Below are 117,983 nucleotides of genomic sequence, written 5' to 3' on the forward strand. Positions count from 1 at the left end.
CAGGGAGCGATCCCTTAAGGAGATCTGAGATGTGGCCTGTTCCCACCCTTGCCCCTTATTCCCCACAGCAGTACCAAAATGCCACCATCTCCTGAAAGCTCCCCTGGCATCCCCTTCCTGACAACAGAGTGGCTCTGGGGACCTGCTCAGCCAAGCATCGGTGCAGGAGGATGTACCCAGTCAGCAGTGTCTGCTGGGCGCTAAGTGCAGGGGCGGCAGGTACTTGCCAACCTGCTTCTGCAGCTCATGGTCTCTGTTCCCCCACATGCTCATCCAAATGTAAATTTTATGGACACCTTTATAAATCTTGTGGCTTTCCCCTTTCCATGGGCTACAGAGATTTCATCTTGTTGAGAGGTGGCACTTCTGGCCTTTGGTACCAGGCTATCAATTTAATACTCTGAGAATAATAAAAAACATGGGACCGTATTAACTCGCAATTATTCTGCCGCTCTATCCTGTAACTCTTCCTGTGCCATCTGAAATCCTAGGATGCTGAATAAGTGCCTCAGCTGCTGGCAGAGCCACAGGCTTGGGATAGCAACAGCCAGAGCCAGCCTCCCAGCTGGAACAACTATGTCGTTTCCAGATTGTGAGCTGCTCTTCTCCTGCTTGCCAAGACGATGGAGATTTGTGCCCACCTCTCTGTTAGACCTGGCAATCTGGAGAAATGCTGGTATCCCACCTCTGAGACCCTTCCATGTGTTCTGAGCGTGGGACACCTGCAAATCTGCCAGCCACACAGCGTATTGATTTGCCAGGCTGAAAGGAAAGGCATTTCTCTGCTCACTGTGAGACAGCCTTTCTGCCAACAAGCCTGGAAGAACATGTTTAGGTCATTCCATCAATGTAAAGGTTAAATGTTTAGCTGCAGCTATTGAAAACAAAGCAACAGCAGGAGCAGCAACAACAACAGTAGAAGAATTGGATGCCTTATCAATGTCTGGATTTAAAATCTGCATCTAAGCACCTACCAGGTATTGTGCGCTGAGGTCCTCACTGGACGGAGCCCAGTGTTGAGAGCCCTGTCTCTCGGCACTTTTTCACTTGTGGGAAGCTGTGCAACAGCTCAGCCCCACTTCACCCCAGTTGACGGCTTTGCAAAATAGATTTTTTAACTCAAATTTTTGCCTGGGGAATTTGGAGAAGCACCTGACGTTTCAAAACATGTCCATAAAATTTCTGCTTTCTCTGCTGATTAAGAGGGCCTCTTTAGGTTGTAGCCTTACTTTCAGCCACTCAACCTCTGTGAGAATGCCAGTGACCTACTCTTAAGAGTTATTTGAATATAGATCTTTTGTTGTGTAAATATGGATCTGGAAGGGACATTTTTTTCTACCCTGCACATGTTCTGTTTCAGTAAATCAGAGGATTTCTCATACACTTGTTTTGCAAAAACCACTTTGTAAGTTTATATTTTACCATCATGAAGCAAGTTGTGTTTTGGACCGCATGGCCCGCAGCTTGCATGACTTCGTAACAACTTGCAATATGCATATTATTAAAAGAAATAACTAAAACCTCATCATGATGCAATACGTTTAACAGTCCCATCATGCCTGAATTCCCTGTTCCTGTCACGTTGGTGGGCATGTCAGCAGCTATCCTGCTGCCAGGCCACTGCCTCTGGAGCCCGGGCTCACCCTTTGCAGACCTGTGCCTAGAAGACCTGCAGAGTCCAAGGCAAGCAGCAGGAGACACTTCTTCCAAGACATGGGCAGAGGTCCTGCTGCATGTCTGTTCCTCCCTGCGCTCTGTGTCTCTGTGTGCCTTTTCTTGTCACCCTGTCTCCCCAGGGCTGGAGCTCTTCCAGGTGCTGGCTGGCACGGTAGGGCTCTCTGTGCTTCAGCTGTGCTCCAGTCACATGCTGCCAGATGAGCAGGCTGCAGGGGCCTTTGCCTGCTCAGGAGGGGTTGTTCAGTTTATAGTCCTGTCTGCAGCATCCAGAGAAACCCCAGGTGCTCAGAGCCCCCTCCTCCATGCCCAGCGCCAACTCTTTGCTCCATGCAGGATGCAATGGCTTCTGGCAGCACCTGTGCAAGTGCTGGCAAGGGGCTGTGCTGAACAGGTCTAGGGTGCTATGGCTGCCCTGCAGTGGCAGATGGCACCTCCTTGGGGACAGTGACAGGTGCTGTCACTGCGGTGCAGGGTGTTGGCATTAGGTGCTGGTCTGTGCAAACTGCTTTCTGTACCCTGTCACCTTTTTTCTGTTGGTCTCTGGCAGTTGCTGTTCCTGTAAGATGAGCGTATGATCCACTACAATCCACAGCCAGCTGGCCCCAGAGAAGCACAGCAGACTGATCCATTGGGGAGACTTCATCGAAAGGCTCAGTGGGGAGCGTGACTGCTGGCTCATAAACTGAGCTCCAGCATGGTGCCTTGCCCCCCCCACGCTGCGGTGCATCAGCCCAGCCACAGGGTGCAGCTGAATGAGGTGGCTCTGGGGTGCAGGCACCCAGTGAGCACCCAGGTCCCAGCTGAGCTGTCACTGCAGTAGCAGCAGCAGATAAATGTGGAATGCCTTTAAATTGAGCACATGATCAATACTAAACTGATCTTCTGGAGTATCTTACAAGATTACCCCAGCCTCATGCATCCAATTGTAAAAAAATCACTCAGCACACTAGGGAGATGTGAGAAACGCTGCAAATCCCATTTAGGATGCACAGAGCCAGAGTAAGTGACTTCACAGTTGTTTCTTGCAGTAAATAATTCATCCACTTTGCATTTAGTTTTATTGCTGCCTCCATGCCCCTGCCTCAGTTCCTTTCTACCAGTTTCCCTCTCTTCTCCTGAAATTCCTGTGCTGGGTGGCTTCTGTCATCACGATTCCCTACCATACACACGTGTGTACTTGTATACACACGCAGACACAAGTCTGTCCCAGTGCAATTTTTACTGATTGTCGTAGCAGGGAGAGCAGTGCTGGGGTAGAGACAGTGCTGTTTTACTGGTCAGCGTTGGCAGAACTGAGCTGGGCTCAGTCTGGGCCCTGGCCTCACTTTGCCACCTTGGTCTCTGCCCCGGTGCTGCTTTCACATGGTGCCAACATGCAGTACTATTTGGAAAGCATTAACAATGCTAATAGTATTTCTATAGTAATTAGTAATGCCATTTGAACAAACTCTCTTTTTATGACAGAAATTACCAGTCAGTCAGGTGTGGAACAGAGGCTGCAGCTGGCACACAGAGTGGTAATGAAGGGGTGGAAAGCTCCTCTGGCACGGGACCAGGCTGGGGCAGGCCCCTGGGCTCAGGTGTCTGGTGGGCTTTGCCCTGACCACACACACTTAGCAGTGTGGACTGTGGTGGGCTTGCTGACCCAGGCAGCTGGTGTGTCAGTGCAGGTTGCTACAGCTGCTGAAACAGCTTGATGGGAATCCCTGCCGTGGGATGAAGCTTTTCTGGCCCTGTCAGCTGAGGCAAGGCTGTTGTGTGCATCTCAGAAGCCCTTGGCAGCATGTGAGCTCCTAGGGCATCCTGCTTCTGGATGGTTTTGTGGACAAGGCTGAGTAAAAATTGGCATGCGTCTGAGAGGAAAATGGTTGGAGACTGGGAAAGTGTCAGGAAGAGCATCACGCCTGCTTGCCCTGTCCCTGTTCTGCTCCAGACAGTTGTTCCTAGCCACTTTGGAGATACAAGATGGGCTGGAAGGACTCTTGGGCCAGACTTCTGCTGCTCCCTGTAGAAACCATTTTGACTGTGTCTGGAGCCCTGCAGACACCTTCCTGGGAGCGCTCTTTTTTGCACAGGTGGGTGCTGTGAGGCTGTGAACCACCTCTGGTTCTGTCCATCTCTGATCACTGTGAAGTGCAGGAGAGTTGAGATCATGGTGGCTGTGGTTTGACCTGAACTGCATCTTCAGGAATAAATCCTCCTCTTCAGGTGTTGCCCAGCCATCTCCGCTGGGCTCTTTTAACAATCCTTCCAACAAAGCAGCAGGTGACCTTTTGGAGATAAACAGTCTCAGCATCAGCGTGGTATTTTGTGTGCTGTCCCTTTGGGATCTGTAATCAGAGTTATTCTGATCCTCTTCTTTGAGAGGTGCCAGCAAGATTCCACCATCTGGGAGGCAGTGGCTGCTCTGGGTGTTTTGGCTCCAGGCCAGAAACCTTGAAATGCCTCATGGGCATTTCTTGAAGTGCCCCTCAGGGGTACCTATTGTGCCCTGGCTGTTGAGGGCTACAGTGACTCAGGCACCAGCTGCTTTGCCAGTTTCTGACAGCTGCTGCTCCTTGCACAGTATCTGTCCACTACTGGGTTGCCCCTCCATGAGGTGTGAGTCCAAGGCCCCCAGTGCTTTGGGCCTGCAGAGCTTTATGCCTCCAGCAGCTCTGGGGAGGCACCTGCACATCATAGGCAGTGTCCCCAGGATTGACCTGAGCTGGGCGAAGGGAGTCTGCCTGACCTTGGACTGAGGTGGCCTGTTCTGTCACATCAGCAAAGCCTGGTCCCTAAACCTTGGATGCTAACGAGGCTGGGGAGGTTGAGGAGGTGCATGCACAGCTCTCCGGCCGCCCAGCTCTGCTGGCTGCCAGCCAGTGAAGGGGATGGAGGAGCACGGGGCAGGCACCTGGCAACTCTGCTGTCCCTGGGGCCAGTCTCTGGAGCCGAGCACTCTGGCTGCCCCTGCAGATGACAGCTGGTGGCACTCAGCACATCTGGAGCCATCCTCAAGGCTCTGAGTTTGCTTTCCCTTCAAGGCGTGTGCCTTGGCTCGACCCCACACACGCCCCATGGGTTTAGGTGCACAGTGCCCATGGGACTGGCTGCTGATGGTCCCCTTGTGCCACCAGGCAGCCTGTGGGGCTGGGGCTGCACATGGCCACATAGCCTGTGGGGCTGGGGCTGCACATGGCCACATCAGGCTGAGCTGACAGGCCTGGTGTGAAATAAGATGAATGGGCTGAAGTTGGTGAAAACGATTCTAATTTATAATCTGCTGCTTTGTGGAGCTCCCCAATTAATTCTCTCTAGATACATAAGTAGGCCACATGTTTGCTTTGCTTCAAATGTAATAAACATTACACTCTGTCCCCGGCTTTTGGTGCTGGTTCCTGTCAGAGCGTTAGTCCCTATGGCTAATTCCTCACACCTGTCTCCCAGGCTCCTGGGACCTAGGCTGAGCATGGGGCGGAAACGCCAGGCTCCAGGAAACTTGTGGCATGAAGAGATAAATTGCTGATCAAAAGGCTAGTGCACAGTGCCTCTGAATATTTAGTCGCAGGCAAGGCAGCCCAGCCCACTCAGGAAAGGGCTTTGTTCTGACAAGCTCTCTGCCAGGCTCCACTCTGTGGCAGTGAGCAGCTGGGGTGGGGAGGCAGCCGGGATCTGCGCACCCTCAGGCCACAGAACTGGCAAAGCATGGGGTCAGTGCCGTGTAACGCCCGTGGGAAGGCTGTTCTTTGTAGCTCTGCTGGGGTCTGGATGCCAGCGTGGGGCTGCTGCAGAACAGTCACTGGCCTGGTGCAGGAAGAAAAGTCTCTCTGTGGTGCATAAGTGGCACCCACAGCCATCTTCAGGGTAAGGGTGCTACCTGCCTCAGCGTCGTGCACTCTTGCTGCTGCTCCTGCCCTCCCCTGGTGCTGCAGGGCAGGAGTTGAGCATAATTTCTGTTATGGAGCCGGGCCAGGAGCTGCAGCCCTGTTGCCCAGATCTCCTGGAAAAGCCAGGAAGATGTGGGGAGGGTCACAGCAGGTAGTGGGGAGCCTGTTGGGACGTTCATGGCCCTAAAGTGTCAAGACACCCAAAGAAAGGCTTGTGAAGGACAGTACCTGCCAATGGTGGGCACTGCTGGCCCAGGAGGTGCTAGTACCTTTGTCCAGTGGAAGTAGAGGTGTTGGGCAGTCCCTTGTTGTTTCAAAGGCCTCCTGTGCATGTAAAAATAGAACAAATTTTGCAATGCCTTACTGATGCTGCTCACCTCCTTCCTCGCCTGCAGGGGATGGAGGTTGATTCCAGATTTGCTGATAACAAGTATGTGGAGAGGTTTGCATAAGAAAAAGTGCTGGACCTACAGCTTCAGTTTTTGTTTTGATTGTTTTGTGACTGATCACAATCTTTACTCCTTCTGTCTCATTTTCTACCTCCTTCCCTGGTACAATCATTGTAGTCTCTTCACCTGCCTAACAAGTCAAGCCCATCTCACAGGCACTGGGTGTGAAAATCAGTTGAAAAGCCCAAGTTTTGTCTTTGCCATCACATCTATCCTCCGTCTAAATTCCAAGATTGCTAGGACTGAGGCAGCAAGTTCTGATGCAGAAGCATGCATAAACTTTCACTGAACTGGTGACCCTCCTGCTTGTCCTGTTGCATATGGCTTCCATGCTCCCTAGGCATCAGGAGACCTTTCCTGGGCCTTCCTCTCCTTTCCACACCCAGGAAACATCCTCCATCCTTGCTTATTTGCCCCAGCCTGCTCAGCACCCTGGCCTTGCTCTGGTGCTGTGTTGGTTCAGCAGGTGAAGAAGCATAGGGCTGCTTTCCTTGTTGAGATGCCTTTGATGGAGGGTGAATGAATCGGAATCGGTGTGTGCCAGGTGAAGGTCCTCACTTCCATCTGGTTTGATGCAACGATGGGTTGTTGAGTGCTGTGCAGAAAAGTGGGGGCAGCTTACTTGGCAGTGTGTTTTCAGCATCTCCAGAGGAAAGAGAACTTTAAAAGTTAGTTTCAACTGTAGCTTAATAGTGAATTTCAGCACTCCTGCCACTAACAGCCAGGTCTTGCTCTTCTTTCTCACTGGGCTTTACCCCTTGCATCCACAGCTTTTCTGCTGGCATCTTAGTGCAAGCAAAGCACTTGCCTGGCTGGCCCTGGGTGGTCCAGAGCCAGCCACTCCATGCCCTTTAGTCTGTCTTAGGGCAGGGACAAATTCCTTGAGCCCTGGTGGGAAAGAGGTGCTGGCTTCTCCCTCTGTGCTACAGCACCCAGTTGTGCGCTTGCCCTAGGCACAGGGAGCGTGGCTCAGCGTATGCAAAGTGTCTGGCCGCACCAAGGGTACGCATTTCCCACCTGCCCTCACACTGTGGGGGTGAGCATTCACTCTGCACTCCCTGGGGAGCTTCTGGCAGGAGGAGCTGTGTTGGGGGCTTTCAAGGACAGAGATGCCAGTCTGGCCTCAGGGCACATCCCCCCCCCCCCCCCCCCTGCTTTTCCTGGAGCCCAAACGCTGGCACTTGCGTGCCCCAGGCAGGCCTGCCAGGGAGAGAAGCCAAGCAGCAGCTTTATCAGGCTCACACAGACCTTCCCATCTGGCTGCTCTTCTGAGGAGTGATCCATGCTCCCTGCAGGTGCTGGTCAGCCATCATGGGGAGGTGCAGCCAAGGTGGGAGGTGCAGCTGCTCTCTCTGCAGTCTTGGTGAGTAACAGTCTCAGCCGGCCCCCTCCAAGCCAGGCTGGTGCAACCCCAGCAGTGCCTGCAGCCCCCTTTCTCATCTCAGATACACAGATGGGATCTGATATGGAGCCCCAGGATTTGGGTCGGCTCAGGCAGCTTGAGCCATATTGATTGCAAGGGGCTAGAAATGCAAAGCTCAGCCTGGGTCTGAACATTGGGGATGGAGAGCTGGTGGGCTGCAACAAGAGGGTACACAAGGCCCCTGAGACTCTAAAACCACCACTTCTCTCAACTGCTGTGAGGCTCAGTCCTCTCTGAGTCTGCCCTGTGGAGGTCTGCCAGGGCACTGCACACCTGGATCAGGGATCTGCTGGCAGACACGGTCAGTGCACCGCTGTTCTGTGTCCTGCCCACAGCCGTTTGCAGTGTGCCACTGGCAGCCAGTGAAGGTGGAGAGCTGCCCACCTGCCTGGATGGAGCTCAGGCTGAAGTCTTTCCCTCTGGTGCTGTCAAGCTCTTTGACTGCAGAGCCACTGAGACTGAGCCAGGACATCTCTCCTGTGTCTCCTGAGGCTATCCCCAGAGCTTCTGAGAAAGGCTGAGTTAGTGGGTGCCCACCACACTGTTGTCAGACCCTCTTGCTTTTGTGCAGCTGGCCTGAGGCAGAGGTGTGGGACTTGGGCTTGCTGTGCTGTGGCTGCAGCTGCGCTACTGGCTGCAGGAGCTTATGCATGGCGCGGAGCAAAGCAGCAGTACCCTCAGGTGCCTACTGCTTGCCCTGTCCCTTGCAGATGAGGAGGGGTGCTGGCTCCTGGGAGCTGTGCCGCAACGTGTTTCCAGGCCTGAGATGGGAGTGTTTCTCCCTGATGGACACAGTTTGTTTCAGAGGTGATGGAGCACTCACTGCAGGAACAGACCAAAGCTGGTGGACACAGAGGCAGCCAGGCTGGTGAAGCAAGACATTTTAAGTGCTTTTCATTGCAGCTTTCTGTGGCCCATGCCTTGCCAGGAGCTGCTCTCTGTTTTCAGTTAGCTTTTTGACTACGTTAGGTCTCAGTAAACAAGAGCTTTCCAAGTACGTTGCAGGAGCCAAGGCAGCTCTAGACATCTTGGTTGTGTCCCTGGGGATAGGGCTGCTGGGTGCTGCTGGTACCATGACCGACCCAGCTGCTCTGCACCTTGGCTTTGGGGATCCCCAACACCTTCTCTGAGGAGACTGAGCCAGGGGTCTGGCTGTGGAAGGGGAGAGGGCAGTCCCTCCCCTGGCTGCCACCTGGGAGAGGAGGACTCTGCTCACAGCCTGGTTGGACACAGCACAGCTCTGCTCCCTCTGCCATGTCTCCTGCTCTTTTCTCTCTCCACCTAGGTCAGAGGACAAAGGACCACGAGAAGTTAGATGAGGTAACAGAGCTGAGCACCCACCAATCCCCACCAGCCTTCTCAACCTTAGATTCCCTCATCTTTTGTGGTATCCCCTCATGCTCAGAGTCAGACCCTGCTTGCACCCAGTTTCCTTATCGTGGCCTGGCTCCTGGCCTGAATATATTTTTTGCATGTTATGACTTTCAGAGGTATTTAAAAGTAATGGGTTCTTTTTTTTTTTTTTTTTCTTCCTTATTGGGCCAGATCCTCTTGAGCTACTTTCAGCTCCAGGGATTACAGGTGAATAATTTAGGTCTGATGGTGCATTGGAAGTTTAAGAGAAGGAAGTGGCATGTGTGGGCTGCTCCTCATCCCTGCCCCAGGGCCTGGTGCAGGCTGCTGCTGTTTCTCCAAAGGCGGTTTCGAGGAGTCCCTAAGGAACCAGGCTCTGAACTTTGCATGGCCCTACTTGGTCATGGCCTTCCAGGCTCTGGCAGCCCGGAGGCCAGGGTGCCCAGGGCAGTGCAGGGGCCCTGGGCTTATTTCCACCCGGCTGCTCTTGCAGGCTGCTCTGCAGCGAGGCAGCCCACCAGCAGAGCCACCGGAGCATTGCTGCACGTCCATGGACCAACCCGCAGCACCGGGCCTGTGCGAGGCACTCAGGGCCTTGCTTGCCAGCCCAGGGCCAGGAGGAGTTAAATGCCAAACCACCATGTGTGTCTAGGCAGCTCTGAAGCACCACAAAGGTGGCAATGGGCAAACGTGACCTACTTGACCTACAGGAGAGCTGACCTGGGCTAGCTGCTGCTGGGTGAAAGGAGGTGCCTCTGGGGTCACCAGCCTGTCATCTCCAGATACTGTGGGGAGGAAGGAAGGACTTGCAGTGTGCCAAACAATGGCAATGCAGAGCTTTTGGCTGGCTTGCTCATCTTTGCTGAGTGCAGAGCACGCTGCTGCTTGGCTTTCCCAGGGTCCAGAAGCAGATGAGATGTCCCCCACAATGTTCCAGGGCGGTGGGGGTGCTGCCATCAGTGGTCTTTGTGGTCTGTGCCTGCACAATGTTGAGTGTTGCCAGTTCTCAGGACAGAGGGCACAGGAAGATACTCTGGGGAATTATTTTTAACCCCCTCTGACTCACTTTTCAGAAAGCTATGTCAGTTGTGTCACAGCTGGTTCAGTAGCAGCCCCAACAGAAGCAATCTTTTCCTCATACATACACTTCTCTTTGCAAGGTGGCTCTGACAAAATTTAAGTATGAACTTTGGTGGTTTTCAGGAGCTTTTGGAAGAGCTAACAAGCATATCACAGGGTCCAGTGTTAAATCCTTCCCTGCTGGGATGCAGTAGAGAACGGAAACTGTCAGGCAATTTGAGATCCACTTAACAGCAATTAGTGCAAATGAAAGAAGCCCTAAGGCAAAAGCCCCAGTCTCTGTGCTTTGAGTGGGAGGAGGAAAGGAATGTGTAAGAGAAAATGTAAACATGACAAAATGTGGCTGTGTATCACACAAAGCAATGAATCATTTTAACATTTCCAATCCTTTTCATGCAAGCAGAAACAGCCGATCAATATGTGACAGAATTAAAGATCCGCAGTAAAACCTTGGAGCTGAGGATCTGTGAGAACTGTGAACACAGACTAATCTGTAGGATTCTGCATACAGCACAAAAGGAAAGGCAAGTGTATGTACAAGAGCCAGAAGCTGCAACAGCAGAAATCTGCTGGGCAGGAGGACTCCTGCGCTCACCCAGAGGAGCACCCACTGGAGAGGAGAAACCACCACTGGCAACGGATATGGAGCACCTACAGAAAGTAGTATTTCACAGAAAACTCGCAAGTTACACCAAATGTGGCCCTAAACCATATCCTTGTAAAAACCTGCAAAAGGTGATTGAGAATGTGTGTTCATAAAAGCTGCAGCCACAGCCGTGGCTCTGGAGGACTTTCAGCCAATAAAAGCATCTCATAGACTTTACCTTGTGAAGTGGTGAGAACAGTCAAGAGATGCCACTCTCTGATTCTGTGCCACAGCAAACTTGAAGACAAAGACATCTGCAAGGTAGGTTAGTAGGACAGTGTGCCTGGAAAAAGGGAAAGCAGGCATACAGCAGCTAAACTGGTGAATACTTAGTTACATGCATAAAGGGCATGATGAACTATGTTTGAATCTGTTCTAAAAATACTGGGCCATTTGAAAAGTAGTAGGGAAGACGGGGTTGCACAGTTTGGAAATGCTAACGTTTTTAGAAAGGTAGGATCATTCTCTGGATCCTGGTAGCTGAGTGAGAAGAGGAGCTCAACACAAGGCACTTACAACGTGTCTTTTGGGAAACTAAGATTCCTGCAGTTGCACTTTGGAAAAGCTGTAGAAGCTGATTGTGTACACAGAGAAGCCTACTACTGGCAACAGCAGAACAATAAATGGCACAAGGAAATCATAACTTTAAAGAGAACTAAGTACAATGGTGGCTGCCAGTGGGGTAAAGGAAGCCAGGGGGACTGACTGGTTATGCACATATATTGTCCGTTAAGAGCAGTGGATTTAATAGTTGTGGTGGCTAAGCAGGATTTGGGTCAGAGGGGACGTGGAAATGATGAAAGGTAAGCAGAGCTGGGTCTGATGCTGCACCTGCCAGATGTGGGCACTGGATAGGGCTTCCTTCCCTTCAGTGTAGGAGGGTTTTGCTGGTCCCTCACAACCACATTATGGTGGTCTTCCCAATCCAGAATGCGTATCCTTCAGCGTACTGGCCTCAGCACTAGTGTACTCCAGAAATGGTCAGAGCACTGTGCCTTTCTGGAATATGAGTCCAAAGACCATCCTAGTACCAGAAATTAACAATTATTTTCCAGCTTATATCCTCTCCACAGCTTTTTGCAGCCAGACTGTATCTTTCACTACACCACAGTTCTCCTACCATTGTTATGGGAAGATGGCGATTGCTTTGAGCTGTTTTTCTCTCTGCTCTTGGCTGGTGTAAGGGCCACAGAAGAGTGTGTATGAGTGCATGAGCGTGCATGCATGTGTGTTTACTAGGGAGAGAATGACAAAAGGAGGCTGTATCATGCTCCTGCTGCCAGTCAGCTGTGTCCTAAACTTCCCATCTAGCTGGGACTCTTGGATGCAGCCCAGACCCGGTACTCCAAACCTCTCCTCCATGTTCTTTGCTCTGATTTGTTATATTGCATATCTGGGGCATAGCTTCAGTTAGCCTCTCTCTTGCAACACCTAGGTGGTGAGCCATGCATCTAACTCTAGGTCTGGGGAGCAAACAACTTGAAACAACTTGGAATAATTGCTTGTGCCACTGATGGAAGGGCATTGTGCAAACACATCCCACAGCAGGTGGTCGTTCTCCCTGGCTCACCTCAGTCACACTGCCTGCCTGCCTGCCCACTACCAGAACCAGGCTCTTGCCATTGGGCTTTTTTCAGGCCATAGTCTGGGGCTGGAGCAGCAAGGCAGATGCTGAATGACTGCTACAGATAACTGCCCCCACCATTATTTTTTATGGGCTGAGTGGCAGCGTTTCACGCTGGGCACAGCTAGCAGTGGAGATGAAAGCTCCAAGCCAAATAGACATCACAGAGCCAGTAGAAATGGCATTTATTAAAGAAATGCCTGGACTGCAGAGGAAGCAGAAAGGTGCATCTTGAAAGGAACCTTTAGCACCTGTGAATGAAAAGCAACAAGGTCTAGGAAGCAAGGAGAGCTGCCAGAGGCAACAGCTTGGTCCCGGAGTGAGCTGGCAGCAGGGAGCATGTGGCTGGGAGTCGAAGGGTAAGTTGCACGGCTCCATCTGGAGCCATAAAAGCAAGAGCTGAGCGAAAGGGCTGCCCAAGCTGAGCTGAGAGGCAAGAAGGTGCTTCTGGGGAATGGGTATCCCCAGGCTCCCACAGGGAACTGCTGTTCTTTACTAAGTTCTGTGTGGATAAACTAGTGACCATGCACTCCCATCAACAGGGTACGTTGCACTTCTGCACCCTTCAGCAGTAGAGCAGGGACTCCAGCTCCCACTCTGTCGTCCAGACCCAGTGCCTCAGCTGCTGAGCTCAGCTGAGCAGACTCCCCATCCACCCCTTCCCACAGGCACAGCCACTCCAGATTAGGCTTCAAGCTATTCTTCCCCCATCACTGCAAACAGGCCTGCCCCATGCAAGGACAAGTTTCCACGTTCCAACAGCTAACCAGGCCCTTTCTTCCACATGTACGTACCCGGGCTAGGCTTAGCATACTTACGGGGGTGAGCACCACACAGGCCATCCTTCTCCCACAGGTTGCCTTCTTCCACAACACCTCCCTGTCCTCAGCCTTGCATTTTCCCTTGCTAGCCCCACAAGTGCACAGCAACCTGTCCTGTCATGCCAGCCTCTCAGCTGGGGGCACTGCATGCGCATGCCTGTCCCCAGCCCCAGAATCAGTCTGAGCAGCAGAATCTGCTGCATTAGGTCGATTTCAAGAGCCCCTCCAGGTCAGTTAGCAATTACCTGCACCAGATATATGCTCGGAAAAGAGCTTCTGATCTCTTCAATGCACTCGTTTTCGTCTTTCAATTTCAAGTTTGCCTCACTGGAAATAGGCACTTCAGCCTCTTTTACAGACCATGGTAAATTAGGATTTCATCCAGTTCTGTTGGTTTTGCTGATATAGATGTTTTTCCCTACAGAGGCAATGCCATGGCCAGTCTGAGGTGTGTCCAGACTCCCTCCATTCAGACTCTTCCAGCTGAGCCTGCAGGTGATGTCATGGTACATGGGGTATTTCTGCACAGACCACTGGGCCTAATGCGTGCCAAGACCCTCTCCCAGGATGGGCACCCTGGTGCCAAAGCTCTTTGTTACGGCTTCAGACTGGTGCCCTGTGCTGTTGAGACGTGGCCAGCGAGCAAAGGCACCCCTCCCTTAAAGAGTCAGCTGCAGTGCAAGTTTCCCACCTGCATAATCCAGTCCTGTCCTGGAAGGAAAAGGACTGGGAAGAAGGAAAGCCAATGTCTACATCTGTCCTTATGCTTGTGCTGAAACCTGACTGCCCACAACTTATCACAAAGGTATTTTCTACAGTGACATACTTCACGCTGGGCTCTTCCAGCATAGCGCTGGTCACGCTGTGGGAATGCTCCAGCTGGTTTGTTCTGCTCAGCTGAGGAAGAAACGTCTCCTGCTAGTGCCTGAGGACATGCTCCCAAGGGAAGGGAGCTGCAGTGTAATCCTGCAGCTGGTGCATCTGCGGCAGTGCCGACCCCCAGCACGCCTCTCCACTGGCTCTGCTGGGAGCAGCGGGGGGGCAGCTGCCTGCACACAGGCCACCGGCTGCTGGGCAGGGGTCTGGCAGTTTGCTCTTCATGGGTCTCCTGGGGCCCAGTGTGGTCACACAATGCCCTATCCCAAACCAGTGTTCAGTGCTCAGAGGCAGAAGCAATTTTACATGAAGTTCAATTAAATATTTGCTTTATAATTGCATGACAAATTATTCATAAAGGCATTGAAACCTAATCACAAGGCTGACACCGTGGAGTCTGCAAATGACACAGTACTTGGGGAGAATAAAAATGGGGGGGAGCTGCCAGGCTCTGGTGAGAGGCTGTGCTTGAATGTGTGGGACAGTGGGAATGTCCCAGGAAAGGACTGGAAGCAGCACCAGAGAGCCTCGGCAAGGCAGGGCCGCTTGCCTGGCAGGAGTACGTGGGGTGGCATGTGATTAATGGCTCCAGGTGACAGACTGGGGGTTTTGGCCCACCAGTGCCCAGCACACTTAGGGCAGTGCTGGGCTGTGCCCCTCCCAACCATGTTGTGACAGCTCTGGCTTCATGTGGGCATGCTCTGTGGTGTGTTACGGGGCATCTCCAACTCTGCGGGACCTGTGTAAGCACAGGATTGCTGCCTTCAGCTCTTGCCCCTGTCTCCAGCAGGAATCACAGTGCCTGGCCTTTTAGGGGGTGCGGAGGCCTCTCCCTAGCTGTGGGGTATGAAGAAAGCCATGTGGTGCCACCAGCCTGTGGGGTCTGTCTAGACCTGTGCCAGAGCAGCATCCAGGAAAAGGCAGCAGGCAATTTGGGCACATAACATGGCAGAGCGAGGCAAGGACATGCAGCTTGCAGGAGGTGGCTGCTAGGCACAGCAGGAGCAGATGTGACCACGCAGGGACCCCCTGCAGGGAGTTTGGCAGGGGGACTTGCTTCCACGCAGCCTTCATGGCATCCTGAGCCGCAGCTCTGGGAGCAAAGCCCTCTCTGGCAGTCCTAACACCCAGCGTTCAGCTCCTTTCAGGGTGAGCTTGTAGAGCAGCAGACTGAATCCTGCACCCCGTGGAGAACGAGAGTGATGGGACTGAGCTATGTGAATCTCTGCCCTGCTGAGCTGAGGCAGGGTGAGGTCAGGGGATGAAAACGGATCTGCTGGGCAGATGCCGAGCCCGGCTGCCACTGCAGCCAGATCTTGCTTTGCCTAGCAAGTGCCCATCCATCCCAGATTCTGTCCGCTGCCGCCATCCTGGGCAGTGGGCTGCAGACTGCTCCTGTCCCAGCAGGGAGAAGTCCTGCAGGGTACCCAGCATTAGGTAGGCACTGACTGACAGGGGAGCTGGATCCTGGACAGAGAGCTGGACTGCAGATGGATTGCCTGCCAGCCATATGTAGACATTAGACAGGGAGTTAGATTAATGGGAGCTGGCTCTGCCAACAGAGAGGTGAGTCACAGAGCTTGTCCTGTGCTGAATCTGTTTCTCCAATAGGGAAGACGTAGGAGGATTTAGCGAGATTAATCTCTCATAGAGTTGTTAGAATAGCCAGGATTCGTGTGCTTCTCAGCAACATATTTCCAGGTAAGCAGACAGCACTTTGACTTGCTCCATGTGGCACAGCACAGATTTGTACTGGTAACTCTGGAATTCCCAGCCACTGGTCACAGGTAAGATCGACCATACTCACACATGAGCCCTGCAAAGCACAGGCTGCACAGAAGCAGTATAAGAAAGCAGTGGCCTGAAAGCACTTCTTTCCTTAAATTTTCATGAAGTTGTCATCTGCAACTACTTTGCCTCAAACAGTGCAGGACCCTCCACAGAACGCGTGAGAAAGCGATAAGAACTTTTGGCAGCTGAGAGGGGTTGGTGACACATCAGCTGGGAGAGTTTGCCAGGGCTCTGTCATCTTTGCATGAAGGAGGAGCAGGTCGCAGGACTGATCAAGAGGCAGGTGGGATCAACTCTTCCCTCTGGCTTGCAGTTTGTGGTACGGCATGAATGACAAACCTGGCAGAAGCCGCTGGCAAGAGGGGAGGGAGAGCAGGTTGGTCACGGATACTTTTTGTCAGGAGGTGATAGGGAGCTCTCGGGCAGCCCTGTGCCAATCCCCCCCCACCCCCGCCCGGATTTCACCGGGGAGGAGGAGGAGGCCAGGAAGAGGACATCTTGGTAAGCGTGTTTTACGTTGTGTTTACAGGAACTGTGGAGAGAGAACCTCAGTGCTAGTGAACCAGGGAGATTTTTTCTTGGAAAAGGCAAATTTCCATCCCATGTTGAGAGTCCTATTTCTTTCTGATATTTCTTTTAGTTGTTCATGTCAAGGCTCTTCAGTCTGAGCAGTTTTACAAATGTGTTGTAGAGATGAAAGCACCAGGGAAAGCTGCTCAGGATCAAGTTGGAAAAGCTTTTAACTTTCAACTCCTTACAGACAACGGCACACAGAGGAAGGGGGGGCAGGGGAGTGCAAAGACTGGGAAAAGGAAGAGGAAGGAGCAAAAAGCGATAAGGGGAATAGATGAGTGAAAGGGACAGAACAGAGAAGACAAATCACAAGAAGAAAAGGAACAAGGCACCAGCAGAAAGAATGGGAGAGATAGGGAGAGAACAAAGCAAAGAGGCCTGGAGCTCAATGAGATGGGGAGAGTATATCAGAATAAGGGAAGAGTGCTGTGAGTAGAGGAGATCTAAGAAATACAAAAGAGCTATTTGAATTCAAGGATAAAGCAAGGATGGGAATAAGAGGAAAGAAGAAGCCAGATGAGGACTAAATTCCCATGGAGATAAAGGGGATGGCAGCAAAGTCAAAGGATAACCCATCCATCCTTCTGTTACTGAGAATACAAGACATGACATGAAAGTGACACGTTGACTTCTGCAAGAGGCTGCAGAACAGAGCTGTGGAAGTTGTGTTCAGTGTTTGTGCATGTGGGGAGCCACGCTCACAAAGGGAGTGACCATGTCACAGGTGGTCCTTGTTCTGCTTTGCATCCTCCCTCATCCCTTCCCCACAGTGCGTGGGGCAGCTCCCGGCCTGTGCTGTTGTGTGACCTGGGCATACTCTGAAGCATTGCTGATCTCATGGAAGGACTGTCATCATGCCTTGTTGCAGTGCTCTCTGAGCTCGTTTGGGAGCTGGGCTTAGGGCAGGCCTGGCTGGCCTTACCAGCACCCTGCAGGGCAGCAGCAAGAGGGCACAGAATCATAGGACAGTGTGGAGGAAGAGACCTTTAAAGGTCAGATAGCCCAACCCACCCTGCAATGAGCAGGGGCATCTTCAACAGGTTAAGGCATGGAGCAGCTGTGGCACAGAGGAGGAGGTGATGGCAGGAGCGACAAACCTTCCTCCCTGGCTCCAGGGTAAGGGGGTCTTAGCAAAAACCAAAAAAAAAAAGATTGGACAAGGGTACCACAGCTACAGGCAAGTGCTGGAGCCATCTCTACCCAGTATCACTTACTTACTCCAAAGCTTACTGGATGCTTTGTGCCAGGTGGGCTCAGCGCCATCTGCACTGCCACCACACTGATGAGAGGCACCCTCTTGGCTGTCCCGGGGAGAAGATCTGGGTGTTCCCAGTGCCGGTGTCAATGTGGGCACAAGAGCCTAGCAGCTGTCCTAGGGCTAGACTGGCACTGAGCAAGGTCTCCATTTGCAGACAGTGTTAGCGGTGGAGCAGCTGTGCTCCAGGCTTTAGTTCTTTTCCTACAAGAGCATCAGGCACAAGTGGGATCTACCCTGGCAGCAGTGCTTGCATCTGGGAGGTTTCTCACTCTCACACTGGTATTGAGGACATTTCTAGATGTGTCTGTGTCTGAAGGGGCTGGTATGGAGCATTTCTTCTTCAGGCCCCACTGGCCTCTGAGGGTGGGAGTCATGCAGTAGTAGTAGTGTGAGGGTGGGAAGTCTTGCACCAGGCAGTGCAGAGGTAGGGAGGATAGTTGCCTGAGCTTGCTGCTGGATCTGTGCCCTTCTCGTCTCTTGGTCCTGGGAAGGAGGAGTCACTCCTCCTGGTTTCACACTGTGGTTATAAGACCACTCACTTTTGCATTCTGTCCGTCTCTCTGTGACCTGCAGGCCACCTGCCCGTGCAGGAAACACCAGACCTAGGTGGTTTGTGGATAACCTGCTGCTGGGTTACTGCTGTTTCTTGGCCCATACTGGCCAAGCAGATTTGTTTGCCTTGTGCAAGGCATTGCACACATGGAGCAACAGGGCATTCCCTTCTCTGGTGTTCCCTCATGTTCCTTCAAGGGCCAAACTCCAAGGCTCAATACCGGAGATTGCTGTGGAAGCAAGAGAGCGTCTTCTCCAGGTAAGATGTGAGAATGTGGACAGTGGAGACTGGAAAATGTCTCGCTGCGGGCTGTTTGCCTGAGTTGTGGCTAAACCCTGACTTGCATGATCACACTTATCTGTCCCAGAATGATACTGCAGCCTCACCAAGCCTTGAGCTTCTTCCCTGTTTCCACCTTCCACCTGTCCTGATCATGCCCAAGGTGGCCTATAAACTTGGCACCCTGCTGCGGGTCCTGCTGCTGTGTGACTCCCCACTGCGGGCAGCAAGCTGTGCAGCCGCCCCTGCCCCTGCGACCCCAGGGTGCTGCTGAGCCCACATGGTACCTGCCATGCTGCGAGCAGGGCTCTGGAGGAGGCACCGGAGACCTGAGGTGGGTGCCGAGGATGCCAGCTGCTACGGCTGCCCCGACGCACCGGTGGTCTGCCAGCCCCAGCCCCAGCAGCACCCAGAGCCCCTGCCCAGCCCTCCTGCCCAGCTGGCACTGAGCCTCGGGGATCTGGCCCCATTCAGGGGCTGAGGAAGGGTGGGCTGGGGTCGTCCCGGCCCAGAGCTGCGCTGCCATGCACGGAGCGTGTGCGTTCTCAGCCCGGCGTCGGCGCTTGGAGGGGCCAGGCCTGAGGCCGGGGGGGCTCGCTGTGCCGCCGGCACGGGGGCTCGCTCCCTGCCTCCGGGGTGGCCCCGGCCGTTCCCATCGGTCCCGGGGCGGGCACGGCAGCGGGGCCAGCGGTGGCGCGGGGCGGGGGCGCCGTAGGGCTGGCTGGCACGGCCGGGCGGGGGAGAGGGCCCGCGCTGGGGGTCCCGGGGGTGGGGGGGCAGGCCCCGGAGCCGGGGCCCGAGGCAGGGAGCGGGCTGGCTCCCGCGCCGGGATCCCCGCGGCCGGTTTCTCGGGGAGGCCCCCAGGGCGGGCTGCCCGGGGCCGGTCCCGGGCGGGGACCCGGCGCTGCATTCTCAGAGTCTCCAGCAGAGGCTGGGCTGGGCTGGGCTGGGCTGGCGGGGAAGGAGGGAAGGAAGGGAGCGAGGGGGAGGAAGGCGGCTCTCGCCGCACATGCATCCCCAGCCACACACCCGCCGCCCGCGCCCCGCCTCGCGCCGTGCCCGCCCGGTGCCAGCAGCCGGCTCCGCTCGCCGCCGCCGGTCGGGGCTGCCGGGGCTGCGGGCCGGGCTGGCGGGGCGCTCCGCCGCGCCGCGCAGGATGCCGCGGGAGGCCAAGCGCCCGGCGCGGGGGAGCCGCCGCGGCCGCCGCCCCAGGTAAGAACCGGCGCGGGCGGCGGGCACGGCTGGGCTCGGCACGGCACGGCTCGGCACGGCAGGGCTGGGCTCGGCTCGGCACGGCTCGCCGGGCGCAGCTCGTTTCGGCGGGCGGCGGGCGGGCACCGCGGGGGAGCCCAACTTCGCCGTCTCTCGCCGCTCCACAAACTTTGCGGCCGCTCGGCGGGGCTGCGGCGGGCGCTCCCCGCAGGTGAGTGCGGGCTCGGCTCTGCCCCCGCCGCCCCGGCACCGCGGGCTCCGGCCGCGGCCGCACCACGCCGGCACCCCGGGGCGCCCCGGGATCGGGGTGGCGGCGCTGGGCCGCCCCAGCGTGGGAGGGCGGGCGGGACCGGGGAGCTGGCGGCCCTCTGGGGGGGCTGCCGGGGCGCTCCGCCCGCGGACCCCGGGCTCCAGCGCCGGCTCTGTCAGCAGCGGGGTTCGGCATACCCTTCAACGAAAGCGCTTGGGTGCTTGAGGAGCTGCAGTTCTTTTTTAAACCGGTGGTATCTTAAAACGTCCTCTTTGGGCTCCTTCCTACCCAGGAGCTACCTTCCCCCGTTTTTCTAACTGAGACCGTAGCCCTGCGTGCCGGTTCCCACAGGGGCTTTGCCTGGGGATGTGTATGGACGTGCAGCCGAGATGCCTGAGGAGTGCTCTCCGGGTCCTCTCAGCAGGCAGGGGGACATTTCTCTTTACAGAGCCATATTTTTCTAACAACAAACTAAAAATAACTGGGCTAAAACTAGCACTTTCCTCATTTAAAATGTGGTTCCCAAACGGCTGCGCACAGGCCTTCTGGGAGCAAGTGCTGCAGCCACCTCTGCTCCTCCTGCGTGCCCGGCTCCAGCCGCTCGCCCAGGCCCCGGGCTGCCGCGCCAGGTGTGCCCGGCTGAGCCTCTTGGGAGCGCATCCTGTGGCAGCCGGGCTCCGGCGGTCGCTCGCAGTGCCAGCAGCGGAAGGAGGGATGCAGTAGACGCCTGTGGTCTCTTTTTTTTGTTCGGTTTCTGACAGTTGTGCCATCCCTTACAATCTGGGGAGATCTGTTGTGTTTTCCTCTTGTTTTGTGCCTGAACAAGACCGGTTACAGGGATGAAGGTGTAGATAGCAGCAAGGGGAGGCAGGCTCAAGAGTTCAGACGTTACTACCTAAGGCAGTGCAGTGCATCTCGGGGAAGCCTCTGGACCAAAGACGGCTTAGAAGGATGGCTCCACCAGAGCTTTGGTTCTTCAGAGCTTGCTTGCATGGCCTGAGGAAATAAATGGGGAGATGTCCCTCTCTGTCCTTGCTACTAGGCAGGTACTGTGCCCTTATAATACCACACGTTGCAACAACAGCCAATACCATTGTCTTGCATGCCTCCATGGAAAGCTCAGATGATGGCTGTTTCTTTGGGACCTGTTTCTACCTCTTCAGGGTACCTAACGTCCAGAGAATGGCTGAAGTCTTCAGTCTCTGTACTTTGAGGTCTTGTGCCTGGCTTGGAGCGTGGGGTCTGCCAGGTTTTCCCTTTTGAGACTGGTGGATGCTCTCCACCTCTTTCAGGAGCACTGGGTAAGGAGTATTTGCAGCAAACAGTTATCGGGGTTGGAGATTATGATTCGGATACATCAGTTTTCAAATGCTGAAAATAGCTAGCTTCTGTGGCTTTGGGTATCACATAGCAGGGGGAAATAGAAACAAGAATCTGAAACTGTTTTCCTGTAGTGATTGTGTGTTTGTGTTCAAGGCCAAAGGCTGGTTTTGCTGCTCCTTGATGAAATCTCTGAAAATGTTGGCAGTACTCTGAGTGTAGCACAGGGTAGAGCCCACTGAAATCTGAATAAGCCAGCCCAGATTCTGTACTGACTTTTGTATCATGTACATCTCTCTGCTCCAGTGAGGTAGGGGTCAGAGCAAGTGAGGTTTGGTCTCTGTATGAAATGCTGGTTGCTGAATAATACAATGTTGAAATTGATGGGCTTATGAAAGAAAAGGTATGTGCTGTTTCATAGGTAAAAGAGCCAGCTTTGTTCCTGCCAAAAAAAAAAAAAAAAAAAAGAAGAAAAAAAAGAAAGAAAATGCCCTTTGCTTTTTTGGTGCATTGACACTTCATAATACGATATGGTGATTTCATACCTAGGACAGAGAAGTGGCTACTGAAACAAGGTCAATTTTAAAACTCCTCAAAAGAAGCTGGCAGGTCTCAAAAAAAAAAAAAAAGACTGTTGGTAGGTTAAAAATAACAGTCAAAATCCTGTTTTTCCTAGCTCTGTATCAAATAATATTTTCATGATTGAAAATGCAATACCATATTTGAAAAATCCATAGTTCCTTGCTTGTGTGTAAGGAGTCTCAGAATAGGGTCATAATTTACTGTTTGTTGTGTATTTTTTGCACTTTGAAAATGTTATTGAGCTAGCAGGCTTTTTTCCTAGCAAATTTTACTTTTGTGCTCCTAATCTCTAGCCCACCCACGATAGTAAAATTTGGTTGCAAATATTGTGAGGAATGTTTGTTTGTTTGTTTGTTTGTTTGTTTGAAACCCCTTTTGCTACCCATGGACTTTATTTCTTTTGAAGGATTAGATTGCTCACAGAAGCTTTGAAACAAAACTGGACTTTACGTGGGATTTGAAAGTACAAGTACATATTTTTCAAATAATTATTTTTTTATATTTTGAAAGCCTGTATTTGAAAAGTAAAGAAAAACAGATTGAAGAAGAAATAGTGTGGTCATACTTGTGTTCTTTTGACGTCATGTCGCTAAATAGCATTTGTGTGTAAGAATACAACCATGCATGAATTTGTGTTGGTATCTGTTAACCATGTGGTTATGCAACTGTGTTTGGGTTTCCAAGCAATGACACTGCTCTGCAGATAAATCCATATATATCCTGAGGCACAGGCCATTTTGAGGGATCTGCTTTTTTGAAAAATTACATGTAAAGATTAGGTGGGTATGAGTCCCAACAACATTCCTTGCCTGAGCTGGTAGGTGGTCACGGTGTACAATGCCTTCCTGTTCACTTTTGTCTCTACCACCAGTCTATTCCATGGCATTTCTTTGCAGGGAAAGGTGGCTGAAGGGGAGGGATGTGCCTCAGACCATTTGTAGCCCTGTGAGCATCCTGCCCTGCACCCTTGGCACCTTTGCTGTCCACAGCTGGCAGGGCTGCCCCCATTTTACCTTGTCTTTGGGTGATGCGTGTGTGTGGTTGTGCCCTGGGCTGCGAGTGAGGGTGCAGAGCTCTGCCGCTTGGATTTGGTTGCTCTAGCATGTGCAGGGCTCATGCCTGAGTGTTCCTGTGAGCCATGCTGCTTGTGAAGCACAGTCCCTGCTCCACCCCTGCAGAAAAGCTGGGTCTTCGTGGCTGGGTTTGGGCAGCAACTTTCTGCCTGTCCACCTTCCCGGCCCCCATGCAGCCCTGGTATATGGGGAGCTCATTTCAGCGGTTTAGACTGGGACTCACCCATTCACCTAGCATGGGTCGAGTGCCCACTAACTGCTCAGCATCATCTGTATATGCAGTTGCATCCAGTTTGTGGGTTAGTTTCTGCTTCAGAAAGCTGAGGAGGGGTCAGTGGAGGGGGTCTCTATTCCTGCCAGTAGCTGCTGCAGAGACCCATCCTCCCAGTTCACAATTTCTTTTTCATTTAATGATCACTTTTTATTATTTTCAAAGTCCATAAAAGGAATACAGCACATTACAGTAATTTTCAGTCTTACCCTTTGCAACAACCCTGTTTTCAGAGACTAGCCCAGACTTTACTTTAGTCTGGCTCTGTGCCTCCTTCATTTTTCTTTCTTGTCATTGTCTTTGTGCCACAGCTGAGTGGAGCTAGATCTGTGTTATCCTGTTGGGGAAGGGTTGTTGGATGGTACTTTAGTGCTGATTCTACAGTGCAATGTCTGGGCTGTGAAAGTGGACATCTTCTTCAGCAGTCTCTGCTTTACACAATCCCACAAGGCTGGCCGGGGTGCCTGCAGAGGGTGTAGGTTCTTTCTTTTCCTACAGAAGCTGTGGGTCATCTTCTTGGTGGTGCTGTTCCTCTGATCCTCTTGCAGCATGGTGTGAGTTCTCCCTACAAATGGATGTCTCCAGCTCTTTGACACCGTTACGGTACCTTCTCTTTTTCCCTTTGAGGGCCTGTGGGACACTGTGGGCACTGGCATGTGGTAGCTGGCAGCGGGGTGTGGAGCCTGCTGCACCTGCAGAGCTCCCTTTGCTCTTAACATTACCTGGTGCAGGTAAAGCAAACAGGGATACAGGACACTACTAGGAGGTGGGAGCATGAGGAGGGGCCGTTGACAGTACATGGGTTGGTCTGGGGCTGCCTCTGCCTTGGCGGGCTGGGCATGGCTGTTACCTTCAAACTTTGGGTTTCAGGGTGCCTGCTCTGCCACCTCCTCACTGAGCTGCCCTAGCCACGCCGCCGCTGCCCCAGTGCAGGAAGCGTGGGCACTGGTACCCGCTGGGGATAGAGGCAGCCCTGGTGCCACCAGGCACTTCTCCCCAGAGGTTCTGTAAGACCTCTTTGAGCAAAAGGTGGAGGACAGACCCTGCTAAACTGAGACCCCTGCCTTGCTCTTCTGGAGAGCGGGGATAAGTGCGCCCTTGGGCATAGGCAAGGCAGCGAGCAAGAGCCGGGTTTGTGCTGGATCATCCACTGCTGCTAAATGTACAAGCAGCGCTGAAAATCAAGGTGCTTTTCAGAAAGTGTCTCCTTTCTGCTGAGTGCCCCATCTCACTAAACACAGGACAGATCACTAAACACAAGTCAAGGTTATAATACTTATTTAAACATAATGACAATTTTTCACCAAATGGTAGCACTTCTCTGGATTTTCAGTCCTGCCCTTCTCTTGCCTGTGGGAGATCTGCACTACCTCCTCTCTGCGTGCTGTGCCCCAGGCTGCTGCCCTGCTTTTACTCACTTCCTTGCCCCTTACTCTGGCTCTGGCAGTGCCATCAACGAGCCTGGAAGAATAAGCCCAGCAGAGTTCATTCACTTTTGACTCGGAGCTACGCTTCGTAATTTCGGATCTGTCGTGAGAGAGCTGTGCCTTAGCTCCTGCATTGCAGGACTGAGACTCTGGGCAAAGTGCCTGTTAACACTACTATCAAACTGTTGTGCGCAAGGCCTGCTCCACAAACAGAGCAACCATGCCCGTCTCACATGTCCTGTCACTGCTGTCACCTGTGCTGAATTTGGCCCTGACTAGCTGATGACGGGAGCTGTGGGTGCAATGGAGGTGATGCTGGGCCTGGTGTTTGACAGCAGCAGCCGCAGATCCATGGCTGCCCTGTAGAAGTGTTTAGCCAGGCACTTACCAAGCAGAGCTGAGAGCATCCTGCCCCCTGGCTTGGAAAGCAGTGTGTCAGGGCGAGCCACTGCACAGGGTGAAGTGGTCCTGTGCTCTGGCTACAACAGATGTGTGAGCCTTGCTGGCTGGGAAGCCCTTCCAGGGTACCACAAAAGCAGAACTGTTTGTCCAGCACCCTTTTGCATATACTCCCTACCCCTCTTTGTTGCTCCTCCCTGCTACAGTACTCCTGAGAACACCAAAGGAAAGGAAACAGGGAATCACTCCTCTTGCTGACATTGCCTCACTCACCGCGGCCGCTTCACGTGGGGTTTTGTTAATCTCTTCTTAACTGCAGCTGGTGGCATTAACAACTGCAGGTGACTTGAAGCTTGAGGACCTCAACTCACCTGAAGCTGTGGATGGCCAGAAGCTTTTTGCAGCCCACGACAGGATGTGAAGGGAGTCGCCATAGAAACATCTTGGGCAATAAATGGGGCCTCAAGAGCTTGGAACTCCTTCTAGCTCTGCCTTCTAGCCTATGTATGAGTGTGGGTACAGGCAGGCAGGGGCGTGCACGTGGATGGGGAAAGGTGTCCGCACCTAGCAGAGCAAGGACGTGAGACATTTGGAAACAGTAGCTCCCACAGGATTTAAACACTGCTTTAGTAAGCTAACATTTCCCTGAGGTTTTGACTGCAAAACGGAGTCAGAGCAGGAGTGCGTGATACAGTCCTGACACTGATCTGGCAGGAGAGAACTCATTCTTACAGATGAGCTGTATCCAGTACCTTACGGCACACAGTCCTTCCCATGCATTGCAGCCACATGCTTGTGGGGCCAGCGAGGGAAGCCTTTCCCCTCTGCTGTGCACAGCAACACCTGGGGACTCAGCACAGCTTCTGCATGTGGCACCTGTCTGTCACTGATCCTCCTTGACCACTGCTGCCCTTACCTGTGGTTTGGCACTTGGGAGCTTATGGAGGGTGTGAGGCCCCATGCCCACCCGAGAGGCATGGGAGTTGGATACCCTGAGGCACATACCCTCTGCCCCCAGACCTGGGTCTGCTCCCCTCAGTGCCCTGTTGCTGCCTGCTCTGGCAGACCCTGGCTTCCCCTTGCTGGCTGCTTGCCCACAGGTGGCTTGGGAGAACCTGGGCTTCCTGATGGCGGGCTGCAGTGCAGAGCATTCCTCTGGGTCTGAGTCCCCACACGGGCCAGAGCCAGGAATGACAGATGAGGATTGGCTACTCCAGAGGCTTAGAAGCCCTCATGTTCTGGCCATCCCAGAACAGAAGGGTGCTGGGGGGGCCTGGGCCAGGCCCTTGTTCTGTTAGCCTCTTTCTGCTGTGGGATGGCTGTTCCCCTGTACAGGATGCCTTGTGCAAAGACGGTAGCTTTTGTGTGTGCCTGGGGGTGCTGTGCTCCCTTCTCCAGTCCAGCTTCCTCACATCTCTGTCTGTCACACTGGGATTATCTCCCTCTGCTCCTTACTGCAGCTGCTTCCTGGAATCCCAAATCCCCAAAATGCTGTTTCTCCAGTAATCCTTGTCATTAAAAGTGGCTCTAAGCTCAGAGCACCTCCTCCTTTCCACAGCCAGCACCCTGTGACTCTAGAGAGGAGCAGTTTGAGATGAGTACACAATAAAAGTGAGCAAATGAGCTTGTTAACCTGCAATGGGGTACTGCCCCCCCCCCCCCCCCGAGTCACCTTTGGCCTTGGATCTTTTGGATTTTCACTATTCCATTTTTTAACAATGTGAAAAATGCTTTTTCTCCCCTGTTATGGCTCTGAAAAGGCACATGGCTGTTGGTGACAGTATTGTACATGTGTGGGAGGGGGATCTGTTTCCCCTATCACTGTAGTCTAGAAGGTCGAGGACGTAGAGGTGAGGGATTCCTTCAGCGGCTGGACTTTACCAGCTTTCCGAGCTTGGCTGCCTTCCCACGTACAAAATACAGTTGAACCTTTTGATAGCAGGCAGGTTGGAATAAGCTGAGTGTCAGCAGAGTCCTTAAGAAATTACATTCCTGTTTAAACTTTTAAAAGTCGGCTGAACACCCGCTTGCTGCAGCCCCCCCCCGGGCCGTTCCCCAAGGCCACGGTACTTTCTTGCCATAAAGCCCGCTCCGGTGATGCGGTCCGAAGGCAGCTTCGTTGGGCACGCTCACCCGCGCTGCAGCGGGAGCCGGCGCCCCTTCCCCCGGCGGCCCCGGGCCGGCTCCGGCTTCCCCCGGCTGCGGGGGCGGGCGGGGGGCTCCGCTGGGGCCGCGTGCCGGCAGAGGGAGCCACGCAGCCTCCTTCGTATGCACAGCCTGGCACGCCAATTAGCGGATTAATTTGAAAGGTGTTGTGAGAGATGAGATGAGAACCAGGATCCTCCACCGGGCAATGGTTCAGCTGGTCTCACTGAGGCTGAGAAGTGACCGTGTCCTTCCCAAACCCCTCCTCTCTGCATTGCCACCCGAGTTCATCTCTCGAGCAGACCCTGGGGGGTGTGTGTGTGTGTGTGTGATCTGGCCCAGCTTCTTCTGGTGGCCGCGCGACATGTTAACAGCCTCTGTAGTGGGTTGATGCCCATGCCTTGGCCAGCTGGGTGTGTGGGCAGTGGGCAAGCTACAGGCACACAATGGACCGGGGCTGCGACTGTGAGCCTCCACGGACTGTGGGATGGGAGACCAGGGACTGTGGCTCACCCTGCAGATGTAGACGTGGCCTTGCTTTGCCTTGCCTAGGACTTGGTAATGGATTAGCTAAGGCAGACAAGAGCTTGTGAGCAGGAGCTGTGGTTGTGAAGTCTGACATCGTTAGTCCTGCCCAGAGGACTGACTGTTGTGCTGGCAGACGGTGCTGCTCCTTTCCTTGGTACCACAAAGCAATTGAGGCATGAAGTGAAATGCAAGTACTGAACCTTCCCCCCAGCTGGAGTAGCAACCACAGGTGAGCGTTTATGGATTTTTGTCTGAAAAAGCTGTTTACATTTTTGTGCAAAGGGGAGACTCATGTTTGGCTGGGAAGGATGCTGGAACCATCAGTTCAGGCTTGAATTGGTTTTGCACCTAGGGTGCAGAAGTGCTTTGGTAGTTGTGGGGGGCGGGGAGGCATGGTTCACTGGGAGGTGATGGCAGCCGGGTGAGCTGGTGGTGCTGGGCTGCTCCAGGACAGGAGCTGTGAGCTCACATCACAGGACTGAGAGGCTTGAAGCGTTGGGTTGCGCAAGGAGAGCAGCAGCTTCTCACTGTGCCATGGCTGGTGCTTCTTGGGGAATGCATGGGGACAGGGTCAGTCTGCCTTCCCCTGCGCAGCAGGAGTGCGGCTGGCAGCAGCGCTGCCCTGCGTTTGGGGACTGCCGTGGGTTAACCCTGGTAAGCAGCTGAGTACCACACAGCTGCTTGCTTACTCCCTCTCTCCCAAGTGGGGCGGGGAAGAGGAAAGGAAGAGTAAAAGCAAGAAAACTTGGGGTCAAGATAAAAATGTTTTCATATGTGAAGAAGTGGAAGAAGACAGAAAGAAAACAAAAGGGGTACAATGGCAAACACACAGTGCATTCCTTGGGTAGATTGATGCCCAGCCAGTTCTGAGCAAAAGGTGGCTAACCTACCTGAGCTCCCTCCTGTCCCTTTTTATTGCTGAGCATGATGTTAGACGGCATGGGATATCTCTCCGGTTAATTTGGGTCTTCTGCCTCGTTGTGTCCCCTCCCAACCTCTTGTGCACCCCCAATTTAGTTACTGGGGCATCGCATAGTGGAAAAAAGAAAGCCTTGATACTGTGCAAACACTGTTTGGCAACAGCTAAAACATTAGTGTTATCAGCATTGTTTTGGTCACAAATCTAAAACACGGCACTGTCTAAGCTGCCATGAAGCAAATTAACTCCGTCCCAGCCAGACTCAGTACAGGGACTGTTAAACACCTTTTATTGCATGCCCCTTTGGGGTGCCTGGTGCCCTTTGTAAAAGGACCCTTGTTAGACCTGGGCAGTGCAGTGAGAGATGTGGCCTCTGTCCTGTTGATCTGATGGCAAAGGCACACTTAAAGGCATGCCACTGCCTGTGATGCTGCCAGGCATGTGTTTTTTCTGTTGTGAGAAGCTGGAGAGATAACTGAGTGCTGGAAAGCAAGCCTCATGGAGCAGGGCTGCATGTGTGCAGCGAGCTGGTAGCTCATCTGGTGTAAATTAGCCTCAGTCCACCACAGTGGTGGAGCTGGCAGGACAGGATCTGACCTGTGACTGCTCTGTGGCTGCTGCTGAGTATCTCCCTTCAGCTCCTGGGTACAGACACCAGGCAGGTTTGGTGCTTCTAGGGAGGCCTTTTCCAAACCTTAGGCTGTCCCAGAACATCCTGCAGCTGAGTCTGTTGCATACACCAAGCGCCGTCCTGGTTGTGAAAAGCTGCTGTGAAGTAGAAATGAGAGGGAGGGACCATGAAGCACCAGGCTGGAAGGCCTTTTCTTTAAACCACAGCTGAGCTGGGCTTGGGCAGAGGTAGGACACAATGTCTGGCCCTGGCTTCCACAAGGCAGCACGTGCGTTTCCCTTGTGAGCAATCAAAGGCTGGTACTGAGACTCATCTCTATCTTTTTTATATCTAGTCCATCACTGTGCTATCTGGTGCCTCCCAAGTATATTTAGAAATAGCAATGACAATTTTTCTTTCTCCTTTTCTAGCTGGTGCGTCAAGCATTTGATAAGTTTATATGTTTTATATGGTATTGTGTGTAAGATCTGTCTGTGCCTCTGCACTAAGATGAGGAGAAGCTGTCTCATGAGCTAATGCTTTCGGTGCACCCCACCGTGGGCTGAGGAGTGCACAGATGCAGTGCTTGTGTCTGGCTCAGTCCTGAACCTCTCAAAAGTTTGCTATCAGCCCTGCTCGGGGCAGCTGTGTGTTGTTATTCTGATTTTGAATCATGACACAGTGCACAGTGACTGCATGTTCAGGTGTGAGTTTTGATGTCGGTTCACTGTGGGGTCTGATGGGAGTGGTGAGTGGCAAGAGATGTGTACAGCTCCGAGCCCAGCATGGGCGAGAATGGCTTTTTGGCTGGAGACTGCTTGGCTTTGGAGGCCCAGACTCTGCCTGAGGCTGCTGCCAGCCCAGCAGCCTGAGAAAGGTGGTTATTTGGAGGACAGGACACAAAAGAGTGTGTGTGTTTGCATTGCAGCAGTGCTCCCAGTTGACAGCCAGTTCAATATTTACCTCCTGTGGTGTTAGAAGTGGTGGGAGCCTGGAGACTGGTCTGGCAACACCCAGGGGAATAGCACAGCATGGCTGGAGTAAGGGTGCATGTGCAATTCAGGATTTCAGCACTTCTGCATCTGGCTGCTTGGTTAGGGGTGGTGGGCTCTGGATGGACCTGCTTGGGCACACACAAGGGACTTTGGGGCCATGTATGTGAATTCTAATGTGATTGTCATCAAATGAGCAAGAGGGGAGCGTCAAGAGGGAAGAGGAAGCAGAACAGCCCAGGGAATAAGGGGAGAGACAGCAAGGGTCTGCAGCGTAGTGGCAGAGAGAGCAGGATGCAAATGAACGAGGTGTGAGGATGACAAAGCAAGCCATGTTTGCATGTGGGAACATGGGAGTGTGTGTGTGTGTGCTGCCAGTTCTTCTCCTCTCAAGCACTGGGGAAGGGGTGGCCACTCCTGATGAGAGTACTCAGAGCCAGCTTCTTGCCATTTGTTTTGGTTGTGAAGATCTTTCACTGTCACCAGCGCCGAGTGGCTGTTGGGCTGTGTGCTGGATGGAGAGAATTAGGTCACAGGAGTTCTGCATGTGCGCTGGGGCTTTCTAGGGGGAGCCCCTTGCTGAAGCAGAGCAAGGCTGCAAACATGCAGTGGGTCTGAAGGACTTGGAGCTGCAAATTACTGCACCTGCCCATGTGGGTTTCCATGCCCCCTCCTGTATGCATGCATACTCACGTGTTCCAGCACGTTCCTGCTTGCTCACGTGTATGCATATCTCTCCTTGGCTCTATTCTTTCACATGCACTTTGTCCATTTGCTTTTCTGTCCTCCCTGTTGCTACTGTAAGCTTGCTCTCTTTCTCCCTTTGTTCCCTGGGCTGCTTTGCTGCCTCTTACTTCGCCATATCCCTCTTTATTTCTTTTGATAATAACAGTAGAACCTACATACAAGGCCCCAAGGTCCCTACTTTGTGCAGTTACGTCAGGAAAGACCCTTCAAAGCTTGTGTGCCGGAGAGAGAAGATTCTCAGTTTCACTATTGCCAGGAGTGGCAGAAGCAAAGGGGTTGTCTGTGAAATGTGACCTGTACAAAACCCCACAGTGTGCCTTGTGTCCATCCTGGAATGTCAGCGTGAACATGCCCATCTTGTTTGATGAAGTTGTACACCAAAGCCCTGAACCTTTACACCTGATTGAGGATTTGGCCAATTAGTCTCCCTTTATCACTTGTGCTGAGCAGAGTGGTTGTTCCCAGAGCTCCTAGTCTGTTCCTTCCTCATTGTGCCACTGGTTTGGTAGTGATATTAAAGCGAAGCTACTTGTGGATTCTGTTCTAGTCTGCTGTGCTCACGTGCTTCAAGCTTTCTGAAATGTTCTCCTTTTCAACTGCAATTTGCACATTTGGCCTCTGCTGAGAGCTGATGCTTCAATGGGATGCTGAAGTCTGGTGGTTGGAAAGCAGTGTTTCTAGTGACACACTGAGGCTGTCTTGTTTTGCATTTGTGGTGCCCACTGTATCTCCCTTGCTTGGAGGTCCTATGTGGCTGCTGGGTGCCTGTCCACATACTGCAAATACAATGCAGGAGGGGGCAGAGGAGGCATCAAGATATTTTATTTTACCTGACAAAGTGGTCGGAGTTTCTTGCAGAGGGAAGGCAGTACCATATCTGGCTTGCAGAATCATATGCAGAAACCTAGGGTGTTCTTGTTGATTTGCCATAAGGACATGGCTCTGCAGTGCTAGTCTATCAGGATATCAGTGATTCAGACTCTAGCTAAGGAAGGGCTCTGAAATCAGGAGACAGATTTAAGACTTTAATTTTTTCCTCTTAAAGTCCTCCAAGAAATGTGTATCCTGTCTGTAGTGGTCTCTCTCAGCTTTGTTTAGCCATACAGTTTTCTGATGGTTGCTTCCAATTTGGCGCTCTCATAGGAGAACCTTTTGTTTTGCCTGTGTTGATGCTTGTATCCTGAATCTTCTTGCTGAGAACTGGATTTGGGAAAGAGCGAGCAGCAGGCAGTAAAACCGGAAGCCATCACCTGTTCCTGGAGTTTGCTGCTGTCTGCAGCCCTTTGGATTTATACACAGCAAAGACCATTTCGACATACTTGCTTACCCTGTGTGTTCTCTTTGAGCAGCATGACCCATATGTGGTGTCGTTGCTCAAGAACAGTAAAATGAAACTGGGGGTTGGGTGTAGCTGCAGGACCCTCAGTTCTTGTGTCTTTGCAGTAAAGGGCAGGAGCAGGGAGGCTGGAAAGCCCACCCTGGGCACTGCTGGCCACTGGGGAGCCTTTTTGCTTGTATTAATGTTAGTAGCTGTATTGGGACTGGCTGCCAGCTGGACCAGCTCCTCCTCTCTTTGGGCAAGGTGTCTCAGAGAGCCTGAACACCCTTTACAAGAAGCTTTGTGTCTCCTGAGCCACAGATCTGGGGGTTGATGTCATTTGCTGACACAGCAGCAGCATTGGCAACTCTCTTTGGGTCCTAGGCATGAAGATTTTGGGAATACAGACTGGGAGTGCCTGCCTGTCCGTGCTGGCAGCAGACAGCAAAGCAGGGGGCTCCCAGAGCTGGTGGCCAGGATCCCTCTCAATGAAGTGTCTAGCCCCATCCCAGGCTCATCACCCTGCATAAGGGGAATGGGTGGTTTGCCAGTGTTAGCTGTTGCTGCCCTTAGATCTGCCCATGGCATTTAGAGCTCTCATCTGCTCAGGGCTGCTACACACATGCCTGCAGCTCTCAGGAGAGACCCTGATAGCCAAGGTGGAGGAGGAGAGCGATTCCTCCCTGGACAAGGCATGCTAGCGAAAAATAAACCAGATCTGGTCAGGTGAAGTCTTTGAACAGCACCTGTAAGTACTAACAGGGCTGGTCTGTGGTGGCTGCCTCTCCAAGGGTCCGTGTCCCTGGGACGGGAGCTGTTTGCAATGCAGAGAGTGGCAGGCGTGCTTGCGGGGGTGGGGTGGGGGGTAAGCAGTTTGATGGAGCTGGCAGGGCAGGGAAGGCCTGTGTCTAGCCGGTACACGGCACACTCCCTGGGCAGACAGAACAGAAATGCGTCAGGGCCCTGTTGTAGCCTTTACCGGTGTGTGCTGGAAGAGCCAGGATCTGCCCTTCCTTAAGGGGAGGTGAGACGACCAGCACTCCTCACCTCTGTGCACAGGGCAAGGGCTGGCCTGCCTCTCCTCGAACTGCCCCATTGCTCCTGGTCTACAAACTCTTCTCCTCTTGCTAGTGAATATTAGTATTCAGTTTGTGGAACGGGCTATGCAATTAACACAAAGGTACAGTCATTCATTCTGACTGGAGGACTCATGGGATCAGATGTACTGGGGATAGGAAGCGGAGGCTTTCTGCTGGGAAAGAATGTCACAGCACAGCGGACACAGAAATGAAAAGCTATTAATAATGATCCCGGAACTTCACTTCCATCAGCTGTTTATTTAAAGGTGCTCAGTATTCAAAGCCTCCTGATTTATGTGGGCAATAACACTCACAGTCCTGGGATCACTTTTTTAAGCAAGGCTAATGGGGTGAAACCATCATACTGCGACAGTAGAGATCAAGCTGGGAAAATGATACTGGAGAGAAAAATAAACTATTGCTTAGATTATCCAGGAGCTACACAGGGCTGGGAGTTGGTGTGGGCTCCCTGCTCTTCCAGCATTTATTAAGGCTTTTACTTCCTTTTTTCTTGTTCTTTGTGAACAGGATTTACTGGGCATGGAAGGATATAAAAATTTGATTCTACCAGACAGGATGCTAAAAGCTTCTGGTTTTGCATTCAAGTGAAGTTTTTTCCGTAGTGCAGCCATGTGTAGCTGTGCTGCCAGCAAAGCCCTGGGGGAGACAGCTTCCCCATCCTTCTCTCCAGGGGTTCCCGTCCTCACTGGGGTGGTTCCTGAGGGACTGGTCCCTTCAGGCAAAGGGAATGCTGGCCTCTTCTGTCTGTTGCTTGGGGCTTGCTTGCATGGCTGTGTTATCAGGGCAGCTCTGCCCTTGGTGTGTGTGGGGAGGAGCAGTGGTGAAATGTTCAGGGCTGTGGCAAGGAGAGGGAGAAGGGGCCGCTCTGCTCTGGGGGGAGGCCAGTTCCATGCAGATTCTCTTATCCGGGCTGTTTGCCCTGGTAGTGTCAGTGGGCATGGCTTGGTGGGGCCATGGGTGCTGGGCCAGCACTGATGGATTTGGCCCAAACTCGTGACGTTTACCTCCTGCAGCGGGGAGGCTGGGGTGTGAGCACTAGAAGGGCTTGGGGCAGGAGGAACAAGAGAGCGCTGAGCCACTTCCCTCTGAGTCAGCCAAGCAAGCCCTTGGGGGACGATAGTTGGATTCACCAGCACCCTCTGGATACCTGGCAATGCACGGGAGGAATGCGGAATGTTGGCCATCCAGAATACACATGACCTCATGGTATCTGCAAGACAGTGAGCAGCTTTCGGCAAGAGCTGCCTGTTTGTACTGGGGCAGTCACTGTGCTGTGGTGCCGACCGTTGTGGTTTGTGTTGCTCTGGACAGGGTCTGACTCCTGGGACATGATTCAAAGTGCTGTGCATCATCAGAAGCTATCAATGGTGATATAATTAGTAGAATGAAGTAAATAATTCCAAATAAATAATGCATCTGTCATTAACGATCAAATACAAAATTTAGCCTATTGCAGTTGTCTGCAGGTTGCCTACAAGGGGGTTTAATCTTTTAACCTGTTACAGGCTGGAGAAAGCCTTTATCTACAGGTTGCTGGTGAACGGTGTGCTGTGAGGATTGCTCGCTCAGAGACCTGACCCATCTGTTCCAGCACGTAGGGCCCTGGCCCAGCAAGAGGGTCAAATTCCTCCTCATTGTGCTTTATGAGGGGCAGGTGGGCTTTGCTTCAAATGAATCTTTACCTGGTGACCATCCAGAGACCCTTTTGGGTCTGTGAAGCTCTGGTGCCTTTTCTCAAGAATACCTGCTCCTTACTGGCCTGTTTCTGCTCAAAGTGCAGCCTGAGGGACCTAGCAGGGCTCTGATTGTCTGGGGCAGCCCTGAGGGGTGTGCAGTGGTTCACTTTTTGCTGTGCAAGAAGATGCAGACTTTCAAATAGACTTGGCCAAAATGTGCTACCAAAATGTGTAGGTGACTCAGCTACCCGGGATTTCTGCCAACTGTGGTGGATTTTATTTTCTCTGAGCAATGCTGCATCTTAGCAAAGCATATTTGCTTCCTGCTTGAGGATTGAGGCTGTGCAGCATTCAGCTTCAGGTTCCCAAATTTTTGTGCTATTCCTTCCTTTCTCCACAGTGTGTTTGCTTAGGAATTTCTGGAGAGCAGGAAGGTTTGAGGCTGGAGCCTCTTCTCCCACATGCCAGAAAACCCTGTGTTTAGGCAGGACAGTATTGCTGGGGTGGTGGTGGCTGGTGGTGATAACAGGGCATTTGGCAGTGAGGTGCTGGCATGGTGCTTTACCTGCTGTGTGGATGCTGCAGGGTCAAATCTGGTTAGTCTGGGTGGCTGAGGAGTACAGGTGCAGAGCAGTGGATTTTGGCAGGATATAGCTGCAGAAATAATTTTCTTATCTGTTATACTATCTTGTTTCTAATTCTTATTTAATGAGCTCCTCTGAAAATAAGAAAATCATTGTAACAGTTTTCTTAAGTGTGAAAGATCAGGCTGAAACTGGCATTTATTAATAACTAATTAATCTCATTCTTCTGCCTTTCTGACAGCTGTTTATTGCTGCAGACCTTGTCCTGAGGTGCTGAGGAAGCCACTTGCCTCTTCAGGCTGCTGTCGGCATAAGGTTCCTGCCACAGAAAGTTGGAGCCTGCTTCTAATCGGAGCTGTGCACAACTCGGTCGTCCTGTTACACCGGAAAAAAGCACTGCTGAAGCTGCAGGTATGAGACCTGTGGTGCAGCTCTCCCGGGTCTTGTCCTGCTTTTCTCTGCTCTTGTCCTCCCTCATGACCTCCCCACTTCAGTGTGGGTGATCCTATGCTGACTTGGTCCTAGTCTCAAAATGATGGTGTGCTGCCACAGGGAGAGACTTCCTTGGGCTCATGCATTCTGTAAAGAGGGGTCACATGTCTCCTATCGTGAGGACTGATTTTTCCAGGGAGAAAATAGCCAAGAGAATTAAAATGCATAGGGAAGAAGAATGAGTAGCAGCAAGACCTTTCTGAAAGCAACATGTCCCTGCTACAGTACTTATTTCACCAGAGGACTGAGTCTAAGCCTGAGCCTGAGCAGCAAACCGAAGGAAGTTTCTTTGAACCCTTCTGGCTCAGTATAATACCCACTTGTTATTCTCTGTAGGAATTTGGGCAGACTTTCATGAGAGGTAGAAAGTTGCAAACAAAGCTGTGAACGTCTTCAATTTTTCATTTAATCACACAATATTGAATAATAAATAATTCATGCATCTGCCAAACATTTGCTTAAAAGAACCCCACTCCCTCCATGTTTGTCAAAGTGTATGAATTCCACTTTGTGGTTGTGTGTTGTTTTTTTTTTATTTCAGTCTGTCCTTTAACTCCTATCCAGGTGCCCACTTGTCCAGGCTATCAGCTTTGGTTCCACTTGCCCTGTTTTGGGCAGTCTGGTGCTCGTGCCATGCCTCTCTTGTCACTTCTGCTGGCCTCCAGGGCCCAAAGAAGTGGCAGCAGGAGGCAAGGAGCGGAACGGTGCTGGTTCCTGTGTCCTTGGGCTGTGCCATGGCAATCAGCTCTGGTGGTGGAGGCTTGTGCAGGTTCTCTACCCTGCTGTATGGGAGCTTTTCTGCCTCCTCATGAGGTAACGGGGCATAAAAGATGTGAGGCTGTTGGAAATGCAACTTCTGACTTTGTACAGGGCATTTGTAAAGGGCATGACTTTGAGATGCAGCTGTCCATTCAGATCCTAAAATTAATTACCTGTCTGAGCTCTGGAGCAGGAGGAACTCTGTCCACCCCAGCAGCTGTGGCAGAGATGCTGCAATGGGTGTAGGCATCTTCCCCATAACCAGCACCACTCACCCTTGGCCTGTGGGAGCAAAGGAACTCTGATGTTTTCTCTGCTGGTGGTGCCAAGCCTAGGGAAAGGTTATGCAGGAAGTGTGGTGGCTGGGTCAGTGTCATTGCTGCAGGCAGGCACTGGAGGAGCAGCAATGTCACCTTGTCTTCCTCCCCAGCTAGAGATAGGCTCTCCTTCACATGCTCTCTTTCAGCTTCATCTGGGTGTTAATGCCAGTTTGGCACTGACTTTCAGTTCCTGTTTGGCCAGTCCCCTGGCTCAATCCAGTTCTTCAACTCAGTCCAAGTTTCTTGCAATAGCCTTGACTAAGTTAATCTCCTGTCTCATGGATTTTGCTTCATACATGGGTTCCCTTGTCATTTTCTGCCAGGCCATGACTGAACTCATTGCTTGTTTTTTCCCTTTCAGCTTTTATACCAGATTTGGGCTTGTGGCAATGGGGCTTCTCTTTTTTGTTTGGGGTTTTTTTGGGGTCTACCCCTAGCTGTTGAGAACTCTGATTCTTCTGCCTCTAATAATGATTCTGTTCACAAGCCTTTGAGAGGTTAGACAGATACGTTGCTTTTTGTCTCTGCTGAAGCAGTTGGTGGGTCCTAGGATGTGCAGTGCTTAGCAGTGTACAACTTTCAGTTTACAACATGGCAAAGGAAAGACTAGCCATGCCTTAGCAGATCCATGTGCTCAAGTGCTTTGTTTTGCTTTTTTGCTAGCACATCAGGCAGTTTGTCAGGTTCACAGGAAAGAGTGACTTGCCTGTGATCCCTTGAATCATCCATCCCGTGGTATCAGCCTTCTCTCTCCATTGGGTCAGGTGCCAGCACTCCTGATGCGTGGGGCTTGGTGGGGTGGCAGCAGGAGTTTGCGCTGCAGATGTTCACTCTGTGCTAATATCTGTGTGTCTGGTTGTGCTGGTGATGATGGGTGTGCCCTGAGCTGCTGGGTACCCAGGCTGTAGCACTGCACTGAATCGGCAGAGAGGGATGGAGAGGCCAGTGCCTGCTGGTGCTGTGTTGTTGCTCAGGTGTCAGAGGCTTCTGCTTCTAGAGCTGACTAGGGATTTGTGATTTGTGATTCCCTCCAGGAAGCAGGAGGGAAACACCCGCTACTGCTCCTCGGAAGCTGTGCTGAGTGGTGCATGAGTAACTGCAGCAAGCAGGGTCCTGAGGGGAGCAAAAGGAGCATCCAAATAGCAGGAGGGACTGGCATGGGGCTAGCAGGGCTGATGTGTAACAGATGGGCTATGCAGGCGCTTGTGGTCCCAGTGCTGAATGGCAGGAAGGGACCTGCTGCGCTCAAGGGCTTGGAGGGTGCAATTCAGAACGGGGAAACCACAAACGACCTAGCAGAGCGGTGGCTGCTGTCTCTGGGGTCAAGCAGCTCCTGGGCTCTGGAGACGGACAGCCATCCTCTCTGGGGCTGCAGTTTCTTCCATTTACCTGACTTGCCTCTTTGGCACTCGGAGACAGAGCTTTTGCGTGCTCATCTGGGACAGCAGTTTGTCCCGGAGGCTGGTTGCTCTGCCTGGTTAGTCAGAGCCTCCTGAAAGCTGTGGTCAGCTGGCTCCTTGTGTAGGGACTGGTGTGGATGTGCTGGTGCAGCTTGCCCTGCCCGACGCAGCCAGCTGTGCACCAGCCTGCAGGTGTGGGGTGCCAAGCAGCTCCGTGCTTCTCTTCCCTCTCTGCTTGGAGGTGGTTTCTCCCAGGCCTGGGCAGAGGGAATCACGTATGTACTTGGGGCCACAGGAGGATGCCCTTGCTTCCACCTCCTCTCAGAGATTATTTTTTAAAGCGAATTAAAAGTATTGTATTCACGTAGACTAGGCATGAAAATTCCATATTTGGGAAAGAATTGCTGCAGAGCGAGACCGTTATGGCTGTAAAAACCTCTTCCCCAAGGCAGACTCTGAGATTTTCTTTGCAATTAAAATTTCTTTGAAACTTGGACCAAAGAAGACTTGGAGGAAAAAAATATGAACTTAGAAAATACTTTTTTTCCAAACAATGCTTTTGTGAGAGCTTTAACAAACACTGTTCCTCCCAGTGTGTCTGATAGCAGAAAGTGACTGAACATGAGAAGTCAAAAGGTGGTGAGTAGCTCCAGTTGCTGCACTCTTCTATCAGAATTTCTCAAGGCAGCATCAAAGAGGACAATAATTAAACTTAAAGCAACTTAAAAAGAAGGTAGAAAATGGATGTTTAGTCATACAGTTCTGAGCATTGTGCAGGTAGAAATTTCTCTGGAAGAGCAACTTTACCTGGACTGTGCACAAATTTATCTGAGAAGAAAAGCAGAGGAAGAAGTCCCCTGCTGGGAGAGTAATTTCAAGGAAACAGAAAGAGGAAACCCAGAGTTTTACTTCAAGGACAAGCATGACTAAACTTTTACTAATTATGATGGACTTTCTGCCCATTTTTCAAAGCTGAGACTAGGGTGATATTACTGAGAAAACTTGTTTTTATCATTACTTGCCTGTCTTCTGTGCTCTGTATTGGGGCAGAAGACTTGCTGAAAGCCAGATTGCTATCAAGCATTGCTTTGCACAGTCTGGACCTGCACTTGGGTATGTTCATCCAGTAACTGGTTACACAAGCCTTTCACTACAGAAGTAAAAGTAATTTAAATAGCCTTTTTCAAAAGCCCCTACAGTTTTGAATCCCTTGGCCACTTACCTCCAGCATTTGTACACGCTGTGATGCCATGTGCTATCCAGATAGCTATCTCTAGCCATCTCTCGCTTGACTGGCAAAATGCATTGAGATTCTGTAAAGGATGCTGAATTAGAGTTATGCCTTCTGCAGAATGTATTTCAGCAGAGGGATGCTATGGGGCTTCCAGAGCTTGCAGTGGCAACAGCCTGTCTAGCTGGCACCACGGTATTCTGACACATTGTCCAGCTTTGGTTTATCCAAACTTTGGGCCTTAAATGCCATATCACTAGTGGGATCTGCTATGGAATGGGGATTTGCAGTGCAGCAGCTGTGATCGTGATCAGCCTTGACATGAGTGGGCATCCCACACCTTTGCTCTCACACGTGCTGATGTCCCTCACAGAATTAGCAGTGTGTGTTAATGTATTCTAGCCAAAGATGCTTGTGGCTGTGGTACTGCAGTGGTGCAGAGGGAACTGAAGCAGCAGCAGTCAGGTTGTGGTGCTCATCCCTAGTGTTTTAAATCTGCAGAGCCCTCCCTGTAGGACTGAGGGCTGTGGATGCCCTGACTATTCCATTGTCCAGCCCAAAGGGGTAAGCGTAAAATGCTGCTTGGATGCTCGGAAGGAGCTGTGGGAAGTCAAGGGGAATATAGGTGGGTGCTTGGCCATGGTGCAGTGGTTGGGGTTGGTGTGGTACTGATGAGGTACGTTGTCAGAGGCAGCATATGGGATGCGGAATGCTTGCATGTGATATGCCTGCTGTGTGTCCTTGTCTGGAGTTGATAGTATCTTGTGTCTGGCAGGATTGCCTTCTCCCTCATCTCTAAATTTTGAGAAGTTCGTAAAAGAAAAGAAGTATCTCTGCCTCATCTTGTCTTACAATATCCAGTAGAGAAAGTGAGCTCCAGAGAGCCTGAGTTCGTTCATGTTTTAGCCCTAGGCCTGGAGATTATGAACCAACTTAGAACTTTGTAGCAGCCTTGCCATGCTTGTATCACCTCCATAGAACAGATACTGGAAGGATGCTCTAGCCAGCCTGCTCCTTTCCCAGGAAGGGGAGCATTAAGCACATTTGAATTCTGTTTAACAGGAGGAGAGATGTGGTTACACACTGTGTGCTGCACTGTAGGCAGTACTAGAGAAGAATTGCTGTTGAAGTAATTGCAGGCTTTTTGCTGTCCCGTCTCCCAGCAAGATCTGTCCGAGGCTGGGCTGTTGTGCCACCCACACTTTCAAGTGTGAGGCAGGGCGGGCTCCCTGTGGATGCAGACTCTGAGCTGGTGCTAGCGTGGTCCCCAGAGCTGCTGCTGTGCTTGCACGTGGCCTCAGCTGTTCCCTCGCACCTGACACAGCTAGCGTGTGTGAATAGTGCTGGAGCCAGGGCTCACCCTCTGAGCTCTCGGGTAAAGGCACACTGGGGTCAGGAGGTGCTGGGCAGAGAATGGAGGGGACTGGTTGGTGCTGAAGATCTGCCCTGCTATTTGGAGAGAGTCTCCAGACAGACTTGCATGTTTGGGGAAGGAGCTGGTATGAAGCTGTGCTCTTCTTGCAGCTCCAACAGCAAGGCACATATGGCTGCTGCAGGAGCTTTTGTCCATCCAGCCCCTGTCCTGGGTCATCTCCAAAGATGCTGTAGTACTGCCTGTTGGAAGCAGTGCTGCAAACTGCTGACAAAGCTGTGTCTGTGCTCTACATATATCTCAGACCTGCCTCTTGCATCTTTCAGTGCTATTCTCTCTGTCCTTCCTGTGTAGTAGATATGCTTAGTGCCAAAGCTGACAGAACAGTGCTGGACCAATGCGGCTTCCTCATGTCTGTGGTGAATGATACCAGTTCTAGACCAACAAGGCAGACCTTGGGATGCAGGCATGCCACAGCTCCTCCCCAGCTCCCCCTGTCATTGCATGCCCTGCCCTTGGGAACCCAGTGGAGAGCACAGTGTGAGGAGCAACTGTCCAGCAGCATGGGAGTCCACAAGCTCCCAGTTTTCAGCTGTCAGGTTGGGCTTCTGCGTGCAAGTGCTGGAAGCAACTGCTAGCCCCCACGCCACCCTGGAGATCATCCCTGCTGCGCTGCTGTCCGCTCCTTCCTTGTCTTTGTTGGGTAAGGGGGCTGGAGCCGGGTGACTGATACTCCCAGTCTGAACTCATTCTACAGATAGCAGTGAGGGCCATGCCCAGGGCCATAGGGGTCAGGACTCAGCTATTGTCTCTGACCAGCAACCTTCCTGCTGCAGCCTTCATTTCCTTGTGTCCTTTGGGGCCTGGGCATGCCATGGAAAAGCAGGGAAAAGCTCAAGTTTTAGGGAGCTCCTGTCTTGTGCTTGTTATTTGTTCTGTGGCTCTGCATTCCCACGGGTAGCACAAGCTGTGCTTTACTCAGCAGCTTTTATAGCATTCTTGTGGCTACTCCAAACAGATGGAGTGGTTTGATGCTTGTGCAGGCAGTTCATGCAACTCTGCCAGGAGATGCCAAGGAGCCAAAGCAACGCATCCAAGCCTATGTTAGCTCAGGGAGCAAGCTGGGGTCGAGGAGGGAGGGCTTTCCTTCTGCTCTGTTGCATCTGTTGTAGGTGATGGGGGAGCTCTGCGTTTTCTTGCTGGTTTTAAAGGCTTGTCTCAGAAGAATAGTACCAGTGTGGCAGTCTTTCCAACGGAGCTGTGGGCACAGGGAGCACTGCAGGAGCTGCCAGGATGCTTACCTGGCCTTTGGTTGGGATCACCCCTCCCTGGGCTCCTGGGGCACTACTGCCCTGACTCTGGGACTGCAGTTGTGTTGGGCAACAGTGTGGTTTGTAGGTGTAGGACTGTAATGTATTGGGCAGTGCTATCTTTGTGTGCTGTGGCCTGCCTGTGTTTTCCCCTTCCCTTGCCTGCTTTCCCCTGCATCAGCATGCATTTGTAAAATGAAATAAATATTGACATGGACGGGATGCTATTCAATTTGTCCTGATCACTGGGCTGCGGTGAGTTTTGACAGAGCACAGTGTAAAACATAAGCTCAGGATGTAATTTCTACTGTCAACATGATGTACAGTATGGCTGTGCCAAATACATACCGATAAACTGCATACGCTCTTGTGGGGAGGGGAGGGGGAGAGTTGTGCTGATGACTGGGAAGCGGGCACGATGGAGCAGGAGGAGAGGGGGCATGACCCTGGGACCAAGGCAGTGTGAGTCTGGTGCTTCATTGCATGCATGAAAACCTGCCTGGCACAGCCGTGCCTGGGCTCACTGCCATGTGCGTGCATGTGTGCTGCACACCTGCAGCCGCATGCTGCTGCCTGCTTGGGATGCTGTGCTGCAGGCTGGTTCTGGCTGCAAGAGCAGCAGCTCCCACTGGTTATTTATGGCTCCGCTGCTCATGTGTGGCAGAGAGAAGTGGCACTTCCAGCTGTTGGTGAAAGGTCTTCAATAATATGGGGAAATAAAACTGCTAGTCTTGGTTCCTGTGCACAGAACCTTCTGTAGTGCTTTGCAGCCCTGGGGTACTTTAAATCCTGCTGCTGCATGTGCAGGCCACTGCAAGGGCACAGGCAGCATTTGGGGCCCTTGGATCTGCTGCCTCTGGAGGAGGTCTGTGATGTGACAGACAGAAAGGTGTGCATGCTGAGGAGCAATGTGACACTGACCCTAGCTGTGGCCTGAAGCTGTGACAGAAGACAAACAGGCTGAGAATTTACGGGTGGAGAAGAATCCAGTTGTGTATCTCTGGGTCAGTGTTCCTAGTGGCTCTGAGTCCTCAGGGCTGGAGCTGGCAATAGGTTGCATATAGATGGGCTCTGTAGCCTGGGACCCGAGTGTCTTGGAGGTACATCAAGGCAAATTGGGTTGCACCGCCTCTGCCGCTGCCCATAGGAAGAGCACACCAACAGCTCAGCTGAGCGTAGCTGAACTTCGGACAGGAGACAGCCACTAGCAAACCAGGTTAGTTCAGACGTAGCAGTAAGATGAGAAATCTCTTAAATGTAAAAAGCAGCATAATGGCTGAGATCTTAAAAACAAGGTTGTGGTTCCCACAGCAACGGCAGCCCAGCCCATGCGTGCTCAGCGGGACTCTCCTCTCCATGGCAGTAGCTGCTCTGTGGAGTGCTCAGATGCAACAGGGCTGAGCAAGTTGCCTTGGGAACTGTGTGCCAGCTTGTCCGCCAGCCAGAGAGCAGCTCTGCTGGAGCTGTGCTTGCCCGCTGCGGCATCTTCTGCCCCTTGCTTTGTCTGCTCTGCCTTGCTTTAGTGTGTGCATTTAAATTGTTGCTTTTACCGGTTTATTGATACCGTTTAGGACTTAGCCACTTCCATTTATGCGCTGTAACTCTGGCAAGGCTGAAAGAAAAGGCACGGTGCCTGTTCCCGAGAGAGCAGCAGTGCCATCCCTGCATGCACACGGGGCTGCCTCCAGCATGTGGCTGGGGTAGTCAGGTCATGGAGGAAATCGGCTGCTTGCAGCTGCCACTCAGGTGTGAAATGGTGCAATGAGGGGAACAAGGATGGCTCCTGCTGCCCGCACAGAGCCAGTGTGGATGGTGTCTGCCAGATGTGCGCCCTGAGCTCTGCATGCTGGAGACAGCTGGGGCAACGTGCTGCCTTCATGCCAGCTTGGTCAAGATGCTGCTGCTGCTGGTGTTGCCTGGATTTGCACCATTGGGCTGGCTTTCTTTCAGCCTCCCTACGTGTTCAGGAGGTCTTCAGTGATTGCAGACCTGCTCTCTGGCAGTGGCATTGCTGCCTTGTCAGGCTTCTGGCAGGGCTTTATGAACCAGTGTTGGAGAAGCCTGGATGGCAGGGAGAGGGTGTCAGGGTAGGCAGGGTAGGGAGAGATTTCAGCAGCTGGTGACTGCCTCTCCCCAAGACTCTGCTTATGTAGTAGTCCTTGGGAGTGTGTGAATGGACTATTCATTAAGTTCTCTTTCTGGCAGTGGCATTTACCAAGTACAACCCATTTGTACTTGAACTTTGGACACATCTGGAAGCTTTGCCTGCAAAAGTGCTGCAGAGTGGCAAGGCAGAGATGTTGGATAGGGTATTCCTCCCACACTTACTGTTTGCCCTGGGTGCTGGCCTGGAGCTCTTGCTGTGGTACAGCTTGTGCTGTTCAGTTTATTGACATCTCCTGGTGTCTGGGGATCTAACTCCAAAATAGCCACGAGTTTTCCAGATGTGAGAAATTGGAGAGATACTGTTTGTGGCAGTGATGTGCTGTATCTTGTTGTGTGTATCTTCTGTACATCCACATAAGTGTGATAAAACAGGTTTGTACATGTCCTATTACTGTCATTGTGTCTTGCTCTGAAATCTGCTGCAGGTGGGGCAGCCTCAGCTGCATTGCTCCCAAGCAGGAACCTTTATACCTGTGTTTGATCGATAAAGGCTGCAGTTACTTTGCTCTGTGAGACTTTGAACAGTGGGAAGGAGCGACTCAGTCTGTCACCCATCTACAAGTCATCTTGTTCACCTAGGCATAGCCTCCGATGTTACATATTTTGATGTTTGATGACAGGGGTTCTCACCAGATTGGCAAGAGTAGCTGGCCCTTCAGGAGCAGTGGCATGAGTGGCTTCTGCGTGGGGAGGCCTGACGGCAAGAGGGACTCGTGCTATTTCCAACAACCTGACATGGCTGGTGTGGACAAGTCTTAATAACAAATGGTCTGGCAGGGAAGAGGGGTGGGGAGGACTCTTAGTGCTTCTGTACCGTGATTGATAACATAATAATACACAGAAGACCCTGCGCTCCTTCAAGCATGAAGTACACAGGTCTTGCACATGTGACAGCTAACACACGCATGCACATGAAATATAGCATGTGTACATGGCAGGGAAAATATATGTGTACACCCAAATGAGTCACAAATGTGGACAAAGGAGTGCCAGTGTGTGTGAGTGCTCTTAGCTGTGCATGAGATGGATAGAATATGAGTGTGAGCCCTTGTGTGTGAACAGATTTGTGCACATTGCATGAAACACCACTTGTGAACCATGAACAGGCAGTGTGGAGTGGTGCCTGGGACTAGTATGTCCCGTGCTTCTCACAAAGTGTGTATCCAGACAGGCAAATGCAGAAATGACAGTGCAGCTCACTGGATGCTTTGGGAAACTGCCCCGCTGGTGCAGCCGCACTAGAGGAATGACAAGTGTGAGGAAGAGCCAGGGAAATATTTGTGAGTTGCCCCTGGTCTGAACTGCTGGGGCTGTTTAGAATCATGCAGAGGGCTGTGCAGAGCTCAGTCCAGTTCACCCTCTGTGGGGAGTAGGTGGAGATCTAGTCCAGGATCGCCCTCTTTCCATTCATCCTCTTTCACCCTTCTGTTTAGAGTAACCGATGACAGCAGATTAATTCTGTGAACCAGTAAATATGCGCATGTTTCATGAGTAGTTCTGGCTGTGGCTGGTGTCGCAGAGCTCTGGTGGAAGTTTGGGGTGTTGGTGCAGGGAGAGGTGGATGCTGCATACCCCTCCCCATCTCCTGATCAGGCCTCTCCTCCCCAGGTGCTCACCAAATGCAATCTACCCTTGGCTACAGGTCTCATCTCTTTGTCCATAACGCCTTGCCGGATGGCTTGAAGCTTACTCCAGAGGCCTTCTTTAAGCTGTTAGCTTTAAAGTCAGCCAGGTGATGAGTCCTTGAACAGATGCTTTTCTCCTAGCCCATGGCTGCAGAAGTGAGATGACGGGAAAACTTCTGCTAGGAAGACTAGCAGCAGTGGCTGAACAGCCAGCAGCTCCTGCTGTCAATTGCTGGCATCCTCCAGCATGAGCATTGTCTGTGCAGGACTGGTGTGGTCTGGCCCTGTGCAGGCAGCAGCAGCTGTGCAGTGCTGGGGGTGCTGCCTACACGTCTGCCACCAGTGTGGGCAGCGGTAGCACCCTGCCAGAAGAAGACCTCACTCCCCTCGGCAACCAGGGCAGTGTGGGGAAGAGGTGCCCTCAACAGTGGGGCTTCTTGGTCTGGGAGTCCCTGTTGGAGCAGCTGTCTGTAGTCATGGCAGACCTGCAGCTCTCTGCCCTCCCTTCCAGGGTACCTGCTCTAGCAGGACCTGTGGGACTGGGCTCTGCTGAGGGGCACCTGGGGCAGGGCAGGGTGGGAGATACTGACCAGGGCTGCAGGGGCAGCTGGGGGGGCATGGAGCCCCGTGCTCACACCAGCACTGACACCTTGGCCTTTTCCAGGCTCCTGGGGATGCTGCCGGCTGCCCTGCACCTCCCTGCATGAGCCAGCAGAGGATGGAAGTGACCGGCATCAGCTGGGCAAAGGACCCTTCGCCAGGTGCTGGGATGTCACCCCCCTGAAGATGGGAGTTACAAATGGGCTTGTGAACTGCATGTGTGGCCCAGGCACCTGCGCTGCCAGACCCATCGCACAGTAGTCCAGGGCCACCGCAGGACAGGCAGTCGCTGGCTGCAGCAGCTCATCCTGTTAACTCCTCTGTGAAACCGTACGTGAAGAAGTTTCCCTTTGCTTCGTGTGAACGACTGTGGCGGCTGCCTGTGCCCCGTGTGCTGCTGCAGAGCCCCCCGCCCACTGCTGGGCTGGGCAGCGGGCTGTACGTGACCCCACTCCCCAGCAAGACCGGCAGCAGCCGAGCACGGAGCTGTGCAGCTCTGTCCTCGGGGACAAATGCCAGCTGCCAGACTCTTCTCTGGAGACCCAGGAGCAACTTGCAAGGCACCAGCACTGATTGCTCCTGCGATAGGAGCGGCCGGTCCAGGACGCCTGTTGTCACAGATGTGACTCCAGCCTGCTGGGACAGGAGTGCTCCAGCTACAAACACAGCATGTGGGAGGGATGGGGATGCTCTGCATTAACTGGTGAGCCCCATGCTGCTAGTGTGGACTTTCCTCCTCCTCTTCCCTAAAGGATGCTAGTTGTCTGCCCAAAAGCTACTGCTCATGCAGCCTCGTAGAGCGCAATGGCAAGGGGTCTGCAGGGCTTCTTGTGGACCATGCTGCTGCTGTTCTGCGCCATCCAGGAGCTGGGGGCCTGGGCCATGCACACTGCGGTGGAGGGCCCGGCCCTTGGGCAGCCGGGGGACCCTGCACTGCTGGCCAGCGGGCGCGTGAAGCGTGGCTGGGTCTGGAATCAATTCTTTGTGGTGGAGGAGTACACAGGCACGGAGCCGCTGTATGTGGGGAAGGTAAGGTAACCCTATGTCTCCATGGGGCTGGCCAAGCCAGTGGTAGAGCAGGGCATGCTGGCAGCAGCGTTGAGCCTAGCAGGGGAGAGAGGGCCTGCATGAGGGTTGCTCATGGGGGCCTGGCTAGGGAAGTACTGCATGGACTGGGATAGCAGGAGCCCAGTCCCTGCTGAGGGTGGTGAGGTTAATGTGCTCCCACAGACTCTGGGGCAGAAGCACATTGAAATTCAGATTGATGTTCTTCTAGTTGTGTGCTGGGTTCCCATGGTGTTCAGGTTGGGTGCAAGAGGGGGTGCAGCTCTGGGTGTTGTACTGGGGAAGGCTCAGCCCCATCTCTGGGAGGACCTGCTGGGCAGCAGCAGGTGTGCAGGCTGGGCTGGCAGGGCAGGCATCTGTTCGTGCTGGTCCCTGCCACATCTGAGGAGCCAAAGTGCTGCCATAGCACCAAGGTGCAACCCTGAATTCCTGAAGATGGTCCATCCCTGGCCCTATGGCCCTCTCAACATGGGGATAATATGCCGGGTTTTGGTTTGGGGCCCCTCCCTGTGGCTCCCTCCTGGTCCTGGAAGGACTGTGCTCTGTCCTGCAGGTTGCAGTGGCTCTTTCCTAGCTAGTTACCTCTGCAGGCTGGGGCTGGCAGAGGAGAATGTCCCACTCTAGCTGTGGTACAGAAACCCTGCTCATTTGTGGCCAGAGCAAGATTGTTGCAGGATTTATGTATCTCAGGCGGGCCTGCACAGCATGGTGTAGAAGGTGCTTGGGGTGAGCAGGCAAGGCTTGGAGGGACCCTGAGGGCCAGCACTGGTGATAGAGCTTTCCTGAGCCTTGCCAGGAGCTATGCCCATCAGGCCTGTATTGTGGGCACTCCTGAGTGCCCGCTGGGAGCTGCACTGTGTTGCTGTGCTGCTCCCAGGGATGGATCCATGCTGGGCTTTGCACAGGCAGTGGCATCAATGAGCTTCTAGGGAGAGGCGCTGGGAGGTTTTGGGCTTGCTGTGACCACTGTGTCCTTCTGTGCTGTGAGAAGATGCAATAGTGCGCACGGGAGCGCTGGTCCACCGGTGCTGGAAAAGCCCTGATCTCCCTCGGGCAGTCTCCCTTCTCTGCAAGGGGGTGGCTGCTTGTGCTGTCCTAGCTCTTGCCATTGCTCGTGTCCCCTTCAGAGAGGAGCGCTGGCAAACCTGGAGCTGCTGCAGAGAACAGTGCCTTGCTGGGCAGGGCTGCGCCTGTCCTCGGGAACCTGCTGGTGTGTGACACCCACCCCCCCCCGGCGAGAGGAGGGGGCACAGGGGCCTCTGCTCCCTCCACTCCCGGTGTCCTGCGGCCGAAGGAGCATTTGGCCTTGGGGCTGCTGGGCTTTGTCTTTTTCTGGGAGCTGTGGAGAAGCTGCCCTGTGGCTCCCACGTGTTGGAAGGATGTTCCCGGTACACCGATGAAGGGAGTGCGGGCTGTTAGGACCAGTCAGCGGAGCATTGCTGCAAGCCCGCTGGAGCTGCCCCTGTGGGGGCACGGGCTCTCCCCAAAGGAAAATGCCCAAGAGCTCATGCAGCAGGGCTGTCTGATGGCCTCGGCTGTCTGGTCATGAGTCTGGAGGAGACTTGAAAATGGGCTTCTTGGCTAGGGGCCAGCTGGGATTTCAGTGGTGATTTGTGTCCATTTCAGCAGACACTCAAAAGCTGCACTCCTCTGCCACGGCACTCGATGCAGTTACAGCTAATTCACAGCTCCCCTGGGAAGCGACTCGAAGCATCAGGCCCTGTCAGACTCCCGAGGTAGCCTAGCAACTGCCTCATCTCCAAAACGAACCCGGGAACCTACAACTAACCCGTTTTACAGCCCCTTTCCACATCATTCACTGCATCACCCACCCCGCTCAAAATAAGCAGCCAGCCTGCACTGAAATCCCTTCCCGGTGAATATTGCTCCCCGGGGCTGGGAGAAGGTGGGGTGCCTGCCTGGAGTGGCCAGGGCTGGGGTGGCCCGTGGCCCACCAGGAGCGTGTGCCAGCCCTCCCAGCACGGCTGTGGGTCCAGGAGCCTTACTGTGCCGGGGTTGCAGCTCCCTGCAGCGTAGCCAGGGCCTGCCCCTCGCCTCTTGCACACCTACGTCTGCTTTTCAAAGGGCTGATACCATTTCCATAAAGTCTGGGTTCTCTAGCTAATCCTTCTTCTGAACTGTAATTTCCCCTGAGGCTGCTGTCAGTTTGATGTGGATTTCTTTGGGTTTTTTAAATAGAATTATGGGGTCAGCACTAGTTACAAACTTCTGCATGTGGACAGATCTATTTTAGATAGAGGAGAGGATTAAAGGGAAAAAAGCAGATTTAATTAAGTTGCTAATATTTAAAGAAAATTGATGAACTCAGGCTTGGAGCAAACAGTGCGCCTTTATTATGGGCTAGTTTTTATTTGATTTTCTTTATTTCCCAGCCTCAGAGTCATTTTTTATTTGTGTATCTGTGCTTTCTGTTTAATTGCTTTTAATAAGGAATGTGCACCTCTGTTCACATTTAATTTTGATTTAATTATTAGTAAGTAATTAATGGCTTTGTAAAATTCCTGGTTGTAGACTTTTAGGACAAGGAAACTATTTTCCTGTTTAGCAAATCAAACAGATCAGCCTTTCGTCCACATTCCAGGCGGCCCTGGCTCCTGCGGACACCCTTGTCCCTGGCTGGCAGGGCTGAGTGGCGGGCGCGGGTCCCCTCTGCTCCTGGGGCACAGGGCTGCGGGCAGCCCCTGTTCTGGAGGGAGCTTGGGGGGAGGCACAGTGGGTCCCAGGGCCAGCACGGGACTGACCATGCTGGGGCTGCCCAGCTTCACTGGCCTGCCGTGCCTGGCGGTGATGCAGGTCCCTGGCTGCGTGGGAGCGTGGTGCTCCCTGAGCCTGCCGCTGCAGTGGTGAGACTGGGCAGGAGGGAGCATCCCTGGGATGTGCTCTGGGCCTGTGGCATCTCCCCTCAGATGTCTGTAGCCTGTTAACTGGCCCTCCCCCATTAGTTGTTGTTTAGCCAAGCAGCACAGATTTAGTTCTTTTAATCTTCCCTTGTAAATCAATCTGTACAGCCCCTTGAGCCCAGGCTCCATTTTTCTTCCTAGCATTCCAGTTTGCAAGGATGCTGGTGGCTGCTCTGAGCAGGCAGCGATGAGCAAATATGTAAAGAGGATGTGCTGAGAGCTCAGCGTGGTTCTGGGAAGAGGTGCTGGGTGGTTTATCTCTGGCCTAATTATGAATCATGAACCTGGTGTTCAGCAGAAAACCACAGATTTCTGTTACCTGCGCTGTACAGATGAGGTGCACCTTTTCCATTTTGAAAAGCTTGATCTGTAGGGGAGCAGTAGTGAACATCAGGGAGAGGACTATGAAGTGGAGGGGGCAGCAAGCTCCCCAGCAGGCAGCAGGGAGAGCTGGGGCGGGATGGTCCTGCAGACCATCCCTGCAGGGCTCTCCGAGAGGTGCTGCCCCAGCAGGTCTGTGGCCAAGCCACTGTGGCGGTCCCACAGCACTGCTGGGCTCGCAGTCCTGTTTGCTAGCTGATTGAAGGTCTCCTTCCCAGGCAAGCCTTGGGAGATGTTTCAACATGGGCAGTAATATGTGAATGTCATGTAAAATGCATTGAATTGTCTAATGCATGGGCCCCTCACTCATGAAATAAATACATAAACTGTATCTAACAAGACAAATATAATGAAGGCATCATAAAAAAGAGGCAGCTCTGGTATAAATTCTTGCTGGTAGAGCTGTGTGTCTGAAAGGTGGATTATAGAACTGTAGTTTGGAAGATTGAATGGCCCATAAACATTTTCATATTTCATTAGGCAATTAATGGATGGCACTTTTCTTTTTCTTGGGGAGCGGGGGGGGATGATGACATGATTTTGCTGATTCTAAGCAGAAATTGTAGGAAGCAAATGAAAGCAGCTGATGAAACCTTTCCGGGGGCCTGTCCTGTTATGGATTGCCCCAATTAATGCCCATGCTGCTCTCTGTCAAGATGCATTCTGCCTGTCCAGTTACTGTTAATAGATTTCTCATAAGTGGCTGGATTGTAAAAACCTCATAACTCAGTTTAATGCCACCAATAAAATTATCTCTGGACATCTGGCCTGGATTCCAGTCAGCTTCTTGTCCGTGGGGAGCTGCTGTTTACCCTTTCTTTTCCTAACTTCAAACATTGTCTTAATTAGAAAATGGAGCAGAGATTGCCTACAAAAGCATCTTCCACAGGCTCTGTTTTTCATCCTCAACATAGGCATGACTTGCCACATTCTCCTGCAGGCTTTGCTCAGGTGAGGGCTCTGGGTGTGATGTTGTGATGGGTTGACCACCCACCACCACCACCCACCCCCATCACCTTGTCATGTAAACACAATACAGATGTGCAGCAAGTGTTTTGAACTCTCGGGCAGGGAGACTTGCTAGCACCAACTGCCCAGAGAACAGAGGGTGGCTGTGGCTGGGCAGAGCAGGCAGATGAGGATGGGCTTTGGGCAGCCGGCTGGGTGGATGAGGACAGATGCTGCCTTTACACCCTGATCTGCTGTGCAGCTTGGGAGATGTGATCCCAGACTGCCAGGGTCCTGGATCCTTGCCCACAGGGAAGCCTCTTCTGGAGTGGTGTTGAGTTGTTCTTCCCTTTTCCATCATCTCCTAACTGCACAGTGGTGGGGTTTGTGCCCTGTGGTGTGGGTGGGTACTGGCAGGATTTGCGATCGGCTGAGCATATGGTGGCATAGGCAGGACCAAAGTTCCAGTTTACTGGGACTTCCTCCACACACAGGCATCATTTGGTGCTCTGTGCCGCTCTCCTATCCAGCAGTAGCAGAAGGAGTAGATGGGGCATCACACAGGGACCATGGGCACCTTGTGCAGGGGTTTTACACCCATGCGGTCTCATCGAGGGGGCACAAGCAGGGCCCCAGCCTGCTCCCACCCTCTCCCTCTTTCCCTGGCAGATCCACTCGGACTCGGATGAGGGGGACGGCTCCATCAAGTACACTATCTCCGGGGAGGGCGCAGGGACTATCTTCCTCATCGATGAGATCACAGGTGACATCCATGCCACCGAGCGCCTGGACCGAGAGCAGAAAACCTTCTATACCCTGAGGGCTCAGGCCCGTGACCGGCAGACGGACCAGCTGCTGGAGCCTGAGTCAGAGTTCATCATCAAGGTGCAGGACATCAACGACAGTGAGCCACGCTTCCTGGAGGGGCCCTACATCGGCAGTGTGGCTGAGCTGTCCCCCATCGGTAGGTCTTCTGGGTGGGAGGAGGTGGGTTGGGAAACCTGCACCTCTCTCCTGTCAAACCTTGAGCCTGCTGTACCCTGCAAAACCGCCTGCAAATCCCAGGGATTCCAGCTGAGACCAGAGCTAGGGAGCCAGAAGAGAAAAATAAGGTGGCTTAAGGAAAACAAGTGAATAAATCCTCTGAGCTGATTGCCAGCCTGTGGCAGTCTCAGCTCTAAGCTGTGCCCTGGAGACAGGTCATGGTGGTGCCAGATGCCTGCTGTGCACTTACCCTGGTTTCACACAGCTCCCTGGCTCCCAAACACAGGGGGCAGGGGTGGGGGGCACAGCCCCTGGCATGCCAAGGGGCTCGCGGCTGCCTGTGGGTCAGATTAGCCTGAGTGATGTTTCTCCCTCCCTGGCTGCCTGTGCCCCAGCCCCTCCTCAGGCCATCCTCTGTGTGCTGCTCTCCAGAGCCCCTTGGCTGCCCAGCCGTCCCCTTTGCATCCCCATGCAGCCATGTCCGCAGTGCTGCCAAGCCCCTCTCACCCAGCTCCCAACCTTCCTCTGAGGGGCCAGGCATTTTTGGTGGAGATAAGGAAATTCATGTCCCCTGTGACAGCAGCGTGGCTTCCCCATGTTACTGTTAGCCTGCCCATCCTCTTGCCACCAGGCATCCCTTAAGTCCATTGGTGATGAGCCTCACTGAAGTGCTGAGGGCCAGGCTGGGATGTGTGCTGCCGAGCTGCATGAGTCCATCCCCGCAGGGGTGGCAGAGCAGGGCAGTGAGCTTCACACTCACCTGAGTGTCAGGAGGGGTACAGGGAGGTGATGCATGAGCTGCAGTATTGCTGCCCTTCCTGCGCTGGCCCGATGATGGGTTCCCATGGTGCTGAGCACAGCTTTGAGTCCAGAGAGAGCGACTGCCTTGCTTGCACTGCCCAGAATGCCACACTGTTCCCATCCACGTCAGGCTATCTGTTATCCCCCATTGACTAGCCAGAGCGCAGAGCAGGCTGCGCATGTTGGCAAGCACTGCAGACGGGGCACTATAAATCACTGTTCTCCAAAGGCTGCATCAAGATAGAAGACAGCCTGCGAAAGACTGACTGACATCAAAGATAAGGCAGGTACCCAACACTGTCAGCAAGGGATGAGTCAGCAAGGGGGAGAGCGACAGTGCCAGAAAGGCAGAGAGTGTCGGGAGGGAGGGCGCCGGCGGGGGGGGGCAGGGCTGGGGGAGCGCACGAGGGGCTCAGCAGGTCGGGAGAACTGCCGTGTCCTGCTGTGCTCATGCAGGAAGGTCTGCCTGAAGAGGCATCCCGGAAACAGAGCACAGGGGATGGTGCTTGGGTCTGTGCTGCCTCAGGACAGAGCTCTGGCTCTCCACGGTAACGCGCAGCTATCACGAGGCTGGTGCATGGCCTGCAGCAGGTACAGATGTGCAGGAAGCACCCACACCAGAGGAGCTGCTGCTGCCTGGATTTCTGTTGGGTGGAGAACCAAGCTCTCCTGAGGCATCCCAGGCTCTCCTTCCTCTTCCATTTACCTGCACAAATACTTCCCTGAGTCAGAGAGTGACCCCTTGAACTACAGCCATGTGCTCCTGGAGAAATAAAAGACAGCATGTAGGCAGCAAAGCAGGAGGCATCCTGTTCCCAAAGGGAAGAAAGAAATTAAATTAATCTATCTTGCTTGAACAAGATTTAAAAAGGAAGGAATTCTCGACTCTAAGTATTAGACAAGTATCCCAGTTCTTTGAAAATCACTAACAATTATGGAGCTGCCTGATCAGACTGATGTGAACAAGACATATCAAAGGAGACAGTTTCTATGCGAAATTGGAGATCAGAGGGAGAAAGAAACACGGTTTCACAACATGAAAGGAGGCGATTCCTGCAAATTAAAATACTCAAAAGTTAAAAGCACAGAGAAGTGCTGTGAACGGTGTGGGCTGTGCTTCCAAGCTGCATGCTCCAAGATGTTCTGCTTACCAGGTTGAGGTCTGTCTGCCTGCGACAACCTTGGAGCTTTCTGTAGCCTGGCCAACCCAGGGAGCACAAGGGCTCCTCAGTAGCAGCCCAGCCCTGGAGATGGCCCAGCTAACAGGGCAAGGAGAGCTTCACACTGTGTCTTCAAGTGGTGCTGCCACATGGTCCCCTGCAGTATGAATGCAGCGCTGCAAGGCCCCAGCTCCCCCCGCCGAGTTCTTCCTCATTGTACCAGTGCTTTGCCCAGGAACAGGCAGCATGAAGGAGACGATGGACACATCCTGTGAAAGCATGAACAAGCCAGCCTGAGAAGCAGCTTTTCTGCTCAACCCTCTGGGGTTCAGCAGCTGCCCTGCTCCTCCACTGTGGCCCTGGTGTGGACACAGAGGGAGATGGGGGCTGGTTCATGGACCTGGTGTGTGTGAAGTTATGCTCCAGCAGCTGTAGGAAGGGCTGAGGATGAAGGACACAGGATGCTGCCTGGGCCAGGCAGGTAATGTTCAGGAGTTTCTTATGGGAAATGCCCTGCCAGGACCTGTTTGTGTGGGAGTGCTCCTTTTGTGCTCAGGTACAGCTGTGATTGTGGCTTTTTCACGGTTGGTATCAGTAGCGATGTTTGCTGTCTCTGAGCCGGACAGACAATCTCCCCTAGACCTGATGAGTATTTTCATAAGAGTGAATGGGGAGCATGCCTTGCTGCCTTCCTGAATGTGAATGGAGGTGATCCTCTTACTGGCCAAGCAGAGGCAGGAAGGCTGGGCAGCTTGGGGAGAGCTCAGATTGCCTACTAATACATCAAGTTCAAGGTCAAACCCTGGGACCTGCTGGAGAATATGCCTACTCTTGGCTCCGTTTGGGTGCAGACATTTTCCCTATCACCAGTGGTTTTGGTTCGGCTGTGCTCTCTGCTGGGGAAGGGGCTGGGATGGGGCCACCCCAGGGACAGGGCTATTCCTTGGCCTGGAGCTTGTTTACAGGGAGTTGCTCATTCCCTGTGTCTGCTGCTCTGACAGCCTTTGCTCTGTGGCCCAGCCTGAAAAGTCAAGGGTGACCCCCTTCTTCCTTTTCTCACACTCCTGCCTTCCCAGACCTCGCTGAGGTTTGTGCTTGGGGCTGCCCAAGTGTGTGGTTTTTCTTCTCACTCACAGCAGCTCTCGGCCACAGCTCTCTCTGCTCCCTGCCAAAAGCATAGTCCCAGCTCCCAAAGGTGGGTACCTTCCTGGGGCATAAAGAGGAATAAAACAAATACGGTCAGATCCGCTCCATGACAGCAGGAGCAGATCAAAGGACATTATTTGCATAATGAAGGAGTACTAATTGGGAGGGAAAGTAATTTGATTTCCTAGCGTCTGAGAGGGAATAACAAATGAGAACAGCACAAACTCTCACAGAGTAGTTGGGAGTGCTTTGCAGTGCACTGGCCCCTTGCTCTGTGCTGGGGCCAGGGCAGCACGTTTTGGCAGTGACAGCATATGTGCTGCTTGAGACTAAGAATAAGTCAGGGAGGACTAAAGGTGTCTCTGTTCCAGGATCTTGTCTTGAACAGTGGGCAAAGTGGATGCTTACAGAGGAACGGCGCACACACAGTATGTGTGATGCTCTTCTTAATACTTTCCCAGCCAGCGACCAGTTTCAGCTGGGGAATTTCTTCAGCTGTGTATGGTTTCTGTGGGTTTAGTCAACTTCAGTGTCTGTCTTCCATGAACTCATCCGGACTCAATGTAAACCTCTGCAAAGGGAAAGTGAGTTGCTATTGCTATCTGGTGGATCAAAAATGGCAGATGCAAGATGGTCAGGAAAGTGAGGCCAGAGTCTGGGATTTGTAAGGGGCAGAGGTGGTGCTTTGAGCTAACCCCAGCCCATGGAGCTAGGCTGAGCATGTGTTATGCCCATGGAGAGGTCAGCGGTTTCCACCTAAGGCTGGCACTGAGCTCCTGCACTTGGAAGAAGCACATTCAAAATGGAAACTGACCCAACAGTTTTGCCTGGCCCCCCTTGGCGTGGCAGGACTAGCTGCAAGAGCGGGCTTCAAATGATTTATCTTTAGAAACCTCATCTGGCCTGAGGCTGCTGGGGCATCAGGAGAAACGGGGCAGCTGCTAAGGGCTGTTTTGGAGGCGGCAGGGCACAGAGCCATTGAATGCCGCTGTCGGGGTGTGGAGGAGCCAGGTTTGACCTGGTGCTGTGTGAGTCTGGCAGGGGGGCAGCAGTGGGGCCGAGGGCTCTTCCTGCTGAGCCTCCCCAGAAGGAGCAGGGCCTCACCCTGCCTCAGGGCTGGCAGCAGCTGCTGGAGACAAGGCACTGGGTCCACCTGGGCTGAGGAAGGCAGGGGCTAGTGGTGCTGCCTGGCAGCGTTGTCACTAACACCCCCTCTGCCTACTGCCAGGTCAGGACAGCCAGCTGCCATGCACGCACATGGGCCAGCCAAGGAGCAATCTGTCTGTAGGATGGGGTCCGAGCAGCAAACCCTCGTGCAGCCCTACTGCTGTCTTGTCACCTCAAGAAGAAACTGTGGGCTCAGAGCTCGCAGGGTGCTCTGTGCTGTCGCCTGATGCTTGGCCTCTGTGTGGGCACCCCAGTGCAGATCACTCCAAAATGCCCAAGCTGAGTACCTAGTACCAAAGGAAGAGACCTGCAGCTGCAGAAGGAGGTAGGATGGGACCCAGCCAACAGCCTGGGAACTGCAGGAGCTTCACCTTGTAACAGGAGATGCTAAAATTAGCTGTATTTTAGGCTCCCTTCCTGAGTATCCTGGGGTGTGCTTAACAGCTGTCTGTCACACACAAGCACGAGCCCAAATCCAGCACACCATGAGTGCCTCCTGCAAGACAACTCTGGTGGTTGCACAGAGTGGGTGCTGCAGCCTAGTGCGTGCTTCTGGGCAGTTTGGGGAGCATGCAGAGCCTGGAGTGAGGGACATGCTAGGAAATGTGCACCCTTTCATCAGAGCATCACTCCTCCCTTGGTGCATTTTACTGTCCTTATTTCTGCGAGGCACCAAATCCAGATTTGAGACGATTTGGCTATACAGACAGAAACTTGGGGTCAAGCCCTAACTCTAGCACAAAGCTGGCTGAAGGCAGAAGTGATTATTGTAAAGAGAAATTGCTTAATCTCCATGCTGGAAGCAGAGAAAAATACTTTGTTTAACATACAGCTAGAACATTTGTAGGCAGGGTTTGTTGTTTTGGTTTTTTTTCTTTCCCTTGATAGAAAGTGCTCAAAACACTTGTGTGCATCTGGAAGCTGCTGGGGCAGCAAGTAGCTGGGGTGTGCCTTGTCTGTTTGCCCTCAGAGACACTACTCCTTCCCCTTCCAGTGCTGCACTCCTGGTCATGGTGCAAGCTCTGAGCCCTCTGCCCTGCGCATCGAGCACCTGCTACACCCTCTCATCCCGTCTGCATGTGCTAAGCCCCTCAGGGAACCTGTGCCCCCTAAATTTAATGCTTTGGCTTGCTCCCCAAGACAGCACATTTGCCTGCTTGGCATCTGGGCTGGGGTGCCTTGTGCAATGGGTTTTTCTGGCCAGACACCCCAAAGGATGTTTCCCTAATTGTATATTTGAGCAATTGCACCACAGCCAGGTTGGCTCCCTCGGGCTTTTCTTGCGGGGCGTTAGGGCTCTGCAGTGAATCTCCTCTGGGTTGGATTTGGCTTTCTACCAAGTCGGGATGTTCCTGAGATTGCAAGAAACTCACTTCTGCTCCAGTAATTTTTAAGCTCCTCCTGGTTTATTTTCTTCCCTGCTGTCCTGTCTGCTTGTTTCTGGGGTGCTTTGGCCCCTGCATGTGCTGGGGCAAGACAAAAGCTGCAAACGGCGCTGTTTATAAAATCCCACCCCCACAGCAACCAGGTCCCCGAGACAGGAGTGCTGCACGCTGGCATCAGTCCAGGGCATGTGGCTTTGCATGACAAAGCTCTCCTCTCGGGGTCCTTTCCAGTCTGCAGAGCTGGAAGAGCCGCGGTCCCCGCACCGAGGGCGCCCCGCCGGGCAGGGAGCTGGCCGCCGCCGGGGGGAGCGGCTGGGGGCTTCAGCCGGGGCCGGGGCTGGGGGGGGCTGCCGGGGGGGGGCCGCGCAGATGTAGCGGCGCTGGCTTTGCCTGCCCGTGTGCAGGCCTGTCGCCTGGCTGTGCTGCCGTCGCCGGCGAAGGGACGGGTCCTGGCGGCTCGCTTGGGGATCCAGCGCGGTCCCGCATCACTCGGCGGTGCGTCCGCCGTTTTGCCGGCCGACACGTCTTTTAGCCGAACGTGTTCGCAGCAACTCGCCCAGCCGGTGGTCTGGGGCCACAAGCCTTCCGTGTGCGAGTGCGTGGCACCCCCAGGGCGGCCGAGACGGGCCCCGGAGGCTCAGGGTCCCGCGGGGAAGGCGGCGCCGAGCGCCAGGACGGCTCCGCGGCCTCTCGGCGGGGCTCCGCGGGGCGCGGAACTGCCCGGGGCTGCGGGATGGGCCCGGCTGGGGGCTGGCAGCCCCTCTCCGCTGCTGGCTCCGGCGCTCCGCTGCGTGAAGCAGGGAAGGGATGAAGCTGCCGGGCCCCGGAGGCAGGGGCTGGCCGCCCTCCCTGGCAGCTCTGCGGGACTGCCCGGGGGAAGCGCAGCCTGTCCCATCTGCTGTGCCAGGTTGCACGTTTGCAGCAGGAGAGTAAGAGATGGACTCCGACTCGTTAATTTTTATATAAAATTGTTGGTTTCCGTTGGTTCTGTGGGGTGACTGCCCAGGGGAGAAACTGAGGTCTTTATCTGGTTTTACATGTCCAATTATCTCTCTGGATACGAGTTCAGGCTTCCTGGTTATGGGAGGTGGGTTATACAGTACATGATGGATATTTAGGTTTTATTTATCCTGTCTTTTATGGCTAAGGCACTGCCAGAAAACTAAATAAAACTCGTACATGCGGTACTTGCTGTGGGCAGTGCTGTGCTCGGAGAGCGGGGACTGCTGTCAGCGCAGGGGCGGGAGCGGCGCTCCTGGGCTTGGCTCTGCGGGGAGGAGGGGATCGGGTGTAACGGGAATTCAAGACCTTTGTTCTTTACAGTGAGAGGGAGGGGTGGGAAAGGGAGAAGTAGGGGTTAAGAGAGGATGCCGGACAGTTGGACTGCTAGATTCCTGATATCCTATAGGTGACCTTGAGCAGGCTGCATTGCATCTTTGCAGACTAGAAGTCAAAGCACAAAGTGGTGTTTATGTTCCCTACCTGCTTGTTTTGCTCATCTGTTAATGAGATGCCATGAGAGCAGGTGGGGAAGGGAAGAGCCTTCACCACCTTCAGGGCTGCTACCATCAGCCTAAGGGCAGCGTGCTGTGACCCTGCTGCCTCCAAGCTGAGGGTGTCCTGCTGCAGTGCTCCTCATGCTGCTTGGTTTTCCCTCACACTGGAATGGAAAACACTGCTCCCAAACATGAGTCTCACGCCTGGGACCTGGCAGCCTGCATCTGCAGCCCTGTGGGCCAGGAGCTTTCTGTGCTGGCATGGGAAAACCAAGAGCAGCAACCCGCCTGGCTTGTCCAGGGCATGGCTTAAAATGGAAAAACAAACCCCCACCTCTGGATGGGTGTAGGTCCTGCCTTCCCGTTGGACTGTGGCACTGATGCAGCTTTGCAATGTTCAGGTAAATACTGGAACACCAGGAGTGTAGCTCTCAGATAGGGGTGAATTAGTAGGTGTATAGTGCAAGTGGGTGAATGCATCTGTGGAGAAGCAGCATGAGGGTGGAGAGCCTGATGCAGACTTTTGGTGTTGAGCCTCCTCCCCCCCCCCCCCCCTTTTAGTGATCACTGACCGGCCCCTGTGGGGTGACAGCACTGAGATGGCTGGGATAGAGGGTTGTGGCATAGTCCTTGGGGCACTTGCTCTGCCTGCATGTATGTGGTTCTGATGCAAGCTATACTGTATACAGGGCGAGTGCAGGCAAATAACTCTTGATGGGCTCATGTGCGTGTGGGTGAGTTCTGGATCCCCCAACACTTTGCCTCTGAGGTGCCTAGGCAAGAGCAATGGTTCTTGGAGTGTGGGGTGTTTATGCAAGATCAGCAGGTTCTGCCTGTGGTGGTGGTGGGTGCAGGTGCGGGGGCAGGTGCTGCTGTGAGTACTGGGCACGGACTCTCAGCTGGTTGCTGCTGGGCTGGGCACAGAAGGAGCCCTACCTGCTGCTAGGGCAGGTGGTGCTTTTTGTGATTCTCAGACTTTGGCAGCTACAGCATCCCTAGCCGGGCTTCTCTGCTGCACCTGGGAGAGGGGTACTTGGAGACCCTGGTGCCACATACTTTGCCTTCCCTGATCCCTTCCTCTGCTTTCTGATCAGAAACCTCCCAATGGAACATGTCAGGGTTCCCAAAGGGATATGCAGTGGGGATCATCTGCCTTAGCTTAGAACTGGTGAAAGAGTTGCATGATGGCAGGCAGCGGGAGGAGGTGGGACAGACCTTTTCAAGGAAATGCAGCAACAGTATTTCTTAAACAGTTGTTTGCAAGGCAGGGAGCTAGTGTTGCTGTAGTGTAATTTGGATGTGCCTGGCAGGGATGCACCATAACTTCGCTGGAGACAGCAAAGCATAAATAAGTTGACTTGAACTAGCTTGTTGCTGAAGACTGATGAGGGGGATTCTTGTGCTATCAGCAGAGCTGCAGCTCTGAGAAGACAGCCAGAGAGAATGAAAAGCAACCATGGTAACTGCTTATTTTCTTCAGTGAACACGCTTTCCAGAAGATCAGAAGCAAACTGTACTGGGGGAGCATGTGCATTGCAGCAGCATTGCTATCTCTGCTGTCTCGTCTCCTGCCCGAGTCCAGGCTGGGCTGGTGCAGAAATGCCCTGGCTGCCTGGCTTGCCTGCAGGCTGTGGCTTGTGGTCTCCTGACAGGGGAGGAGGAAAGCACCAGGAACTGGAGCTCCTCATCCTCCATTCTGGATGGTTCCAGCTCTATTTCTGCCCACTGTGATGTGGGAACAGGCTGCTTCTGACTGTATTGCACCTTTGGTGTTTCAGAATGTAATGGATCTGGACTCAGATGCTGACAGCTAGTAGTAAGCCTGGCTCTGGATTAGTTGTGACGCAGGTGTAGCCAAGACCTGCCTGTGAGATTGTCTTTGCAGCTTATGGATGAATGAACTGCAGAACAGAAGGGTTTCTGGACCAGTGTGGCACCTCTGCTCCTCAGCCTGTGGCACAGCAGCCCTGAGAGATGCATGAGGCAGATCAGCACTGCTGGATGCAGCAGTGTGAGCTGTGAAATGCTCTTGTGGCCCCTTCAGTTTGGGCTGGTCTTGTGCCCTGGAATGATCTCTGAAGCAAAACGTACCTTTTAACTGCAATCATTGCTGGGGAATCTTGTCCGTTATAAATTACTGGCTTCACTGCCAGCGTTGTCAGTTCTTGGCCCTGGCAGTACTTTGCAGCAGGGAGTTTCCCAGTTGATTTGATCTCTCCTATGGGCAGCTCAGGGCTCTTCTCCCCATCCTGCACCTCATCCCACCAGAAGAGTGACTGGTGCCAGCAGTTTGCCTCTGGGGCAGAGATGCCCTAAGTCTGGTGCTAGGGGTAGAACTGGGTAGCCTGTCCTTATGGGTGTTTCGCCACACCATCTCCTTTCTCAGAGGTGTCTGTAAGTAGGATTAGGCTTCCCTTCCTTCTCTCTTTTGTTGTCTCTGTAGATCTCAGCCCCTTTGCTCCTGGTCCTGTTCTCATGTGCTGGATCCTGCTTTTGTCAAATTGAACATGATGTCAAATTAAAGCCATCACAGGGACAGTTGGAGTGAAGCACCCAGTTTAATGAGGCAGCGCTGAAAATCAATAACTTAATTGCAGACATTTGATGGACTTTTATCCAATTTATAGTCCTCCTGCCCTCCTACGTGTAGAGCATGAGGACGTGGGATTGTGTCTGGCTCTGGGCAAGCAAAAGCCTTGCTTCTCCCATGGCTGTTGTCCCTTTGCAGGTTTGTCTGCTGCAGAGATCTGGTGCTGCAGAGTGGATCAGGCTCTGGCTGGGAAGTCCCTCTACATGCGGGAGAATTGCTTGGTGTTGCTCAGTGCTGACAGGAAAGGGGCAGCTGTGGTGATAACATCTCATCCCTAGCTCTTTTCCAGATGGTCCAGCAGAAGTCTCTGGGAGAAAAGCTCCAAGCTGTTCAGACCAGTGATGTCCTGGAGAGCAGTCCTGCCTAGACAGCAGCCCCAAGGTGGCCCAAGGTCCAGTCCCTCCTGCCACTCTGCAGGACAAAAGGGCATTTGCAGCAGTATTTGGAGTCCTGGCTCTCAGGCTTTTGGGGGGAGGCAGTGCCTCAGCTGTTCTTGTTTCCCTCAGCGTGTGCAAATGATCAGTGTTGACCCCTGCTTTCCTGTTCTGCCAGCTGCTGGCCCTGAGGTTCGCGTTGGTCTTCTCTCCTCCTCCCTGACTTTCTGTTTTCCTCCTTGTCCCTGCTGCAGGCACCTCTGTGATGCAGGTGATGGCATCTGATGCTGATGACCCCACATATGGGAGCAGCGCCCGGGTAGTCTACAGTGTGCTTGAGGGCGAGCAGCACTTTACTGTGGACAGTAAAACAGGTGAGCAGCAGCTAGCTGGGCTGGGGCAGTCCGTGTGGGATGTCTGGAGAACAGACCGTGGCCACGTGTTCGGTGCACGGCTGTGTGCCAGCAGGCCTGTGCCCCCATGCTGGCTGTTGGTGCTGGGGTACCCATGCCGCGGCGTTACTGGGTGTGGAGAGGAAGCTCAGCAGCCCTGCAGGCTGCTGCCTGGCTCCAAGCAGTGCCTGCAGCAGGCAGCACCGCAGAGGAGGACCTGCAGCTGCCAACCCAGAGCGCCCTGCCTGTGCCTGCACCAGCCAGAGCTCCTCTGTGTGCTCTGTGCCCAGAGCAAGAGTGCACCTGCAGGTGTATAAAATCTCAGTGTGAAAGGTTTAAGTAATACCAGAGGGGCCTTACCAAAGGCTGCATTGTTATCACCAGGGCTTTGATTAAAGGTAACACTTTAAATTAAGGATCGGTTTATAAATGTTCTATTAATATTTAATGAAAGAACAGTAGAAGCTGCTCCATTCCTTAATAACTTATAATAGAGCCTGTTGTAAAATGCCTCTGTAATAAATCCCGAGCAGATGATGCTCTGACTTACTGGTTAGAGTAGACCATAACCAGGAGGTGCTGGGGTATATATTCTCCTTGCCTCCCAGGAGTGTGACTCACATTACCCTTAATGGCAGCCTTGCAGCTTTCTAAGGAGGGAAGACACTCAAATGCTAATAAGAGGTATTTAAGGCACAAAGCATGCAGTAAAGTACCCACAGTTTAATGAAAAATTGTCAAAGGACAAGCACGACGGTAGCTGCAGCTCTTGCTGGAAAGCTGGGTGTCCTGTCCCACCGCCGCCCCCCCCCCCCATTGCTGAACCACAAACCACAGTGACACAGGTTGGGAGCGACCCTTGAAGTGCCAAGTCTTTGTCAGGGTGACCTGTGTTTGTTCTAATAGATGTTTTCTAAGGCTGTTTTTATGTAAGAGTGAAATTTGTTCGGAGGCTTTGGTATGGGGAGAGTGTAAGGAAGGTATGTGTGCCTGAGCCTCTGCATCTGTGTCAAACTACATGCCTCCTGAAAACTGGTCTGGTGCACATGGGCAAGCCAGTCCCAGCCCTGGCTGTGACACTGGCCCTGGCTGCCGTCACAGGAGAGCTCCAGTTTGGTAGCTCCTAAGCACACCTGACAGCAGAGCTGGGGTAAGTGGTGGAAAATGCCATTGTCTGGGCAGAGCCTGGTGCATTGGGGAAAGTGCATAAGCAGCGGCTTGGGGCTGTACCCGCTCCTGGTCCAGAAGCTGCTGCACCTGGGTTTTCTTCTCTCCCAGATTTGCTTTGTTTTATTCAGGGCTGGGGCCGGGAGGTGGGGGTGGGGGGACACACAACCGGGGAGGGGGTGGTGAGGAATGGATGAACAGTGGGCTAAACATTGAAAATTCTGGTGTGTGTGAGATCCTGTTAATCTGAGACAGCTTTTTGTGAGTAGAAGCCTGGCTGCTAGAATGAAGAGGGACCACTGGGAGCAAAATGCACAAGCCAAGACGTGCAGAGGCTCAGCTTTCTGCAAAAACATTAATGCTCTGTATTAAGGCATAAACTAAAATGTGCCCTGTGGGACTGTGGTGAGAATTAATGTCACTCTGGGAATCCAAGCTTCTTGATTCCTTGACTTTTTGTGTCTGAATTCTCAAGCTGGCTGTTTCCTACGCAGGGGGGTGTTGTTGTTGTTGATTTACTGTTCTACTTGCTTGTGATTCATAAAAGCAAAACTGCTGACAGTGTGCAGAAGAGTCCTCGGCCCCTTTTGAGCACATCTGTTTCCAGAATATCTGACCGCTAAAACAGGTATGGGGGCTGACTCTTCAGTGGCATCTGGGTTGCAGTTAGCCTTTTGCAGCTGCCTTACCTGGGCACCAGGAATGCAGTGGGCAGCTCTGCCCGTCAGCCACTTAAGATGCAGCTGCAGCCTGTCCTGTACCACCTGTGGCCTCGTGCCTGGCATGAGCTGTGTGCCCTGCTGTCAGTGCCAGCCTGGGTGGGTGCGGAGCTGGGGGCAGCAAGTACAGGACTTGTGGTGCCGAGGGGGGACATTGTTTTGTTGAGTCTCTGGTAGTGGCAAGGAGCCAGCACGTCCACCCAAGCAAATCCCATCCCGCTCCTACTCTGCACTTGGACCAGTTCTTGGTGCTCCACATGGGAGTCCTGGTCTGACTGCCCTGGGGGGCCTGGCTTGTGCCCTGAGCATGAGTTTTAATTACCTGTAGCAGCATAACTCTCAAGAGCCACCATTGTTATTAATGGCCATAAAAAGAACCGTAAAAACCTGGCATGTTACATTTCTTATAATACATAGTAATGAAGAACAATTTGTTTTCCCTTTTTGGTTTTGACTTTCTTCTCCACCTTTTCTTGTAGGTCCATACATGCAGTGCTCCCTTGCACACCGCCTAAGCCCGTGACACCTTCCAGCGTGTGTGCTTTCTTCCTTCCTTGCCTTTACAACCAGCTCTTTTCGCACTGTCCTTCATAGCATCAGTTTTGCACGTACAAGTGTGGTTTGCACAGTTGCCTATAGGATATGAACAGCGTGTATGTTGTTAAGCTTGTCTCCTGTTCTTGGATGTTACTAGCTGCAGTATTCAGCTGGAATTTTGGATTTGATGGACCTGTCAAAGGCAGACCCAAACCATCTTGATGCCATGCTATGCTGAATCCTAACACTCAATAAGCCTTGAATTCATGTACTGTCACAAACATCTTTTTAGAGGGAGACTAACAACTAAATGGCCCCACTGGAACAGTGGGAGCTGCAGCACGGCACTTGCTGGTGTCCGCAAAGCTGTGGAGAATGATTTCAGTTTCCACAGTGTTGAATGATGGTGAAGAAAAAGCACAGCTGATCCATATGGGCTTTTCTTTCGTATACACCGGCTACTACCTCTTGTACTTTGAGAACTGAGTTTCAGGAACTGAAACTGTGTGTGCATTTGTGTTGTGTACCCCAAGCCAGGTCCCAGAACTTACCCTGCATATGCTGAGGGTCTAGGCTGGCTTTTTCGGTGTATGAATCGGGAGCTTTGTATGCACAAACTCTGGAGGCATGACTTTCTTGCTAGCTGTGATAATATCCCCTAGGCTTCTTGCAAGAGCCCGCAGGCGTTAGTCACATTGAGGCTTTGTGCTGACCATTCATCCTCAGTTTGCAGGTGGGGTGCAGCTGATCTTTGACTGCTCTTTCTAGCAAGGGAGCTACATTGTGCCGTTTCGTGGCTGCTGAAGGAGGGAGGCTGTGCTCCTACAGTAGTCAGCCCCTGTGTGTGCTTTGCTGCTTCTGTTGGAAAACAGCCGCATGTGTTGGTGGTGGGTGTTGCTTCTGCGTGAGAGCACTTCAGCCTGGCTGTAGAGCCTCTCTCCTGCCCTGGGGCTGCTGGCTGGCTGCGGGGCCGTGTCCGTCTGTATGTCCGTCCCCCCCACTTTGCGCAGCAGGACGTGGAGCAGGAGGCTTAGTGCTAGTTCCTGTTCTAGCTCCAGGAAGCCCCTCCTCACCAGGATCCTTCTAACTTAAACTTTTCAATTGCTGAGATAGGCATAGAGTGTATGTGACTCCCAGTGCGTTTACATGAGAGGAGAAATCAGTGTGCATTTAAATTTACAGGCCATACTTTCATGTTGCTTTGTGTCATCCTGCACTCTGTACCTCTGCAGATCATTCACCTTTGTAGGGGCAAATTGCTTCTTTCACAGGCAGCTTGCCTGCCTGCTCATGTGTGTTCCTGTGTTCTTTGCAATGCCCGTCCTCATCTGTGGCCAGCACGGCAGAGACTTGCTGTTGCCAGCAACAGCTTGCTACCCACAACCTCGGGAGGAAACCTGAAAATAATGGACACCCAGAAGGAGGGCACAACCTGGTGCCCTTGGCTCCAGCAGCCTAGTTCATCCCTTTGCAGGGACATTGACTGCTACAGAGCAATCACAACAGGTAATACTGCAGGCCTTGTGATACTTGGTGCTTTCCTTAAAAGCCCAGTTGTTGGTTCAGGAGCGTACGTGGGAATCTTGCCTTTTACTGAAAGGAAGAGTTTCTTAAAATCTGACGTTCTGCTGTGCGCAGGGAAAAGGCAGAAGGACTGAGAAGGCTAATTGAAATGCAGTCTGACATTTATGATTACTTAAAAAGTTCCTGAGTTCTAGAGCCTGTCTCCTGATTTGGAGACTTAGCTGGTGAGGGCTTAGAGGTACTTGTGCCAGGGAGAGCAGGAAAAGAAATACTGGCCAGTTGAGGTGAAGCTGATGGTTGGTTGTGTGCAGCCATTAATTGTTTCACCCTTACTTACAGACCCTTACAGAGCCAGCCTTGCCCTGTTTGGAGACTGATTACAGCCCTAGTCCTGGGGTGGTGAGGGTGGACTGGGAGAGGAGTTGTGGCTGAGATCATGCCACATGCTGAACTGGGCTGATGAACTGTTGGGTTTGTGTGATGCAGTGGTGGGAGGCAGAACATGTTTCTCTGCTGCTCTCGCCAGTTTGTTAAAAATGCTCCTTGGTGCCTGGAAACACAAATCGGTATGCGTGTGCGCGCGCGCTCTCTTGGGTTTACACAGATCTGTGCCCCATCCCAGAAGCTTATTTACCAGAGCTGTGCACAGGGACAGGGGGTCTGAGCATGGGTGATGAGGGTCTGCAGAGAATGCATGCTTATTTAAGGTGATTGCTCTTATTAGCAAGATCGAATGTTAACAGTCCTCTTCAGAGACTGGTGCAAGAACTTCAGCTGGTTTGGGATCAAACTGTGTGTTTAGTCATCTTGAGGAAATTATAACTACTAATGTGCAGTGGGAATTAATATGAAGTGACGAGGGATTTAGCTGCTAAAAGAAGGGACAAAGGGAGGGTAAGTGTGCTGGCCCATCTGCCAGAGCTGACTGCAGGTGCCTCCCTCCAGGGCACTGGTGCCTCAGTGCTGGCGTGGGGAAGGCTGATTCCAGCCTGTAGGTTCTCCTCTCTGAGCAGTGGCAGTTGCTCTGTCTCTGCGGGTGCTGCCCTAGGAGCTATGGGGCAGCTGGTTTGACAAAGACTTGGCCACCCGCTGTGAAAGGTACTGTGTTAGAAATCCGCAGGCTGCAGCATCCCTCAGTCACAATAGTTGGGTGATTCTGCTCCCTTCCAATTAGCTTTGCTGGTTAGCTTGGTTATGCTGATGCAACCGTGCTGTTTCCATTTCTGGATCTCACTCTGTACCTTATTTGCTGAAGAGACATGAACCTCCTGAGCCTTGTGCCTAGTACCTTGCTTAGACCACCTGTAGTTTCTGCCTTCCAAATTGCCCTAAGGATGGGAAGGGTGGCTCTGCACGTAGTGGGGATGAAGTGCTGGTTCCTGGGGCTAAGACCCCATCTGCAGTTGGCTAACCTCCTCCTCGAGGCAGAGATCTATTTGCTTCGACTGGCCAAGCTGCTGGGGAGGAGTGAATCTGGTTTTGTCCAGCTAAATAGGAGAGAAGATAGAGAAGACTCTTCTCAGGCATACACAGTAAAAAGAGACAAATGGCAGGAAGAGAAAACTTGTCACCATGAAGGTGGCATTTCTGTCCTTGGAGATACTCAAAACCTGACTGGGCATGGCCCTGAGTAATCTCATCTGCCTTTGAAGACTGCCTGCTCTGAGCTGTAGTTGGACCAGGGACCTCCTGAGGATGCCTCCATGATACATTACTTTCTGGCTTTGTGGCAGGGAGCATGTTGTTCCTGACTGCCCTCAGCTGGAAGGTGACCTGTCCAGAGGGTCTCAGAGGATGTGGACATCTGAGCTAGAAGTATCCAAGAGCAGAGCAAAGCCCATAGTAATTGGGATTCCTGGAAGGCGGTTACCTGCTGAGTACTTTGTCCTGCTTTGTTTTTTATCACCCAAAGAGTGTCTGCTGGTTGAGCAGATTTGATGGTATATATGTGATGCTGTAAGTGTCCCCTTGCCTGGTAATTTTACTGATTAATCTGGATCATGCTGGAAGGCCACATGTGCCTTGTACCAGAGGGTATGCCACCATGCATCTGGATTATTCAGCTATAACAGATGCTGACAAGAACTAGGGAGATGAGTCTGAGCTGGAGGTGGTTCTTGCTTTATTAGCAGTGTCTGGGAAGGACAAAGTTTGGTAGTTTGGCTGGAAAGAATGTGAATCTTGGGAGATGACAGCAAGGACTTTTCAACATACAGCAGCAGAGGTCCCTGCCTCTTCTGTCTCTGTGCCCTGAGAGCAGGTCTGCCACCATCACTTGCTGCTGCTTTGCAGAGTTCCTGGGGGTCGGGGAGCAGAGGCTTTCCTGCCTCTTAGGAGATGGGACCATGCATGTTTGCTGCTGGTGGCTCTCTATGGCAGCACTCATAGAGCCATATTCAAGGAATTGGTGTGGAATATGTTTGGAGACCCTGGTTTGTCAAGGCCACTAGTAAATGGGAAGCGGTACCTCAGCCTAAGAGACAAAACCAGCCTGACAGTTGGGGTAGCAGCCTGGTGTGGCCTGAGCAAGTTTAGGGGGAACAGGTCTCTTGGTGAGAGTGCTGCTGGAGCTCTTGGAGGCCTGGGGCATGGGGCACTACATCTGCATCAGACCCCCACTCTCCTAGGATGAACTGGACAAACAACATCTTGGTAGGAGATGGTTTCTGCTCGGTGTGCACCCTCGCCAAAGACAAGGATTTTGTCTGCCTCCTGCCACTAGAATAACCAGAGCCAGCTGGGGCTGTTTGGCCTGTTCTGCACATGCCAAATGGCCTGGGCTTGCTCCCTGTCGGGATGGATGACCTTGGAGGTGTTCTGGGAAGCGCCTGAGCACTTTCCTCCCATCTTGCATCGCGTATTATGAGCTATATTATTACAAGCAGCTCAGTTAAGTCATTACAGCCTTGGTGAATGCATGAGCTTTTTCCCTCTCATCCCAATTCATCACTATTGTGCTGACATGAATCATTTTCATTATAAAATGCTTCAGACACCTTTAATTAACAGAATTGCTTAAATTTCAATGAGATGGTGCTTGCCCAGAAATAGTGGGTTTGTATTCGTAGTGGAGTGGCAGGAGAAGGCCTGTAAGCACGACCAGCTGAGGCCAGTCCCGTGCAGCCCTGGGTGCTTGTGCAGGGCCAGTGCCTGCTCTCAGAGGGGAGACTGCAGTTCTCCCTGGGGTGCGTGTGTGGGGGCGCGTGCATCACTCTCTCAACCCCATTTGGACGAGGTGGGGTGGGACCCCTGGTCAAGTGCCTTCCTCTGAACAGGTCCAGGGTCGAGGAGGGAGCCGGTGTGGACCCTAGGCCCCATCACAGGGTCAGCACCTGCTGCCTTCCCATGGAGAGGTTGGCATGCTCCCTAGCAGAAGTTTGGCAGCGCTCTGTGCCGCATCTCACCTGCGTGATGGCCGGGAGTGTGGAGCGATAGGAGGGCTGAGAGTTACAAGTGTGTAAACAGGCAGATGCTGGAAGTGCAGAAGAGATGGTTAGTGAGACAGAGCCCCCTCCACATTCCTGGGGCTGAAGGTGGTGGGAGTCCAGGTAATTACAGAACTGAAATGACAGTAGAACAAGGGAAGGTGGGTGATATTGTGCCTGTCCACAAGAGCTGGGGAACTGCAAGGAACTGAAACGCTGGTTATGTCTTTATAATAGATCCTAACTATGATAATCGTTGGAATAATTGCTAGTTCCAGAAAGCAAGGAGAGAGAGCTCTCCAGAACAGCGTTGCCAGCTCCTGCTGCACCTGTAATATCATGCAAAGGGGTGAATTTCATCCTCTCAGCTTAGGGACGTTTCTGACTGCCTTTGGGCCACAGCCCCAGTGGCTCCTGGGTGTGAGCCATCCACCCATAGCCTTTGTCAGGAGGTGCACAAGGTCACATCAGACACATGAACGGGGAAATGGTGGCAACCAGCTGGCTGTAGAGGGCTGATACCTGGGGTGCACCCGCTAAGCCATGTCTTGTCTCCTTGCAGCTCTCCACTGTGCTCAGGTTGTGCTGCCCAGAAGTATCTGCTTTGGGCCCGGTGGCATGGATGGCTGCGATGCTCTGTTATTGCTCACTTTGCATGTCAGCAAATTGTCTTGCAAGTTGCTGAAAGCAACTGGATGATTCTGCTGTCACTTGGCAAGGGGAGAGCCTCTTGTTCCCTCCAGGTCAGACCCCCCTCACTGGAGACCACAGCCAAGCAACACCCCCACCCCCACTCCCCAGCATTTTCTCTAACTCCAGGCAGGATTACAGGTTAAAAAAAAGCAAAGATCTTGCAGTTCACAGTAGGAGGAGGTAAAACTAACAGTTAAACAGAAAAGCCTGGAAGAGGGAGCAATTACAGAAACAGAAAACAATGTCTTTATCTATGGGAATGTTAAGGAGCTGAGCTGGAGGGGGTTTTAAGCTGATTCGTGGCTGTTCTGTGGTGGTGTTGGTACAGTGGGACTGGGAATGTGCCGCTAATGACCTTGTATCCCTCTATGTACTCATGCGTGCTCCTGGTGCCACCTCAGGGCAGAATCACTGCTTGCTTCCATTCTTAGAGTATTTCTTCTCTGCTTTATTTCCATGTAAATTAAACACTCCTGGGTGACATAGGAAGTAGTAATTCTGCCTTTCACAGTGTTCTCTGGGTTTTACTACTCTTTGTTTCATGGTTTACATTCCTTTATATTTTAGCCCAGGTCATTTCCCCCAAGCCCTGGTGGCTACTGAATACCTGGAAACACTTCTTTTTAAGAGACTTCATTTCATAAAAAGTACTAATACACCATACATTTTGTTAGGTTTTACAGTCTTTAGTGCATTCTCAGCCCCTGACACAGAGCTTGTATATCATCTCTGGCCTCCTTAACTTAGAGGGGCACTTGAAAATGAGGGGGTTTGTGCAAACGGACTTTGGGAAATGTGCTGCCCCCCTCCCATTTTCCAAATCAAACAGGGGGGCCCTCCAGGCGTGCTTGAGCCATGAGGCACCTGTGAAATGGAGCCTGGGCTCAGAGTGCCCGTGTTCTGTTAGGAATGCTGCAGCAAGCCTGGCTCCTGCTTGAGCAGATAGAGATAAGTGGGCTGTTGCAGATTTGTGCCAAAGGGGGTTTGTGACTCAGCCGGGGCTCTCATGCTGCCTTTCTGTGCAAACCTGGAGGCTGGCCCCAGCACAGCCCCAGCATCTGAGCGAGTCCTCTGGCTCCTGTGCCTCTGGCCCCCAGCAGTCCTTCACCCGGCTCCTGGCCTTCCTGGAGAGGAGCAGAGAGCTCTGAGATGGGGTTCAAGCCTGTCAGAGCTACTGGCAGCCCACGGTAGCAGCAGCAGTCAGAAATGTTTCATGCAACATGCCTGTGAGTTGGCTGTGGAGACTTGCTGGGATCAGGCTGGGCCTGTGGCTATTCCTGGGCTCCGTGGCAGGGGTTCGGGATGTTTCTGCCTGGCTGACAACCCCCTGGGCTCAGCTTTGGCTTATATGATCTCTGTGCAGGGCTTGCTCCCCTCTGCAGCAGAGCCCAGCAGATGTTGCCAGCAGCGTGCTCCTGTGGCAAAGGTGGCCCACAGCACCCCAGGCTGCTGTCGCCTGTAGTCAAGGGAGGTAGCCCATCCCTTTTCAGCACTGGCAAGATGGTGCAAGTGCCGTATGTGGTTCTGAGCTGCCACATATGAGACAGAACTGGGCATGGGCTGAGAACAGGGAAGGGCCATGAAGATGGGTGAAGTAGGAGCATCTACCGTATGTGGAGAGGCTGGGAGATCTAGCTGATCCTGTTTAGAGTTGGGGCTTAGAAGAGGTAATCTCCAGCGGCCCCTTCCAGCCTCACCCTGTCTGTGACTGCGGATGCTCTGTTGACCTGCCCGTGTTCATGCTGTCATGCTGGTTTCCAGGTGTGATCCGGACGGCCGTGGCTGACCTGGACCGTGAGACGCAGGACCGGTATGAGGTGGTGATCCGTGCAACGGACATGGCAGGACAGCTGGGTGGCCTGTCTGGATCCACCACAGTCACCATTGTAGTCACTGATGTCAATGACAACCCACCACGCTTTCCTCAGAGTAAGTCCTGACAGCAGTGAGGGGGGTGAGCACTGGCCCTTATCCTGGTCCTGGCCCCTTGTGGGCGGTGGGACAGAAGCTCAGCTTCCAGCACAGCCTGGCACGTGTCTGCAGGGTGAGCCAGCCCGTCTGCTCGTGCCACTTGCAGGGCAGCAGCACCAAGGTACCGTGGCACGCACAGCTCCTTGCCTGGGTCTGAGTGTGTCCCTGCCTGGCAGCGTGATGGAGGGGCAGCTGCCTTGGCTGAGACTGTCTGGGGCCCCGGACAAGAGCCCTGCTCCCGTTGCTAGTCCTGGGGGTGAGCAGGGCTGTGTGGTGGGGACAGCAGAGCTAGCCCTTTCCTGACCCCTCTCTGAGCGGTGCTGGGGGAGAGGACAGCCCGGCCCGTGCTGCTGTTTCCTGGGAGCTCGGGCGGGCACTCAGCTGCTGGCCTGGCCGCTCCTGGCTGCTGCGTCAGAGCTTGGTAGGCTCTGCCCCATTGTGAGGCATGGTGACACTGCCCAGCTCAGACGGTAGCCTTGTCACAAGACAGCTCTGTTTTCCACGTTGCTGCTAGTGGCCTGTGGCTCATGCTTGTGTCTAACCCGGGAGCCTTCCCAGATGAGGAGGGTGGGTGATCCTGCTGCAAAGAGTGGGCTGTTCAGTGCACGCCAGCTGCAGGCACCAGCAGCTTGTGGCTGGCAGGCCAGAAAAGGTGCTGCAGCCAGAGGAGTCTCAGCTCTTCACCTGCATCTCCTAGAAATTAGAAATAGTAAAGTTTGCAAAGAATCGGAGAATGCTGATTGCAGAGCAATGTCCATGCAGAGAAATCGGCCCTTACTTCACCCAGCACCTTGAAACATCAGTGCTCCCCAGTTATCTTCCCTCAGCCCTTATTTTTGGCTGGGGTATGTATTTCCCCTGGTTGGGCTTTCTGGGCTATAGACACCAGTAGAGGTTGGGCAGCCCTCGTAGTCCAAGGGCACCCACAGGGAGGTACACAAAGGGCTGCATCGACCTGGAGGGAGTTCAAAGGCAGAAGCAGTGACCCTGGTACCTTTTCCTCCTCCAGAGATGTATCAGTTCAGCATTGTTGAAACTGCCCCTGTGGGCACTGCCATTGGGAGGGTGAAGGCAGAGGACTCTGACGTTGGGGAGAACACGGATATGACATATCAGGTGAAGGATGAGGAGGGTGTTGAGATGTTCAAAGTCACCACGGACAGCAATACCCAAGAGGCTGTCATCATGGTACAGAAGGTGAGAGATGATGAAGGCTGGTTGGGTAGGGAGGGCACAGCTCTCTAGGAGAGCCCTTTCCTTTGGGGATCCCTGCTGCTGCATTTGAGTTGAACTAAATGCTTCTCCGAGTGTTACGCTAGCAGTAGCGTTTTTGTGCCTGCAGGTGCAGGGAGAGACCTACCTCCATTCTGGCTGGACGGCAAAACACAGACCTGTGTCTGTGAGGAAAGGCTGAAAAGGAGCAGCAGCACAGTGCCTGCTGGAGCCTGTGCAGGGCAGCTCCCAGTGTGGCAGAGAAGCGAGCCATGCATAGGGCCATGGAAGCGAGTGCTTATAACTGTTATTGATAGCACCTGTTAGGGTAGAAATATGCCCACATAACTCCTGTACCTGACCAGCAGCACTTTTTACTGTATCTGCTTTTGGTGGCAAAAACAATCAAGCAAACGCTTGATGCAGGCAAGAAAGAATGATTGTTCACCAAGGCCACTGTATTCAGCTTGCCTCCCCTGTAGAAATAATAGCAGGGTGATTAATGATCAGAACCTGCTCATTTGCAACACACAGTGTGCTATCTTCCCAGGGAATCCTTGCAGCCTGGTCGCCCTGTCGGGGGTCCTGGGGTAGCGGGCCAGAGGCTGCCAGTTCCTCCAGCCCCTCTCAGTGTGGGGGGTGCTGGTGGGAGGGCAGAGCATGAGCTCCCAGCCTCCCATGCCTGGAGGGCAGGTGGCTTTAGTGCTGCCCCCTGTGTCTCCAGTGAAGGGAGGGGCAGCCAGGGGGCTTCTGGGGCTGGGTACAGCTAACCCTCTCCTGTTGTCCCAGCCTCTTGACTACGAGTCGAAGAAAGTGCACACTGTCGTGGTAGAGGCCCTCAACAAGTTTGTAGACCCACGGTTCGTTGACCTGGGCACCTTCCGGGACCAGACCATCGTGCGGGTCTCGGTGCTGGATGTCGACGAGCCCCCCGAGTTCCGGCCCCCCTCCAACCTGATGGAGGTCCAGGAGGATGCGCATGTTGGCTCTGTTGTGGGGGTGGTCACCGCCCTGGACCCGGACACAGCGAACCATCCTGTCCGGTAAAGTAGCCGCCTAAACCTTGCATCATCTTCCTTCCAGCGGTGGGCATGGGTTCACCTGCAAGGGATGCACGTGGCCGAGGGGGGCTTGTGGCCATGGCTGGGGCAGAGGGGAGGTTGTGGCAGAGAAGGAGGGGCAGTGCAGGTGACAAGTCCTGCACACGTGGCCAAGCACGTGAGTGTGTCCTATGGGACAGGCAGCCGGGGGGTGAGTGGCAGCCTGTGCACAAGCAACAGGCAAACAAGAGCAGCTGTCTCACAGGTGACAGATTCGTTGCTGGCAAGTGATTGCGTTTGAGAGTGCCAGCGGAGTCTTGGGGAAGGTGGCTGGGTGACACTTGCGTGTCCTTGCTGCTGACAGGGAGGTGCCTGCAGTGGTGCCTGACACAGGCCAGACAAGTGACCAGGAATGACAGGAGAGCAGTGATGAAGGATGGCAGATGAGGTGAGGCTTGGGAGGCGCAGAGCCACAGCTTGGCCGTGTGTGCGTGCATGTGTGCACAGGGATCAAAGATCAGAGGAGTTTGTATTTGGGCAGGAGGCATAATCCAGGCAGCAGCTTATCTACACAGGACATTTCCCATTTCCATTTAATTTGTGGCTAAAGAGATTGTTACCTTGTTAAATTGTTATTACCTAAGGCACAAAGCAGCCTTCTGGCTCTGCCAACTGGCCTGAGTCACAAGCACTTGGGTTGGAAAGCAGGTGTTCAGAAAACATCCCCAATGTGTGGAAAATTTCCTTGAAATGTGTGTTCTCGTGGTGACGGCAGGGCTGCAGGCACCTTGTGCACAGCCGCTTCAAATGCTCAGCAGTGGCTTTGCATTTGAGAGCTCTGTAGGGAGCCCATCCCAGGCAGCGATAAACTGGGACACAGCAGGGACAGGGGCACAGGATGGAGGAGGACGTGGCCAGGGAGATGATGTCCCCGCATGGCTGCTTGGGGTGCTGAGCTCCAGCGCTGTGCAGCCATGGGGAGCACAGTGGTTCAGGGTGGGGTGAGGGGCATCTCCTGATCTTCCTGGAAATGAAAATTGAGATGTTTAGAAAGGTCAGGAAAGAATTTACACATGAAAAGCTGCCATCTATGGATGTCTGGCAGCTAGCAGAGAGTATTGTGTCACAAAGCTGGATGCTGAAATTTGTCTTGGGGGTGAATGTGAATGAAATCAGCCTTGGCTTGCCAGGAACTATGTATGTGCACCACTTGCCGTAGTCGGTGCTGTCTGTTGGACGTGTTCTCAAAGTACCTCTCTCTGCTCACCTTGTCGTGTGACTACCCTCTCCATTCAGGCTACACATCTGATTTCTTTCTTTGTAGCCCAACCTGAGCATGTGGCTGTTAGTCCACACACACATCTGTGCGTGCTTTTTCACTTGACTGTTTCTAGCAGTGCTACAGAACACCATTTTTATTTTCTGATCTGTAATTGTAGGAAAGGGGCCTTGGGGACAGAACTATTCTTATTCTCATTTTTTCTTGTTCTTTGTGCTGCTTCCCTGTGGAGCATGTTGCATTGTTTGCAAACAGAACAAAAGAAAGCAGAGGGAGGCTTGCTACCACTGTGCAGAAGGTGATGGGGACTTGGAGCAGAGAGGAGCAGATTTAGGTACTTGCAGGAGCAAGAGGGTTAGAGCCCAAACTTTGCTATGCGAGTGTCTGTCTTACAGTGAGCTTAGTGCCAGACAAGGCAATGCCTCGTGCTCAGGCACTGAGGGTCCAGCCAACAGAACTCTCAGGCATCTGCTGCAGCTTGGGAGTTGCAGTGTGTTTTTCCTTTGTCAGGCTTGATGCATTCAAATACGTGTCCTCCCTCCAGCTATCCCCAGGCAGGTAGCTTATCCTGCATCCCCCCTGCTCCCCTGTGGCATTTGGTCTCCATCCATCCATCTCTTCACTCCCCTCTGTTCTTGCACTGCCTGCTGTCATGAGCAGTGGCAGCTCTGTGCACTCGGGATGCTCCCTTGGTGCTTGCCTGGGGAGTACGGGTGGGTGAGCCCTCCCTGCCACGTTAACATGCACCAAGTGGAGACGAATGTTTATACTGATCACACCAGTGTGGCACCAATGCAGGTGGAAGGTGCTGTTGGATCTCTTGTGCTTTCCCATACTCTGGCTAAGCCAGGTAATTTAATAAAAGACTTTGCTGCGTGGGCAGCTGTTCACAGCTTCAAAGTGGTGCACAAACATTAATGCAAGCATCCCGCAGTACCCTGCAAGGATGTGACACTAACCTGTCAGCAGGAGACAGCAGTAAGTCACCTTGCATTTCAAGTGTGCTACTCCCAAAGTACAGTCACAAGAAGCCAGCACTTGTGCTTCACCTCTGATGCATTAGAGAGCAACTGGTCCTGACAGCATGACCGGTATTTGATCCTTGACTCCTTGAAGTTGGTATGAACTCTTTCAAGTTGCTGCAGTTCAGTGGATCCCTTTAACTTCCTGATTCTTGTCTGCTAGAGGTAGGAGCGAAGGCATGGCTGTGTTTCTGCAGTGCCTGCTGCCTTCTGGACCTTGGGTCTGTGTGTTGGCTCTGCCCTGTAAATAGGGGAGAGCCACAACCTTCTGTCATGATGAGATGCTCTCTTCTCCTGAGGCAGGAAAAGAACAAGGGATGCCAGAGACAGCAGAGCAAAAATCAGCTCTGTCAGTGTTTCCAGGTCCTGCTGACACCAGGCTGCCAATAACGAGGTTTGGGAAGTATTTTTAGCCAAAAGGGAACGGAGGTGCCTTTGGCTCCTTGTTTTCATCCCTAGGCCAGCACAAACGGCTGTGTGGCTTCTGCACCATCCAGCCTGAAGCAGCTGCTGGAGGCATGTTTCACCCTGGCGCTCCCCTGCCCTCCTGGGTGGATGTAAGGACACAAGGACATAGCCATTTGCTGTGAGAACAAATCCCTCCCAGACAAGCCAGGCTGGGTTGCAAAGTGAGCTGTTATGAAGACACAAGGGTTGGAGGGGTGTCCAGCTCCCCTGCTCTTAGGAGGCATCCCTGAGGCACGGCTTGCTGCCCCTCTCCCGGCTGCCTGTGGATGTACAGCCCTTGGCAGCCACTTGCCCGGGTGGGAGGAAAGCTGGGGCTTGGGGTGCCCAAAGAGCACCCATCTCTGGGTGAGCAGCCCCAGCTTGTGCTGCTCAGGAGGGACACCCTCCCTCCGGTGGGATGCAGTGAGGCAGGGAGTCATGCTCAAGTTCAGCATGCCCTCAGGGGGCAATGCTAAGCCCCACCGCGGCACAGGCAGGAAATGCCTTTCTAAAGAACTGGTGCTTTTTGTTTTATTCCATCCTTGTTTGTTGCCTAACAAAAGCTGGAAGCACTCTTTTTCAGAAAGAATTTAGCTTTCAGTTGGCTTTTTGGCTTTAGCTGTACGTTTCCTGGGCGTAGTGCAATTTTTCTCAGCTGAGCCATTGTATGAGGTAATACAGTGATAGACTGACTGTGTATGTGAGGCTGTTTGTATGGGAGCCTTTTGTTTTTCTCTCTGCAGTGGGAGCCTGTGCTCTGGTTGTGTGTGTTCCAGGCTTTATCAGCGCTGGGAAGATGTTGCTTGGGATTTAAGGTTCTCAGAGATATTCTTGTTTGGTATTCACCAAATCTGGAGACACGTGTTGGACATGGGCATTTTATAGACTGCAACAGCACAGCAAGAACTACAACCTGCTTCAGCACAAAAGGGAGAGCAGGAAAAAACAAACACAACAAAAAGCTTTTCACAGTGTTTGAAAAGCTCCCTATTAACAAAACACGTGGCATAAAATGTGCTCCTTGTTACATTCAGGGGGAGAAGTGAAACAAACTGCTTGAGAAATGCATTCAGGAGAAAGATGAGCACCAAGAAAGCTGTCTAAATTAAACAGTCACTTGTAACATGCAAACCAACAGGCAGTGCCAGCAGAAAGAGAGGAAAACGGATTACAAGGTCCGCATCCCAATCAGAGCTGGGGACTGCAGTTCCAGATACAGAGCGCCAGCCAGCTTTAGAAGGAATGAGCATATGTCCTGTCTCTGAGTACCTGGAGGACCCAGGGATTAATTGCTGCCTCTTCCCAGGTGAGAAGCACTGTTTGGCTTCAGTGGCCCAGATGAATATGAAGCTGCACTACTGGAGGTGGAGGGGCTTGTGCTGGTCAGCACAGACATTGGTCGGTGAAGGTTGTACTGCACAAAGTGGCGTAAACTGAGCGTCATGGATAGCTTCTCATCCTCGCTGCTCTAGCATGGGGGTAGCCGTAACCTCCTGGAGGGGAGCTCTGTCGTGTAGAGCAGTGTGGAGTGGTCTGATCCGCAGCTCTGAGCCGGTTATGGCTGTAGCTTTGCGGGGGGCGGATGGCCATCCCTGTGCCCCCCTCTGCCCCCAGCCCCAATGCTAGCCTAGAACTCCAGAGCCTCCACAGCGCTTTGCACAGTTGGAGAGCTACAGAACCACCTGGACCGGCCACCTCCAAACCCATAGTGCGTAGAAGCAGGCTCAGCCCTGCTTTCATGGCAAGCGCAGGCAAGGCTCAGAGCTCTCTCCTTCCCCTGACACAGTGTTGAGAAGGTGGCAGCTCTGTGAGTAGCACAGGTGACAAAGGGATCAGATCTCTGGTCTGGTTTGTGCCCTGCTATAGGGTATAGGCAGGCAGTCCTCCATACAATTCAGAAGTGACAGATGACAACCTTAACAGCAAAACAATTGGAAGCATAAGAAAAGGTTACCAGTGGCGTGACACAGGGTGCTCCCCTATCAGCCTCCTGCCCTCCGGCCATGCAAGCCGCTGGTGTCAGATGTTTCCAGGCTCAGTGATGCCTCCCATCAGTAAGTGGGTTTTTCTGTGTAGCTATTTTTTGCAGGTATCTCTGTTTATGCAGCAATGACATGAGTGTGAACAAAACAGGCATGTGCTTACCTGAGAAACAGGGAAGGCATATGGAGAGTTAAGTACCATTTTGAACTGTAACAGTATTAAAAAGTGGATATGTTTGAGGTCAGGTGATGTGGTAGAACAATGGAAGCAGTTGTGCAAATGCATGAATTATGCCATTGGAAAGATGCTAGGTGTTGTCATCCCAGCTTCTGTTCCTCCTTCTAGCAGTACATTGGACTGATGGGTACAAGTCAGAGCGGCCAGACCTTTCCTTTCCCTTTGCAGTGAGCAAGCACAGGGTGGATGAGAGGCTGCAGAATGTGCCAGCACAGTGTCACTGTTCCTCCTGGAGCTGGCTGTGTGCCTGTAGAGGCTGTTTCCAGCTAGGAGTTAGGGCAGAAAATGCAGGATGGCTAGAAAGTCCCTGGCAGTTGCTTCAGAGATGCCTGGGCTTGTACCTGGCTTTGTGTGGCAGATCCCCATTGCCTCTAAGTGCAAGGATGGGGGTGGAAGCCAGCCACATAGGTGCAGAACATGCTAGACCGTGCATGTGCACAGATGCTATTTAAATGATTTTTTTTACATTTTTTCTTAACTGCAGGCAAGTGCTGTTGTATTTTCTCTCTCATCCCCCTGTCTGTCTGAAAGGGAGAAAGCTAGGGAATGTAATCTGGTACTGTAAAACACCTTAAACAGTGTAGAAATGCCTTTGTATGTGCCTCCATCAGAGGCGGAGCTGTCTGATTGTGTGGATAGGTGCCCCACAAGAGGCACTCATCTGCAGCTGGTTCCCCCACCCAGGGCATGGGACAGAAAGGCATGGACACCATTGATGCCTCTGTGTACAGTGGTCATCCTTGCATGCAGAAAGTGAACTGGTGTTCCTCCGCTGTGAGCCACATGGATGAGGCACCCACAGAGCACAGCTGGGCTGTGCCAGGCAAGACACAAGCACCTGGGAAAGCCACCCTGCAGCGTAGGATGCCTCCGCCATCCTGAGCATGCTTCTAGCCTAGAGTCTGTCCTGCTCAGCTCATCGTCTGACACAGCCTCTCAGTACTGTCCTGTCTCATCAGCTTTCCAGCTTGCTTTGTCTCTACATTTATCTTCCTTCTGTTGTTGGACATGTGACTGAAGGCTTTAATTTCTTCACAGCCCTCCTTTTGGTAATTCATCCAATTTATCCTTTGTACTCTTTGCTGTCTTGTATTATTTAATTCTGTAGAGCACTCTGGGATGCAGTGTGTATGAAGGATGCTGTACACAATAACATTGTGCTGTATTGTTTGTGATTTGTAGGCCTTCTGGATTTCTAATTCCGATTGCAGTGGTGGTGTTTTTTATTTGTGTTATGGCTGTGCTTGAGGTCCTCAGCTGGATTGGGCTTCCCTTCCAATCTCTTCCCCGAGGAGCACACATCTACTTGTGCCCTGGTTTAATGTTAGCTTGCTTTATTCCGTGTGTAATGTCTCTGCTGGTTGGAGATCCAGGCAGTCCCAGTGGTGTGTCCTGCGGTTGTGGTGTCATGGCTAAGGTGCAGGGCTAAACCCCCGGTGTGTGATCCTTCTCGTGATCTGTGAGGTTGCTCTTTGGGAAGAGGTGACACAGGGAGTGGGTGGACTGTTGGTGTGGTGCTCCTTGTGCTGTTTGGGGCAGCGCTGGAGCAGCTGAAGGAGAAGAATGATAGCTGTGTGTGAAGGGTCTCTGCTGAGCAGCTGGAGCCAGTCAGAGCTGGAGGAGCTCTGCAGCCTGTTCCTGTGAAACTGGGAAGCCCAAACTGTGGCAAATCTCAGGGGTGCTGGGGATGATGTGCTGTGTTGGCTGTGAGGATGCTGGCTGTTGCCCACTGCTCTGTGCCAGGGTTCTTGCTCCAGTTGCACAGGTTCGGTCTGGATTTGGAGGAGACCTTGCCATTTGTAACTGCTGTAGCTGCAGGTCTGGCTCACAGCCCGCCCACGTGTTGCTCTGTGGTCCTTCAGGTCTCTCACTTGGGTGGGTGCTGTGGCAGGATCAGGAGAGGGGGTTGGGGGGGGTGATGGGCTTCTCAAGCAGGGGTGCCTTCCTCCACTTTCGGTTGGTGTTTTTCCTGAACTTAAAGCTCAGAAGCTTTTCAGGGTCATGAGTGGAGTTACAGCCCGTGATTTCTGTATCGCTCTGTCTGTCCTGAGCATAAGGTTCCCATCAGAGCAGGTTTTTCCCCTTGTCCACAGCCTGTGCTTAGTTCCGCTTTATGCACCAAAAGCCACACTTGAGTTTTACTTGAGGGCCCTGCACTTGCGGCCTGGTAGAAGCGTGGCCTTCGTGTGCAGCAGAGGAAAAGTGAGAGTGGTGATACAGGGCCGGTTGCGTTACATTCCTATATTTTTGGGGCTGGTGGCAAGGTTGGGTTTGGCACATCCAGCTGTTGACTGTTTCCCCTTTTGCCTGATCTCAGGTATGCCATCGACCGCAGCACAGATGCTGAGAGGATCTTTGATATCGATGCCAACACAGGTGCCATTGTGACAGGAAAGGTCCTAGACCGGGAGACAGCAGGGTGGCACAACATCACTGTCCTGGCAATGGAAGCAGGTGAGATGGAAGAATGCTGTGTGGAGCGAACAGTCTGTGCTGGGGCAGAGGGGGAAATATGGGTGCATTCACTGCAGAGGTGACCAAGAGGCAAGTGTTAACACTGAATTAAAAAAAAATAACGCAGCAGCACTAAGTCTGACATCTCCCTAGACAACCTAAAAATACTCTTCCAGACTTGAGCATTAATAAGGGAGCATGGTTGAATAGTATATTTGATGAACACTAATCAAATTTGTTATCTATGCACCAGCTCTGCCTGTCATCCCTGTGCAGCTCACTCCCTACATTCACACCTGCTGAGCGGTTCTGGGGGTTCCCAGGGGTCTGCGTTCACATCACCTGCATCCCCCCTGTTCAGCCATGTGCTGTGGGTGGATGCCCATCAACTGTGGCACAGATAACTGCCAGCACTTGCTTCTGCTGCAGACTCATGGTGGTTGGGACTTGCCGGCTGTACCTGCACACAGGGTTTGTGGCTCTGGATGCCTCCCATGCCCTTGCTCCTTGGTCTCCCTGCCCCTGGTGTGGCTGCAGGCTTGGCAAGGCACGGCAAGGAGAGGCCGGGAGGTCCCTGCACTGCAGCAGTGGGAAGGGGCTGTGGGGGCAGAGTGTCCCCAAGCCCCTGTGCTGGGCACGGGGAGCAGCACTGCTGCCAGGGTTGGTGCTGCTGGGCTGCTCCAGCTCTGGCCGCAGCACTTGGCCTCGCCCTGCAGCCCACCAGGAAAAGCCTCAGGCAGAGGATGAGGGGAAGCTCTTTTGTCCTCTTCCAAAATTGAGCTCCTTTCTGACCCTCCCACGAGAGCCGTGGTGATGGTCTTTTCCTTCCCCTATGGCTGTGCTATCCTTTAGCCTGTATTTACAGTAACTGCCAAAACTTCTCACACCCAACTGGGATTGCCCAGGGAGGGAACAGCTTAGTGGCTTTGCATGTTTTGTTGGTTTATCTTCTCTCCATGTGGTGGGGGCAACGGAGCCTGGCGTGGGTGCTTCCAGCACAGTTCTGTTTGTCTCTTCTTCTCCATTTAAGAAAGAATAGAGCAAACCTGGGTCCTGCTGCTCAGAGGAGCTGTGAATAAACTCCTCTTGATGAATGAAAAGAAAATAATAGCAGCAAAGGGTAAGCTTCACTTCCCTGTGGGTGTTCTGCTGCAGGTAGGAAGCTGCCCTTGGGGCATCCTGCTGCCCTCCATCATGTTTGCACAGTGCCTTGGCTCATGGGCTCTGCATATTCCCATGTGTGGTGGTGGATCGGGCCCTCTGGGCCCCAGGGAGTGCTCTGCGTTCCTCTGTGAAGATGGAGCAGGGGCTTTAATTCCAGGCACCATGCTGGGAAGCAGGAACACTTTGCCGTATTCTTCAAAGTCTTCCACATTTCGGATGCACAAGCCGCCAGGGCAGCCTCGGACATGCTGTGCTCTGCCACCCCATGGCAGCTGGTGCCAGGCTGCTGCCGTGGTGCAAAGCACCTTCTGACATCTGCCTGTCTGCCTGCGGGCAGGAGCCTTCCCCCGGCTTCACTCTGAGACACCCCTCAGGAGTTCTGGTTCTCTTTGCTTGGTCCTGAGCAGGAAGATGCTCTTCTCACTCAAGGAGCCAGGTCAGGGGCTGACTTGGAGCCTAGAGATCGGTTCCTGCTGCAGGGTCACCCTGCCACAGCAGCAGCCATCTGCTCTGGCCAGGCAAGGGGCCAGCAGCCCTGGCCAGACCCCCGCTGCCCCGGGGGGATGTCCCTGGCTCTGCTGCATGTCCCAAGACCCTCAGTGCTGATGTTTTGTGCATGCCAGCTGGGTGACCTGGTGTCAGGCAGGGACGGGCACGCGTGCCCACACTGCCCAGCCGCACCAGAGTGGGGGTCACCCACTGCAGAGCTGTGGCACGTCCTGGGGGCTCTGCGGGGGGCTCTGCCAGCAGTGGCCAGGGGGAGGGCATCACAGCATTGCAGCACAACTCGGCATCCAGAGGAAATGTGAGGTGACAAGAATCAGAAGGACAATATTTACACGCAGCAGCTAGGGTTTCAGAACAAGTCAGTAAATGCTGCGGCTCCCCTCCGGCAGGGAAGCCTGTCAGGCTAGATCGCTTCAAAAGCCAGGGAGACTCTTCAGTGCTCTGACTCATCCGTTTTAACTGCCCAGACATTCCTCCCAGTGACATTATCCTTAACATTTTGTAATCATGAAATATTAATGACTGATATTGAATTTAAAGTACAATTTATGTCTGAATCCTCTAGTGGAAAGGGCAGTTGTAAAGGTACAGCCTTCCAACTGATAGAGGGGTTTCAGCGCAGGGCCGTGCAGCAGCTGTCAGGCTGTGCCTGGCGCAGTGGGATCAGCTGCAGCAGCATGGGCGCAGAGCACGGGGTGGCTGGGAGCCTCCGTCCTGGCATCGGTGTGGCAGTTCCTGGCATCGGTGTGGCAGTTCCTGGCATTGGTGTGGCAGTTCCTGGCACGCAGGTGCCTGGGGCTGGGGGAGCTGTCAGGGCCCTGTGGTGTTTGCTGTGGCGTACAGGTTGCAGCTGGCTGCTGCGGGGTCTGCTGCGTGGCTGGGCAGGATGCTGTCAACTCCAGTAGAGGCAAGTGGTAAAATATTCTTCCTTTCTCAATGAAATGTAAACCTTGCAGGAGTAATGGAGTAAGTTGACCAGGCATCCTGCTGCCTGGGCTCAGGCCTGGCCCCCCAGCTAGTCGAGGCTGCTGGGAAGCTAATGCCTGCACGATTCCCATGGTGCATGGGCATGTGGCCTGGAGCGCACCAAGGTCTTGCCTCTCTATAGCCTTCTCCAGCTGCCCTCCCTGTCTGCTGGCAGGACTGTCCTGGCAAGGGCTTAACAGAGGGCAGCTGATGGAAGGCTTGCCTGCTGACAGCACCTGTGCCAGCAGGCAGCCTGTCAGGTTTGAGCAGCTTGATGCAAGAGCTGTCCCCCACCACCTTTGAGAGCCTCATCTGGGACCCTGCACTGCTGCAGCAGAGATCATGTCCAGGGGTGCATGCCCTACCAGATAACCAAGGACAGTGTATTTGCATCGAAGGAGCAGTAAGAAAAGCCACAGAAGACAGCTGCTGGGCTGCCCGCTGCTGGCAGGAGGGGCAGGTCCCCCCGGTGGGACAGGCACTCCCCAGCGTGAGCTGCCTCAGCTGGTGGGTGACCAGCAGAATATTTGGCCTCACCACGTGGCAGCCAGCAGGAAGCATGGGGACTGTTCAGCAAGGCTGGCCTGGGACCAGGCCAAGTATTTCCAGAGATAAATCTTCATCTCACTCACAAGCTGTTTACCTTCCTTGGGCTAATATTAGTGATTCTCTTCTTGTTTTGCTCTTTGCTCATGTAAAATGATGAGGCCTTGACTGCTGTGTCCACTGCTGGTAATTGAGATGATAAATCTTCCTCCTGGAGACTGGTTTTAATCAGAGCATTGTGTTTGGATGCGATTTAATGACTCTCATGCTGCTGAGTTTGGGCAGGACTCAGGAGAGGTGAGAGCCATTTATATGTTACTTGGCTTAACTGCTGCTTCCGCTTTGCTTCCCCCCAGCTGGGAGCCACGTTTCCAGTTTCAGCCTCTGGTGTAGCTGCCTGTGTCCAATGAGCCATACCCCTGGCGTGCCCCTGCTTCGTCCTTGCCATCAGTGCTCTGCTTTGCAGTCAGGCAGCTGCTCTGACATCTACAAAAGCACCCTGTGCTTCACAGCCGTGGCCTGAGTGCTGGAAAGCAGCGTGGCCCATCCCCATCATCTATTCTGCATTTTTTTCTCCCAGTTTGCTGAGACAGTGAGGAATAAATTCCACCCTGCCTCTTCTGGCTTCCCTACTGATATAAAAATTTGGAACGCATTATTGTACCAATTGGGTCTTGAGGCAGAAGAGGGTGGGTCGTACACTGCCCGACAGCGTCCCTGAGCTGTGCTTCCCCGGGTGCTGAGCCACAAGCAGCAGCCCACAGTCCTCTGGGCTTCCCTCAAAATATGTTTCAGACCCCAGGAAAGCTGCAGAATGTGTGACGGTGTGATATCACTGCATGGCTATGTATGCAGGCAGGAGTGCAGATGGTATGTGTGCTTCAGCAGCGGTTGGACTGAGAGCCTCACAGTAGAGGTTTGGGTGTAAAAATGCAAAGTGCTTTATTGTGAGTATGTGTAAGGATCTGAAGGGGTAAGGACTGGATCTCAGTGCAGCAGTAACCATGGATCTCCTCTTCCCTGCCACAGCAGGGTGGCTGGGCATCTCAGCAATGCTTTCCCATTACTGTAAGCTGCTGCTGCAAAGCTGCCAGCGCTTGAGAGCAGTTGCCCAATTGTGCTCTGCGTCAGTCCTGCAGGCAGTCGGTTGTCCAGAACCCAGCAAGATGGCAAGCTGCTGTCTTAAACAATCAGATGCAAAACGCCAAGGATATTGTCCTGTTCAGATTACTTTCGTGATTAATTAAGAAAAGAATACTTTGGGATGTGGCTGAAGATCCAGCTGGAGCATCTGAGTCTCAGTCTCCAGTGTCTCCGTGCAGCAGGACTGGCTTTCCCCTGCTCCATAGCTGCTGCCCGTCCCACCGAGCAGCACCTCGGCACAGAGGGGTCTGGCCTGTGCTTGTTGCTTGTCCTGAGCTGCGCTGTTTGTAGCAGTGAGGAAAGTGCAGACGCTGCAGCATGGAGGTGATGGGCAGAGCTCTGTCCTCCGGCCCTAGCAGCTCCAAAATAAAGGAGCCCATTTTGGCAAAGGCAGCTGCCAGTCATCAGCCTGGAGCTCCCATACTGCAGCTGCTGTGTTTCCAGCATGTCCCCCTTGTTCTGTGTGTTTTCCATGTCTTACCTCAGTCTTTTCAGATTAATAGCATTCCAACTCCTGAAGGAAATGCAGAAAAACGGCATGTTTAATTTTAATTTAGGAAAGCGTTTAGGTAGCAGCCTAGTTTCCTCGCTGCTGTCAATCAGGTTTTCTCAAGGCTGACATCAATTAGTTTAAAAATATTGAATGTAATTTTGCCTGACACAACATATTGCAGCCACTGCAAAATATAATTTATTTTAGAAGAAGAAATAATTAAACTAATTTGCATGTCAGTCAGCTGAGCTTTCCAGCTACCGAGGAGAGATGCTGCAATGGAAGATTACTTTTTTTTTCCCTCTCCAGTTGTGCTCAGCCTGGCACGTGCAGCCCTGCGCCCCATCCCCTGGCCAGGTGCCGCTTGGCAGAGCCCTGCGGGGGCACACTGCTGTGCCTTCGACAGCCCTCATCCACCCAGCCTGCTGCTCTGCCTGGCAGGAGTACATGACTGCTGAGCATGTGTAGGGGCGTCTGTGTGTATTTCTGTGCCATGCAGAGGAACACAGGTCAGAGCTTTTAGCTTTGTGGATGTGAAGTCTGCATTAGTTAGGGGCATCACGCCTGTCAGCACAGATGTACTCCAACAATCTTAATCAGGCTTCTGACCGTCATAAATTCAGTTTATGCCACACAGTTACAGAAAACATACTTCAGAGGTGTTTTGGAGATAACTTGTTTCAAATACATCCAACCATTTTTCATATTCTCCACCCTTAAATCTAGGTACTGGCTCAAAGGAAGAGGGAGGTTGATAAAGAAAGCAATTGAGGAACCTTCAAATAGATCATGGTACGGCCAAAAGAAGTCGATGTGTGCCTCACTGGAAGAGCTGACAACGATGCAGTGGTTGCATTTCTAACCTTTATGTTCTTGGAGACATCAAATTTTAACCCTGTCACTGAGCCAGGAGTAAGCCTGAGCCTCAGGCTTCAGCAATTTTGGAAGAGGCAAAAGGAGGGCTTCTTTACGACAGGGTGCATTCAGAAAGGACAACTGTGCTTTGAGCTGCGCTCAGGGGACTGGGACATTAGTTATGGCTCTGGCAGAGGGGTCAGTGCGGGTCCTTGGCACTGTGCAGTGGCGCATGGATGACCCCACTCACGTGCACAGCATAAAACACTCCTGGCAGCTGGTCACTGATGCTGTGGAAGAGAATGGGCCTATGGTTACATCCATCTCTAAATACGCTGAGCACATCCCTCCTGATGCAGCTGAGAGAGGTGATCTTGAAGGGAAACTACTGTGCTCTGGGTTGCCCAGGTGTCCCAGCCTGGCCCTGCAGAGCCTCCACAGCACATGCCAAGCCCAGAGGTCCTGGGTAGAGTTCAGCAGCACTGGCACCAGCTCCTGCTAGCAGCCGGCTTGGGCACTGTGGGGTATTGGGAGAGGAACCACTCCTCCCGATCGCAGTTAGGAAAGAGAAGGAATGGGGTCCCAGGCTCTTCTTTCTCCTTTCTCTTTCTGCTTTTCCTCATCTTTCTCTCGGCAGTGCCTCCAGGGCAATGCCGGCTTGCTCCAGAGCTGAGCAGCAGGGATAGTTATCCATCTTCCTGTGCGCCGAAGAGAGGGTGATGAGATGCTGTCATCCTTCTTCTTTCAGAAATTGAACCCTTTCTCCTCCTGCTCATTTGTGGCCATGGTGGGCATCAGGCACATCCCTTCCTGCCCCGCTGTCTCCCCCTTCCTCTCCCCTGAAAGCAGTTGCAGTTTATTTCACTGCACCAACACGGCTTTTAAAATAACGCATAGTTCCAGGCTTTTAGTCACGACTTCTGCCTCCCTCCCCTGAAAACAAGCATCTAATCACCAGAGCAGCTGGTCTGGGTGAGAGGGAGTGATAACAGGAGAACAGGGTGAAGGCAGCTCTGGGGAGAGGGCTTAGGTTCCTGGCTAATTATGGAGCAGCACTAAATCTCTCCCCTGGGTCCTCCCCCACCTGATCTGCGGGGGCCAGCATTAATTTTATAGACAAACAGGCAGCAGAGCTGCAAGGAGAGAGGCATTGGGTCTGTCACAGTTGCAACCTCTGGGTAAAACAAAGGAGATGGAGTGTGAGGGAGTTCTTATGTTTGGAAGCGCATGAGGTGCTCCAGAAAACATTAGGCCCTCCAGAGTGATTTATAATTTTATAGCGAGGGCTCAATGTACCTTTGCGGTGCGTGTGTGGGGTAGAGCAGCACTGCAGTGAAGGGAGCTGTAAATGTGATCCCTGTCCCATGTGTCATGTGAGCCTGGAACAGCACAGGAGGGTGCAGCTGGTGGCTCCGTGTGCCCCATGGGAGGGGGGTGGGCTGTGAGCCCCCCTGGACTGCTGCCCGCATGAGGCACGGGCTGCCAAGGGCAGGGCTATAGGGGTTGCCCTAGGTCTTGCCATGTGACCCCCTGTGCTGGCTGGCAGATGGTGCTAGTTCAGGTTCAAGCTGCTGCTGGCAATGCAAAAGCCGGTGTCAGTGTGCGAGGCCTGGGTCCCAGGGCAGGAGCCTCACACCTTGACAGAGAGGGTTCAACCCCAGATTGTCTGGGCGTGGTGGAGGTGCATGTGGCAGATTTCATCACTGCCCGCTGCTCTTAGTTGATCCCCCGTTTCACATCCTGGCTCTGCTCGCTCGTCTCTTAGCCTTGCTGCTAGCTCCTGGGGTGTGAGGGTCAGGATCCAAGCCAGGCTGTGATGTTCTCGCATCTGAGTTTGCTTGTCCCCTCTCAGTGCTGTCTGGCTGCAGCACAGATGCTCATCAGCGGCGTGGCCTTTATGTGGGGACTTGCTTGGGGGCTTTCCAGGGGTGGATCAGGCCAACAGCAGCATTTTGGGAGTCCTTGGAACACAGCCCAGCAGTTGGGTTTCTTCACTGGAAAACAGGTGGGGCAGGGCTGAGCGATGCTCTGTGGGCACCGCCGGCCTGCAGCGCCAGTCTGTGCCATGGGCAGGCAGAGGTGCGGTGCTGCGTGACCCTCTGCGCTGGCAGCAGCTGTGCTGGGCTCTGGGCGGCAGGGACGTGGAGGGTTTGCTCCCTGCTAGCAGCACATGGCACTTCCTGCTGAAGCTCTGCTTCCTTTTTCGTTTCAGATAATCACTCACAGGTGTCAAGAGCCTCTCTCCGTATCCGTATCCTGGACGTCAATGACAATCCACCTGAGCTCGCCACCCCCTATGAAGCTGCAGTGTGCGAGGATGCCAAGCCAGGCCAGGTAGCAGGTGTCCCCCAGCCCTTCTCCCGGGTTTTGGTCAGTGCCTGCAGCAGTCTTGTGCCTTGAGCAGTGCTCTGGACCAGTACCAGCCAGCCATCCTTCCCCTTCTGCCTGAATATCTTCCTGTGCAGTTGCTGTCACACTGGGAACAACTTCGTTGGTGTCCTACAGCTAAGCCCATCTACAGGGGCAAAGGCTCATCCCTTTCTGTGGCAGAACCCAGTGATGCTTTGCTGGACCGGACCCTGTGAGCAGGGCTGGTGGGGGAGGCTGAGGAGGCAGCACTGATCTCACCTTGGCTTTCTCCCCACAGCTGATCCAGACAATAAGCGTCGTGGACCGCGATGAGCCTCAGAGTGGCCATCATTTCTACTTCACTCTGGCACCTGAAGCCAACAACCACCATTTTTCTCTGCTGGATATTAAGGGTAAGCCCTGCCGCACCCTTCCCAGTGCTGCAGCCTCCTGGCTGAGTGGCACAGCTGGCTGCGGGGCTGTGGGCTTATGGTCCATCTGTGCCAGGTGGAGCTCGGGGTGCTTTGGGCACTCTGCAAGGCTCCTTGCCAACCTGAAATGGGGGGGCTGGTCAGATAGCGGTTTGGATTTCCTCAGGGAGGCTCTGTCACTTTCTTCTCTGCTACAGACAAGTCCAGAGCTCTTCTTGTGCTGTCTGGTTAGCCTTCAGTGTTTCCAGGGTTTTCAGTCCCTGTCTTGATGCGAAATCTCTAACTTGCCTGCAGGCAAGGAGATGATGTGGATTTACAGATGAACACGTTCCTCTGTTGAGCATTATGATTTATCCTTGTTCAAGGTAAATCCTGGAGCAGGGGTCATCCTGGGGCTACTGTGCGGGTGGGCAGCCCCTGGCACATGGGAGCAGCTCAGAAGGCAGTGGGGCCGTGCAACAGCCAGCCCTCAGCTGTGGTGGATCCTCTGGGACCTGGCCAGCGGAGCCAGATGGTGGCTTAGGAGCACGCGTCCTCTGCATTTCCTAAGGTTTATCCAGTCCTTTGGGAAATGCAGCCAGGCAGGGCCCTTCTGTTCCTCTGGGAAGCTCTTGGGTTCTTTGTGCCTCTGGGCTGAGCCGGTCCCGATGCCTCAACCCTCACCTGCTGCTGTAACCAGTGAGGTGCAACACAGGTTTTGATGGCTGAGCCCTGGCTACTGTTTGGCTTTGCAGACTGCAAGGTCAGGCTGCGTTTGTGTGGACATTAACAATCCAGAAAGGTACTTACCAGGCCGCTTTGTATTTTTTATTGGTGTTTTGGTTGAATTTAGGTGCTGACTGCAGTGGTAAGTACAGCAGGGACCCATGTAGAAACTGGGATCTTCTCCAGCCAGATGTGCACTTACTTGTCAAAGGGGCCGGCCCAGATAGAAGCCAGCCCAGATGGAAGCCAGCAGACCACACTGAAATGCTTCCTTTGTTTTGGGGGTTCTTTTACATTTTTTTTTCTTCTCTGTTTTTGCAGCCTTGTCTGTCAAAAGTCTGATTTAGTTTGTTCTGAGCTTATCAGAGGAGCCTTCTGCTGACGTAAGATCCTGCTTGCTCAGTTTGGCTCAGCATTATTAGGGATAGACAAAATGGAACTTTCAACAAAAAGTTTCAGTTATAATTGTAGAAGGACTGATGTTGCTTTGTGTCCTAAAGAGTGCAGCTGTCTCTGACCTGAGTCCCTCCCCCTGCACTCATGGGGCAGCTGCTCACAAGACCTTTGCTTCTTATCGTGTAAGCAAGCTTTAATCCTCTGCAAGATTTTGCCCCACATCCAGTGATTAACTTCCTTCACTTTCTCTGAAGGGATTTATCAAAATGTCCTTGAGCGTGCTGAGTTGCACCCTGGCGTCCATCCCTACCTAGACCCCTCCAGAAGCTCCGAGGGGCCTGGGGTTGCACTCCCACTCCCTGCCCTGAGCTGGGATGTCTGCCACGGCTGGGTTGCGATCCCAGAGCCATCACTGCTGCTCAGCTGGTCTGGAGTTTATCAGGTGCTGCTTCACTGTCAGGTGCTGTGTGTGGATCAATCAAGCATCCCCTGTTCGGGCAGCCAGGGTTCACCAGCAATGACCCAAAAGCTGGCATTGCAGGAGGGTGCAGGGCACAGGCTCCTGTGCTCCAGCCTCCTCCAGAGCTGCTGCTCTCTTGAGTGGGTGAGGCTCTTGTTGCACGGGGTAATCCTTCATGCTAAACAATCCCACAAACTTTGCATGTGGTACAACACTGCATAAAATGAGTAAAAGCTGGCATTGCCTCCCACCTTCTGCTCTCGGGAAAACAAATGCTGTTGCTGCAGGGTTATTCCCAGTTTGTTTGGAGACCCTCCCAATTGCGAAGCAATGCAGTCTCCCACAGCAAGGGGAAGCAGCTGCCTGTGCAGATGGAGGCACCCCTCACTCCTAATGTGTGTGTGTGTTTTAGTGCCATCTTCTCTCCTTTGATTTCTCCTCCCATACCTGCTTCTTCAGTCCACTGAGCGCACTGGGTGTGCTCACCTTCGCTCCCTGCTCTAAAGGGTTCCCTTGCTGCATCCTCCTTTGTCCCCCCTTGCCTTCCTTTCGTGTGTTCACCCCTCTTGCACTTGTCTCTACTCCTCCATATAAATATCAGTGGTGACAAACTGCTACCACCAGCCCATCTGTTTCTTTGTACAAATTTGTAGCCAGTTTTGAAACGTGATTTATAAATACTGCTTTTGCAGCCAAGGAGTGACACTGATGGATGTCAGCACAGATGGATTCGCTAAGCTCTTGCTTAAATCCTTCTCTCTTCTGCTTTGCACCCACCTCCCTCGGCTCCTACAAGGCAGCAGAAAGCCACCTCAGAAGAGTGATTTGTCCTTAGCATGGCAGGGACCAGCGTCTGCTCAAGAACGTTCTCGCTCCAGTTGGTCAGGCAGGATGGCTACAGCCAGCAGTGACTTAGCCACAAGGTGTCCGAGGCTCCGAGCTGGCTGCAGCGCAGGGGGGCTGTTGCAGGGGGGCTGCTGGGGCAGGCACCTTGCAGGCAGAAGGGACCCTGCAGGAGGCTGGGGAAGCAGAAAGAGAGCCGATTAAATGGTAAAATGCAGAGCCCTGTCACACAGGTGGGAGCAGAGCCAGGCAGGGTAGCACAGGAGGGTAGAAGACGCTGAACACTGCCTGGGCTCTTCTAGGGCTCCTTGTGGGCAGCATGGAGGAAGCCTGCGAGGGTTTTGAGAAAAGCCCAAGGTGGTTAATGGGGCAGCCTGTCCATCAGATAAGCTTGTGGAGTACCTGCTAGTAAGTGGGCACATGGCAGGTCTGATGCTGCCACGATACAGTTACGATGGTGCTACTTGCCTGAACCCTGCTGGGTCAGGCCCCACTGCAGCCAAAGCTGTACCGAGTGGGGACAGACCTTGCACGTGCCTGCAGGTAACACCCGCAGCCCTGCTTGCTAGCTCCCAGTTGCATGTGGAGCTGCCTCGGCTCTGATGATTCAGGCCAGAGATACAAGAGCAAAAGGTGACCGTGCAGGAGACTGCGTTAGCCGAATTACAGCTGGTTCGCAGGAACCAGACTTTCAGACACAGTGCCGTTTCCTACTGGTATCTCTTCTTACTTGCTTTTGTGCTGTCTAAGGGAGTGCTCAAGCAATTCCTAATTCATCAAACAAGGAATAAATGTCATGTGTGGTAACAGTGGCTGCAATTCAGAAGGAAGATGCCCAGCATATGAAGTGCCTGAAGGAAGATAGAGAATTGGAAAAGCTGACCTCACCTGGGTCCAACTGGTGCCATTCCAAAGGCATTCACCATCCTCTGCCTCTGAACTCGCCTTTTGCTTGGTCTTTCTGGCCTGAGAAAATTGATCACAGAAGGATCAAAATCAAAGGCAATTAAAGCCTTAAATCGTGTTCTCCAAGAAATGCTAATTGTGTTGGAAGGGATGGTAGAAAGCATCCAAGCCCATCAACCTGGAAGGGGTGCTGGCTAATATGGAGTGACACATGGAGCTACTGACTCCGGTGCTCAAGGGCTAGGCAAGCAGATGTCTGAACTCTCTGCAGGTCTCATTAGGAGCATGTAATGGGTGATAGAAGATCTGAAAATCATAACAATCAAAAGCAAAATGTTAGGATTCAAGGATTGCCTTAGGACAGAGGAAGCGGTCTCCAGCCCCGCAGGGATGCTGTTCTCGGCACGAGCAGTGCAGATGCTGTTCTTTTTTTGAGGGAGGAGACGGGGGGCATGAAAAAGAGCGTCGAATCTCTGCAGGGGCTGAGCAAAAGGCAAATGAGCAGCAGTGGTGCTGCAGCCTGGCACCCGGAGAACTTGAGAGAAGGAAGAAGCAAAAGGGAAAAATACGTCTCCTACCAACTGCACCCACCTGGGGCTGGAGGAGGGATCTGCTGCTTTTGGGCAGCTCCAGCAGCAGCGTGGCCATGGGCCTGGCCAGGAGCTGCGTGCACCTCCTGGAGCTGGTGTGCCCGGGCACTGGTGCTACGGAACAGCTGCTGGGGAAGGGGAAGGGAGTGTGGGAGAGGGCAGGGATCCTGAAATCCAAACTGGACGTAGCTGGCTGCCTTCTGCCATTTGAGTTATGAGAAGTGTTTATTAGTCTGTCTTTGAAGCTGCCAAGAGCCTCTTTCGAGAGGGAGTCTGAGAGACTTAATTATTTTATTATTCCTAGTGATGTTACACTACCACCAGAGTATATTTAATTCCTAAACTTTCCTCCTATGGCAGTATTGATGGGTCCCTGCACACTCAACTCGTGTTGGCTTCTGCCTTGTCTGGTGACTTGCTCCTCAAGCAGGCAGAGATGCCATCTCCTGTCCATTGCACAAGGTAGTATGATGCGGCACAAGAGAGCATCACTGTGTGGTCAGGGAGAGGGTGGCATAGGAAACCTTCAGAGGATATGCCAGTTTGTGTAGCAAGATGGCAAGGATAGTAAATGGTTTGCCTCAGGGCTTCAAAGAGCACATGGCACCACCTTTAGAGTGGTGTGACTGAGCACAAAGTGCAGCCTGACGAGGACTGGGCAGGAAAACCCAAGCGTAGAGAACCAAACTCATGTATGCAGGAAAGCTGGGGATTATTGTCTGCTCAAATTTCAGTGCTACCTCCTGGGAAACACTGCTCCTCAACCTCGTGACCCCAAGAATGGACTTAGCAGAAAGCTGCTACAGAAGAAGAGACACAAGAGGCTGCAGGGTTGGGCCTGTCTAGCTTTTCTTTGCAAGGACTCAGACTGTGCCAATACAAACAAATCTACGCCAAGATATACATCCTGAAGTGACTGCTTTGGGCCAGCTGCATGTAAAGAAACAACTCTACCAAGACAAATTACATTGTTTTGTAGGAGGTTGCTTTGGATGCATTTTCTAAGATACTTTTTCCCAGATCTGGGCAAAATTTTCTTCACTTCTGTGGTCAAATAGACTACATTGCATGGCAGCAGCACTGTTTTTTCTGGAATATCTTTCTTGGAAGGGAATACAGAAGTTTGCAAATAACGGGTGTAAACACCCAACAGAGAAAACAGTTGTCCAGGGAGCCTGGGGATCCGTGGGCATGGTGCGTGGGAGGTGGGAGCTGTCTCAGTGCCTGGAGGGGGCCGCTCTGCCAGCCTGCGGTCTGGTGTCCAACCTTGGTGAGCAATGTCACAGGTGCAGGTGTGAGATTTCTGCAGATCTTTCTTCTGTAGGAAGCGCTTATGTCAGCCCATTTGAGACAGCAAATGTAATTTCATGATGTTTGAAATAGTGTTTTGTAGTTGTGATTTTTGTCCCTCTCCCTAGCACCGAGTTTTGGGTTGCAGAGCAAGACCTCAGCCCCTTCCTGAGCTGAGGTTTCTCAGAACAAAGCTGTTTGTCGTGCTGCTGATAAATATATTTAAGTACTGGCTGCTTTATTTTGGCTTTGTGGGTTCAGCAGTGAAAATATTTCTCCTTCCCGTACTTGGAGGTGAGGGGGCTCAGCAGTGCAACGCGCTGTCTGGGCAGTCTCAGCTGAGATGAAGTTAGTGGCTGCCTCTCTGCAACGTGCACATGTATTTCCCCTTGGTTTCTAGAGATTGTTTCTAAAAATACAGCATGCCTTGTGGCAGGTCCCTAACAGGAGCTGGAGCTGGCTGTAAACAGAAGGGGAGTCGGCAGCTTTCTGCTGCGTTTCGAGAGAGTTGAGGAGCTGGTGCTGCGCCTGCATTCACACAGCACTAATGGGGGGCTCCCCCGGGTGCTGGGAGCACTCCCAAGCACAGCATTCATCAAGCCTGTGCCAGAGGTGGGCCAGGCAGCACGGGGAGGAGCAAGGCTGTATGCATGGGCATCCTCCGAGCCAGGATCCAGCCACAAGCTCAGGATGGGTACTTGACTGGTGTGCAAAGTGAAGGCGATCTTCCTGGGCTGAGCGCCAGAGCCTTGCTCACTCACAGCAAGTTGGTCTGTCCCATTTGTCCTGCGGCTTCACGTCCACTAGATCCAGTTGCCCGAGGCTTATGTTTCGCTGGGCTAGCTGGGAGTTAGTTCTGGCCTCTTGCTCAGATGGTGCTGTTAATGTATTTCTATCTCCGTGCTATGCTGCAGCAAGCTGAGGGTGCAGCACCAAAGGAGATCTTGTTACCTTTGTGTAAATTATTAGCATAACAATTATTTTTCCTAGCTCATCCCTGGTAGGCAATAGGCAGCTTCTCGGCAGACTCCGCTGCTGGCAGGCTGTCACGCTTGCTCCAGCCTCTCTGCTGCCCGGGGACTGGTGCTCCCCTGCTCCTGACAGCTGTGCCAAGTTGCCTCTGTGCTGGTGCCATGTGCTGCTCCAGGAGTCTCAGCCGTGGTGGTAGGTGTCCTGCAGGACCAGGCGGCTGCTCAGGCAGAGGGTCGATGGTACCTGCCTCGTGTACAGAGAAGCTAGGCAATGTGTGTGGTGCAGAAAGATGGTGCTGTCTGCTGTGGGCAATCCCTTCCATGGGTTGGTGACACAGCAGCACTGGGATCACATCTGACTCGAAGCGTGGGTCAGTGCTGGGTGCTGAAGCCTTGCAGGCAGAGCGCTGCTATTGCATGCAGTATCTGCAAACTGTCCCCAGATCAACTTGTACAAGCATGTGCCTTGTTGCTGTCTTCTGCTCTGTGTTCCTGAGGATGTTGCCTGCCTGAAGTCTGCTGCTGCAAGCTGGGATGAGTGAGGTTACCTGGAAAATTCTCTTAATGGATAAAAGATGCTACATCCAAAGGAAGAGATTTTTTTCTAGTGACCTGCAGCACAGTTCTGTGTACATGAATAAGATCTGGTTTTGAATATCACCATTGTGGCATTCAGTGCAGCCTCCAAATGTTGGCTGGTGTGGTCTCTCTGGTGTCCTTGCCTTTCCCACTTTGAGCTCTCCAAGGCAGACCTGCGCTCTCCGGTGAACTGGAAGAGATTACTTTTTCCCTGTGTTGTTTATGCTGGAATCCCAGTGCTCCCCAGTCCCAAAGGCTCTGCTCTCCCCAGCAACATGGCCATATTCTGGCAATGCAAGAAAACTCTGGTAGGCTGAGTCCAGAAACCTGATGGTAAGAAGCAACAATCCGGTATTTAGCACCATGAGAGCTGAGTGCTGTTCTGGGCACAAGCTCGTGCACTGTTGCCTCCCTGCTGGGCACAGACAGCCCATCTTCCTCACTCTTGCTGCACCGAGTGTGCTCGGCTCCAGCACATATTGGGTGGGCTTCTGACACTCAGCATGGGGGGCACAGGCTCTTCCAGGCTGCCCTGAATGCCCTCGCTTGGTCTTTGCTGAAGTTGGCTGCTGCAGTCCTGCGGCCAGGTCACCTGTGCCTCTACCAGTTTGTACTGGCAGAGCTGGGTGAGGGCTCAGCACTGGGGTCCTGCCAGACTCTGCCCGAACTGTGTTGCCTGCAGCCCTGAGCAGCTGTGGGGGTAGGTTGGCTCTGTGCTCTGCCCTGGCTGCTGCACAGTGCCTCTGGGATCTGCCCCACTTCCATCTAGCCGCTGGATTGCCCCAGTCCTGCAGCTAGCTCAGCCTGGAACTGCCCCTCTGCTCTGTTCCTGGCTCACCTCCTGTCCTCACCATGCCCCGTGCACTCCCATGCAGCACCTGATCCAACACGGCAATTTCCGTGGTGGCAGGCAGCCCAAGAGCCAGAATTAGAATAGATGTCTTTTCCGATCGAAGAGCTGATTGATACGGAAAGGGACCAGTCCAACATAAATCAGGTGCAATGAGGAGAGAATCTGTAGACAGCAGCACCTTGCTGTGAGCCGGCCAATCTACGTTTTATTAGATAAAGACTGCAGACAGTCAGCAGCAACTTCTGACATCTGGCCACAGTTGTTCAGCTACGATTCAGTCCTGTCCTGCCCACTCTGCTGCTGGCTGGCAGCGAGTAGTGCACATGAGCAGTGAGCTGAGCAGATTTTCAGTCCCTGTTCCTACCTTCCCTGCTCCAGGTCTTCTGGGCGCAGCTGCTGCTTGGGTTCATCTCTGACACCGGGACCCTGGAGGGTCCCATGAAGTGGCTGTGTTAATGGGATTGTGATGGGTTATGGTCTGCCGGCTGAGTCCCTGAAACACCAGGGTTTGAGCAGATGGGGAGGAGTACAGCTGGCTCAGCTGGGAGACTTGGAAGGAGCTCTGCCTGCTCCTTCAGATGTTAAAAGGGTCCTAGGGATGTTTGGCCCTCCAGCTGAGGCAGGACCCTGGTGCTTGGGTTTGGAAACAGTAACTGCTCTTGCAGGTTCAGTGCCACCTGAAGACCCCCGTCCATGCTGGTGTCCGTGTCAGCAACTAATTTTTATCCTGATTCCTGCTCTGTGCCACTCTCAGAGGGTCTTCTGGGAGGTTTTCTCCCCCCTCTCTCTTCTCTGACTGGTTTGTTTGTCAGCACAGCTCAGACACTCATGTGCTCCTGCTCCTGTGTTGGGTTTGCTGTGCCCTGGGCATGCTGGTGGGTGAGATGCTGGGCAGGCCCCGAGATACCCAGTGAAGGTGCATGTGCTGGAGTGGAGCTGGCCGCCTCCGGTGCTCCCTGCTCCCCTGTGACAGACAGGAGGGAAATCCTGTCCCCTCTTCGGGTGGTTGCTAGGGTTGGTGCATGAACAACTGCTGTTCATCTTGAGCGTGGAGGAGCTCATGGCGAGTCCTGCTGGCTCTGCTGTGAAAGTGACTTTGCTGTGGGTTTACTTGTTCTCTGCAGACAACACAGCTGCCGTGCACACACAGAGAATGGGCTTCAATCGCCAGGAGCAGGACGTGTACCTGCTCCCCATTTTGGTGGTGGACAGCGGCCCTCCGGCCCTCAGCAGCACAGGGACCCTGACCATCCGCATCTGTGGCTGTGACAGCAATGGGGCCATCCAGTCCTGCAACAGCACAGCCTACGTTGTGTCAGCTACACTGAGCCCTGGCGCCCTCATTGCGCTGCTGGTGTGCATCCTCATTCTGGTTGGTGAGTGCCTGCCTGTCCCCTGGCCTCCTGTCCTGTCCCATCTCCTCCATCCAGCATCACACAGACGAGCGCAGGCAGTTGCTGTGGGCACAGTGTTGGCCTCTCTACTGCCTGTGCCCTTGCTGGTAGCTGCAGCGTGGCGGGCAGGAAGCCTGGTGCCCTGCCAGTGGGGGATCATCAGGGAAGCTCCCATGTTTGGGGAAGCTTCCGTGTTTGTTTGGGGAAGTTCCCGTGTTTGCCCCAGTTCTTGGGCGCTGGGTGCAGCAGGGCAGCCAGAGCGGGGCTCCCTGTGTGCAGGCAGGTGTGCTGCTGCCCAGTGGAGGTGGAGAGCTGCTGGCTTGCTCCCTACCTTGATGGGCAGGAGCCAAGAGCTGCTCACTGGCTGCTGTGCTGTGCCCACTGCAGGAGTCTTGCAGCAGATGGGGCACATGTGTGTCCCGGCGTGGTGGCCAAGGGCAGCAGGTGTGGGGTGCGCAGTTGTGCTTTTACCTTGGAAGGCTAGTGGGGGTCAGCATTAGAGTGTGCATGAACATGTGGATAGGATGCAGAGCCGGGGGGGCGGGCAAAGCAGAGTGTTGCCCAGGCCAGGACCTGCACCCTGGGAAAGCTGCGGGCTGCCACTGACATGCTGGCACAAGCTTGTGCTGGGCTACCACAGCACAGTGTCAAGGTGCAGAGGAAACGTGGGCTTGTGCACATGTGGGAAGGGGCTCAGAGAGAGGGGCATTGCAGTGCCCTCAGGTTTAGCATAGGGCAGCTAATGGATGCTGCTGCTGAAAGCCCTTGGGCACCCGTGCTGGCTCACAGCGAGCTCCTGAGGGCTGTCTGGATATCTGTGGAAGCCATCATGTTGTTCAGTGAAGTCTCCTGTCCTTGGTACATCTCTGCTCCCCATCTCCTGTTGTGTCTCCGTTTAGAAAACCCTTTCCCACAGGGTGCACTTTACACTGGTTTCGTTTTCCAACGCAGTGCAAACAAATTTCTGCTTAATTGCCCAAACGAATGAAGTGCACATCGGTGCTTTAAAGGTGATGGGATGAATGGATGATGATCCAGGACACAGCTGCGGCTCATTGCTCAGGCTCTGTGCCATCTGCTCCACATTCACCCTCCCAACATTTGGCTGCTGCTGATTCATGCACCCCTTTTCCTACTCATCTTCTGCAGAATCCATCCATTTGTCTGTCCAGCCAAGCGTTCATCCTTCTGTCCCTCCTGTCTCAACGGTCACGCTGCATGGGAAGGGGAGCTCCTAGTCTGCACTGGAGCCTGGGCAAACCTCTCTCCAAGCCAGTGACACAGCACAGCTGCTACTTGATGAGCCTGGCTAATAGGAACCAGCTGGCATGCCGGCAGTCTTGGCTGTGGGGATCCCTGTGCCAGAGGGCACTGTGCCTTTGCACCCTGCTGCCACGCACGGGCTGTCCTCACCCCCACAGAAGCACAGTTGCACGAACCCCTGCGCCCGTCTGACCGTCTCTTCCTTTCCCAGTGCTGGTCCTTCTGATCCTCACGCTGAAGCGGCACCACAAAAGCCACCTGACATCCGAGGATGACGAGGACATGAGGGACAATGTCATCAAATACAACGATGAAGGGGGTGGCGAGCAGGACACAGAGGCATATGACATGTCAGCCCTGCGCAGTCTCTACGACTTCAGTGAGATCAAAGGTGGCGATGGGGGTGGGGGGCCAGGAGAGGGGGGCCTAAGTGGAAACTCGGCCTCTGAGCTCCATGCCCTCCCACAGTGGGTGCAGAGCCCAGACCTGGACTTCTCCATGTTCAGAGACTATATCTGCAGGAAGGTGGAACAGGCAGATGAGGACCTCTCTGTGCCACCCTATGACTCGTTCCAGACCTATGCCTTCGAGGGCTCGGACTCCCCCGTGCCTTCCCTGAGCTCCATCAACACCTGGTCCAGCAGCTCAGAGCAGGACTTCTCCTACCTGGGGGCCTGGGGGCCACGTTTCCGGCAGCTGGCAGCACTGTATGCAGGGCGCAGGGGTGAGGAAGACAGTGAGGAGTCCTAGCCGTCCCACCCAGCCCCCACGAGGCTCCTGGCACCTCCTGGACCTGGGCTCTTGGCACGTGGGGACAGTGTGTGCCCCCATCCAGGCTCCACAGCTGCTGCAGGGAGGCTGTTGGGGGGGCTGAGGGGCATCAGGCAGCGTGCTCCTCCGCAGCTGTCTCCTGCCCCGGGCACCTCGGCATCCATGCAGTGAGGCTGGAGCACCCATAGGAGCCACTGCGGCCATCATCATCTCCTTAATACCAGTCTCCATTAAAGCACTGTGCATTAATTTAAGAAAGAGAAAATCTAATTCAAGAGAGTTTGGAGGGGGCTTCTTCCCCACAGATTATCATTTAAATTGATGTGTTCAGTGAGCCCTGATCAGGACAGAAAGAGCAAACCGGGAGCCTTTTGTTGTCTAAATTGTTTTTGTCACTTGAGTCAGAGCATCTGAAGTGCTTTGATTTCTTTAAGAGCTTTCCTTGGAAAGGGAAGCAGGCTTTTAACTTCTGTTCAGCTTTTTCCCCCTTAAGTTCTGTCACTCTTTGGAGCCCTCTGCTCTGTGTGCGGGCTCCTCGGCAGTGCCCAGCTGCTGGCATGGCTGGATATGGGCTCCAAGGTCACGTCCTGCACAGAGCAACTGCTGCACTAGAGTTCCCTTCAAAACTCACTTTGTCTCTAAGCTGCAATTGCTTCGCCTCTCCGTTCTTAGACCTTTCTTGTACTCATCAAAGATGCTTGTGATCTGAAGGGGCTTTCTCCTTCCCTGCAGAGCAGATATTGTCTACAAGGTCCCGGTGTGCCCCACGGGCCCCAGTGACAGATGGGGGTGTTCCGCCTGCCACTGAGGCACGGTGCTCTGGCCAGAGCCACAGAGCGGCTGTGGTGCTGTGAAGCACCATTGGAGGGGCATGGAGGGGCACTCCCCAGGTTGGCTCCGCCAGCCCCTCGGCTGGGCTGGGGTCTGCAGGGTGCTCAGCGCAGCACTGGCTTCCTACCAAACGGCATGAACTGTGCAGGGCAGAGGGCAGGACTTTGGTGCTCCCCAGCCTTCAGTGGTAGGAGAGAGCTGCGTCCCATCTAAAGGACCATGCTGCAGGGTGTGAGAGAACCCCAGCCTCCTGGTTTGGAGGGATAATTCCTGCATACACCCAGCTGACAGCAAAGCATCACCATTGGTGATAGAAAGGCCATTCCCAGGACATGCACGTAAAGCCAGATCCTGCTGGTGCTGGTGTGTGGCCAAGCTGGTTGCCACAGGCTGGGCAGTGGGTCTGTGACACCTCGAGGTGCCTGGGATGTCCCCACCCTGGCGCATTGCCCTGCCAGAAACCAGCATGAGCTCCCACAGTGGGGCTGCCTTAGCACAAAATCTCTGGTTTCGGGAGGCAGGTCAGGAGGCGGCTGGTGGGATGCAGGCTGCAGATGATGCTGGAGGGAAGTGCTCAGTGCCCTGCGCCTTTCCAGCCTCCTGACTTTCCCCACGATAAATTCAGCAACTCCATTGAGCAACACCCTTGGGCAGCTTCTCAGGCCATGCTGGCTAGTGCAGCTCCTTATCTGTTGAAGTTAGAAAAAAAGATGTCATTTATATTATTAATAGGAAACTGATAAGGTCTTCCAAGGCCTGACATATCCTGGGCTTGTCATTGGGTTTGTCCTTTTAGTTTAGCCACAGACAGTGTTTTCTCTCCTTGGAGGTTTAACTGTAAATGTACATGCGTGTTCATTTTTTTACTGTGTTTTGCTTCCCGGCTGCTCGTGTTGGTCCTTTGGCTGCAGCACGCGACCTGACAGTGGAGAGGGGCAGGACAGGTCTTTGCCACTGCTCCTGCCCTTGGCTGCTCCTGCCCACTGCCACCACGTCTGCCCACAAGGGAGCTGCAACTTGGCTTTCACGCTGGGACCAGGAGCTTCTCGCTTCTCAGGGTCTCTCCATTTCCCCCCAGTGAGGCAGCAGGCACCCACTGCTGGCACCTGCGCCCCAGCGTGCTGCTGGTTCACTGTGATGATGCTGGGGGGGCAGCGGGGCCAACAGGCTGCTTCACACTGGCCCTTGGGTGCCGGCACTGGCCATGCCACCTCGGGCAGGTTATACCCTGCACCCCGGAGCAGGAGGATGAAGAAAGCCCTCTCTTTCCTCAGGAACGTGTTCATGTTTTCCCTCTGGGCTGAAGAGCTGTGCCCGAGCCCCTCCAAAGCTGGCCCTTCCTCTAGCAAAAGTGTTGTGCAATAGCAGGGCTCTGTCCTTAGGAGATGGGGTCTGACAGGGTACATGTTTAGCAACCCTCCCACCGGGTTATTCCCCGTCCCCAACCAGCCAGTCCTCTCCAGGGCGCATGCACGCATGTTTGCGTTTTAATTTGTCCCACGTGTAAATACGGGAGGAGCGCAGTGCTAAGCGAGCCAGCTGCTCCACACAGTGCTGCCTCACACTCCCTGCCCACCCGCACCCGGCAGGAGGAGCTGGCAGCTGCCACAATGTCTGATGGAGTCACTTTGGTTTTCTTTCTCTACCCAAATGAAATTAGAAGGTTGGTTTCTTCACCCTTGTTATTTTTTCAAGGTCTTTCTGGGACCTGGAAATAAATTATTTCTTTGTCGTCTAGCTTGAGTCTTATTTGCTTATTCTGTCTTGTTTTGTTTCCTCACATTGCACTGTTACCGTGGTCCCATCAGCACCTTCCCCGAGGGACCAGGCTGGCTGCCCTGCCACAGGACAGGCCATGGCACAGCCCGTTCCCTGCCATGAGCCAGCAGCTGATCCACCTGCCTCCTGCCGCACATTCCTGCTGGCAGGATACTGTTTCCTTGGCTTCTTCCCATTTCTCATTGAAACACTCATCAGAAAAAGCTTCTTCAAGACAAGGGTCATGTTTTCTGTCTGAATTTGAAGGACATTAAGAAAAATAATGCCCTTGGCTTTCTTCTCAGGAGGAAAAAGTCGAGTTGTACTTTGAGTGGCGGGAGGTGCTGGCTGCACGCCCCAGGCTGGCTGTGGTGCCTGCCTGCCGTGGCTGCTCCCACCCCAGCGCTGGGATCCAGGGTCTGAGCTGCCACAGCCGGGCACAGGCTCCTCAGTGTGGTCCCAGAAATGCTGCCCCTGTGGGGGAGCAACAGCAGCTCATCCTGCAAGGGGGTCATTGTTCCTTCATCCCGCAGAAAAACGGCAGAAAAAACACGAGGCAAACTGCACACCAAGTGATGAAAGCCTGATGACGCATCCTCATGATCTTCCTTTCTCAGCCAACAGAGTTCCTTAATGTTCTTTAGAAAGCGCATCTTTAGTGTTCTCTTGAAGTCACAAACAGCCTTGTAGCTGACCAGTTGATCACTCACAAGCATGGATCCTGCTCCTGTACTTTTTCCCAGCTTCAATACAGCTGGGCATTGTCAACGGGTTTTGTTACTGTGACCCATTCTCATGCTGGTCATGGTGTGTATTATGGAAGGGTTCAGTTACTGACTGCAGCAAAAAAATCTTCATACTCGGTTTTAATACTGAAATGATGCAGATAAATGACGCTCTATCCTGACCGCAGATAAATCAATTGCTGGTGGTTTTCTTGATGGCAAGACACTAATGGGAAACAAACGCGAACCTCCCGGGGCCCAGGGAGCCTCGCCGAGGCACTGTGAATGCTCCAGCACCCACCGGCGGTGCCAGCACGCTGCAGAGGGCTGGGTGCAGCACGCAGCAGCTGGCTGGCACAGGAAGAGGGGGTTGTACAGAACTCTATGGTGGTATCAGTGTAGGTCACCATAGGCAGAATTTAAACCTCTCCATAAAGCAACAGTCATTTAAATAGCATCTTGCAGTCCTCGCTTTGAAACAGGCTTATTGATCCCTGAGGTCTTTAACTGTTTCTGTATCCTTCACCATCCCTGTGTCTCTGCTCCCATCCTGCTCCCTTGATTACTCACTGAATGTTATGGAAGAAGCATCTGGTGACCTTTGACGACAGCAGTCAGTGGGATGCTGTAACAGAAGGGAGGAGCCTTGAGGCTGAAGAGTTTTTCAGATGTGCAAGGTGTGCTGCCAGATCTCAATGTATGCACTGTTTTTCTTCCCACAGTTGCAGCGCGTGCGTCTCTAGCTGCCAGCCTTGAGGAGGCCTTTTTACGAGCACCACTGTTAATTGCTCACACACAGCAAGTGTGTCAGCAATGCATGCCCAGCTGTGTGCTCCAGCACTTCAGGACACATCGAACAGTTGCTGTTTGCAGAGAGCTGCTGATGGTTGCTGTGTATTTGCACTCCAAGTTAGCAGCAAGAACTCTCATGGTCCAGCTGCAGCCAGCACAGAGATGTGCTTTCTTTGAATCCTGCTGTCCAACTTCAGGCACTCGAACAAGCAGCCTCGTTATCTTGGGACTCTAGGGATCAGGTGGGCTGGATTGTCCTAGGAACTCCACATTGACAGAGGAAGCACCTGCGGTTAGTGTGCTCCTTACAAAGGAGGTAACAAGTGCCTAGTGTTGAGTGTGATGAGCCTGGGCCGTGTGGAAGGATTTGCTTCTTGATATTGTGGAGGAATGGAGAGAGCTCAAAGCAACAAATTGCCAGCTAGAACCAGACCCTTAACTACAAAAGAGGAGGATTATGAGAGCTCTGATTGCAGAAGCATCTGTGAAGATGTTTTAAGAGCTCCATGCCCCTTCCACACAACCCCTTTTGAGGAAATTTTTCTATAGCAACTTCTCTCCAGCAGTTGCATAGTAGCCTCTGACTCCTTGCAGAGCAGGGCAAGGGCAGGCTGCTGTCCTCCTTGCTTCTGCAGGAGGGGAAGTCCGTGCTGCTCTGCAGACTGGTGTCCAGAGACAGGACTGTCTCAGATGCAGGAGCTGAGCTGTCCAGCTGGGCAAGCCCAGGGGCTGCTCTGCCACTGAGTGTGAAGATGCCTCTTCCAGGCCAGTTTTCTGATATCGGAGCACGCAGCACTGTGGGCCACAGGCTCCCAGCTCGTTAACGATACCTGTGTCTGACCGTGTGGAGCGGGGCAGTGGGTGCGCAGAGTGGGCAGTGGCTGAGCAGAGTGGGCTCCCGTAGGAGCAGGGCGGGTGGGTGTGGAGGCGACTGCTGGGTGCTCAGAAGGTGATGGCAGCGGTGGGTGCCTGGCCGTGCAGTGCCCCGTGTGCTGACACCTGCAGCTTCGGGTGTTTCTTTGCCTGAAGGAAGTCTGCTGCGGCCAGCTGCTTCGCAGGAGTGTGGCAGCTCCAGCGGTGCAGCATTGTCCAGCATTTTTGGCAAAGTGCAGCAGCTCCCAGGTGCCCTGGCTCCCACGGTGCTGCATGGCCTTCCACAGGGCTCCTGGCACCTGCAGGCAAGTCACCCCCTTCACCCCCTCACCACCCCGCTCCAAGGCTGAGGTGTGACCCTCGCCGCACAGGATGCAGCCTGTGGATGCCTGCTGGCAGAAGACGGTGGCATTTGCCACTGGCACATCCTGAACGAGTCCTGCAAGGTTGGTGCCCCTGCGTTACGATGACAGCTGGATGCTGCACCTCCACTTCCAGCCCCACCACAGAGATGCTGCAACAGTCACCTCTGAAGCCTTCGCTCCCAGCCACAGTGCTCTCCAGAAGGCAAGATGTCCAAGCCTCCTCCAGAGAGTTATTTACAAAAGATGGATGTGATCCACTGGGATCATTACAGGGAAATGAAAAAAAGGGCAGTGATATCTGTACCCCCAGGAGAAAAATACATCTCTGGTAACTGCAAGCGAGGCCATGTAAGCCTCCGCCTCCCACTCACGCTGGTAATACACTGCTCAGGAAGGTGATCACTTTTCCCCCCATATCCTCTGAGGAAGCTGCTCTGTCACTAGATAGCTGACTCCTTTAACCACCTCTGCCACAGCTAATATCACAGCTGCCTGTATCCTTTCATTTATCAAGCCCTTGAGCTTCCTTTAGGGTTGGTATCAGACTTGCTGCTCAGCATAATCTCAATTTTGCATCTCTGCTTTTTGTGCTCAGTGCAGGCAGCAGCTGTGCCTTGTCAGGGTTTCTTGCTGTGCTGCGGTGCTCCAGTTCGTGCTCTCTCCTTGCTGTGGCTCTGTTGCCTCCCAGCCTGTCCCAGGAGTGTTTCTAGCATCCCAGAGGTGACCTAGGATTGTGGTCTGCAGCAGCAGGTATTCCTCCTTGCTCACTGGCAGGGACAGGAGCTGAGTTTCCAGGCACCTGTCATGGCTGAGTGTTGCCACAGCCAGAGAAGTTAGAGAGAAACAAAATCATCAAGTTTTACTTGGCCTTGGAATCTTGCTGCTGGGCAGTCAGTCGGTGGGGCTGACATCTCCCCCTCACTTTGCTGGGCGTGCCAGGGCAGTGCAGTGGAGAATGGGCAGTCCTGCTGCCTGCCAGGACTGTTGTCTGCTCAGGACGCTGGTTATGCACGGCACAGCCAGGCTGGCTGTCCACTCCTCACACACCTCAGCCTGGGCTTTCTCCCGGCATCGTGATCCTTTTCCCAGTGAGTGCAGATTTAGGGAAAGACCTTGGGCTTTGCAAAGCTGGATCTGCTGCAAAGCAGAGGTGGGCAGAGTGTGAAGCAGTTGGGATACGCAGCTGTGGTACCAACACAGCAAAGCAAAACCAGGGGCCCCAGCACAGTGGTTGCCCAGCCCCAACTTTACAAAGGGCCTCAGTCCCACCTGCCTTCGTCGTTGCCCTCACCAATGCTGGAACCCCAGGGCCAGAGGTCAGCATTTGGCATTTAATAGTCGCAACATTGGGCAGAAGGAAGGGCAAAAACGGGAGTGGCATTGGAGTGCCTCAGCATTTGCCCCTCCTGGGCTGTGCAGCGTGGCACGCTGCCCATCAGCCACTTCTGCTGGTGTGTTTGCCAGTTGATTGTGGTTAGGATGCCCAGCAGTTGTTCTTAGACATCCCTCATCTGTTGCCAGAGACAGCAAGTGTTTGTGGCTCAAGGGATTGTTAACTGCCCTATCCAGCTACACTGTGGGTTTGTGGACATAGATTTTTCACCTTGTCTCCACTGCTGCTGTAGAGGAGCTCTCAGATGAGCATGAATTAGTCCAGCTGTTTGCTGGGGTTGCAAACACCAGCCATTTCTAAGCAGAATGCATCCCCTTTGCTAGTGTTTTAACCACAGTAATTGGAGTAGTTTTAATCCCTCTTCTGCTGGGGGAAGCACGCATTGCTAACGGAAACGATCCACCCCGACTTATCCCCAGCTGAGTCAGCCTACAGCAGCTTCCTCCAGGGTCAGAAGTCACTCACCTTTAGCCAGGAACCAGGGAGCTTTTGAAATCCCTTCACACTGCACGCAAATTAGGCATTGAAAATACTCATTACAGCCAACATGACACGCCTTCATTATTCCAGAATAATTGTCTGAAAGGCTCAGCTCACAGCACAAGCTTCACTTGGTGCAGAAATGTGATAAAAAGAAAACAGGAAGTGCAATCAATGCTTGTAATCCTTTTAAATAAAAAGGTACTTGCTAGTAGCTGCCAACATCTTTAAAAAGCTGTGATTTCCCTGGAGAGAGCCCTTATCAGCTATGGCTGCATGTCATTCTGGCTGGCTGTCAATCCATCAGACTTCAGTGCCACTGACATTAAGAAGCCAGGCGTTAAGATTATCACATTTAGCCATAATGTAGCACAGATTGTGTTGACATTTGGTAAGTATTCCACCACAGGAGCCATTTGACTTCAGTACTTTCTTCCCAAAGAAAAGAACGCTTTAAAGTATTTCAGGGAGGGAGCCCCGCTCTGCCTGCAGGGTGCTGGGTGACCTTGCCACCCTGCCATTGCAGGGAGCAGGAGGAGGGTGGGGGCACGCGGGTGCGACAACCGTGAGCCAGAGGGACCCCGGCACACGCTGTTGGTGCAGAGGGCAGACCCCTGTCTCCAAGGCGGCCGTGGGGCAGCAGCAAGCTGTGCGCTGCTGCTTGCAGCTTTCTCCAGAGCCCTTCCGTGCAGCTCCGCATGGCCGCTCAGCCCACGTGTGTCAAGTCCGGGCACGGCTTGCTTTGGAGGCTCCGCTTCCAGAGCTGCTGCCCAGCCCGGCTGGCGGCAGGGGATGCTTCCCAGAAACGCTGCCCTCTGGTCCCTTTGCTGCGCCTGGTGCGAAGCGCACTTGTACTTTTGTTATCTGAGGAGGCGTCCCCTGCACCCACCCCAGGCAGTCCTGGTCAGGAGAGCAGCACCCTGTGCGCACCCCACAGGGACCGGGGGACCTTCCCTCCTCCTGGCACACCTCCCAGGAAGGCCTCAGCTCTTCCCGCGGTGGAAAGGAGGATATTCCAGGCCATGTGCTGGGGGGAGGCTAGGCCGTAGAAACAATGGTAAATGACCTGAAATGAACTGATTAATCTCTTTAAATAACTGTGAAACCATTTTCCAGAAAAAAGTTAATCTACTCTAAATGGCTCTGGTGCTTTTCCTAGGCTCCAATCAATATGTGGTCGCTTGCTTTTCATGTGTAATTCACAGTAATTGCAAAAGAGCATTTTCTGAAGAAAATTACATTCTGCAAGCAGAAATGCAAAGAGACACTAGGACCAATTAGCTTTAAATCCCAGAACAAGGCATGCTGTCAGATGCACGGGTGAGCTGGAGATGCTAGAGCATCACAGCTCAGTGTCCTGTGTTCTTCTCCAGGAAGGTGCTGGAGGGGCTGAAGTGTGTTATGTCCAGCTGGCTTGGTCGGAGCCTTTGCTGCTTCCAGGTCTGGCTGCCAGGACCCTGGCCTCTGGACCCTCAGCACACTAACTGCAGAGAGAAGGTGGCTGCAGGATTACAAGGTTAGGCAGAGACACATCCCTTTCCTGCCACCACTGCAACAGACATTACTGGGACCTGGAGGCAGCTGTGATCTCCTGGCAGTCTGTCATGTCCAGGGCTGCACAGATCCAGTGGCACAGCAACACTCACCCTAGGGCCACTGTGGTCCAGGATGGCCCCCTGTATGCATAGCCACTGCAGCCCAGCCGCAGGTCACATTTCCACGTCTGTCCTGTTGCCTTCATCTCCTGCTTAGGTTTGCATTTGCCCCATCCTTGCCTAGCCTGCTAGCGTATGCCCACACAACCAGCTCCTGGTCTGCACCACCCCAGGTCTGAGGAGGGCTGGCATGGTGCAGACAGGGAGGCAGAGGGGTGGCTGGGTGAATGTTCCCAGCAAGGCACAGCTTCCCCAGGGCTGCCCAACATAGGGTGCTGAGGTCCTGCCCAGCCACGGCTGCCTGATGGGAGGCCAGGCACCCCCTTCTGAGGAGTCCGTTGCTTTTCCATCATCTGCTGTAAAACCAGAGCGTAATTTTCCAGGATGTCATTCTAATTCTAGTGGGAAAGCTTATTACTTGTGATTTACCCATAAAAAAGCCTGGTGACTTATGACTGTGTGTCTGTGGGTTTGCCCATCAATCCATCACAGGGGCTGCATGCAGGCTGTCCGCAGGGCAGGGGGAGCACGATATAAGGACTGAGGTGAGCATGCCGCTGTGATTGGCATGCTGCTTTTACCATCCGTAAAGCCCCTGTCATATTCCTTTTGGCTCGGCGCAGATCCGCACTGCTGAGCTCCAGCACAAATGTCATTAAAACATGTTCTACCCATGGTACCTATAAATAATTGAGGCAGCAGGTCTGCACTAAGCTCTGTGCTGCAGCCTTCTGCTCCTTCAGTGAGGTGGCCCAGGAAGATGACCTTTCCTTCTTCCGTTTACCATCTTTGAAATTAAGGGGTGCCTGGCACTTTGTTCCCACACTTATTTCTCTGCTGCATCCCCCAGGCCGTGCAGGATGCTCCCAGGGCTTGTGGGGTGTCTGCTCACCATGCAGTGAGGGGACCACCCACTGGTCAGGCTCCAGACCTTGCCCTTGAGGGCAGCCAAATGGAGGGTGATGCAGAAAGCCATCAGTGGTGCCTGGCTCCTGCCCCAAGCACTGCTGCTTGTGGACAGGTGGCAAGTGCCTGGCACCCAGGCAGAGGGGTCTGGTGGTCTGACTGACCCAGGCCACCTGGGGTTGGCAGCCCCAGCCCCTGTGCTGTCACAGCCTATGAGTCCTGGCTGCTGATGCTCACCTCTCCCCTATACCCACGCAAGGTTCCCAGAGCTGCCCAGGGCAGCGCCTGCAGGTCTCACTGCACTGACACGTGACCTGCACAGGTATTGGTGCATAGTAAATACCATCTGAAACAGCTTAATGCACTCAGATGCATTTCCAATACTGTCACTAAATACAGGGGAAATCACAAGCCTGGCAGGGAAATTCATGGCTGAGAACATTTGTCACTGCTGTGGCCTTGGCAGTGCCTGATACAAAGCAATCAGTCCATGAGCACAGCTTTCCTTGCGTGGCCAAGGCTAGTGGGGGCATCCCATCTCTGTGCAAGACCCACCAGGCTGCTGGCACTGTGGGATTGTGCAGTGCCTGCAACCCGTCCTGTCTGCCGGACAGATTGTCCCGGCCCTTATGCATGCCCTGGCACAAAGGGCAAGTGCCGCCACTGATCTGGGCTTCTGCAGGCCAGCAGGCATGGACCATGGGCTGGCAGATGAGCTTGCAGGCAAGGCAGCAGTGTGGGACACCAGCGGGCTGCTCAGCCCCTGCAAGCAGCGGCCTGTCTCTGCAGGGTGAAAGGGGTGAGCTCATGCCTTCAGCATCATCACCCTCACACCTCCCATCACGCAGGTGCTGGCTCCCTCTGTGCCCACGAACAAGTTGCTTTTCTCCCTTCTCATGACAGCCACCAGCTCCCCTGAGTCAGTGGGAGTCATTAGCAAGCATCACGCTGGGAACACGCAGTATAAATACTGAGTGCTAATATCACCACTTTGCTGTGCTGGCAGCAACAATCCCAGTGTGACACCGTCTTCCCGCAGAAGCCCATGCCCTCCCACCCCTCGGCTCCACCAGCCTGCAGTCTGCCGCCTTCCAGCTGCCTCACAGATCACTGGGGTTCAGGTGAGTGCATGTGTGAGAGCTGTGTCATGGCCACATGCAGAGGCATGCATGGGGCACACCCCCACTGCCCAGCACAACGGCACACATGGAGCCATAGCAAGGTGATGGAGGAACACCCTTCTGCCCCAGCAGCAGACCCATACCACTATGTCCTGGGACAGGCTGGCAGCACTGGGGCGCAGGGCTGAGCGTGGCGGTCCTGCCCCCTGCACGCATGCCTGCACAGTGGTGGGGGCATGCAGAGGCAGGTGCTGTTGTGTGCATGTGGAGGCATGCAGCCATGCAGAAGCATGCATGTGCAGAGGCAGACACCGCGCTGCGCGGCATACATATGCCCTGACAGATCATGGAGGTATATTAAATAGCAGCTGTCAGGCTCTTCCTGAGCGCAACAGTAACACAGTTGGGACCATTGTGATGTCTTCTTAATTTAAACTCATGTTGTCTTTCAGCCACGTGCTAATGAGGGCGAATGGGGAGATCAGCTTGCTGTTTGCCAGCATCGCTGTGTGCTTTGCCACAGCCATGTCACTCCCGCAACCTGGCTGTCCTCGCTAGCTGGTGTCTTTCCCTGCCTTGCTCCTTGAGTGGGGGTAACTCAGGGTCTGTTCCCCAGGGAGCAAGCTCCAGCTCAGAGTTCAAAAACTGCTCCTCTGAGTCATCTTCTCCAACCACAGAGCAGCAGGACTCATTCAGGGAGTTAAGCCTCCTCGTGCTGTTCATGGGCAACCCCTCGTGGTCCCTAGAGCTCCCGTGTAATGCAGCACCAACAGCTCCAAGAGCCCTGATCAGACCGTGTGGCTGGGATGCCCACGGTGCTGGCATAGCCCCTCCTGCCCCTGGAGCCCCAGGACAGCCACACTTTGGGACCCTCCTCACAGAGAAGGGGCAGCTGAATGCCCATGCAGCCGACGTCAGCCCCTCATACTGTCCCACCGTGCCTTCGGGGTCTGCACAGGGGTGTCACAGTCTCTAGTAACCAGAGGAGTGATAGCCCTGGCCAGTTTGGCCACGGCTCAGTAACTTTTTGTCACCTGCGTGCCCATCCTGGCTTGCATGGCTGTGGTGCTGGTGCTCGGGGATGGAGCAGCTCTGCCTGGGAAGTCCCTGCATCACAGGGCTGCTGTAGTCTTCACAGGAAGGATGGAGCTCTGGGAGCAACCCCCAGTGGCCCATCGACCCTCTCCCTGCCCATCCCATGCCACAGGGCTGCCTGCTCTCCTCTCTCCACAGCCACAGGTGCTGGGTACACAGCAAGACCTTGTCCCAGGGGCTGCAGCAGGCACCCAGCAGGGATGGGCAGCCCCAATGGGTGCCAGCGCTGGCCGGTGGGAGCAGGAGCTGGGTGCTAGTAGCTCAGTGGTTGCAGCATCCCTGAAGCTTCTTCTCCCTGCACAGTCTCCCCAGCTCTGTGTAGCACTAATCCACATATTTATCAGGATTAATGAAGCATGCAACGAATGTATAGGCGAGGCAAAGCAAGCAGCAGAAAGACACAGACAATGTGTGACAGCAGGCAAGGAGGAAGATAAGGCAGTGTATTGTGCAGAGCTGGGGAGCAGTGCAAAGCCACATATGCACTCACTGGCCAGGGCAGCATGCGAGAAATGTGCACTCCCTGCCTACACGCTCCCAAACACCTGCACAGACATGCAGAAATGCTCACGTTTGCTCACCATCATGTCTTTGAGCACACAGGCATAAAGAGGAAGAGAAATAGTCTTACCAGAGATCAGCCATCAGCATTTAAAAAACCATCGAATACTAACACAGCCATTTACGCCATATTTGCATACTAGCTTAATAAAAAAATATGGCCATTCAAAACCCAATCATTAATTACCCAGCATATTTTCCTTTAACTCCTTCCCCTTTTTATTATGGACTAAGCTGTTTTCCTGCTTGTTCAGCAAAAATTCCTCACTATTCCACCAGGACGAGACGTGCAATAAATATGTACTTATTAAGTGTGCATTACGACTACACAAGCTGGGAGAAGTAATAACAGGCCCAACATAAAGCTGAAGTATTTATGTGTGTACCTAGGGCCACTTTAGCTATTTATTTTCACAAAGAAATTAAATTAGATAGTTTGATAGCTCTCAGTGTGATTATGGTGGGAATTTACATAGGACCCAGCCTGTCAGGCAGAGATGTGCGAAAGCAGGAGCCTGGGCTGAGGATGGGCTGCAGGCATTGTGCCCAGCCACACATGCAGGGCAGGACCCCCGGCTGGGACCGCAGCTCTGCACAGCGGTGGGATCCCCTCGGCGTGGGCAGCAGGGACACCGGGCAGTGACCGTGTGCGGGGATGCGGCCTCACGCGTGCTCACGGCTGGAACCGTGGGGTGATGCTGTGTGGGAACTGCGGCCCTTGGAGAAACACCCCTGGAACGTGGGAGAGGACAGAGTTTCCTCAGAAAACTTGCTTTAAAAACCATTTTCTCTTGAAACAATCTCAGCATCTTTGTGAGGTTTTATCGCTCATTCTTTATAAAGGCTTGTAGACGCAAGGCGTGATACCTGCTCTGGCCGGGAAGCCGTGAGGGTGTGCAGGGGGCAGCCGGAGCCCCCCCACCCGCTGCCGCAGCGCTGCCGGGCGCCCTCCAGCCATCACCGCCCTGCGGGGGGCCCAGCAATTAGTGAGCTCCCTGATTAGCACTGATTGCGCACCGCAGGCCTGGCGCTGCCTGCAGCGCTGCCTACGGTGCTGCCGGCTCTGCCCCGCACTGGCTCCGGGGCGGCCCCAGGGCACAGCGGAGGGGCACCGAGCCCGTGGGCACTGAAGGGGGGGCATCGAGCTGGGGAGCACCAAACTGAAGTCACCAAACCGGTGGGATGAAGCTGGGGGGGGACCAAGCTGGGGGCTGCCAAACCGGGGGGATGCCAGCTTGCACACTTAGGTCTGTGGCTACCTGCAGCCCTGCGCTCTTCTCCAGGGACTGGCGTGCCCTTGTGCTTGTCCCCTTCGTGCCTGCTGTCCCCCATGCCTTTCCTGCAGGCTTCTGATGTCTCGAGTTATTAAAGACAGGAATTTTTAAGTGGCACGGAGGATGCACAAGTTTTGCGGCATCAGCACGGGGGAGTGACAGGGAGCTGCCGGGAACCAGCCCAGCCCCTCCAGTGACAGTGTCCTATAATTACAACTGATAACCCGGCATCTCCCTCCCTCAGAGCTCACTGGCTCACCACCTCACAGTGGGACAGTGAGCACCCCCGGCCCCATCCTGCCAGTCCCCCATGCTCGGACGTGGTCTGCTCTACTCCTCCATTTGAACAAATTTTATCTATTAAAAATGAAACATTGGCAAGATGCCTTTCCAAGGAGGCAGAGGCATCTCTTGGAGAAGTGCCCTGTGCCTGCCCATCCATGCATTCCATGGCATGGCAGTACATGATCATCCTGTACCCTCGGGCAACTGCTTCCAGCGGTGGCTCCTACAGGGTCCAGCAGCTTCCAGTCATACAGGGTCCAGCAGCTTCCAGTCATGGGAGATGGTGTTTGCTGACAGAGGTAGCAAAAGGAAAACTGCCTCTGCCCGGGCACACGGCTGGGGTGGGGAGTAAGTGGGCTGAGCACTGGGGCTGCCCGTGGGATGTGCTAGCTTGCCAAAAGAAATGTAAGAACTGCCGCGCTCTGGTGAAACAGGAGGGAGCACAGCTCAGCAATTACAGCACAATTAGCTCAAACAGCAGGTTGATTGTAAATTGCAGCTCTGTGCCAGCTACAAGTACGGATCAAATGGCAGGCAGGAGCTCTCCCGCAGTCCTGCTGTCTCTGCTCAGGGTCCGAGACAAGCTGAAGGTGTAGTGTTATGGTGCCCCACATCCCCCCGTGGGGTCTCCTGGCACTCCACCCCACTCCTCTACCCTGTCGGGCTGCTGTGGACACAGGAGGAGTGGTGAGGAGCCCTGTGGGCTTGCCATGGCACAGTTCCTCTGTGGGAGGGCTGCCAGGAGCAGCTCCGCAGGCACGCGGTGCAGCTGCTGTGGCAGGCGTTGTTGGCCTTTCCTGGGGCCCTGGGGGACAGGAGCCACAACACCTGCCTGAGAGCACCCTGGGCCCCTGGCAGAGCTCCTGGGCAGCCCCCACTCCTGCTGGGGCTCTGCGACTTGGCCCATGGTGCCAGAACTGCCACTGGCTTCGGGCCCCAGATGAGTGGTGCCATTGACAGCCTCTGTCACAGAGCCCCAGTCCAGGTTTCCAGGGTGCAGCAGCCTTGTTGGAAAGCTGGTAGTTGTAGCACTGCTCCTGCACCCAGTGTGGGGAATAGGTGCGGCGGAGAGCACCTCACAGTGAGGCGACTGACCCTCTCTGCCAGGTCCCTGCAGTGGCAGGGAGGGACGGGGCTGGGTGTGGGTTTGCCTTGCAGGAGCTGCCACAGCCGA

General features: G+C 53.4%; 1 protein-coding gene and 1 long non-coding RNA gene across 3 annotated transcripts; both read left to right on the forward strand.

The window, feature by feature from the left end:
• Nucleotides 1–4,837: 4,837 nt before the first annotated feature.
• Nucleotides 4,838–14,154, forward strand: LOC119154805. The gene is made up of 2 exons (XR_005106537.1): nucleotides 4,838–10,758; nucleotides 13,367–14,154. It is a non-coding gene; the product is annotated as an uncharacterized LOC119154805 (long non-coding RNA).
• Nucleotides 14,155–19,238: 5,084 nt separating this feature from the next.
• On the forward strand, nucleotides 19,239–105,263 carry CDH22 (cadherin 22). Of its 2 annotated transcripts, none has more exons than XM_037403114.1 (13): nucleotides 19,239–19,484; nucleotides 35,667–35,836; nucleotides 46,765–47,729; nucleotides 52,685–52,979; nucleotides 63,373–63,492; nucleotides 73,337–73,504; nucleotides 74,556–74,743; nucleotides 75,548–75,801; nucleotides 83,084–83,220; nucleotides 91,107–91,228; nucleotides 91,542–91,656; nucleotides 100,392–100,643; nucleotides 102,136–105,263. In XM_037403114.1, exons 3-13 carry the CDS (start codon nucleotides 47,505–47,507, stop codon nucleotides 102,672–102,674), a joined length of 2,415 nt encoding a protein of 804 aa, XP_037259011.1. In that variant the 5' UTR covers nucleotides 19,239–19,484; nucleotides 35,667–35,836; nucleotides 46,765–47,504; the 3' UTR covers nucleotides 102,675–105,263. The 2 variants fall into 2 exon arrangements, with proteins under 2 accessions (XP_037259011.1, XP_037259012.1); XM_037403115.1 differs by having other exon boundaries at nucleotides 101,811–102,197.
• The last annotated feature ends 12,720 nt before the right edge of the window (nucleotides 105,264–117,983 follow it).

The sequence above is a fragment of the Falco rusticolus genome, chromosome 10 (genome assembly GCF_015220075.1).
Source record: "Falco rusticolus isolate bFalRus1 chromosome 10, bFalRus1.pri, whole genome shotgun sequence".
NCBI lineage: Eukaryota > Metazoa > Chordata > Aves > Falconiformes > Falconidae > Falco > Falco rusticolus.

What these genes read in the sequence shown, in the direction of transcription:
- CDH22 (XM_037403114.1), top strand. Translation starts at nt 47,505, where the DNA reads ATGGCAAGGGGTCTGCAGGGCTTCTTGTGGACCATGCTGCTGCTGTTC. An exon ending in TACTGTGGACAGTAAAACAG is followed by an intron (nt 63,493 to 73,336) that starts GTGAGCAGCAGC and finishes GCTGGTTTCCAG; the next exon opens with GTGTGATCCGGACGGCCGTG. An exon ending in TGTCCTGGCAATGGAAGCAG is followed by an intron (nt 83,221 to 91,106) that starts GTGAGATGGAAG and finishes TTTTCGTTTCAG; the next exon opens with ATAATCACTCACAGGTGTCA.